Genomic DNA, 144,179 nt, shown 5'->3' with positions numbered 1-144,179 from the left:
TTTTTGTCGCTTAGTCAAATGCAAAACCCAAAGCAATCTTGCATGATGTTGATCACCTTAACCTTCAAAAGGTCAAACAAGGTCACTGACCTTGAATGAACATGTGACCTCTTGCTTAAAAACAGTCATCTAGGTTTTGGGCGCACTTTGGAGACCAGCCTGGAACTTGACTTTTTGACCTTTTTTGATCCGAAGGTCATGACCTAGGAACTTAAACTTGGACCTAAGTGAGTTCACGTGCAGGTTAACACACGCTGTCAATTTGGTGTCCCTAGCTTTCTTAGTCTTTGAGATCTCAGCGGGGGTCAAATTGACCCCCCCACCACCCAAGCGAAGGGTATCTAGCCGATCGCCCGGGTGCGTGTTAAACGACTGCATGAAATAAATCACTGGTGCCCTTCGTTTTGCAGTGGTCCACTAGATTTTTCCTAAACTGGTAGAGTTTAGAAGCTTTATCAGAATCCTGTCTTGGCTGTACAGAAATATTATGGACGTGAATTTAGAGCGAAATAAATCATCGGTTTGTATTCGCATAGCCGAGCCGTGTTTGTTTAGAAATTGTCAACATTCAGCAGAATTGATGAGTGAAACAAATAATTTAACGTAGCTTTGAGCATGCACGCTCGCAAATCTCAGCAAAAACCCTCAACGCCAGGCGTTGCAGTCTCCATGGTCGCGCAGCTTTGATTTGGCGGGCTGACACTAAGTCGTGATGATGCATTTGACAAAAGTACATTTGAACGTTTCAGGACATCAAATCGTACAATTAGAAGGTAGCCGGGTGTATATTTCACCTGCACAATTTTTAGATTGATTAAATGGACAGATTGGCCCTAACAGCACCATGAAGTTGTGCTGGAATCTGGAGATTTAACAGGAAAGGTAGAACCAGAAACTGGAGGAAGAAAGGTAGAATCCCTATTTTTGTGTTGCTGTAGCTGTTAAGCTGTCCAGGGGACAACCTCAAAGGTGTAAAAAAGGTACGCCCCGCCTAACCTTTGTCGGTACGGATTCATTTTCTAAGACACTTAGAAGCACTATTTCACGACGGTCGCTTTCGCGTGCACGACGCCCGCCGCCTGGTGTTGCTTACAGGGACCAACTCCGTTCGGCTTTACGGAAGTTGCAATCCCGGCTATCGCAGTCTGCTTCCGAAATTGCGGGCGCGCAGGCTCACATGTTTTGATACTTTGTTTCACTGGCAGATTTCGCAAAAGGATAAACGCTCCCAATCAAACATGGGATGGCTTAGTTTGTTTTTTTTTACCTCGTTTCGACCCTGTTCGTGCGAAAGAGTTCGTTAGTATTCTGGAGGACCATCGACGTGAGACGTTGAAAGGAAAGAGTCTCTATTAGCCAGCGAGTTGCAAGGCAAAGGTGAGAAAGGGGATGGAAGGGCGGTGTCGCACACTCCGAAGTCGTCGTCGTCGTCGTAAACGCTGTCGCGGCTCGCGTCGAGCCGCACCGGTGGAGTCTGAACGTGGACTGCTCGGCAGGGACCGTGCGTCCCCGCCCGTGTGTCCCCATAAACACCAAGTGGGTTTATGGGCTCCAGATGGCGGGGACCAACCGGCAGAGGGGCCGCTCACACCATCGCGGAGACGCCGCCGCCGCGCCGCCAGCGACGGCCCGTTTGCTCGCTAACAGACCCTCTCTTTCCAACACTGCTGAACCCATTATTTCTTTCCGGAAATGGGCCTCCTTTAAGTGGAATACTAGGGGAAATATTGTTGTTGCCGGTCAAGGGCTGAAGGGCCAATCCGTCCCACCGCAGGGTGGCTTCCGGTAGCATCCTGGCAACATGGGGCGGGGATCCCCTGGCCAATCCGGAGGCCCTTGGATTGATGCATCATATCACATTGGTCCCGTCCCTGACGCAGGAGGCCTTCTGACCGGCGCAGAACGCATTTGACCCCGGATTTACACAGGAACCCTCATTGACGCAACAACATTCCTGATCGCCGCAGGTGGTCCAATAACTGGCACGTAGACCCCAGTCCGGCTTAACGGGCCCATGCTGGAGTTGGATTCGGGGGCCAACTGTTTGGTACTGGGGGCCCTGAATGGCACAGAAATATTCCACCGCTTCGTTGTGAACACTGATCTTTAGCTGTCATGGTTTCTTTCATTGTCGTAGGGCCCCGACCAACGCAGGAGGCCTCTGTCATTCAGGGTCCCGTCCCTGTTCCTCAGTTACCACCCCGCATCAGCCCATAAACCTGTCACCAGTCAGAAGATCAACAACATTTTTGATTGAACTACGTAAGTTGTTCAGTGCATTGGCGATGAACATTATTCACATAGATAAGACAGTAGTACTAGCCTTATTCCTCGGGGAAAAACCAGGATAATGGAGGTATGGTTGGGTTGATATTTCGGTAACACGTCTTTATCGAAACAATAGGAGTCCATTCAAAATTGTGGCAATTTTGAATTCACTTCTGCTATCGCTTCGATAAAAACATGTTGCTGAAATATCAGCCCAGCTATATCTCCATTCTCCTGGTTCCTCTCCGATGAATAAGGCTAATACTATTTATAGGCTAATATTATCTTATGCTATCACTATCCTTATCAGGGCAAACCAACCCAGCATCTACCCTGGCAACGCCCCTTCCACGGCTAAAGGTTGTGCGTTCCAATTTCTTAATGCTCGTCCCAGGGTGCTGCGAGCCCGTTTGGGCCGCCGCTTCTCATCTCCCCCCTATGCTATTCTTGTTGTGTGTTGTGCTCTCTTACACAGACTGTTTCGAAGCTCTTCCGGCAAGAGTTCTTTGGAATAAATCATTGATAAATAGGTTACCCCATCTGTCCGTCGGCTGCAGTTTGGAACCGCATTTCAGCAATAATTTTGTAGCTTTGGTGCAAGTAACACCATTTGCCAGCTGAAAATACTTCACTGACTGTGCTACGTCGAAAAAATCCGGTCTATCAAAACACTTATGCTTAAACCAGCCCGCGAAGAAGAGTGTTTTCACACCGCCGTAGCGTTGGTACTATATGATTTAGTCCCATGATGAAGTCACAGCGTCGCCAATCCAGAATGCAGTAATGCGGGGGCCTGAGTCGCCAGTCCAGATAATATAAATATGGCAGCAACAGCGCACACTTCACGACTAGCCGTAGGGTTTCCATGTTGAAATGCTCTTCTTCATGCCCACAGCTCTCTAAATCCTGAACATATATACGTATAAGAAGTGCATAGAAATAAACATTGAACGATTCCCTTTCGATTTCCGGAATCAAAAGTGTGCGCCGTGGCACTCATTTTTGAACTATCAGTCAGTGCGCAGACCCATGCATGCGGCGCGATGTCCAGGCGTGGGGTCGAATCCCGCTGCCGCCAATTATTTTCAGTATATGTATGTATATATGCATCTTGTGCAAGCCTGAAGATGCAGCCGCTGTGCTGGGAAAGTGCTGCGAGTCATTACAACAAATGCACATTAGTTTTTTATATCTATACAATATACTTGACAGGTGTTATAAAACCGTCGAGGTACACGCAACAGCCTATGGGTGGGGTGCATAGCATCATTGCGCCTGACTCACGAAACCTATGGCGACGGTAGCGGTCCAAAGCTGCCCGTGCAAAACGCGGGCAGAGGTAGGGCCAGGCACTGTATCAGGTGCATAAGTTGTGGTGCTGGCGGCCACTGCTGTGCAGGGCCGGCAATGCCGCCTCAGGACGAGTGCAGCAACGATGACACAATAATATTGCCAGCAACTCTGATTGGGAAACAGTTGTGTTTAAATCCAGAATGGTAAGTATTATAACAACAAAAGCCATGGCGGCAAGCTGTGCTGCACGGTGGCCCTGAGGTGACGGAACTTATAAAGCTTCTTGGATAGACTTTGAAGAGTTTAAACACCTGCCAGACCTATGGCCTACGTGGCCATGCCCCCCTAAAACCATTTCCAGGAAGGGCTTTGTTGGCATAAGGAGAATACAAACACTTTATCACTGGCTACACTGAATAGCTGAACCCTAAAAGCTTGCTTTCTCTTGACAAAACCTGCAAAATAAATATTTGGAACTTTGATATGACACAAATTTTTATTTTCCTCACAAAGCCCTGTGATTTATAACTTCCATCCATTGATCCCAGGATTGCAAAAGTACACCAAAGCAGCTGGAGTGGAATGGGCAACTTAGACACATTTAGAAGATGCATCAGCATCTGAAACAAATGCAGCATTGTCTCAAGCTGATAAAAGCGCTCAATGGACCTTAAACTGCCCCAAACCACGCCCCAGCTATGCACATTCTTGTACAAATGCAACATGTTGTAGTGATATAATATTTCTGTACCATCTTGCACTCAACATTTACCCATATTGTTACAAGGAAATTGTGTTGATGTAAATTATGCAATGATGTATGAGAGATACAATGCTGAGAATTGGGCTACATCTAACATTCAAGATATTGCGATATTTGACATAAAACATCAGTTTCTATAAATGTCACAAATCTGAAATCCTCCCTTGCATAAGCAGCCATTCCATAATATCAAAATGAATTTGATAGCCCTGTATGCTACATGATCTCACTATTTCAGCATGATATTCAGCATAAATCATAAAGATGATTTATCATGCTGACTAGCTGTAAATTTCCAGTACAACACAAACCATTGCAGCCATAAACTACATTATCTGCAACATTTGTTGCTTACATTGGATATATTTACCAAAGATAGGTTACTGTTCAATGCCAGGTTTATGCTGCATGCAGTCGCATGGAGAAATTGCATTTTATGATAGTGACCTCCTCCAACAATGTTGAAATGCACTAGCAAAGGTTGGTTTGCCTTTCTCATGTTGCTGCTAAAACATCACAAAAAAACTAAGGTAAAAGTGGCTGTCACACCATGATCACCCGTTTTGGGCATCATTTGATGACATTGGGTGGACTTTTGAATCAGAGACACAAAACTACAACATGAAAATAGCACTTCATCAAAGCAAGGTGTCCGAACACAATGAGACACACACATTAGGTGGAGGCGAGGTGGGGTCGCCCTTAACACAGCCCACCAATAAGCTACACATATTGATTCTTCCGATCTGGAAAACATAACTTACAATTTCACATAAGCTGAATTATGCCAGAAAACTCAGCCAATTTTTGACACCAAATAACCTATTTCAAACAGTGCTGGCTGATCACTCCTTTGGTTAAATTTCATGACAGGCATGTGCACAACATTGCATTATACCATTTCTTGCATCATACCATCATTTTGCATCATCACTGCATCATACCAACATTTCAACATCTCCATTACTTTAAAGTGCCTTTCATTTCTCTACAAATACATCACATGCAATCACACAGTTGAGCTGAACTGACATAATTGCTGGTTGGCCCATTCCATGGGTGGTAACACCTGTGTGCATAAAGGCTATTATTGTATATGTTGAATATTCAAATGCCAACCAGACGGCCATCTTAGTATTTATATATTAAAAAATAACAAAACCCTTAGCTCCAACGTAAATGTACTCGAGCACACCTTGACCAATCACTTCGCATGCAGCACTCCCCCAAGCATTAAACAGCCGGTAGCCCAGGCCACTATATTCATAAGTGGCTCGTTGTGCAGCAACTGGATCATTAAATGACCAGTTTTTATGCAGAATGTTTAAATGAGTCATTATATGCAGAATGAGACACAATGTGACTTGGCAAAGAACAACATACATCTGATTAGTCTAGAGGTATCTGAAATTACTTGAACACAATTTGATCCTTCAGATACCATCCTCAGCGCCGCACCGCACTTCAAACGTTTTACGACTGAGAAACGTGATTGCACTTAATCGCTACAAACAAGTCAAAGATACCGCTAGCACAGCACTGACAGATTTTGGTACAACATACTTAATCTGGTGTAAATCCTGATTCTGGTATACTTATAGTATGTGTCGATACCTACTAGTCAAAACTTTGGAGCACCCAGTGTTCTATTTCTCTGGGCTTGGGTCATGCAAGCAGTCGTTGCTATGGCAACAATGTTGTTGCTTTGTACCTGAGATCTTTAGATGCCGATGTTAAATCCAGGAATATCGCTGAATGGGTGGCGCAGAGGGTGTGGTCATTTATGGATCAACTCGGTAATAAATTTGTGAATTGCGTGACAACTAATTCGTAGACCAATTGCGACATTTTAATTCATTGACTCAAAATGCCTACCCGCTGATGGAATTTTGACTCCCCAAGAAACACAACGTTGAAATGGACGAATAAACTTGGGAAGTTCGAGAGCCTTATTTGCCGAATGACATAGATGAGTTGGATAGGCAAAAGTGTGCACCAGTGAGAATCAGCACTAGATGCATATATAGAATAGCAGTGATTACATTTGAGTAAAGAACGATAACCTCCATCTCTGCACTCGCCCCTCCCCCCCCCCCCCTCGGTCATCGGGCTTATTTTCCAGAAAGGTTCCTGAATTACTCACTGAGCTTGCTCCCCCACACACGCACTTTTGAAACGTTCCTACGCCTATGATACGGATGTTCTTCAATCAGAGGGATGTCTTGAATCTGCGACGTCTCGTCGCAGTGGGCGCAGCTAACAAACCCATATTGCGAAGGGCCTCCCTGATGACGAGGCGAAGCTGAACATTCTCTCTAGATTGAAGGTTTGAGAGCCGCGGTATTTGGCGCCTGGCGTTAGCCGAATTCAAGGTGACGGCAGCGTTGTAATCCACAAGTGCTGTCAGCTTTTCACCACCGATCTCCGAGGAGATTCGGGTAGCTCGTTCTGCCGTTGTACCATGTTGTTTAAATAAATTACGATGCTCAGCTCTGCCCTGTCCGCCGCGACCACCCGGGCACGCACAATTGAAGTGCGGACCCCCGCAATTTCAACAATTTTTCTCGTCACGGGGAGCGGATGTCCGTTGCGTGGCGTGCGCCGGTGGCTGGAGCACAGGCCACTGGGGCGACCGAGACTGGCGGGCCACCGCGTACGCTGCCGTGAGGTAGGTTGGTGGGCCCGCTGGGTCAGTGGCCATCTCACCAACCCTTCCAATCGGCATTCAGTACGCCTTTACCAGCTCCGCTGTCTCGGCCATGTAGGCGGACATGGCCGCCTTTAACTGTCGCATGTCCTCGCCATATTGTTGGCGATACCAGTCCCAGGAGGGGGCTTTGTGCTCACCATGTCGATGCGCTTCCGTCGCAGGCGAGCTCTTGGAATCTCATCAAATTTCTCCTTGTTGGCCAACTCCAGTACCGCTGCATCTAGATGTTTAATCTCATTGAGATATACCCCCTCCATGAAATTGGGCTGTAATCTGCGCAGACAATTCTCGTAAATGAGGGTGTATGCCCATTCGACGAGTCTTTGGGTTTTGTGACTGAGATAATTCCGGCCTGGTTGTGCACGTGAGGATGCGCGTGCGATGCGCATAGGTGTTGACAGACTCCGCATCTCCCTGCTGGCAACCCGTCAGCTGCGTTAAAGTTGCCGGCGGGTTCAAATGTTTTTATATTGATATCTTAGTGTCGTTTAAAATTCCGACCAATAACCGTCCAGATTGGGAGCACTTGTATCGATTTGATGTGAGGCCAACAAGATTCGATAAAATTCCTTGGCCTGACCCTGCAAACGCATGGTCATTATTCGCATCACGCCTTCCCAGTCTAAATATCCAAGCATGGCGGCATTTTCAACCGCCCCCAAGAAATCCACCACGGACACAGCGCCTTCCTTATCTGGCTCAAACGTAGGTATCGCTCGCAGCGCCCCAAATTCTTGGGTGCCGCGCTCCAGGCATACTGCGTGGCGGCCGTGTCGTATAAAGGCTGCTCCATGCACGGGTCAGTCTGATCATGACCATTCCTGATTTAATTACCTCAAAGCAGTTCCTTCCATGCCACAGTGCCAACAATATCAAAATAGTTTTGAAGGTCAACTCGCTTCGCTTCCGTTATGGTCCCCTTTTATCTTTGCTGACTGATTGCCGAAATTGGGTTTTCCCTTTTCAGATTTTGCCACGCTCTAACCAAACAGTAAACAGTTCCTTCTCTCCTCTCCTCGGGTACCCATCCACGATGCGGCAAGCTACGTGACGAACGTCAGGCGATTGGTAAAGGTTTTGCCGATCGACCCCATAGGCTCAGAGCATGGGGTTGTCTGCAAACTAACCTCTAGTGATTTGGGGCCTTTTGTCGACCTTTGGCCTGGCCCAAGATCACAACATTCGGGATAGGATAAGCCATCGACCAAAGTGCCATCGAATAGGAGCGATTTGGTGTTAGCAGTCGTATAGGCTCGGAGCATTTGGTAATCTGCAGCCAATTTTGATGGTTATAGGTGCTTTTGGAAATCTTTAACGACTTAACCCGACACAATGTCACCATGTTCTGAACAAGGTAGACTGTGGACCAAGGGGCATCGAATGGTAAAGTTTTGGTGTCAAGCGGTCTCATCTCAATTACAGCTCTGTGTATTCGCTTTCTGTCTGCTCAAAATGTTAGAGAAAATTGTAAGCGAAAGCCCGCTGCGAATTTGTCTGCAGGCCCCACTTCCATACCGGAACGGGTTTCTGCCAGAGTGTCCCTGCGTCACCAACCTGGCGAGCTTTTTTGAACGCTGTTGGACATCTATCTTAAACGATAAACGAACAAATGCGATTAGCACCGATTGCTCTTAAGCACTCATCAGCGTCTTCTTCTGCTTCTTCTGCTTTACCATATTTTTGCATCCCTTGCCGCGCGTGTGGCTGGTTGAAGTGGCACTTGAGCAATCGTTCGCAACGCGTAGTGGTGAACGGCAAGCAGTCTGACTGGATTCCAGTGCGATCTGGTGTTCCAGAAGACAGCATACTGGGACCGTTGCTGTTCGTCTGCTTTGTGGCAGATGTCCCTGACTATATCACCGGCGAGTGTCTGATGTGCGCTGATAATGTGTTATTCGTCACCGAATAATCAGCGTAGCAGATTACCTCGCACTTCAGACCGATCCGGGTCGCCTCTGTGAATAGTTCAAAAACTATGGGCTGAAACTGAGCCAAGCTGAGTGCAAAACCAGCACATTTATCCTCAATTTGTTTCCTGTCCATTTTTCATACGCTCTATGCGGTCACCCTTGGATAGCTGCCAGCAGATTCGCGATCTTGGCAATTCTTGGGAACGAAAGTCACCTTTACCAATATCGTAGATGCGACTGCCTAAAAAGCAAACAGGACGCTGGGCATTCTCATGCGAAGCGTGCAAATGCCGTCGTGTCCTTTTCAAGCGCGGTTCAATCAGGGGGCCCTGTTGCGTGCCTTCAACGCTCATCCAGGACCATGGATGGAGTTCGGTGGCGTTATTTGGAGTGGTGCTGCCGTCTCCCACCTCGCCTGGCTCGAACGACTCTAGTGCCAGTTTCTCATGTGGCTGGATTAGAGTACACAGTCCCGGCGTGCTCCACTGGATTACTAGCACATTTTCCCTTATCTTAAAACAGGGTCTATCAAGGCACGCTTTGTTCAGTCTCGTATGTCATCTTAATGCAACGATCACCAGAGGCTTGTCTGCGCTTACACCACTGCTCGGCCTGGCCACATTCACCCGGCGTTCTCGGCAAACCGGGCTTTTCAACCAGACATTTGCGAGGGTTAAACATAGTTCAAAATTATGCCGCTTCGATGTGTTCAGGTTTGCCGGCACTCGTGGAGCGTTCTTTTGATGAGAATTGTGATTGAGCCTGTGAGGTGAATGTGCACCACTGTGGTACGTGTATGTGCGTGTGAGGTAGGGCTTTTGACTTATATGTGTGCAAATACAATATGTTTGTTGCTTTTTAAAGCTGAATGGCTTTCGCCATTGAGCCTTTCGCGTGTGGATTACTCCCTCCCTAAATAATAAATGAGCAATCCATTACCACATTCCTCGTTCTCATGCAGCAAAAGGCGTCATGCTTGTCTAACTAACGGCACATTTCAGTTGCGTGCCATGCTTTATCTATTTTGCCCCGGCTGCAAGCGCAGAAAGGGTGTATTCATTTTAAATGCGTCACCACCCTACTGATGCACTTTAATCATAGGTACATCTCGTAGAACAATGGAGGCTTAATGTGGATGTCGGCGATAACTTCAACGACGCTCAAAATTATTAATGTCGATTTAAGATGAGCCCCAAAGTAATTGCCCTTTTCTAGATAAGATGTCATCAGAAAAGGCGAAACACAGCCCATCACAGAGGTCGTTTCGCAGGCCGGAAACATATGCTGTGCGGCAGCATTTATGGGGCTTTACACGCATGTCTTTACCTCAAACTCCAACGAGTGCCGATTTTCCAACCACACCGCTGAAGCATTAATTTTCTGATTATGCACACGTCGTGCGACAGTACCACACCAAAATACTGAGCAAACCAGGCCGGCGTGAATTATCCTAGTGGGTGTGTCTTTTTTGCTCCTTAAATATTTCTATGTCTATTCCCTATTTACATCTCGCGCTTCAAAATGGCCATTTGCTGAAGAAATTGACCTTTTCTTTTAGAAATTTAATGTTAACTTTTTGGATGGATGTCTTTCCGGAATCAGACCTCGCGCTAAGCAGAGCTTGTTGTTTAAGCCTCGAACTCTGCCATCCGATCGTCCAATGCCAGATCAACGGCAGAACTTGGTAGCAAACGTGAAATGTACCTCAATGCTTGGCACGGTCCCTCCTCGTCGCTGACGCCACTTGACCTTCATTTTCATTGAAACAAAAAAAATCGAGTTTTATCATGAGTGGCATTCCAATACGTGCATTGTTAATGAAAACATGCAGCTTTCAAGATACCTTTCTAAGCTTTCAATATACCAAGATAAAGCTCAGATACCACTGACACGCAATGTCCCTTGTCAAATTATCAAAACCAAGCTGTTATGAAGGTGTAAGTGGTCATCGATTTCAGAAGTATTTCAGTGGCATTGGCCATGTTTTTCTAGACCTTGTTAACTCTAGCTCGTAACTTGACACGTTCCTCAAAAGTGGAGCACGCATTTATTGCAGCGCTTCCAAAGACAGGCAGTCTAAGCCATCCATTCAAATTTTGACCAATTTCCGTAGTACATGATATGCCAAAGATAACTGCGAACATCATGTTTGGCCAGCTTAGCTCCTATTTCACCCCAAACCCCAACTGTCAGTAATCAACACGGCTTCAGACGGTTCTTGCTTACCAGGGCAGTCATATCCGTCTTGTCAAGCCGCATGCTGTCCTCAATCGACAACAGCCAAATCTGTCTACTTGTGGTGATAGGCTTATCAAAATGTTACGGTGTTAGTGCTCATGGCTTTCTTTGACCGAGCTTATAAATTACAATACCGACACGCAAATAATCGGTCATTTAGTTCCAACATGGGAAATTAGAAAACGGCATTATGATTGAAACCTCTCATGTTGACTCAACAACCTTCAATATACCAGGAGGCGCTTATAAAATGACGTTGCAATGCTGAGTATCGATTCTATTGCCAACACTCAATATTTCGAGCTGTGCTTATCCTCGAGAGCAAGGCGACTCATTGCTTCGGAACTCCAATACCGGGCAACAAACAGCAACTCCAAATGTAAATATTATCAACAGTTAGACAGTGCGGATATCAATATATGAGAATCTCGGCACATTCGGAATGTTTACTTAAGGCTGCGCGCACAGATTCATCATGCTACCTGGACTAAGTAACAGTTTTACGTCATACGCGTTCCTAAGCTTCCCGCAATGTTCGTGGTGGCTGATGCGCGGTTAGTGTTGTTTTTATCTAGTTATCTGTGTCGTTATTTGAAACAGCTTGCACAAATGAACAGTTAAACCACCTGCAATGTTTCAGCCTGGCCGCCTGTGTTGTGTTATTTTTGGCAGCATTTAACGCTGAACTGCATGAGGTTTGATAGTGGCCTAGATCATGCGTCTTTGTAGCTTCTTTTGGCGCAGATTGAGAGGGTGTTTCTTGACTCATGTGTCTTACTGTTCAAGTGCAACATTTCGCTGAGCTTTCTGAGCTATTGTCATTCCTGAGAATGAGCACGCCTTGAAATATGGCACACGGTCAATATCATCGCTATTTAGCATCACATCGCCGCTTAACCACTAACTCCCGGTATATCGATATTTGTTTTAACACGTGTCCGGTTGGCCGGTTGGATACCCTCTGCTCGGGTGCGGGTCAATTTGACTCCCTGAGATTTCATGAACTATGAGAACTAGAGACACTAAATTCACAGTGTGTATTGACCTGTGCGTTAACTCACTTAGGTCAAAGATTGAAGTTCCCAGGCCATGGCCTTCGTGCCAGATAAGGTCCGCATTATACATCTGAAATTTGTACCTCATCTGAAATTGACTTCGCTGAATCCATGGTGTGGCTTTGGTCTGTCGTAGAGTAGTGACCCTACAAGCTACATCTCAATTTTGGATACCAAACGATCCGCCACTTAATTGTCTACAGCTCTGCAAAATTTCACGAGGCTTCGCCGCGCCGTTCGGAAATCATTCTGGAAAAACCTTTGGGGGTCAACTTGACCCCACTCGAGCGCGTGTTAACTCAATAAGAGCTCTCAACTGATAATGCCGAAAAACCAGGAGCTGAACGCCTTTCCTTCTTGTATCAACCAGAAGGCGTACCTGATTGGTGTTGTTCGAGCTTCATGAAAGTCAATACATCAAGTAATCTAGCGCTGGTGTTTTTAATTGCAAGGCCGTTAAGTAGACTTCAACCTCAGCAAGGCAAATTTCCCACTTCTGTGGTCTCTGAGTGTAAGACTGTAAAGAATATTGTTCTCTTCATAGATGACCGCCTTTCTTTTGATCACCACATCAAAAAGCTGGCGACTAAAACCAAGGCACACTCATGGTGATGTCGCACTCCAAACATGGTCTGCCATTTGTCATCATCACGTATATTGTTAACGTATTAATTGTCAGCTTTAAGGGAATGTTTCACATTCGAAGACATTGCAGCAAGTATCAGATAGGATGAAACAGTCTCAATTATAGCTATTGGTATGCCATGACTAATTCGACATGGCTATTTCGGTTTAAAAGCTCAACTAAATGTGAAACACTCTAATACGTTATTGCATTTCAATACACAGTACCCGTGAAAAGCCAAACTGATTAGCACACGAAGGCTGTTAGATTTCTCAGAGCGTGGTCGGTGGACGTGGGCAAAGCCACACGTTTAATGACATCTCGGGGTATGTAATGACACCGGATGGCTTGCAGCGGACCGCATGGTGTCATACCATCAGATGTGTCTCATAAGAACTGCATGTGACACTGGGCAGCCTCCTGACATGGTTGCGATAGTTGTCAGAGCCACAAACAGCTAAAACGCCAGGCAAATCAGTCTGCTCCGTTGCCCGTGAGGAAGATCTAGCTTGGGCAAAATGCGCCGCACGCGTTCAAAACAATTTAAATAAGCTGTCATCAGAGTTGACACGTCTAGGTATGCTGCAATATAAGATGCACTTAAAGCAGGTGATGTTGCGTCTTGGATGTACGTAACCGTTTCGCCACAGCTAAGCAGGCATCATGCCTTTTGCAAGCCATGGTCTTTGTTTTGGTCCTGTTTTTGATCAGCACGTTTTTTTAGCGTGAGTCTGTACCTTTTTTGCTTTGCTGAGCTCCCTTTTCTACGATTAGCATACTTTCTTTTATTTCTTTTGACGAGGATGTGTGAAAGGCCTATATGAATTTGGATGCCCCTGATTCGTGAAAATGCAATGCACTACAACACATTCGTGATTGCAACATAACGTTCTCCAAGTCGGACCATGATGAGCTGATTCCTACAATTAAACTTGCATATATGCCTGCACACATGTTTGCGGCCGGCGAGGGTGCGTGACCCGGGTCGGCCACGGCTATCCCACCAGACTGACCAACCGGCAGGGTGGTCGGCTGACCCAGCGGAAGCAGCCGCGCCGGAGGCCAGCTACATCGAACGTGCAGTCTACATGGACAATCATTATGCGGACGACACGACCCGAGCGCAGACATCCCTAGGCGACATTATCACTCAAAGATACGGTCTGTCATCTTGGAATGCGGTCAGGGTAATTTTGTCCAAAAACATCCCATTCATTTTTCATTATAAACAAGGTTTTAATTGCTGCCTCGCTCATCATTGCGCGTTGCTGTTGTTGTAGAGCTGATGCGCGCTCCGCATACCTGACGTATGAAATATTTACCGGGAAGAACAAGCAACGAGTCATACCTTTCCTCGCTACTACAGCGCTTGCATCATCAAAGGGGCTTATCACGCTGCTTGCAAAGCCAGACGTCACGGAGCATTCTCAGAATACCTGTAAATGTTCCTCAAGCAGCTTTACAAACGGCGCGCACTTATGATTTCGCTGTTAGATAAGGCAGAGATAACGGTATGTGTTAGGATTTCATGTGCAATTTTCTAGTGAATCATTCTACACAATAAAAAAAATGTTCCAAGGAACCAAGCCCTAAACAGCTCTAAAAACCAAGAGCAGCAGCAGCTGCGTATGTAAGATGCATCGTTCCAGGCACGGGACATTTTAAAGGGTTATTGGCATTAAGGGTATGATGGAATGGCGCTGGAATCATAGCCCAAGCTATTCGAGGGATGTCGAGTTATCAATATCTAGTGTGCCAACCAGGGATGTTATGGATGGTAACATAGTTTTCCCCTTCCTGATTGCTAAACATGAATGCTGGGGATTTATGCCGCACAGGTTATAACACAGACGCAGAGGTCGAAGGCTATACCTTGTTTTGTTTGTAAGAGAAACATGACGCTTTGGATGAGAAATGAAGCGATGACGTCATGTGCCCTGAGGCCCACTGTGTATAAAACATGCCGTGGGTCCGGTGATGAGGCCGTAGGTCTGCAGGCGGTGGCATCCACCTACTTCGAAAAACGTGAAGATTGCCATCGCCTAGGTTTTAAGCTTTCATGTAATGGGACTGTTTCACATTTATATAAGGGTTTGAACTGAAATAGACATATTGAAGACCTTCTAGTGATGTGAAAAATAATCCTGTCCTGTTTAAGACCTACGCTTGTCTAGTTTCTGGGCTACACGCCCGCGAAAATTGTGCAAGTTAAATCGGGGAGAGTATTTCAAAGTCACTTTGGCATTCATGGCGTCATAATGAGGTCATTCATAGCCTGTCATTCCATGAGCCATCCGGCGATGAAGGCTAATAAAAATATAATTGTCAGGACGTTCATGTTTGACTTTCCTGAGCGCAATTTCCAGATATAGCTGCCATCAATTGGCTCTCAATCAATGTTTTACAAGGTGCGATGACGTAAGTAAACTATGACGCATTGAGAAGCGTATTTGATAAACATAGACTGTGCAGGGGGATGTTTAAGCGGAATATTTGAGAATGGAAATGCCATATTAGGGGAATGTTTAAGTTCCATCTGTAGGCCTGGCCAATGTGCTCCTGTTATCTTCGTTTCTTACCATGGTTGTGGATAATAACTGTTAATGCCATAACAAAATTAAATTTAAAATGTGGTACGATGCGAATGCCAGACCAAAATTTTCACACGCCGTTCGCGAGTCACGCAAAAATCCTTACTTCAATAAAGTAGCACTGTTTTGTGGGATATTGTTGTGGTATACATCCAGTGGCAAAACAAATGAAACAGGTTGCGTAATTTGGCCGAAATGCTTGGCCCCCAAGCCCTGTGACTGAGTCCGTTCATGTAGCCAGATGCTTACCGCCCCATACACGCAAAACCTATGTTTTTTCGAATACAGCAGTCCACCTACCAACACAAGAACACCCCTTACCTAGTAACAACAGTCGTGTTTTTGCTAGTATCGCAATACAAAAATCGGAACTAATGAGCGGATAAATGATGCGATACATATTATAAGCCCGAGGCGATAAGACGCACGAAGCTTTGAGAGGATGAACTAAAAAGATCCGCGGTACGGGAATTGTCTAAGTTCTTCGCGACTAGCACGGTCCCGTCACCACAACCAAAAATACACACCTTCGCCCATGGCCGCCATGGAAGAGTTTCGCCCTGAAGCGACGCTTAGAAGGATGCCCCCACATTCGTTTGTTTTCAATTTTTTAATGGCAATTTTTTATATTTCTCTGGATACATGGACACGCAAATATGCATCGAAATAGCTCTGCTGACGAAGAAGCAAAACGAAGTCTCATGTTTCTGAAATGTTTTCATCTTCATTGTCTCGTTTCTGATCTTCTTGCAGTCATTAGTTTGCATTTTCGTCTATTCTCCAACCCGAATGGGGTCAACGCGCTCATCACCACCTTCACCCAATCAAACCCATACGCCAGCACTTGCCGACAATTAATCGAGATAATCGCCTCAAGGAAGGGCTGCTTGCCAGACTGCGTATCAGTCACACCAAAATCACCCACTGCCACCTTTTCAAACGCACTCCTCCGCTGTGTCATCGCTGCGACATCCCATTCGCAGCAGACCACTTCCTCCTCGTTTGTCCGGTATATCAACGATCAAGACAACCGCTCATCAATTACACCAACGCTAATCGAGTTCCATTCAACCTCCTCTTGCCTGGTCTTATGCCGGAAGTGAATGCGAAATTGATTTAGGGTCCGTCTAGGGAAAAAAGAACCTTGCATTGGCCCACCAAAAAGGAGAAAAAACTTGTATGACGTCACTTACGCCACATTTGGTGACGTCAGTGCAAAGGGAGCCCTTGACTAAGCCGGCTGGCCGTTTTACGTTCCATTACTTTGAATGGTGGTTATGCAGGGTTGCAAATATTTTTAACTGATAACGGGGGCCGCGCCGAGGGCCAGACGATTTAAGCAGCCATGACGATCATGGGCCTTTGTCAACGAACGAAGCCCGTTTCATGCTGACGATACGTAATTCAATGTCTAGTTTCTATATCATAAAAAATTGTTTTCCATCTTAGCACCACAGCAGTCATGTAGGAGAGCATGGAGGGGGCGGGGTAGCAGCGGCACTGGGGCTGTGCGCATCTTCGCATGCCTAGCTCACCTTGAAATAGTCCGCTCAAAATAGTCTGTACAAATTTGCAAGCGCGTAGCCTAAGACCCGGCGGGTTTCTCAAAGAGGCAGGGCTGTGAACTACACCGAATGCTCTTCAAAATATTTACTTCAGTTCCAAACCCCATGAGATGTAGAGCACCTCTTTTCAGGGGCTTCAGTTTGGGCCTCGCGTCTACAAGTCTGTCCCTAATGAGCGTCGAATCTTTTACAAATAAACTCGGTGTTTTTCTGTACCACTGTGCGCTGGTCTTAATATCTTCTCGTTCTGACGGTGCCAAATTTTCCATTTAAGGAATCAGGGCACTTTGTGATGCTAACACCTGCGGTCACACAACGTTTTGTAAAACCCACACCAGTGCATGAAACACACACCTGACGCAGTCTTTAAAAAGGTCCCCAATCAAGTCATTTATTCGTCGATTCTGTGTATTGATAGGTTAACCCACCTCAAGAAGGTCTCTTAACCAAAAGCGCATTTACGCTAAAATACACGAGCATGATAAGTTCGTTAATTACGTATTACCTACCAGCTTCTGAAAACACCTAGCACACGCACCACTATCCGTACACCCTGCACACCCACTGACTCTTTTTCCAGCCTCAAGCATACCCCACACTACTCGTTTTGTTATCATTTTGACCGAGATGGCCCTGGTGCAGTGGCCGATCCAGGGGGACTGTGCCTCCTCCTCCTCCCCCCCCCTCACTGGACCGAAGGAATATCGAAATCTCGCGGTAAAGGGGCACAGAGGTTTACATTTCGGTCCAGATCGCCTTCATTTTCCAGACGCACCGAAGTCCAAGGGCGCCACAAACTCCACGAAATCCTGAAGTTCAGCGTAAAAAACAGAAAATGAGATTGAGAAGTAACTTGGACCATTCCGGCGAATATATTTCACGGATTGGTACATAAGAATCTGAAAATAAAGTGGCAAGAACCCAGGGAATTCTTTGGGAGGGGAGGGGCATCAAATTGAAGCGTGCCCCTCCTCGCCACAAAATCCTGGATCCTCCCTGCCCTGGTGACCGAAGGTCAGTTTCAAGACGCTCGCGACTGCGACGTCAGCGCACCTGGTGGCACTGTCCGAAACGCATACCTGCCCCTGTCTATCTGTCGAAACAGCAGGATACGACAGGCACACCGCCCATCCGGTCAGTCGGTGTCAGGAGTCGTCTCGGCGAGGCGGGGGTGGTGCGCAGCCGGTGTCAGGAATCGCCGAGGTGAGGCGAGGATGGTACCGCTGTGTGGCAGCCCCGCGAACCGGCGGCTGCAATTGGCCGCAGCCATTCTGCTCGTGCTACTCTCCACCCTGCTCCTAATGCACGCGCCGCTCAGGCCGGTGGAGCTGGTGTCAAACCTGTCCTCTGAGTCGACCGCGGAGTCTGAGTTGCTCGACGTGTGCGCGCGCCTGCGACGCCACGCGGTGGGCCTGGTGCCGGAAGTGTGGGACGTGATGCGCTGGGTTTGCCGAAAGATCGGCGCCGACGTGCCCCCCGAGTTGGGTGGCGCCGGCTGCAACAAGTCGCTCGTGTACACGCCGATCGGTCGGCTCGGCAATCTAATGGGGCTGTACGCCATCGTGTACAGCTACGGCAGGATGTTCGGCGCTACCGGGTACGTGGAAGACGGCATGCGGGGCACGCTGAAGAGGTACTTCCCCAACATCTCGCTACCGCCGATGTCGAAAGTGCCGGACGCCGCCTGGGAGCTCATCACCTACCAGCAGGCTGAGGAGAAGCTCGCCTGTCCACCCGAGGATGACGGTGCCAAGCCGCGCTTCTTTCGCATTAGCAACTACCCAGACCGCAACGGCATCGACGTGTTTCACCCGTACCACGAGGAAATTGTAAAGGAGTTCACGTTTACGACCGCCATGCAGAAACAGGCACAGGAGTTCCTGCGGTATGCCAAGGGAAACCGCAGCTCCGTGACATACATCGGCTTTCACGTCCGGCGGACCGACTACGAGAGGTACATTCGGAAGCAGTATCAGGAATCACTGCCGGACGAGGTCTACTTCAACAAGACTCTTTCCTACTACCGCGCCCGCTTTGCCGACGCGCTCTTCATCGTCTGCTCCGACGACCTGACGCACGTTGCCAAGGTGCTGAAGGGGCATGGTGACGACATCGTCATCGCAGGCAACCGCAACATCGGCGACCCGGGTCGTGACATGGCGCTGCTGTCCGCCTGCAACCACTCGATCGTGACGGTGGGCACGTACGGCTTCTGGGGCGCTTACTTGGCTGGCGGCACGGTGCTGGTGCCGGAGGCGCAGACGCACCTGTCGCGCGGCGACCGGCACACGCCGCTGTTGGAAATCCAGCTGGCCGGCGCCACCAACTGGATTGCAGTAAGATGATGTCGGACGGCGGCTGACCGGCCGTTGTGAGCCCTCTGAGCGGTCCTGCCCGATGGCTCCCGGCGCCCGGCCGTGGCTGCAGCTCCGGCCATGACCTCGGGCTTGGCAGACCGCTCCGTTACCGGCAGCTCGGCTGGGCAGCTGTGCGACAACCTGGCCGCGCCGCCGCCCGCCGCGTTGAGGTCGTTGCTCTGGCGTCCGTTGGCATGACTCCACCGAATCAACATTCCGAGGGTTCAGGATATGGACCCGGCATGGCGCGAACGAGGCGTTCCTGAGAGCGGGTTGGCGCCGGACAGGGGCGCTAGGGCCTCTGATCGGCAGTTTCCGCTCCGATTGGCTGCACCTTTCAGGTGGGCTTAAGTCCCTACGACGTCGTGTCGTTGAGATCTGAATCAGGGTTCGGCCCGTAGCACAAAACGTGATTCGTGTTTAAACATCCGCTTCTTTTCGCCTCGCTCTTGCTTTATCCTACACCGGAATGGTGGCGGTCGCTTGTCCGGGGCGGGGTGCACGCAGGAGCCACGAGTGGGCCGAGAGGCCCCCCTTGGGCACTTGGTGCATACGTTGCACAGGGGCCTCTGCCGGGTTAAGTCGCGGCGAGTTGGTCCCCGGGCGCGTGTAGTACTCCCCTCTGTTATCCGCTCTCCTTCATCCTGTGGCCTTGAAATAATAATTATTGTTACTGTTGTTAATTATCATTACATCACATTACTGGCTCTAATCCAACTAATCAAATAACCAAAAATCGTGTTTAAATTTTGTACAGCCTACACAATATTGATCGAGAGCCAGTTTGGGTCCGTTTTATTTGGAAACCGTGCTCACGAACGAAATATATGAACCAGTCGATGATTATGATTGAAATGTTCTTGGCCTTAAACGCCGCATGGTTAATGGGATGGCAACAACTGAATGACGTTTCGGTGGCATCACGCATGCCTGAGTGGCCTTGAAATAGTCGCAAGAAATAGTCTGCACATCTTCGCGGGTGTGCAGCTCAGAAACTAGAGTTTTAGGTGATATGAATAAAGGGGCTGTGAACTGCACCGAATGGTCTTCACGATGACTTTTTCAGTTCAAAACTCCATGCAAACGTGGAGCACTTGCTTTAACGGTCACTCGTGTATTACAGCAACAGCAAATAGGACATTGATATGTCCATGCAAGCTACATACGCGACACCTGTACCCTTTTCAGACAAGCTTGCTGCTATTTCATATGAAATCATTTGGGTTTAGTCACACAAACATTGGAGGCAGCGCCTCACAGTGTTAACTTGAGTCAAGTATGCTTAACTGCTCAAGATACGTGTCAGTACCTGTTTTCTCGGCTTTTACTTGGTAAGCACGATAGAAGACACGCATTGGCTGACTGCGTTCATTTCAGCGAATGTATGGTCTCTTAGATCTACATTAGCCTCATGTACTATATAGACACTGACATGTTATTTCTTACTTTTAAGCACTAAGATGTTATAAAGGTGATTCAAAGCGAGCCCGCAATATCTCTGAACACATGACTATTACACAACAGGGCTATTTGTGGGTGGTAACCCACATACGCATTTATTACATTTATCCGTAAATTTAATACCTTCAAAAATAAGCTCTGTTTGCCTTTAGACAGCATCTTTAATGTACATCCATTGCCGATGGTTCACTTTTCTACGCATTCGCCCTGTTTTTCAATGCAGTGCTCCTGACAGCAACAGGCTTTCATAACTTCACCCAAGCTCTATAAAGGGTTTTTTGCCATACTGGAATATTGTCGATCTCCGTGCGGACCGCAATGGGAAGCGGTGCGGCGCCTGCGAAGTGATGCCTTAAGAGAACAACCAGAGGTGACTTGGGGTGAGGTTTGAGGAGTCCGAATGGTACTCCGGCAGAGCTCTATGGCGTTGTCAGTCGGAGTATCGGTCACAGCAACGGCGCCATGATGCGGAGCATTGTCGTGGTGACGAATGCACCAGACGTGTACCTCCCCTTAACGGAACTCGGTGATTGCCGAAAGTCAATGTTTACTCAGGATGGTTTTGTGCAGTTGGCCTGCGCCAGAATCACCGTTAGTGGCATGACATACATAACCTTTTCGAAGAATGTTTGCACGGGACTTTTTAGGATATGGCGGGACTGTGTGTTTCCACTACATCGACCACCTCCTGGCGTCTGGGCTGAGCAGCGGAAACCAGCTTTCATTTCTGATGGCAACTGGCTCTAGAAGCCGATCAGCCTCTTCTTGATGCTGTTGCAAATCCATAAGTGCCAGCCTGAGCCTACCTCCCTTTTGCTCACGTGACAGTTCTTTGGCATCTACCTTGAGGCAAAATTGAACATCTTCAGGTGATCATGAATGATACGGTAGAGTATTCCGCTGGACATACCTGAATTCCGAGCTATATTTTTGATCGTCACACGAGGATCTCACGTTATCAGAGCCTCCACCTGGGTCACGTATGCGGGGTCAGCCTGCACTGTGGGTGGACATCATGTGCCCGCAGTCAGAGGCGGCATGAGCGTCATGAGCCTGAGGCCAGGGGCGGCAACAACCCCAATCGGGCCGCTCACACAAGGAAACAGGACAATTTACAGCCTTTCCCAGTGCCTGGAATTAAAAAGTAGATTTGCTCAAAAAAAAGGCAAGACAGATGTGTCTTGCAGACATCCACGACGCCCTGGCGAGGCAAAAAACATCCGTATTACACAGAATCATGCGCACAGGCAGCAAAAGTAAAAGCAACGACATCTGACACACAGACCGAAGCAATCTCTACATACCTCCTTTGAAAACTATTGCCGCACTCAACAATGTTTTGGTTACATGAAACACCCAAGCTCAGTAAACTCATTCCCTGAAGCCGACTCTGGCCAGGCGTTCGGATGCACAGCCGTATGTGCTCTGCCGTCCCCAGGCTGGCCGGCGTCCAAGCCCTCCGGCCACATATGGTTCGCGTGCGGCCAAGTTGTCCGGCATCCCTGCCGCCCAGCTACGAACGGTCGGCAGCTACGGAGTCTCTCCGGCCGCAACACAAACGGTCCCTCCCCCTCTCCCCCGCAAAATGTCTGCTGCAGCACACCCGAGTGAAGACCACCTATGCCGTCCGTCCGTGTGGGTGCCAATGGGCCAACAGCGCTCCGCATCTTTCGGCCGATGATTTGACATTACCAATGGGTATTTTTTCATCCCTTTTCGCTGATGATGGTGCGATTTGGCGCTCGGATGCCGGATATGACCACATGCTGCTACGACTCCAAGCTGCTCTGAACAAGGTGCAGCAGTGGTTAGAATGCTGCGAGTTCCGTCTATGCGCTCCCAAGTCTGCAGTTGTGATCTATGCGTGGTATTCCCAATTTTCGTGGTCAGCTGAATGGAAATTGCCCTTCTGTGTGACAAAACCAAAATCATCAAGCATTTCCTTCAGTGCATATCTTACCTCGTATTCATCAAAGCCACTTTCTGCCAACGGAACGCTGATCAGTCACCATCACATCTTGCACCACAGTTTATTGTACCACTATTAGTTTTGTTCTGACGCGCTCTTCTGTGCCACCGGGTTGAATAAAGCCACCACGGCTAAGCCCACGAAAAATTGTGTTCCTTTCTAATGATTCAAAAAGCACTGTGACAACCGCCTTTGTTCAACAAACGTATAAACAACTAATAGCTAACTTCCAAAACTGTCATTTTATTCACATCGATGACTTCAAGGCTAACGACCACACTGGGTGTAATTTGTAATGGATGGGTGTAATTACATCAGTAGCTTACAACGAACATTACGATAACATTTGTTGGTTACCGGATGGCTGCTCAATTTATTCGGCTGAAGATTTGCTTTTTTGTGTTTCAACACATTCAACAATGCAATTATCCAACGAGAAATAGTGAATTCCAAGGCAGCTGTACGGTCACTTATTAACCCAGATTTAACCCACTGGCTTCTTGTCAGCATCGTCCAGAATATATCATATATTGCACACACTGGACACAGACATGGACGCCTGACCCTTAACACGCGCCCGGGTGGCCGGCTAGATACCCTTCGCTCGTGTGGGGGGGTCAACTTGACCCCCTAGCATCTCGGATACTAAGAAAACTAGAGACACCAAATTTATCGGGTGTGTTGGCCTGTACGTGTACTCACATGAGTCTAAGTTTCAGGTTCCTAGGTCATGACCCTTGGGTAAAAAAGGTCAAACACGGTCAAGTTACAGGTTGATCTCGCAAGGTGCCCCCAAAATCTAGATAACCGTTTCTAAGCAAAAGGTCACATGCTCATTTAAGGTCAGTGACCTTTTTTGGCCTTTTGAAAGTCAAGGCGATCAAAAGCACACAAGATTGCTCCGAGTTTGGCATTTGAATAAGCGACGAGGATTACGCTAGGCAGTATGTTTCTGTTGACCTGGGTTATTTTAGGTCTATAACCTATTCTGACCTCTAAGAAGTCCATGGATGATGTATAATGAGGTTCCTGATATCAATAAATTGGAAATGAGCACCAGAAACTATGCCATGCAGCAAGCCCTAGAGTAGTAAAACAGGTTGGTTTTGACCTTCGTGTGACCTTCATACCTGTTCTTAGGTCAGTGTAATTTGCTCATTCAAATGATGTGTTGCCCAATGAAGCATCTCAGATATGTATGGGTTCGTCTAACACTCAGTTGTTGGATCAGATTGAAGGACTCCCTAGAAATTGTCTTCGCTGAAACTATGGCCTGACTTTGACCTACCATGCGTCAGCGACCTTGCAAGGTACATCTAGATTTGTAATGACAACAAATCCGCTATTAAATTGTCTACAGGTATGCAAAATTTAGCGCAGCTACGCCACGCCGTTCAAAAACCATTCTGGAAAACCTTCGGGGGGGTCAACTTGACCCCCACCTCATTCGAGCGAACGGCATCTAGGCGGCCACCCGGGCGCGTGTTAAGACCCAAGACGTCCCGGCATTGATGTGTTAGTTACGATTCCTGATAGCTATGCCATAAGTGACACCTAATTCCCCGCATATACTTGATAACGCTAATTGTATTTCTATCCCCTTTCTGCATACTTGGCATACCTGCTAAAGCTTGCCATTAAGATTGTGACGCATTCGCATGTCAGTATTCTTGAAACATCGCAATATTGCTACAATTCCATATTTCATATTCGAGTAGCATGTATAGCGTAAATACTCAAGCTTGCAAAGAAGCTAAAGTACACGGGTTGAGCCCCGGTCCAGATCTCGACGGCACGACGTCGCAGCAACACAAGCTTGATTACTTATATCCAGACATGTGCCTGGTTCCTAATGTTGGTTCCTAGTTCCTACTGGTTCTTTCGACAAAACAAGATGCTAGATCCTGGTTCTCACTGGTTCTTTCGACAAAACAAGACGCTGGATCCTGGTTCCCACTAGCTGTTTTGACAAAACAAGATGCTGGATCTTGGTTCTTACTGGTTCTTTTGATAAAATAAGACCCTGGGTCCTGGTTCCCACCGGATCTTTCGACAAGGCAAAGCCCTGGATTTTGGTTCCCATTGGTTCTTTTGACAAAACAAGACCCTGTATCTTGGTTCTCACTAGTTCTTTCAACAAAACAAGATCTTGGTTCTCACTGGTTTATTCGACAAAACAAAGCCCTATATCCTGGTTCCCAATGGACCTTTTGACAAAGTATTATGCTGCATTCTGGTTCCCATTGGCTCTTATACAAAACAAAACCTTGAATCATGGCTCCCACTGTTTCTTTCAACAACACAAGACCTGCATCTTGGTTCCTATTAGTTATTTTGTAAGCACTGGCTTCAACTCCTGGTTTCCTTTGTTTTATGTCAATACCAGCCCTAGGTTCCCATAAGTTCTTTGGCAAGCAACAGAAATACCAATATGCCGTGAATACTAAACACCATGTCTTACAGTTCATTGTATTTATTTTACCAACACTCGACTCCTGAGGTCAGAATATGGAGTACTCTGACAGTCTTGGGACGTTGGAAAAGCTGACCAAAAAAGGTCACCCTGCACAACCCAAATGCTTTACTCTAAAAAAGCAGATTAGTACATTACAGACAAGTCGAAATAAATGGCATGACCTGACTCTGCAACAACAATACAGCTTTTCCAGAAGCCTGAACACAAGGCTCAGGCAGATATAGATTCATTATATGCATGATAAAGCAGCATCGATGAGGGACTTACTTTGGTCTGCAGGTGGGCTGGTCGTGTTTATGAAATGATTGCTGAGCTTTGATAGTCACCTGAGATATTGGGATGATTTTCTGGTGTTATATATATATATATATATATATATATATATGGTCACTTTTAGCAACCAAGCAGCTTGCTTGCTTCTTGGTAATCCATGTTATAAGTACCTATGGCTGAGCCAGAGCTGACTCACATTTGCTTTAGCTCCTTTGTCTGCTAATGCCAGGCCTTGGTTGCAATAACTTTTGACACAACCACAGACCCCGGTAACATCCAGCTCGGTTCCTGGTTCTCGCGGGTTTTTTCAGGAAAAACAGTCAGAACTCCTTTGTTTGCCAAATCTCCACACCATTAGTGCTATAAGTTCATTTTCCAGAAACGCTCCAGCAGAAAATGGTGGTAACTGGTAGATGGACAGAGGGAACATTCTAAGCTATTAACACAATGCATATATTTCGTTAAAATCGGGCGCAGGCTCATCTCACCTCCTCTATTCCGCAGATTTCACACCTCACACCGACCGCGTCAGTTCGTCACCGTTCCAAATTACTATAGAAACCACGCCAGCTGAGCTTGATCTTCGGAAAAACACATTCTTATCACCTAATCAATATTTGTTCCATATCACTACTGGATGGTTCTACACACACACACACACACACACACATGTATATATATATATATATATATATATATATATATATATATATATATATATATATATATCTCTCTCTCTCTCTCTCTCTCTCTCTCTCTCTCTCTCTCTCTCTCTCTCTCCCTATATCTATATATATATATATATATATATATATATATATATATATATATATATATATATGCATATATTTACAGATATGTATATATGGCTGCTTAGTTTTTCTACCTCCTAGTCACACTCGAAATGTCTAGATGAATGAACAGAATAAAATGGAATATACTAGAATGTCTGGAATAGAATATCTAGAAGAACCGTGCAAAATGCTATATTATTCTTGGAAAAAAATCATCTGAAATATCCCTTCCCTCTTTTGAGCTGCGTCTCAAGCCTTGCGCCATATCATGTGCCCAAAGTGCATTTGTTATCATCAGAACCTGTATTTCAACACATACAAACCTTGCTTGTGCCCGATATTGTCGTGGATGATTTAAATGGATTATTGCACTTCGCAAAGTGTGTTTTTGGTATGAGCAATAAGAGATCAATAAAATAGAACCACTGTCCCGCATTCTCACACTGAGTAACCTCACGAGCCTTACACCAGCCTCACCAGCCTCACCAGCTTTAGTTCCTTGACGTCATATTCCCTTCGGGTTTCAGATAAACGAAACATGTGACACTAGCTTTCCTATCTGCGGCCTTGATGAGAGACGCGCGGTGGCGCCACGTTGGTGTGCGAGGTGTTGCGGGTGGTTGTTGCGTGACTTGATTGGTCATCATTTTGTGCTGTTACTATGCAAACTGATATATGTATGTGTATGTCTATATATATATATATATATATATATATATATATATATATATATGTATATATAGTTTTCATTATTTCTGTGATATACGAACGAGAGGGCCCTTCCCTTCAGGATAACATCCGGCAGCTAACAACCCAGTTGCAGACCTAGCAGGTCCGCATCATACCTGTATCGCGACAAATTATTAATTTTGTTCCTCTGAATTTGTAGTGTTATTAACATTGAAGAACAGCAAATCTGTTTTATGGTATATGAGGAACAGCTTGAGCGAATTACCAGGAATGTTCATAGACTTAATTTTATTAATTTACATTAAGAACACCACACCTTGCTGAACCTGAAAAATTGGGGAGGGTGAGTAGCAACTGCTGGGAAGAACTCTTGGCAAGATTCTGGTTCTTGCTAGTTCCTGAACATAACTTTACAATGGATCTTGGTTCTTGCTGAAATTGAATCTCCATCTTAAGCCTGAGCTGGATCTTGGTTCTTGCTGGATCACTATGCATATTCCAGGCTTGGTCTTGGTTCTCGCTGGATCTCTCAGCATAATGCCAGGCTGGATTTTGGTTCTTGTTGGGTCCCTATGTCCAATCCAAGCTTGATCTTGGTTCTTGCCGGTCTTTCATTTTGGTATCAGGCTCGATCCTGGCTGTTGCTGGATCTTTCGCTTTCATGTCAAGCTGGATCTTGGTTCTTGTTGGATCTTTTGGCTTATTGTCAAGCTGGATCCTGGTTCTTCCCGGATCTTTCAACTTGTTGTCAAGCTGGATCCTAGTTCTTACGGGATCTTTCGACTTGTTGTCAAGCTGAATCCTGTTCTTGCTGGATCTTTCGACTTACTGCCAAACTAGTTCCTGGGTTCTTCCTGGTTCCGGAACCAGGAACCAGGAACCGGTTCCCGGGAAGAAATCTTGGGAACCGGGCACAAGTCTGCTTATATCTATAGCTGATTCGGACGGAGGAGAAAGCGGACAATCGTATCAGCACAGATATGAGTTGCTGTGCACAGACGGCCACCTGACCTGCTCGCAACTCATTGGCGCGTTAGTTTTGAACCGTTTTAAGGATCGGCGGATCTCAGAAACCAAAGCGAATGAAGACATGAAGCCAACCGCATATGCAAATGTACCAGCTTTAACTCTCTACCGGGTCTAAAAAATTGCCGACGATGGGGGCGTGCAGTATCTGAGATCCCTACCAGTAACTGACCGGAAGGCGGCCAATGTCGCCTTTTCAAAACCAAGTGTGGATTCAAGACACGGTGGGCGGACGGCTTCGGAAAAACCCTCGATATGGAACACTGCCCATCGCGACCCGATATACCCAAAATATCTATGCTCTCGCAGCATCTTAGTCCTAATGCCAGAACCGCAAATCAGTGCAAATTCGTCGACATCTTTTTGTTGGCTCAGACGATTTTCAAGCTTCGTTATTTGCAAACTAGCGCGCGTATTCTAAAACACTGCTCTTCCGTGCGTTATATTTTCGTGAGAGGGGGCTTTCCGCCGAGTAAATCAGTTCCGTCGGTGTGAGTTACCAAAGATGTCCGGCACTACTAGCTTCACTCTTGACACAAGCACGTGGTGAGAAGTGATAGCAATGCAAGCAGGCGGTCGTCCGCTATGCCCACGTATGATAATATGGTGTGGCGTACACATGACTTGGCCAGCTGCGTACTTGGCATTAATGAGAACCAGTGTTTAAACCTATGTAATCATAAAGAAATTAGTGAGCTAGACAACACGACGAGAGACTGTTATCATATCTCCCGTCTCACGCCGCAGAAAACGACTTGCTAGTGGCACTTCCGAGAACTCCCTCCAATGTCACGTTCCAAGTGGCAAATTCGATATGATGAATAACTGCAGTATGGGTTGGGGATTATTCTTGCACACTCCGAGGCCTTTTTTATGTCATTTAATGATGTGAGGTAACGAAATATATAAACGCCGGATATCACACATAACCAGACGTGTTAGAATGTTGACATGTTAGAGGTGATACGTCACGGGCAGTGTTAGGACGTTGACATTGGAGCAAGCCCAAGCTCTTGCTGGCGCTGATTTTTTCAAGTTATCCGCCAGATGAAAAACAAGAGATGTCTAGCGCGCAGTACAGCCCTGCCAAATGTGTTGAGTCAAGTTAAGATCCGTCACATAAACGTGCCGCCAGTCTGCCAGGAAACCCGGCATTGCAAAATATGCTTCTGAGTCAGCTTTCTGGTGAGACCTTTGGAATGGGAAGCTCAAAGGCCACCGGCAGAGGCAGTCACCCGGTCAGCGGGAATGTTCTGCCAGCCCCCAAGCGTGACGGCGTTATCGGCCCGCGATACGGCATCCGGGATGATAAGGCCTCGCGCTGGTCAAACGTGGCGGTGCGATAACAGGACCGCCAACTGAGCGAACGCGCAAACATACGTCGCGGCAACGAACAAACAGACGCTGCGCAAGTGTACAGTGTGGCCCACTTACCCTGTGCTTGTATGTTACCCGTGCCTTTTTCATATATTTGTTACGTAGCCGTTGGTATGACTATTTCACATGTCAGTGGCTCCGTCAGCAGTCACCACTCGGCATGGCTAAGGGCTCTGTCAGCAGCCAGCATGGCAAAGGGCTCTGTCAGCGTTCAGCATGGCTAAGGGCTCTGTCAGCAGTCAGCATGGCTAAGGTCTCTGTCAGCAGTCAGCATGGCTAAGGGCTCTGTCAGCAGTCAGTATGGCTTAGCAGCTCAGTCAACAGTCCTATAGCTCGGGTGTGTTCGGTGCACATACACGAAACGCTCGTGTTTTTTATATTTAGGTTATTGCAAAATTTAGGTTATAGTTTTACAGGTTATCTAGGTTACAGGTTATTTGAAAAAATAGGTTACATGCAGTACAGTACTTTACAGTACTTTAAACACGGGCAGTCTACCATATTCATTTCCACCAAATGTTGAGGAGGTATCCTCTCAGCATCAAACAAGACCTGCGCTGGTAAACACGGGCGGAAAACATCCGGGGAGGGCGGTGTGCCCACGCTGCCTACGTGGGCATCTTCCTATCGAGACACGTTGAAATTGATGCCTGTTTCGAAGACAGCTGGCGTATTCGCTGTCACATGTCGCATTCGAATCCATAACTTTGTCGAAACGTAAAACTGATAGCCTAGACTAGCGCATACATTGGACTCCCCGAAGCATTGCGTCCACCGTCCTGAGTTCCGCTGCAAGACTGTGCGCCGGGCAAGCCACTTCGAGATATTCGCTGTGACTTCTATCCGCCTCTAAATAGATACATGCGGTGTCGGCCTGGTGGAGTAGGCTTCGGCAGCCGCCACCTGAGGCGGCGACCACCCAACGAGCAGCTTTCGGCGCCGAGGGGGGCCGCCGCTACCTGCACACTTTCCACCTGGTACATTTACACAACAGTGAAGTGCCATGGTGCTGGTTCTGTAGCCTTAGACTGTCACGTCTCGTACAGCCGCTACGCGGAGCAGTCCTGATCCTGACGCATGCCCTCGGCAGCAGAAAGGTCACAAGAGTGGAGTGATTGATGGCCGGCCCATTCGTTTAACGGTGTGGTAGTAAAGCTTGACTAGAATCGAAATGAGCTGAAGAGGCTGCTGCACGGTCGGCTCTGTTAGCATATGAGGCGATGGGATGGTGGGCAGAGATTACCATTTGCCCAGATGTACGAAATTTAAGAGAAGGAATCGGTTACAATATGAAATCTTCTTAAAAGGTGCTAGTCAAATATTGTTATCGGCAGCACTATTCAATTACTAAAGGGTAAGACATAATCTGTGATAACACACATTTCTGAGATCAGCGCCCGCATACAATGGCGCTTGTTTCGTGATCCCTGACACCACCAACTAATCATAAAATGTAGGGGTAACGGGAGCATTTTACGGCGAAATCTTAACAGCTCGCAACACTTGGCACATGCAAGTGCCACGTGCACGTGCCATTAAGCCATTTACGAGTTGACTACAGCTGTAGATGTCTAGAACATCCCGTAGGTGGCTTGAGGCCGAAAGTTTGCTTTATTACTGGCTCGTTGTTTTATGTTTCACATATAATTACGTAAGTTGTTCAGTGCATCAACGAGGAACATTAGCCACCTAGATAAGACAGTAATATTAGCCTTATCCATCGGAACAACCAGGAGAATGGAGATATAGCTACGCTGATATTTCGCCAACATGCCTTTCTGGAAATAATAGCAGAAGAAACAATCAAGATACGATTTTCGAAGCTATACTCTTCTGCTATTGTTTCGAGAAAGGCATGTTGCCAAAATATCCACTTAACTATATCTCCATTCTCCTGGTTTTTCGGAGGAATGAGGCTAATACTACTGTCTTATCTATTTAATCATTTAACCACTGACATGTCGTTGAGCTTTGTGTCCTTACTACGCTCGGCTTAGCCATGTGTTGCTTGGAACGCCTAATGGTCTTCCCATGTTGCGTAACATGTCTAAAAATGATGCATCGGTGAGGCAGATGTCGCTATGACCATGCTGATTGAAAGCGCACACGAACTTACGGCATTACAAGTAAAATTATTAATTAAGACGATAATCAGGTGGGCAACGCTAGCTTTGTGCAGGTGACATGAAACGCCGGCATGATATAAAAGCCTGATTTTTGCCTGGAACGCTATACGCCAAATGCCGTCTTGATGTGTCTTCTTTGAGCTTCAGAAACGTATATTGAGGGGGCTGTAAGCAGACCGTCGAAAGGATCAGGGCTTCATAAAAGACACAGTGGAGCTTTTGGTATCAGGCTACCTGGAGTTTCTCCCAAAATATCACAATTCACCTTGCATCGCATGAAAATATGGTACACCTTAATGCATCCAGCAGTTTCGTTCAGTGCGGTTTGATGGCTGGTAAATTTGGTAACTTGGCACACATGTTTATGGTAGCACAAAAGTAAGCTAAACACAATCTGAAAAACGGGGTGGGCCATTTAAAATTGTGGCCACTCTCCTTCATATTGAAAGGTGCGGGGATATTGCCCCTTGGCTCCCCAGTTCGCATACATTTTTTCGTGCATGCGTTTCCAGGCAACCCAGGTAAACAACGGGAGCAATAGTGCCGACAGATTCTGGTTGGTTCGTCATGTTTCACATTTTCGGCACACGAGCGATGCATTAAAAAGAGGTTTCTATAACCTTGGCTCGACTTCGGCATCGCAGCATTACTGTCGGGCAAAGGGGATATCCCCATTTTGTGTGGGTTTTTCTTTTGTTTTGCTAGCGGAAAAGCGTGCCCACCATCTAGGTTAGCGGAGAAGCGTGGCCACCATCCCCGTCCTCCGGCCGGAGAGGCGGAGAGCCTGTCCACTTCATGGACGGCAGCGTGTGCTCGCTGGTCGTCCTCCGAAGACCGGAAGGAGCAGCCACCCGTACCAGCGGGACCTGAGACAGCGTCGTGCCGCAGCGCCGCACAGTCTGCAGGACTGCGTCGAGCAAAATCGAGCGCTGGGTGGCAGAACATGTCATGTCAAGTTCATGTCATGGAACGGCAAGTTAGGTAGCTTAACAGACAACTGACTATATAAATGTTTTTATGCAGATTGCTTTCTCTCATTTTAGTGCTACGATCATTTCATGTTCATGAAACATGGTGCATTTGATGGTTTTATGATGATGATGTGCTTGCCTGAGGACGGGAAACTGTAGCCGTGCTTGGTGCAGCCTCCTTTTTGGCTGCATAAATCACTTGTAAAGCTTGTGAATGTTGTTTTATTGTGTTTGTAAGAAGTCCTTTGGACGGAATGTGTTATGTCTGGTTAAACGGAAAGGATCTAAAGTGTCGTCGTCTCGTGCCTGCTAAGGTGTTTTCTGTCGATCTGAACACACTTGCATGGCATGTTGAAGCTGATGATCTCGTTCATATCACCGTCCACGATTTGTAGGTCTTCGGGTGTTTAGCCGTGATTATTGTACGCGGACCCCTGTACCATTGCCATAAGAAGCCAATAACGTCCGGTACAGTGCCGCATCTCAGTGAAAGGCCAGGTCACTTAAAGAGACAGCCGACGGAGTTGCAAGAGATGATAGGAGGTGTCAGTTGACGTAGCGTGAGACTTGTCTGCTGCAATTTGGACACCGTGCGGTGAGTATTCCCGTGAGATCATCCGGGATTCCGGTTTTACGTCGTTCTTTATACAAGTTATGACATTTAATAGACTAGCAATATAGGCTCTGTATAATTAACATGGTTTAAGTCCCGTTGCTTTCAAAATGGATATCCAGGAACGTGTGCAATGACTAATAAATTTAGTGGTCATAGACTCCCACCAGAGCTCTAGTTTCGCCGAATTTGATGAGGAAAGCAGTGAACACAGGATTGACCAACCTGGGGTGCGGTAAACATTTTGCAGTTTGAATGTACTAAATGAATGCCATTGAGTCTAGATATGGGTATAAATACCCATTCTCCCCATTGTCACATTACATACCTATTATCTCCTTATGTGGGTATCTTAGGTACATTTATAAGAGCACATTTAGGTTCCTATGCCTTTATGTTTGCCTTGGCTATCTGAGGGGATGTGCATTGAAACGTCCAGAGTTCATAAAGTCCAGTGGTAAAAAGGTCCAGAATCGCAGCATCCAGCGTCCATAACATCCAGAAACCGTCAAAAACCCTTAGATAGAGGGGGGAATCATAAAGTCCAGGCTCGCAGCGTCCAGTGTTCACAACGTTCAGTATTAATAAAGTCCAGCGTGCGTGAGATCCACGGGTTGGGATGCTGTCCCGCTTCCTCTCAACCCTCCACCTAACGGATACTGAATGGAACTCCACCTGGTTCGGATATTGCCCGGGGGCTACCAGAACCGATTTCTCCCGCCTCAGCCGACGAGTGACGTCATGCGGTACAGTGTTGCCAAGTTAAACCACTGTGCATGGATATGGACAACGTTTTGTTTGAACGCACAAACTTTGCCGCGTCAGCGCGCCCTTGGCAGCAGGCGCAATAAAAATTCAAAACTTTGATCCCTGCCTCGTGGCATCGGAAATAGCTGGCTACTCGGCAATAGCTGCACGGTAATAGTGGAAAACACTTGTCGGGGTCACTGCTGTTTGGTACTGTTGGCTATGCAAAACATTCTCCGTGGTATTTGGTTCCGTTATTTACTTTGTGTTGAAGATGTTTCTCATTTTTTGAAGGAATTGATGACTGATGTGTAAGGCTAACTGATTTGATATCCGCTCCAGGTAGGCCCGAATATAGATATTCGGGCCCTGGCGAGCTAGCCCACATTGTTAGTGATTTAATTTGGCTGATTCCCATCCCTCCCCCAGCTGCAAATTCTGTCACACGCTTCTCCAAACGGGACATATTCTGAATTCTGCAGTCCTTTACTCTCAAAGAGAAGGGGTGGGGGCTGTCTCATCAGCTGAATCCGGATACTACTCCGTGGTGAGACACGTTCAATGGCCCAGCCTACAAACAATTCGTTTCTTCAAATAGGTACATTTTAAACGGGCGTGTTTTATCAAAATAAGTTGGTTGCCTGAGCGATGGAAATGCAAGCGAAGAGTACCGTGATAATATACGAACAAACTGGTTTCTCTCCGAATTTGTCTCACTTTTTCACAAATCTGCAGGCCGCAACCCAAGTTCCCGCGGGGGATGAAACCCCGGCGACTGAATAGGCAACCGCACGCCTAGTGGCAGGTAAAAAGAAAGTAAAACAACACGTTGACTGCAAATGTATTGAACTGCCCGCCAGACGTCACGCAAAACACTACGCACGTGCCGCGCTTAAAGGCGCTGTTGATTCACCATCTGGACAGCGGAGCAGAGTATATGTCACTGAGCTGGTTTGCGATACATAAGCTGAATGAATTGGGAACATCGCGAGGTTGTATCAGCCATCCTCTTCATCAATTTTTTTTCCTTTTACGCTTCAGAACCTCCTAAGCATAGAATTTGGGGTCCAGCAAGACCAGTCTGGAGTTTATCGAGACGGGTGCAGTTCCGCGCCGTAGAGGGGCGATGGTGGCATGGTGGTTAGTGGTTAGGGTGCTCATCTCTGGACTTTTCTACCCTGGGATGGAGTCCCGGCCAGACCACTACCGCATCTCACGTACCTAATGCCTCACAAATACTTCATAGAGGCGTTCCGCCTCGAAATGGCCAAAGCACCCGGTGAGACGTAAAGCCCCAATCGGTATTACAGCCCGTCCCGACAAACAAACCGCCGCCCGCCAAATTTGCAGACAATTCTCTCGCTCAATCACTGTATATGTGTGGAAATAATAATGTGCAATCGGTTGAGCGCGGGGCTCAGACACACAGAACACCCCAGAGGCTGTCCAGCTCGACGGTCCGGCCGGCAGCCACGCCCACGGCGGGCCGGCGAACGGGGCAGCCCGGCAAACAAATCAAGAACGCATTCACGCGCGCGTCGTCTCTTTTATTGTTAATATAAGGTTATGTGAAAAGATTTCATAATTTTGCGTATAAAAACTTCTGAAGGCAACTCAGTACTGGGATCTGATTCAAAAAACAAATCGTACTAAACCACGTTTTCTAGTTCCAGGACGCGCACCAAATTCGTCGAAGCCAACACACGTGAGTATCTATATGTATGTGTTTTGCAAAAGGAATATTTATATGTTAATAAGCTATGCAATTACATGTCATGCTACCGTTAAATTAATGGGCAATGATTGCGCATATGTTCGCACCACAGTATCTATATGAGGTAAAATGTGAACATAAGATTATGTGAGGAGCGCAGCTGCCAAGCATTTCGCTGTCGCTATGCTATGATCTTTCTGGATGTTAAAATACAGATCTGTAATTTTAACAATTACTATATGATTTATATAAATCTTATCTAATTTTGTCCGTCCCAGTGGCTCAGCTGGTCAGAGCGCCTGTCTTCCGATCCACCCACCCGTGGCGGCGTGGGTTCGAATCGTTTTAGGACGCTCGCTATTTGCCCTCGACGGGTATGGCCTGCGGCCGGTGGCAGCGGTCGCGCTGAAGGTCAGTTGACGTCAGAGGGCAGGACGGACCGTGCCAGGCATTGCGGCACGTTAACTTTTCGCCACCAAATTCTGACGTTGACATGGAATTGCGCGATCGGGTGATAGGGGTCAGGGCTCACACAACAAGCACTGCTTATAGCGAGCTCTGATCCCTGAAATCCGACCATTCAAAGGGTTCGGATGAAATATTTTTAAAAATGTTGGATGAGTTAGATAAAACAATGATGCACAGATAATCAAATCCACTTCGCCCTTAACTATCTCCACTAGACTACTTAGGAGTTGAGACATGGGCTTCGTCTGTTTGACTGGCAGAATTGACAAAACTTGCCAGAAATCGGCCCATTTTACAGGAAAACTCCGCTATCTTGAACTGAAATAGAACGTGCTGTATTTAGGCCCCAGTCGTTCACCACTCACTACCCCCATAAGGGCTGGCCAGCCCTGCATCCACCCTGACAACGCTTCCCTAAGGCTACAGGATGTGCATTCCAACTTATCAGTGTGCGTCCCAGGGTGCTGCGAGCCCGTCTGGCTTGCCGTACCTGATTTCCATACGATGTTTTTGTTGTTGCATGTTGTACTCTTTTACACAGACTGTTTCTGAGCACTTCCGGCTTGAGTTGTTTGAGATAAATCACTGGTGAATGGGTAACCCCATCTGTCTATTGGTGGCAGGCTGGAAGCGCATTCCATCAATAAGTCTGTGGCTCTGGTGCAAACCAACGCCATTCTCTAGCTGAAAATGTTTCATTGAATGTGCTAGGTCGAAAAAACCGGCTTGTGGAAATAATCGTGTTTAAATCAGCCTGTAAAGAACAACGTTTTCACGCCGCCATAGCGTTGGTGCCATATGACTTAGTCCCATGATAACGTCACAGCATCGCTACCCAGAATGCCGTAACGCGGGGCTTGTTTACAAACGTACTACGATCTCAACTTTGTCCAACATCGTCATTCGAGAAAATGTCCAATGAAGAATGGAACGTTGAGAGGTATAAGTACTACCAGGCCATGCAATATGTCAATCTATATCGTCTTTGTACCATGAGCTGTGGTGGCATCTTCAACGACCAGCGAGAAGAAGCGACAGCTGTCATCAGATTGATCCAGAAAGCATCCGAAAAGCTCATTAATGCTAAGACCGCCGTGATGTTTAACAAAACATGCATGAAGAACAATCTGCTTCGCGTATATTTTTGATATATATATATATATATATGTATATATATATATATATATATATATATATCCATATGGATAAGTGCATTTTGCTAATCAATGGGCATGCAGTTAAGTCGTACATCAGATTTCGCGCCAAGTAGTGGTCTAGAATCGACCAAGACAAAGGACCATTTTAGGTGTTGATAGGGTTTGTTATCGAAAATTAGCTTCAGTGCGTGTCCCCGTTCACTAACGACAGCCTCATGGCAGGGCAATGCGAATACACCTCCAAAAACAGTTATGTCGCAAAAACACTGCCACGCCGGATGCTCACATGCATCATATATGTTTTCGTGATTGATGGCGACAAGTAATTTAGATACCTCTTTCAGTGAAAATGATAGCATATTGTGCACTTTTTTGTTTCTTGTGAATATTGTCTAGCCTCCGGAATATCTGGCCGAATTATGACCGGAGTAACATAACGGGAGAGCTTTGGCACCTACAGATCGCAGTGCAAAAGTGTGGTTTCATGCAATGTCACGCTTAGGGCATATGTGCTTGATAGTAATATCCCTTCTGCATGTGCGTTGTGCGTACCTATGCCCGCTGTATGTCTTAACCATCGCCCTGATGGACTGATAGGGGGAGAGGGTGTTGATGCGACGCTCCCCCGGCGTTTCCAAGCTTATAAAGACAGAGATTGCCGAGAACATCAGGATATTGTTCTGAACACGATCTCACGATTGGTACCAGTTTTTATGTTGTTGACAGGTCAAATGCCGAATTTTACAGAAAACCGCACTTTGTAGCTTTACTTTATGGTAACGAGAACGAGCCTTGCGGTGACACGAACCTTAAATTGGCGTGTGTCTTGTTCAATTCTGAGTGCTTTCTGAAGAGCAATTCTCTTGCCGCCGGCCACTCTGAAGCAGCCATAGATCGCCGTCGAGTGCTCATCACAAACTGCCGCCGTTCTGAGACCAGAAAATCTAGGAACACGTCTTGATATCAAAACACGTGCCATAATCACCGGCTGTCATGGCGAGGGTCAAACGGCATGTTATTGCTGCGTCGGTCATCGGCAACGATTTTTTGTGAAACGATATTAATTTGGCTAATAACTGAAGCCATAGCGGGAAGAACAGGAAAAAACAATGCTTACTTCCTTCCATATTTGCTTGCTAATAGCTTGACCTCACGATGACCCCGTCCCAAAAGGCCAAGTCTCTCCCGACAAGTTGTGCTCTGTCCATCGGCTGGTGCCGAAAGGTTCCGATGCTCGCGAAACTTTCCCCGTCCGAACAACTAGAACATCTTCATTGACGTGCCAGACTGTTCGCACACGCTTGGCGACAGGCAAGTTGGCGCGGAAAGAAAATGTCGCGAACGATGACATGATCGACCAACGCAATCGATCGCTGTTATCGTATAAGAACTGCAGCAAACGCGTAAGACTGAAGGAAACGTGACAAAGATACGGGCATGTAATTTGAATATGATCATAATTGTTTTCAATATGTTCAGCTCCTATCATCGTTTCGCTAAGTCTGTGATAATAGATGCAAGAGCACAACGCGCTTACGGCAAGCCCAGTGTGTGGGATATGCTACAAATGCTCTTGAAACGGGAGACGTAATAGTGTAGGCTTTAGGCGAAAAGCAGCCGATCGCATATAGCAACACCGAGACAACTGTCAGAGCAACATGTTATTATCGGTATTTAGCGGATACGTGGCCGGTAGGCAGCAGGGTGGTGGCAGGTTTTGTCATTTAATTTGATTTTTACGCCATTTCAGGCGGAGGCAGGTTTTCTCCGATGCATGCCTCGGTTAAGATAACAGCATACCGTGCATTTGTGTTTCTTCTCCCATTTTTTTTAGTTTTCGTAGTATCTTGCCTAGTCGTGAACAGAGTTATATAACGGGAGATGTGTGTCACCAGAATAAGAGTGTGAATGTGTGAATTCATATCATGTAATGCTTATAAATATGTGGTTGATGGTGACACCCGTCTGCATGTGTTATGTCGTACGCATGTGTCAGTACCTGCTCTCGCCGTCTTACACACTATCTTATTGTTGCATTGGATATCGGCAATGATGTTTCGTGAAAAGATTATCCTTATTTTGTCGACAATTGCAGCCATGTGAGGCAAGAGTGTTTGCTTACTTCCATATCTACTTGCTCGTTCTTTCATCTCACACCGAGCCCGCCTTCGAAAACCAACTCCCACGCGACAAGTCGCGATCCGTCTAGGACCCGGTGCTAGACGACTAAGGCGCTTGAGAAGCTCAGAGCGGGAAACGTCTCCGTCCGACCAATTATGAATGCCAATAGAACACTTTCATCCACGCGCCGAACTCCACGCACTTGACAACAGGCAAGTTGGTGCGAATGAAAATGGCGCGAACGGTCAGCTGATTGGCCAATGCAACCGATGGCCGTAACCGCGTAGGTCACAAGTCAGTGAACCAGATTTCACATAAGGCCGAGAGGAAAACAACCACGATGCAGGTGTATGTATATATATATACATACATTGGATATGATGACTATAGTTTTTAATATGAAAAGTTCGTTCCATTATTTTGCTACGCCCTTGGTAATGGAGGTAGGAACACCGCGTGCTCGGGGCACGGGCAGCAGAGAGCACTTTAAGCGGTGCTTATTGCAAATGCTGTTGAAACGGGATGAGCGATGCAGTATGCAATAGGCGTATAGCAGCGCGGGCCGTACGTAGCAACACAGCGTGCGTGCCTGTTCGCGTGTGTACCTGAACCACTAGTGGGTACCTGTTGGCTTGAAGGAAACATGCGCTTAGAGCCTGCATGGGGTGAGTTTAGAGGCAGCATGGCCCAGTACACATGTCTCGTGCGAAGAAGGCGCCAACTACATAGAATATACAAGCAACACTTTTCGGAACATAGAATTGGGGTTTGCCGTCATAAACACAACACTGTTTGCATTCAGCTCCACACCAAAGTGACATAAATGGGGCTTCCGCGAGGAGCCGAATAACAAATTAGGAAGAACTAACGGGCTGTGCTTTGAGGCGATGAGGCGATGAGGCGTGCCCTGTCAGCCAACCTTGACCAGTGGGGGATCCAGAGTGGAAGGGGGTGGGGGTGGGATGGGGCTATGCCCCTGTCCCTTGTGGTGAGGGGGCAACAAAATATCATGGTGAAGGGGCAGCAAAATCTTCATTTCGTATCCACATAACCTTCATTTTCAAAAGGCCTCAAAATTCCACGGGCGCCACAAATGACCACAAATATTTAAATTCGATAGACATTGAAATCCGGCTACACCATAACCGGCCCAAAACCTTCATTCTCTAAGGCACCAAATTTAAAGGATACAGCAGTGTTGTGCCTCCTACCTTGACGAAATCCTGGATTGGCCCGTCGGGTTAGGGGGCACCAAAATGGTCGGTCTGGAGCACCATAGCTTTCATTTCGCGGCACCATTACGTTTATTTTAAGGAGCCCCTCTATCTAACTGGGTAAATCAAATTTCCAAAAACTTTGGTTTTAAACGGGGCTCCAAATCCATGGACATCACAATATCTATGCCTTTCACCCTTGCAGAATTTCCAATCTGCCTGTTCCACGACGGAGCATCCCCCTCCCAAAAAAACAGTTACCGAGCGTCTTAGCTTTTATTTTCCAAAAGCGCACATTTCCCAAGGCACCACAAGGCAGGGGCGGGTCCAGAGGAGTAGGGGCCATGGGGTCATTCCTCTCCCCCCTGGGGCCAAGGAGGTTTGGATGCCCTGAAGAGGCACCAAGTCTCATCGCAAAGGGGCAACAATACCTTTATTTCAGAACCACATAACCTATATTTTTATGACACACTGGACCGCAAGGGCACCACAACGTTTGTGCCGTGGCCTCGACGAAACCCTGCCTCGGCCCATGCGGTGAGGGAGCACCAAAGCCTTCATTTCGAGGCAACATAACCTTTATTTTCAAGAAGCACCCAATGCCAGAGGGTACCGAAAAGGCCCCAGCCATTTATTCTGAGAGAGCCATTAATTCCAGGGGCATAACTATGCTGAACTGTCCGCCCTGATAAAATCCTGGATCGGACCCTTGGGCAAGGAGGCACAAAAACTGTCCTTGCAGGGCGACGTCATCTTGATTGCCAAGGGGTACTTAATCAAAGCGGGTCCATTTACAACCACAATACCACAACTCTAAAGGGGCACCAAAGTCCAGTGACATTACCATCGGTATGCCTTTCACTTTGGACATATTCTGAATCGGACCGTTCAGGGAAGGGGCACCCGGTTCAGGGAAACAGCCACCAACGGCCTCCGTTGTCACTGGGGCTTTACGACAAGTGATCACAATGCCTGTGCCTCTCCATTAACGAAATCCTGCATCGGCCCACTCGGCCAAGCGACACCTTTCTTTCGGACCAGCACTGCATTTGTTTCCTTGAGATAGCAAATGCAAGTGGGCGAATGAAAGAACAATTAAAGGTGCTCCAAAACTTCCCTTTCAAGGGGCACCGAAATACAGGGGCACTGCAATTGCCCTACCTTACACTGCTGAAATCCTGGTTTGGCTCCTACGGTGAAAAGGCAGCAAGAACCTTGATTGCGGGGCGCCATAACATTTATTTTTATAAGCCCCCATTCTAAATTGGAACACCACAATCACTCCAAACATTCATTTTAAAATGATGCAAGATTCCAGGGTCACTTAAAATGGCCCCTAAAGCCTCATCTTCCTGGGGAACCGAATTAAGCACGACTCCCCCGCCCCCCCCCCCTCCCTCTTAGGCTCCGAAGGTCCCATGGGTTCCGAAGGTCCTTTTTTGTTTTCTTGGGGCCGAAGATCAAGAGCCTGATTAAAGGATCCGAAGGGCAGGCCAGAGGTCGTATGAAAGGATCACATCCCGAAGACCGGACCCTAAAATGTGAGAGTAGCTCCAGCTGATAACTGATGGGAGACCCGTTTGACTGTCTCTATTTGAAGCAATTTACTGATAACAGCCATATCGAACAGCCCGTTCCATGCTTTTCTGAGCCCTACGGGTTATTTTCCGAGCAGAGACAAGGCCAATATCTCTAAATGCCAATTAGATGACATCCTGTATTCGTCGGGACATCTGAAACAATAAAGGACCCACATTGCTAGTCAGTGACCACAGTTCCTAGCAGGAGACCAGGCGTCGGTAATGAGCCTCGGGTCGGCCAGGAGCGCATTAGCTGAACAGGGACGATGGTGGGCCCCCGTATGTCAAAGGGCCTATTATGCTGGTCTGGACCCTCCTGGCAATGAAAAGATTTGTGAGAAATAACAAAAGGGGGTTCTCATGTACAATGAGACAGTGGAGAGGCCTGTGCCAGCCAGGGACACCAGAACCGGACGAGGGATCCTCTGCACTATTTCAACCAGGGACCGATAAGGCGAATTAGTGTCTCGATACCAATCATTTGGACATCTTGTAACAGTAAAGAGCCTGTCTGCATCAGCGATGGCCCCTACGCCGATCCGTTGCTGGATGTCTCAGTTAGAGGGCCGGCCGCATCGGGGAGGGACCGGTTGTGATGTATCCGTCTAAAGGGTCTCCGTACGGTCCTGGGGCTATCACTAGGCTAAAAGCCGCTGGGAACCCCAGATGGGCCGTAATGCCCTTCAGTTGCTGACCAGAACGTTTTACCAATGCAATTTAGTTGACTGACCAGTTGATTCTCTGAACGGGTTCAGCGTTGCAGCATTACGAGCAAGAGAGATTACGCCATTGCGCTTTCCCAGAGCACCTTCCCGTAATCCGTCCCGATTACCAATCTAAAAGTTGCACAAGTGAAATATCCGGCAAGGGACACCCTTTACCCGCATACCCATTGGCTTCATAAAGCGTTGGGAAGTACCGATTTCTATACGTGGTCATTTCCACCCCTCTGTTGAGCGCTGCCAGGTGTTGCTGCAAGGTTCTGTATGCTACATTGATGTGACAATATTTTTGCTCCGACGTCTCACAGAGCACCTGACGGAGGGGGCACCAAGGAACAACGTACAGCCCGACCATAATACTCTTTTCGCGCGCCGAGCTCTTACGCAAAACACTGCAATTCTATCATCTACACACAAGACAATGAAACTCAACATTCTGGATGCATTTCTCATTCATGACCACAGACGACTACTAAGCAAAAAATGAATCAAATTACTGAATTATCTCTTTGGAGCAGCATCACAGATAAATCACTTGAATAGGGATCAAGACACTGATGAATGGCGCGGGTATTACATATATATATATATATATATATATATATATATATATATATATATATATATATATGTGTGTGTGTTACATATATGCAAAATTGGGTGATTGGCATGCAGTGTTGTGATTTGCTGTGTTGATCGTGTTATTCAGTGTGTGGTGCTAATGTAGGCGTACATTTTCATTTCTCGTTGTTTGCGCGCCACCCGTCCGGGACCAGAGGGGTTCCACGCACAGAGCGTGCGAACGCGAACCAGCCGGCCATGGTCAAGGACTTCCCTCTCCCCTCCATCCCACTCCCCCCCCCCCCCCCCGGACGAACAGGTCCATCAGGTCGAGGGATGAATGCGGCTCGGCTCGACGATCCGGCCTATCAACTCACGTCGCCAGAACAACACCACGTGCGTCTTCCAGAACAACCATGACGGCGGCCCCACCTGCCAAAATTGTCCATCGCGCCAAGACAAATGGAGGCGGGAGCGGGCGATCGGCGAGGCAAATACGCACAGGAATGCTCAAAACAACATGTTGTGAGGCTGTTTGCGATTTCACCCCAACAACCCCCGCCGCGTCGGCGCCGCCGTCGCCCCAGATGCCGTCGGGAGAGCCGCGCCACGTGGGAACTGGGCCAGAGGGGGACGCGCAGGGCCCGCCCGAGGCGAGAGCGGACTGACCTTGCGTCGTCGCCAACGACGCCACGCCCGAGATCTGGCCTGGGGGCACGTCGAGGGCCGGACTCTGGTAGCGGCGCATGCCGGCCTGGCGACGCATTGGACGGAGGGGGCGAGGCGGCAAACCCATTGGGTCACTCAAGGCGACGGAGGTGGGTCGACCCAGTTGAAAGGCATCGAAATTTGATAAATTATCATGCGAGGGCCTCCGGAGGACAGTACGGACCAGGCAGTACGGACAGTGCGGAGAGTACGGACAGTGCGACCGCGGCACCTTGAGGTCGATCCTCGAGGCCTCAGCCCGTAGCACCCGGCTGCGACGTTCGACGCGGCGGACAACGGTCACCGACGACAGCGCACACGATGTGAGTGCCCAGGCTGTTGACCCCCTCCCCCCCCCCCGTCCTTCCAACTCACCGGGCCATGGACGGCTGGCGCTCCGAGCGTGCCCTTTCACCCCCCTCCCCGCCGGGCAGCGTAAGCCGCGGTTACCGGATCCCTTCCGCAGAGCCGGGGAAAGGGGAAGGGGCTCGGGGTGTGAGTGTGGTATGTGCCACGCGGCTCGACGCTGAGCTCGCCTGGGCGATGGACTGGTGTGTCGCAGTCTGTGAGTGATGTTTTGCCTCGTTGTCTTTGCGTGTGAATACAGGTATCGGTTTGCATAGCGATGGTTTAGTGAGGGAGCGAGGCTGGACGAGGTCGGCTCGGGCGGCGAGAGGACACTCGGCCCGGCGTTGGGCGATGCTGTGTCCGGAGTCCGGAACGCATACTTGGGCGCAGCGGCCAGTTCGTTGACATGCCCCGTAGGCGTCCGGAGCTTACCAATGGCGGAAGCCATGCAGAGACGCATCGGCTTGTCTGGGCCCTCGTCTGGCCGTCGTCGCGGGCAGACGCGATGTACGGGCCGCGCCGACATGCAATGGTGGCAGGATGTGGGTCAGGTGGACCGTTCGCCGTACATTTCTCGTTTTGCTTACCCGTTTTTATTTCAATAGTTAGAAGCCGGTTTGGTGTCAATAGTTAGAGGCAATAAGTCGGAACCTCACGGGTTCGATCCAGCGCGCACGCTCGGCCTCTCTCACGTAATAGGTTAGCGCGGTCTAGCTCCGCGCATGCTGCGCGGATTCCCTCAGCGAGCGCGTGTATTGCCCGGCTTCTATCTCCCTCTCCCTTTCATTTGGCCTGGATCGCTCTCTGGCCAATTGATGCACGGCATTACTGTTTCGTTAGCGAAGGCCCATCTCGTCCGAGATGGATCCGACACGGACGCCGGAGGTTCGGTATAGGGGAGAACGGCGTCGAATTATCCGAACCGGACATGACCCCGGTATGTAGGCTAGAGGTCGAAGAGAGACCGACTGCTCCGGGATGTTGAGGCATAGCGGTGATGTGCGCCGAGCCCGCGACATCTCGAAGGATCTCCCGCAGTTCTGCGAGACCGGGGAAGGTTACTCGCGGGGCGTCGCCCGGGCCGGCGCTCGGGAGGAGACACGGACGCCATCTGTCAGTCGCTATGGGCAATTACGGTAGAGGGCAGCACCCGACGGTGCGCGATGGCGGCGCGGGCACCCGCGACCGGCCGGCAGATGACAGTCTCTCGCGGTGCGGACGGACGGAGCAGTCCACCGCTCGCGGCCCGCCGGGAAGCGAGTAGCCCGGCGTGGCTGTGACAAGGACGAGGAGCCAGACGACCGTAGTCCTGCTTTTACGCAGATAGACGTTTGTGGGTAGCGCGGCACAAGTCACAGTTTCGCTCTTTTTTTTAGACGGCCGACTCGTTTTGTTGTTTCCCACTTGACGCCAGGCGTGACGGCATAAAGAGGCATTGGTCATGATGTGACCTTGAATCCGTGGGGGGGGGGGGGGGGCCGCCCGGGATGCTCAATTGTGCATGGCGGTAGCGGAGTCTGTCCGTGGTGTCTCCGCCATGGGAGAGGGCACGAGTCAGTCCGCTCTCTTCCGACGTGGTGCACGCCGGGCCTTATGAGCTATTGGTGACGGGATGTTCGGGACGGATAGAGATCCCGTCATCGACGCTCATAGGGAAGGCGACGAGGAGTCAGGTCGCCGGACAGGCCGGTCAGGCCGAGTCTTCAGAGCGCGCCGACCGAGGAGACCGTAAGGCGTAAACGCAGGTCGCACCGGGCGCTCGTCGTCTGCCGAGAGGCTCCACCGCCCCATGAGCGCGCTGTCTGCCTCCAGGCCTGTGGGGGACGCGCCGTAGGGCGGTGCCTTGCAAAGCCTGCTCCGGCGGGCGGGAGGCGAGGGCGCAGAAGCGCCGGAAGCGACGCCTCCGTGCTGGACGAGGCGCTGCCTAAGGCGCATGCGCGGCAGCGGAAAGCTGCGAGCGGTGGGCGCGGCCGTGTGAATGATGGGCCGCCCATCGTGGACAGAACGTGGGAAGCGTCGTCCAAATAGAGAGCCGTTACCCTGGAGGTCAGGCGAGGGAGCGAGTCGCCGTTCAGCTTTGACACTCGTGGTCGACCCAGCAGCTGCGTCGGTGTCAAGCTGGCAAATCATCGTGATGTGCTTTGAACGGGGCTTAAACGTACATTTATGGCAAGACCGAAATGTGATAAGTGAATTAAAACTTAACGGGGGCCAATGCAGACGAGCCAATTATAATGTCAAGGTGCGGGAAATAGAGAGGGGGGGGGGGGGGGTCCCACCCGTGTGCGTGCCAAGGACGAACGAGATGATGTGGGCGCCAGCGTATGCGAATGCTTGGAATGAGTGTGATGGGCGCCGAGTGCGTGGAGTCTGCGTGGATTAGTTCAGGCCGGGGGGGGGGGGTCCCAGGGTCATTACCCAGTGGGCTCTTGTCAATATAATTCGCCAGTGCGGGGGACCCTTGCCGGTTGGGCGTATTAGTATGCACGCGATCCCGTTTTTGCCCCATTTAAATATTATCGCTAGCTAAAGGGTGGAGGTGGATACCGTGGTTAAAGGCGCACAGCCATGGGCGGGGAGACAGCCGTTCATGGTGCCTGACCGGACCGCCATCCCGCCAATGCCACCCGCTTCATCCTGGCTCTGTGGCTCATGAGTGTGTGTTGGTGTCGGGTGTGCCGGAGCCACAGCGTGTCGAGCCATGCGCTAACATCATCGGGCTCGTATGCTGACCAATGGGCTCCTCATGATAAATTTGCTCTCGTGGGAGGGCGTGACAGCGGCAGCCGGCGGCGTACAACATCCAGCCGCGGCCAGGGCAGCCGCGCACGACGCCCACCGCAGGAAACCCCACCCACCCAACCGCAACCCACACCCCCCCCCCCCCCACACACACTAATGATGAATGAAGAATTGCTTGTTGTTGCCATGTCAAAACGGCAATGAATGCTGTCCAGTGAAAAGCTTATTGTTGGTTTGCATGCTGGTGTTTTATACCCTGATTTCAACTGTTTAAGGTGCCGAAATGAAATGAAGAATCGGATGTATACAAGAGTCAGCTAGCAGTCATATACCGCGCAAGTTCTGCGAGCTTCGCGTGTCTGAGGGCATAAATATATATATATATATATATATATATATATATATATATATATATATATATATACATATACATATATATATATATATATACACACACACATATATATATATATATATATATATATATATATATATATATATATATATGCATGTATGCATGTATGTAAACATCATTATTAAATGTTCTGTGCGATTCGGGTAAAAACACCGGCCAGAACTAACACGACACCATATGGGAGTGATCGGAAGCAGTAAACTTCGCGGTAACTAAATCTCCACACATGCGCACTGCGAAAAGGCTGGAAAACTGGAGAAGGCCTCTTACTTTGTTAGCCCCCTGGAGTTCAGTATTCTACCCACTAAAAATCTTCGTATTCCGGCCATTGAGTTTTAATGTTCTTACGTAGGCATTTTGTATACGGGAGCCTGGCTTACTGCGTACAGCCCTAGAAGATTGGGCGTGCTTCGAACGCAAATACATGGAGTTTGTTCATGTTCGTCGGAACATGGTGGATCCTGTCATTTTAAGGCAAGTATTTCGAAAAATATTACGCGTTTGAAGATGTTGAAACAAGCATCAGATGTGATGAAATAAGCTTAGTTATAGCTATTGGTATACTTCTAAGTGGAAAGTATGCTCTAGGCAATACTTTTTTTGTTTAGTAAATACGCTCCTCGATACGTAATTGTTTGTTTGTCATCGAACCTGCCCAACACTGACTGAAAGCTAATTAGCAGCCATTATGTCTGTAGATCGTGCTCGTGAGCGCCAGATACTAACGATTCGACCATTATATTTTTATCGGCCTTGATCGCCGCAAGACCAGTGGAATGATGGGATTTGAATGAAGTTATTTTGGCGTCATAAATACCTGGGTGACCTTGAAACAGTCTCCCGAAATAGTCTTCGTTAGCGTGTAATTCAGAAACTAGAAGGGTTTGATTCTTAAGAAAGACGGCTTAGGATTTAACCGCACGAACTGCAAGATGGCTGATTCAGTTCAAAACCACATACAAATGCGGGCAGTTCTTTAAAGGGAGTGTTCCACAAGAGCCAAGAGGCCTTGTCAAAAGTATACCAATCGCCATAAGTGAGCTCATTGCATCATATCTGATGCTTGCTTTAATATCTTGAAATGAGGAACATTTTCTTCAATCCTGAAAACGCCACCAAACCACCAGAGCCGAGGTTTTGCACGAGCGGACGTACACTGCCACACGAATTGCCTGACGCTCTTGCCAGTGCAACATTCCATTCCTTGTGCCGTCAAAATCGGCCAATTTCGTTTCGCTGTTACCTCTAATCACTAAAATATAAGTCCGATTTTTGTCCGCCGCTTTGATGATTTTTGCCAATCTGCGGATTTCGCATTCCCAATCTTAAGCCAATGGGGGGGGGGGGGGGGAAGCACGGTTGCACGTACCACGCGCCACACGGCATGCTGAGCGGTACCGCATTCTACCGGGATGCGTTTACTTCCTCTATAAGGACCCTGATCTTTTAAAAATGCGAAAAGGTGCAAATATTGGCCATCGTGGCTCTACCTAGCGTCAGCTCTACGAACGCCGCCTCACCATTTCAAGTTAGCAGTTACTATCAGAAAGGGATCAATGACGGTGAACCAGGCAATGAGGTGTAGTCTCGGTACTTGACGGGGGCTCAAAGTTTATTAACGCGCGCCCGGGTGGCCGGCTGGATACCCTTCGCTGGAGTTGGGGGTCAATTTGACCCCCTGAGATCTCAGGTACAAAGAGACTTAGAAACGGCAAATTCGCAGTGTGTTGGCCTGTACGTGAACTCCCTTGGGTCAAAGTTTAAGGTTCTCAGGTCATGAATTTCGGTTCGAATAAGGTCAAACTCCAGGTTGGTCTCCAAAGTGCCCCCAGAACCTAAATAACTGTTCTTAGCAAAAAGTCACTGATGTTCATTTAAGGTCATTTACCTCGCTTGATCTTTTGAAGGTCATGGTGGCCAAAACCATACAAGACTGCTTTGAGGTTTGCATTTTAACAAGTGACAAAAATTACGTCAGGCAGTAGGTTCCTAAAAACAAAAGGTGGAACTGGGTCATTTTAGGTCAATGACCAGTTCTGACCTTTCCATGGAAGATTTCCGTGGGAGATGTGTAATGCGATTTGTCTTATCAATTAATACGACAAGAACACCGGAAACTATTCCATGCAGCAAGTCCCAGGGCGGTAAAACAGGCTGGTTTTGACTCTGGTCTAACATTCGTACCTGACCTCATGTCGCCGGAATTTATGTTATCCATTGTTGTGTCGTCTGATTAACTACGTCAGAGATGTATGGCTTCATCCAACACTCCGTTTTGGCATCAGGTAGGACGATCTTGAATTAAATTTGCTTAAAATTTGACTTCGCTGAATCCATGGCCTGACTTTATCTGCCGTAAGGCAGCAACCTTACAAGGCGGATCTAAATTTGTAGCAGAAGAACTACTCGCTGTTCAATTGCCTGCAGTTGTGTGTGTAGAAAATTGCATGTGACACGCTAGCGCGCAGGACGCGGCTGGCTCGGCGGTAGGATCGTGGCCGCGGTGGACCGTTCGGGTCGGTTGACAGTGGCCGCAGTGGACCGTGTAGGCCGGTTGAGTGGCCGCAGTGGACCGTCCAGGCCGGTCGACAGTGGCCGCAGTGAAACATTCTGGCGATCAGCAGACACTGACACGGTCGATGACCCGTGCAAGAAACCCGCCGACGGTTGGGCGACAGCGCTTGACGCGCCGGGCAAAAACCAACTGAAAAACTATACCGGATGAAACGTGACTCGAACTGCAACATGAGAGCCCTCAATAGCGGGCTGTTTGATCCGGGCATACAACGCCTCTCGAAGTGGGTTGCATGTAAACGGGTTATGTGTCACTACACCGTCCTGTCTGTGCGCAAAATAAAGCCATCCAAACCGTTGGAGCTGGCGTCGGGTGCAGCTAATGAAAATTGAATCAGATGAAATACTATAGATGCAGGAACAAATGGACGGATAACTGGGTATAATACCCAATGCGTGGTCACACGGCCCGAGCAATTAACTAATTTGAAAACAAGCGAATATATATAAAATAAATCAACGAACCATACATTATTAATCAAGTTCGCCTACCAGTTCAAAACGTCCAAAAAAAACATTTTTGCGCCGCCACCCCTCCTCCCTTCCCTCCTCATTCACCTTCACCTGGCTGGAGGTTCCTATGCTGCTGGAGTGGTGGGTCTGTATTCCCCTGCGCTTGCGGCGTTCGTCTCACCTTTACCTGCCTACCATTGCTTTAGTCAGCCGCTTACAATCGAGACAAAGCAGATCTGTATGCTGAGACCGGCGCAAGGGAGACACATCATCCAGGCCGTTGAGGCGACAAATCACGCTGAGCAGAAACCGGCTGCAATCCACAGCAGACAGTGACCGTGCGTGGGCCACGGGGCTGCGGACACACGTCAGCAGCTCCGGACTCGGATGCAGGACTCCCGGTGCATGTACAGCGATGAGCTCAGCTGGAAACCCGTCGGAGCGAGTTAACACGCCGACCGTCGGTCTGCGGTGGCGGTCATCACATGAACTCACAGTTACCCGCGCTCCCGCCAGGCGTGCTGCCAGCCGCTAGCTCTGTGACTCGCTCACAATGTTTCACATTTCAGGGTATTCAAGCAAGCATCAGATATGATGGAGTAAGCTCACTTATAATCATAGATAAACTTTTTCAGGGGATTATTGACAGCGCATTTATCGAGATCTAGAAAACACAATGCTCTGTTTAGTAAATACCCAGCCATCATTCCCAAATGGGACACCATACGGACTAAACGTGGGGCAACTGGGTTAATGTGGGCATAGACCACAGGTGGACTTTTAACTGGACTCCAGCTGAGTCCCACATTGGATGCCTACATCATTTCATATTTTCGGGTGCACTAGAAATGCTGGTGCCTTGTACTGTTCCGTCTGAGTTTATCACATCAAGAAGAAATAACTCGTGACGAGAGAGTACTTGCCGTCGTGGGATCCATATGGGCCATATGTGGGAAAACTGGGCTCATGTCAACATGGGCTGCGGGTGAGCTGGTATCGTCTTAATTTGGGGCCCAGATGGGCTGCCCATATGTTACGTGCGCAATAAAGTTGCCACACACAACAGTGATGTGCATACCATTTTAGTTTCATTGTCTCGGCTTTATCATATCGTGTACAGTTATTCCAAAAACATGAGACTGCTGCCTGGACTGGGGTCCATATGGGCTGAGCCTGGTACCCAGATGGGTAGCCCATACGCTACTATACTTGGCGTAAGTACATTAGGCTTGATGCTTTGTGCTCCCGCGTTGGATTTTTCGTATCACGTACAGATGAGCACATAACAGAGGAGAGCAGCACGGGTTGGGGCTCATATGGCATGTATGTGGGCAAGTTGGGCTCATACATCATGACCGCAGATGGGCTGGTCTTTGGCCTCCATATCGGACACAGATGGGCTGCCATATGCCGACATATTTTACACTACTGCGTTAATTTTTGTGCTTTGCTCTCGATGGTTGGATATTTTCTGATCGTGTATAAACTAGTTTCAAATAAGGGTGAACGGCATAGACTCAGGTCCAAACGGGTCACAGATGGGCAGGCTGGCCATATGCCAGCATGACATGCTGGCATATGGCCGGTTCCGGGCTGCTGCCTGGGCTCCTTCTAGGACCTAGATTGGATGCCCATATGCTATCATCTTGACTAGATGCGTAATAATTTTCATGTTGTGTGCTTCCTGCAGCCAGTTTCTCAAAAGGGAAATTTGTAGGTTTTTGGTGTAAATCAGACATTTTGACGTATAATCATATACTCAGTTTCTCAAAGCAAAAATATACAACTTACAACTACAATACAAAACACCAAAAAATACACGGAAAATGTACAATCCACGACACAAATATACGCAAGCAATCTTGCGTGAGGTTCTCAAAGCCAAGAACAAATGTATGACAGAGCTTAATTTTGATAAGTCCTCGATGAAGTTGACAATACAATTGATGTGATCGTTTGTGTCGTAGATTATACTACTAAACTTCGGAATTTTACTTATTGAAATACAAATTGCCGAAAAAGCAAGCCTTAACAACATGCAACAGCTGCAGAAGGCATAGCAGAGCATAGAACTTGAGTGTGAGCAGGTAATAGTGACTGTTCCAGCCTTTCAGGCAAGAAGCCTTGGGTGGCACACCAAGACCGGAGGATAGGGCAAAACCGCCTGGGCAAGGAGCTTCTTTTGCAAGGATATCAAAATAGATCCCAGTTGAGAAAATTGAGTGGCCGCCACACTACTTGTTATGAATACCATGCACTCTATGTGTATGCAAGTTGTATTTCAGGCACTTTCAAAGTGAGATATGGGCAGCATCATTGCCTGCAGTGCCTACTCTGGTTGAAAACATTATCAGGTGCAATAAATGCTAACAAAATAGCTTAGGCATGACACCAGAATTATTGTCTAAATTGACATCATTTGGATAACACAGGTGCATACATTTTGTGCATCACTAGGTCATAACACAGCAGCTGGCCCATATGAAGTCATATATCAGAAACCTACTTCCAATGATCACCCATATGAAAGGACCCTGTTCCCAATGAGAAGTACAGCGGGCTGCTTATGATTGGGTCAATGAATGGCCCTTTTTCAGTGCTCATTGACAGCTCGTGTTTACTCCACATGTTCCCTTAAGCTCTGAAGGCTAAGGTCTGACAGTCCCACCTTCAGTGCCTATGACATCCTTAGTAAGCACAGGCATTGTGTACTTACTATTCACATGATCTCGTCCACAATCGCAATGCAAAATAAAGCCTCCATGAGTGGAGCATTTTGGGATGAAACTGAGGACTGAAGGAGCTGATGAATTGAAGATAGCTTCCGCTCACCGAATTCATCAATTACGGGCAACATTGCCACCAAAATCAACCCTCAGTCCTGCACGCGTCTCCACATGGCATACATTTTTTTCCTGCATGCGTTTCCAGGCAACCCATGCAAACAACGTGAGCAATAGTGCTGACAGATTCCGGTTGGTTCGTGAAGTTTCACTACATTTCCGGCGCACAAGCGACGTATGGAAAACGCGTTTCTACAGCCTTGGTTCGACTTCATTCGATCATCTACAGCGATTCAGGGGGAACGTGCGCTGGAGGCTGTCGGTGGGATTATCAGTCAGTGGATTCTTTTGATTGTGTTTGTGATTGTGTTTCTCAAGTGTCTACTTTATTTCATTGCTCATTGACAGACTAATAAAATTGTCCAAATCTAGATCTGGGTTAGGTGTGGGAATTGGCGCTGACCGACTGAATGAAGATATGCTAGTGCATGGTCGGCCTGGAAAGCGATCCCGAGCTCAAGATGTGATGGAGAACTTCTGGAATGACTTCATGGACGGCAATGCCGGTTCGTACCTCAGAATAACCTTGAAATGTGGCAAGCCTATGAGATCGAAGGGATGGCCATGGATTCAGGCACGACTTAGGAATATTATTGGTACGCAGACCGAAGTAGAGAAGGCAAGCCTCCTCCGGGATGGAAGCCTCCTGATTAAAACAAAACAACAGAACCAAACTGAAAAGCTTCTGAAGGCATCATCGCTGGTGAGAGAGGAGTGTGAGGTCTGCCGCGACCCTAAACCAAACGTTAGCAAAGGCACTATACATGGCTATGACTTAGTGGACCTCACTGAGGATAAGATCGTTCACTGGTTTAAGGAGTTTGGTGTGGTGGGAGCAAAGAGGTTTACGAAGAAGGTGGGAGGGAGGGTTGAGAATACCCCTACCATACTTCTCACATTTGATGTGCCAACTTGCCACCAAAACTTGGACTGGACTACACAACTTATCATGTCAAAAAGCATGAGCTCAAGCCATTAATTTGCTAGAGATGTGGTAAATATGGGCACCTCGAAGGAAGGTGCACAAATGACCGAACGTGTCTGAAGTATGGTGAGCGTGTGCATGAGGGCAAATGTGAGGCAAAGTGCATGAGTTGTGGTGCGGCAGGGCACACTTGTCTGTCACATGAGTATCCTGTGTGGATCAAAGAAAAGGACATGTGTACCCTAAAAGTTGAGCATGAAATCCCCTATGCTGAGGCTAGAAAACGATATAGTGCTAGTCACCAACCCCCGCTCGAATGACATACTCCACTGTGACATGTGCCCCGACAGAAAACAAAAAAGGATAGAAATTGAAAGAGAAGGTGGAAACATTGGAGAAAAAGATAAATGCGATGACAGCTATTCTTGCAAAAATGGCAAAACAACTTCAGTCAGACAGGCGAACAACCATTTCACATGATGAGCAGAGTCAGCAAACTGAGGCAAACAGGGAGACACATGATCAGTCCATGAGTGAGTAGGTGGTGCATATAAATGCGGTGATAACATGTGGTGAAAGTGAGCGGGTGACAAAGAAGAAAGAAGACCAAGAGGCAGACGAGGAGGATACATGGAAGAATGTCAAAGGTAAGAACAAGACCAAGAGAAAGGAATGTAAGAGGCATGAGGTGGATATCAATGGCACAAATGATGAATATTTAGCTTCCCAAAGCATTGGAAGGATTGGTAGATCCCTGGAGAAAATTCGGGCAACATCTGCTGCCAGAAGGTCATGGGAGGAGGGGATGTAATTTTCCATAGATATTTGTAATGACCACTGATATCTTGTTGCCTTGAGATGATGCTTATATTTGTCATGTTGGTGTCCATGATGAGATGATGAGCATTGTTGCCGTGTTTTTGATGCTTTTTGTTTGTTTGTTTATTTGTTTGTTTTTTGGGAGCTTGCTTTGGATTTGGGGCAGAAAGAGTTGTGATGTGCTTGTGTTAATTAGCATGGCCCTAAGCATTTTGCAGTGGGAGTTGCAGAGGAGTTTTTTTCGAAATGGTCAGAGGTTAAACTAGTGCTCCTAAAAACTATTTTGGCGTTATCTGCCTTCAAGAAGCCCATTTTCTTCCTATGGACAGATATGATTATCGGATCACTGATTATACGCTATACAGTGGATATGGAAACATAAATGGAAGGCAAGGAGGGGTTTGTTTATATGTTACCTAACAATTATCCACATTTCTAAATAAATGTGAATACGCTACTACAAGCTGTGATCACAAATTTTTGTTCAGTGAAGGTTGGTAGAACGCAATTATGTGTGTGTTCACTATGTACCCCCCGGTGGAACAGTAACATTACCTAATTTAGATAATTCAATTTCTCAGTTACCCCAGCCGTTTATCCTATGCACAGATGCCAACAGTCGACACTACCTGTGCGCATAACCGATACGATCAAAGATGCAAACTGTGGGAACATGTGATACGGCAACGTGCATTGCATATTTTGAGCGATGGATGTCCAACAAGAATGGATGATAATACTGGCCTTTGGTCACACATAGATATAACACTCATCCACAAGTATATGTCAGTACATGACATGGTGTACTGGCAATGATCTGCACTTCAGTGATCACTGTCCAGTGTATATTACATTTGAAATGGATCAAACAACGGAACTTAACCCGCACACATTTCATTGGTGGAATGTGAACAAAGCAAAGTGGACAGAATTTACAGGCAAATGTGATATGCGATTTGATGAAACGGCTGGCATCGGCAACCTTGTGACTATAACTGAGACTATAGTCAGAGTGGCAACGGAAAACATTCCTCAGAAAAACGGGAAAACAAAATATAGTTGCCTTTCGTGGAACCAAGGGTGCAAACACCCTATTCTAAATTGTAAAAGGGCACTTAACCGACTTAGACGGAGTCGACAGACTGTCCACCTAATGGAATACAAACAAGCTAAAGCAAAGGCCGGGCAGGTTATTCGTAACGCCAAAAAGAACTCGTGGGAAAAACTTTTGCATGTATTCCACTACACCACTCCTGTACAACAGCTGTGGGGTATCATACGCAGATTTACGAAAAAAGAGAGGTCACAAAGGCTGCTACCTGTTTTGAACATTGATGGTGCTATTATTGATGACCCTGAGGAGGCAGCAAATGTGTTGGGAAGACATTACTCCAATACTTGTGCTTCCCAGAACAACCAACCAATATTTAGGAATTGTTTAAATGAACTGATACAAAAAATGTCAAACTTTTCTTCTGACAACAATGAGGTATATGACGCTGTTTTCACCATGAATGAGCTTCAAGAGTCCACCGCATTGTGTGGAAGCGCCTCGATAGGCCCAGGTAAAATCCATTATGCTTTCTTCAAGCATATGAGTGACAATCAGTTACAGTAAGTTTTGAAAATGTTTAATTATGTATGGTGTTCGGAAAGCTTTCCGGTTCAGTGGCAACACTCCATTATTATTCCAATTATCAAACCTGGCAAACCGGGCGATAAACCTGAATCATATAGACCGATTCAGTTGACGTCGCGTTTCTGCAAATCAATTCAAATGATGGTGGCCACAAGACTTTCATCCTACAAAGAAAATAACAACCTGATATCAGGGTATCAATGTGCTTTAAGGACGGGAAGATGCACCTCTGATCATCTAATTCGACTGGAGTCTGAGGTCAGAAGAGGTTTTCTACCATAAATATACGTTAGCGGTCCTTCCTTGATTTAAAGAGCGCATATGAGCTGACATCAAAGCTGGCACTCCTGAGGAAAATGTACCAACTTGGTTTCCCAGGACACTTAATGCATTACCTAACGTCTTATCTAGATGGTAGAACCTTCCAGATGAAATGTAGTGTAATCTCCAACATATGTGAACAAGAAAATGGACTTGTGCAGCGTGGGGTTATATCCCCTATTCTGTTCAACATCATGATAAACGACATTTTCAATGATGCCCCCAGAAATATGTCCAACGCTCTGTGTGCTGACGCCTGTACAATATGGGTGCAAGGAAGACGGATTATGCCATTAATCGAGAGAATGCAGACAGCACTGGATCGTGTTTGTGCCTGGGCAGACAAATGGGGATTTGTTTTTTCGCCTCGGAAGTGCAGCGCCGTTATTTTTAGACGATTTATGAAGGAGTGAGAATTAAGGAATATACCGGAACTCAAGATTTATGATCAGCCTGTGACTTACTCTGAACAAGTAAAATTTCTCGGGGTCATGTTAGACTCCAGACTCAACTTGAACAAGCATATTGAGTACACCAAGGCAAAGGCTTTAAAACGAATATCAATTCTAAAATGTCTGGCGGGCCGAGGATGTGGCGCTGATAGAACCACCCTCCCAAGAATCTACAAAGCAATGATCAGGCCCATTTTTGGGTCCGCATGCGCTATCCTAGATGGGTCAAATAGCACAGCGATCGAGTCATTAGAATGTGTTCAAAATGCGTAATTACGTATAGCAACGGGGGCGCTGAGAACTTCGCCTATCCTTCCATTACAGGTCGAAACAGATATTCTTCCCCTTGGATTGCGATGACATGAATTGACAGCAAGATACTGCATGAAGGCACGAGGCGAGGACAATTATCCGTGTCAGAGGCTAACCGCTGAAACGGCTTCTTTACACCAAGTGGAAAGAGAATATATGAAAAGAATCTCTGGTTTTCCACTGTACGAAAGAGTGACAAGCATATGTAACGAGATAAAATTCGACTTCCCTCATCACTTAGAGACAAAGAAAGCTTCCATACCACCTTGGAAGCTACGGAAATGTGAATCCAAAAAACTGACGAATAAAAATAAGAGTGCTCTGAATGTACGTCAAATACAAAATGACTTTTATGAACTAAGAATGGATACCCCTGATTTTAATTATATTTTTACGGACGGTTCAAAAACTACCGAGGGAGTGGGCGGTGCCTACGTTCACGGAGAAAGCTATGCTCGATTTAAACTGCCAGGAAAGTGTTCAGTGTTTGTGACTGAGGCCGTGGCTATATCTCAGGCAATGACTTTGTCGGTGGTCACTGCACTAAAAAATTCTACTTCTAACTATCCGGTGATGATAAATATTTTTGAAACCTCGCACCGTTTACTAGAAGAAGTATTCGAGATTGAAATAATATGGATTCCAGGTCGCCGTGGTATAGTAGGAAATAAAATAGCAGATGCGCAGGCAAAGGCGGCGGTGCTGTTAAACGAAATACTTGAAACCCAAACAGGCCTACAGAGAGTACTTGCCGACTTTGCACTCATCTATAAGAACTTCTTTCAACAAAACCCGGCATGGGCACGGACCTCATACAACACTGAAAACGGTAAAGGAGAATATAGGACAATGGGACTCCTCAACGAGGATCAGCCGGCGCGAAGAAATCATCCTATGCCGACTACGACTAGGACATACAACATATGCCCATTCATGCATCGAAAACCAAGACCTACCTGTGAGAACTGCGTATGCCCTCAAACAGTACAACATATGCTAGTGGAATGCCCATGACTTGCGCGTCAGCGACGACGTATTGTGGAAATCTGTCACAAACATGGAGAGCCAATATGTATGAAATCGCTAATTGGCAATGTTTATCCAGTTCTTATTGACGAACTGTTTAAATTCTTACGCCTTTGCAAGCTTTTGAAAGAACTATAGTGCCAGTGCATAATTCTGCGAGAGCATGTCTGACAAACCTGAGGCTTGTAAACGTGTGGTCTATCATGCGTATGCATGCGTTTTTGTTTTTTGTTTTTCTTTTGATCCACCAAGTAATATGGCTACTGTGTGTACCGTTTGCCCTGATTTGAAGTTCAATGCGAGGTCACAAATGTACTCAAGTCTTGTGAGGCATCGTGATTGGTCACGTATGGCGGACGGCGGTGTGAAAGTAGTGATTGGTTCATGTCCCTGTGTACGTGTGTGTGTGTGTCTGTGTTTGTGTGTGTATGTTTGTGTGTATGTGCTCATGTTTTGTGTGTGAGCTCGCTTCTATCTTTATTATTTTGTTATAACTTTATATTGCTTTGTAGTTTAGCATTAACAGGGAAGACCCCGCAACGAGGCAAAAAACGATGAAAGACCTGCGAGCAACTCGTCGGGCTGAGCGAACCGTAAGCATAGACGCGAACTGATTGATAAGGTAGCAATATATAGGCATTTTAATGCGACGCATGGAGAACAGATTCTGCGTCGAGTGCTGGCAAAGAAATGGGCGTGCTACCGCGATTCATGTCACGTCGTGTGTCACTGAAGTTGCGAGATCTTGTGCTATTGTTTGAGTGTGGAACGAGCGAGGTGATCGAGGAGATCAGGCCTGTTGGTATAAATGGGTAGTTTACTTGTATGTAGATACAGTGACTCCTAATTTTGCAGCTCGACATATTATTAACTACTAAGTACTAATGCATCCCCCGCACCAGAATCCACCCCGTGGCTAAATCTGTCATGTTCCTCTACCATGCTTAGTCTCCACAATATACCAAAGGAAAGCTGCAAGGAAAATCTGAATACAAAAGGGACGCAACGAAGACAACTGAAACGGACGCTTGAGCCCAGGAGGCTATGTGCCCTGATCCAAGACAGGACATTGGTTCGACTTCGGCATCACAGCATTACTGTGGGGCACAGGGGTGCGGGCGTCTTATGTGGGTCTTTCTTTGGTTTTAGTTGTGCTGCTGTTGACTTATCATCCCTGCGTGGGGCAGGCCTTGCAGTGTGATATGCTCACAGGTAAGTTTTGGGTGTAATCGGCTGGATTAGGTCTGGTTTTAAACAGTTACTGTGTGTGATAGTGGCACCTATGTGCTAAATTATGAGCTCTTGGATTTAGGGGGTATGTGCTTAAATTGTTTCCATGATCTCACTGCTGTGCTCTACATGATCTACCCTTACCCCAGACATTTCAAATGTCCTGTGTGTCTTGTGCAATACGGGTTTATAATGATGTTATCATTTGTTACATTTAAATAATTTTCTCTCACAATTGACTAGCAGAATGCATGTGCAGTAAGATAGAACATAACAGGACTGTTCTCCAGCATCTACATTTTTCAAGAAGCATAGTGCATTTAATTTCTGCTGATCATTTTAAATGAGCACAGGCAGTGATGACATCCATATTTCATAATTTTGACATGTGTGCTTGAATAATCAAATATCACTGACCGCTATGAAATAGTGTTCTGGCGTTGGTTTACAAAAACTCAAGTTTAACAAGCTCATAGCTCCAGCATGCTTTTAACATGCTTTCAAAGAAATAGTTGTGGTTTCTTATGCCGATTTACAATTTAGATGTAACCATTAACTTGTAGACAGTAAAATATATTGGGGGGGTGCCGGTAGTGCAGTGGTTAAGGCGTCTGCGTTAACCACTGCGCGTCGGGAAAACAGGGGTACGGGGTTCGATTCCCCGCGGTGCCCGCCCTTCCTGCTAGGGTGAGAGGTAGGCGACGCCGCATAGCCTCAGCAGCTGGATGCGTCGTAAAGCCCCAATGACATGACACAGACAGTAAAGTAGGAAATTTTCGAAATCTATGCAGACCCTGACAATATATACCATAAATAAACAATCATTCCATCTCCCACGTTACAATGCCTGATGCCTGTTACAAAAGGTTATGGCTACAGGAGATACAGATGGCTAAGCCGAAAGATCTTGATGACCACAACCGAGCATGGGGTTAGAAATACCTGTCCCAAGAGCATCAGTATAGTAGTACATCTGGCTCCTACATCATAGCACCGGATACCCATTGCATGGAAAGGGTTGCCTAAAATATGATGGCTAGGATGAAAGGTTCTGAAGCTCTGTGCTGAGTGTAAGGTTTCAAGGTGATCTCCCACAGGACATCAGTACTCTGGTCATTGTTCCACCGTCTGTGTGCCTCACATAAGCTGCACTACATTTTGCAAAGGATACTTGCAGCGGGTGTTTATGGTAGGTCAAAGCATGTTGATAAACTGTGGCAGACTTAAACATTTTCAGGGCATTGAAACTAAAAGAATGAAATAGCTTATAAAGAGGACCACGCCGAAATAGTTGGTCAGACATCAAGTCAGCCATGGTAAAGTCAGTCGTCTCCGTAGATAGCACTTAATTTTGAGAGGACACACATTACCTTCTTCCAATGAAATCAGACGATTTTCAAAGGATAATTTGACTGTTCTTTCTTGGCAGGATGATGTGATACACCATCTGGATGGTTTGCCATTCTGAGGGCAGAGGCCAGCCCGGCCGTAGAACCGATGCCAGGACCGTCCAGGGAGGCCGCCGAGACGCCAGCCCTCACGGAGAACTCACGGGCCCGAGCCGATGACGACAGCGATGACGATGACTTTGTGGATCCCCCGTTACGTCAGGTCGTCTGACCTGTCGGCGCCCGCGGTGGTTCGTAGCGTCCACTCCCCCCCCACCCGCCTGTGGCTAACCCAACGGCCAGTGCGCACAACACCATGTCGGATCTCCAAGGCAATATGCAGAAGTCCATTCTTCAATATCTGGACGATCACCCTAAGCATAACCCGACATGGGACAAGGCGCTGTCGGCATTCATGACTGACTGGTGCGCCGCCACGTCCTCCGTCGCCTCCCCCCCCCCCCCCCCCCCTCCCTGTCAGAGCCAGCTCTACGCGGAGCGTCAACTGGGCCAGCGGAAACGCGTGGCCGCCATTCCTGTCCCCGGCCGGAGAGGCGGAAAGCTTGTCCAAGAATGTGTGGACAGGCGCGTTCTTGAATAGAATATAATAAACAAGCAATCTAAGCACCTGTATAATTAACATGGTTTAGGTTCCATCGCTTTCAGAACAGACACCCAGGAGCGTGTGCAATTACTAATAGTGTTTAGTGGTCATAGATTCCCATCAGAACTCTAGTTTTGTCAAATTTGTTGAGGAAAGCATTGAGCACAGGACTAACCAGCCTGGGGTACGGTAAACATGAGACTTGAATGCACTAAATGAATGCAGTGGAGTCTAGATCTGGGTCTAAATGTCCATTCCCTCAACTGTTACATTACATGCCCATTCTCTCCTTATGTGGGTACCTTAGGTACATTTATAAGAGCACATTTAGGTTTCTATGCCTTTATGTTTTCCTTTGGTATCTGAGGACTGAGTGGCAAAACCGAGTCAAAAATTGAAAATGAGGTCAAAGATATAGCATCGTCCAAAATCCTTCAAGGAGGGCTGCATTCCCCGGGATTTTCATCAGCATGACGTGCTATTTTGTAGAGATCCACGTCTTTACGGCAAAATAAGATAGATGGAGGTGGGAGAAAGTGAACGGGACGGGGCGCAAGCTTGTTAGCTCAGCCTGCGATTTGTCCGCGGCCCGAGAAATCGAGGCCCTCAACGAAGTGCGATTTTAAGGCCATGGACCACCTGGCGATCTTATGACATTGGACGGCTCTGTTGACGTCCAAATTACTTACAAAAAAGAATACATAGAATTAATAGAAAGAAGCAAACGCAAAACATTTGTGGAAGTTTCGCTGCATTTTCATCATTTTCATTCAACATATGCTCGACAATGTAGGTTTTAGTGGCCTCAGCTTTCCTGCTCCAAAACCCTGTTTCTCATTGTTCTTGAAAGCTAGTTGTTGAGCTACAGAAAATATAAACGTATATACAAAATGATATTATAAATATATTTCTCATCACCTCTGATATTGGGTAAGACAAAACATTTTTGCCAGAACACCAATAGCTGGGCCATTTCGATTATCACTATTTTTAACACTGCTGACAACGGTTGCTAGGATACGCATGTACGAAAAAATATACGCCTCTACAAGGCCACACACATCTGCAACACCCGTTGTTCTGTTTATTACCAAGCACGGAGACTTGCAAAACACAGCGCGTCGATGGCAAAAAAACGCGCAGCGGTCGACGCAACTAAATAATGTTGCTGGGAGGTGCGTGCACGCCACCATGGGCGAGTTGACGGGCAATGGTATCACACAAATTAGTTGCGGACGGGGAGCTGTCTCCACTCTCTCTGGTGTTCTTGAACACTGCCAACTGTACTATTCCTTTGTTCGTGGTCGTCATTGGGGATTTAGGATGCATTCAGCTGTTTGGGCTATATGACGTCAGCTGCCTCTCACCCTGGCGGAAACGCGGGCATCGCGGGCAATTGCACCTCGTATCCAGACGCATTAACCACTGCACTATCGGCACCTGTCCCTTTGCTTTCATAGCCTGATAAGCGTTGCTTTTCATACAAACCGACATAATTGTCATAATTGACATAAATGTCGAGCTAAACAAGTGAAAACTTTTGCATTATTTTGTCTTAATCGATGGCAGTTCGGGTTAAGTTAACACATAATCAAAACATGAGACGTATGTGTATGGCTACTAAAATTATCTTAAGTTTGGTGGTCGTTGTCTTGGCAACGAGACGCAAAAATCAACACGTCCTCGAGCCTGGTTTGTGAATGTTAGGATTTGGTCGTCGACTTTTTATAACAAAAGATTCATTTATTTTCCTGTCTGGGTGGTTCTGTGCTCTGTAGATGACTTTGAGATCTAAAAGAGGCATAGGGTTCATACTTCCCTCGATTTTAGCCTGAGTGTATTTTGCCAAAAAAATGGTCCTTACCTCTTTACAATACAAATACATTGAATCTTAACATACAGGGCTCATCATGGCCTAATTATGCGAACGTGTGCCTCTATGTGTGATGTGTGCAAGCTTAAAATCGCTTGTATGTGTAAGTGATGCCTGACACGTGTTGTGCGATGCGTGTTCAATTGAGGTCGTTTGCATGTAATTGATGCGCAACGTGTGATGCCCGCTTACTTCAACTGGCTTGCATACTTGAATGAGGTGTGGTGCGCGATGCCTATTTGTTTGAATTCGTTTGCATGTACACGTATGTTCGCACATTCTAATTCTTAGATAGACACCGTATCTTGGTAATGGCTGGCAATCGCGTTTTGTTTAACCCCTTAATGTTGGTGTCCTCTAAATACTGTGGCCCGCTGTTTCAATAAATAACCTGAAAATGGGGTAGGATCACCGGCAGGCAATTTTGATTTCACTTTTGCTTTTGTTTTGATAAAGGCATGTCGCCGAAATACTACCAAAACTATATCTCTATTCTCCTGTTTTTTTTCGGGGAATAAGGCTAATACTGCTGTCTAAACCAGGAAAAAGAGAAACACATGCATTGATATTTTAGATGCGTGTCTTTATCAAAACGGATATGAGTGGTTAAGAACGATATGTGATAAATAAATGAATACTACTGAGCAGCCAGCCACTCATAGGACCGTTGCCTGCGCAATACGGCAGACGCTTAACAATCACCCGAAGAGCTGACTTATGTACATTCACACTGTCTGTCCTAGCCAACCGAAGTGGCAGGGCAAATTCTGCGCACAATAAGCACGCAGAAGAACTACAGCTCTGTCCCTGCTTATAGAATTACAGCCCTAAGCTGTCCCCACATCACCACAGTCATTCATCGGTATTGATAGGACTACATCTCAAGCAAACGCACCGGGCGTCACAATCCCGTGTTCGGTGTACAACGCCATGAAATGACGAGCCCTTGTCGAGAGTAACGATTGTAATCAGTAATCGCCGTCTAACCATCGTGACATCGGATATCGCTTCTAGTCTAGAGGCCGTCTCCGGTGCGCTGAACTCGAAGAAACAGCCATCACAAGCCGATAGCAAACGCCAACCGCCACATCTGCCTTACCACGGCCTAGTGCCTGCTACTGTAACCGGAGAGCAGCAGGCGCCATTCGGGCATCTACCGCTCCCGCAGCCTCTCCAGGCGGTAGCGGAGAGGGCTCTCACCGTTGTAGACAATGGGGACGGAGTCCTCGAAGTAGACCACCGTGGGGAAGGCGTGGATGCCCAAGCCTTTTGCGAACGCCGTGTCGGTGGTCTTCACAAAGTGGATGCCGGCGTTATCGGCTTCGTTGTCAATGCTCTCCAGTTCAGCCAGGATAGCGTCGCGGTTCTTGCACTTTTCCTCGTCTGACAGACAGCGCAAATTGGCACGCACGTAACGCGTGCAACTCTCTGGGCATGTGTGGGAGACAGGAGTGAATACGTGTAAACATCTGACGCGGGGTTCAAGTAAGGTTGAGAAAGAAGTTTTCCCTTTTCCACACAATGCATTTCATTTGAATGGCATATTACCTGCAATTGCTGTTCGCGGGGGCGGATCCAGAGGGGGGGGGGAGGGGCACGTGGCCATGGCTCACCATTGGGCCCCGAAGGGGCCCATTGGCGTCGAAGGGGCCCACAGCCGGCTGAACAGGTGCATATTTTTTCTTAACACAAAACGCAACAAAATTGGGCGTCTTTGGACTTGTAGGCAACCAAGAACCGCCGCAAGCAAAAGTAAAGGGCCCACGAGTGGACAAAAACAAAATTTCAATGATTGAAAGGCTTTTATTTGGGAATTTTAAGCCTCATTGCGCTGTCCAGGGGCCCTATGCCGTTTCCGGGGACCTATATGCCACTTGCAGGGTAATTCTGATCGTTAAGCAACCTTCCACTTTGCCTCGATTTTTAGCATTTGCTCGGGGGGAGGGGGAGGGGCCTGGGCTGTTGCTGGGCGCTTCCTGTTAGGGTGCCAGGGCGCTATTGTCAAACAGGGTCCCTCCACAGATTCTTTCCATTCGCCGGAAAGGCTCTGTGGGCTATAGCTGGGAGCCAATATGTTAACCTGCCGGGCTATTTTCGCTTGTTCAGGCGTCCTTTATGTCGGTCTTGGTTAACCTACCGACACACTGGTGAAATGGTCATGGGCCCTCTAAATAGGTCTAGGGCGCTTCTAATTAGGCCCTCTGTGACTTGCTTAGGACCTTTGCTCTCGTCGGACGCCCATCTATTAACCTCCTTGGCCACATCGGTCTTTCGGGGCACACCAAATTGGGTCTTGGGTGCTTTCGTTTTTAATTGAGGGCCCTACGCACTGGTCAGGGCCCCATCCGTTAACCTCCTCGGGCACACTTGATTGTTCGGGGCTCCCACACTGTGTCTTGGGGGCTTCCTATTTCAATGGAGGACCCGACGCACCTGTCGGGGCCCTCCCTCTGTTGGCCTCTCGGTTACACTAGATTGTTTGGGGTCCCGTACATTAGCTCTTGGTGTATGAATTAAGGGCCCTGCGCTCCTGTCGGGGGCCATCCGACAATCTAATCAGGTGCACCCCATCCTTCGGGGCGTTATCCGCACTGGGTTTTGAATGCCTCTTAGTTGAATGAAGGGCCCTACGCCCTTGCCGAGCCCTTTCTGCTAAGCTGCTCGTGCACATTCAAGTGTTCGGGGTCATTTACATCGGATTTTGGATGTTTCTTACTTGAACGGAGGGCCCTACGCTGTTGAGGAGGGTCCTACCTGTTAACCTACTTTGGCGCACTCACTCATTTGGGGGCCCTCTATATCGCGTAGTGGGTATTTCATATTTGAACGAAGGCCCTACGCTCTACGCTCTACGGGGAAAAGCACTGGGCCACGCCCTATGGACCATGCCGAGGGGACCCATAGACTTCGAAGTGGCCGATAACCCGCTGAACGGACACATATTTTTAATAAAAGAACACAACAATATTGAACGCGTCAGGGCCTACAGACGACATGGACCGGTTGCAAACGCAAGTAAAGAGTTTATAAGCGAGCAAATTTAAATCTTTGATGAATGAAAGGGCGGTGATTGAGGGAAATTGTGGGGTTTATTATGGTTCCCAGAACGAGAACTAACACTGTTGCCCGGGCCATATATGTCCCCATGTCTGGTCAATCTGATCACCAAGGGACCTTCCCTTGAATTCTCACCCTTTTCCATTTTTTTTCGTAGGTGATCTCAGCGCTTCTATTGGGACACTGTCTGCTTTCATGCCTGGGTATTCTTGATCGACCGGGAGGACTCCACCGATTCTTCCTATTCTCCCAAAAGGCTCTATACGCTTTTTCCGGGGCCCCATATGCCAACGTACACTAAGCTGCTCAGGAGCCTTTCATATTAGTCTCGGATTCTTTCCATTGTTGGGAGGGCCTTGTGCTGTTGCTAGGTCCCATATAAGGTAAGACACCGAAACACTCGATGCTCAGGGCCCCTCTACCTTAATCGAGGACTCTTTTCCATTGATCTCATTTGCGGAGGACTTTTCACTTCTATCGGGCTCTTTCTGTTTACCTGCCCGGGCGCTTTTGATCGCACAGGGGATCACAAATAAAAAATTGTTATGTTAGTTACCAGCCGCCCGCTGATTACATCGCCCAGCCGGCTAGCCGTAAACAAGCTAGGAATCGAGTCAGCGCTTGGTTTAATGCTATTTAGCAATATATATATATATATATATATATATATATATATATATATATATATATATAATTTGCTGTATATATATATATATATATATACATATATATATATATGCTGTTTTCTAGTTATCTTAAACCTTTAATGGCCGAAATGCGATGATAGTTTATGGAGGGGGCCCGAAACTCTAGGGGGCCCCACAGCATTGCGTGTCTCCCCTTGACGAATTCCTGGATCCGCCCCTGGCTGTCCGCAGTTCGTGTCTGTTATGATGACATCATAGATGTACAACAATTCACAAATACGTTGTTCGGCTTACAGAAGAATACAACGAGGTAGTCGAGGTCGTCGACGAGCTTCTGCAGCGCATCCCCCTTAACTTCCTCGATGACCTCCTCCGTCTCAGCGTCCTTTACGTGCCTTCGACGTCGCGTGTGTCACTTCCCTTAGCGATTGAGTGTATAACACTTATCAGACCTCTGCATCACGTTTTAGCATATTTTGAATGCTAGGATATTTTGCACTCGTTTATCACTAATGAAAAATGTTATGTTAATTATCAGCCGCCTGCTGATTACATCGCCCAGCCGGCTAGCCGAAAATAAGCTAGGAGTCGAGTCAGCGCTTGGTTTATTGCTATTTAGCAGCAGATTTGAGGTTATTTTGCCTGTTTCTCTGGAACACTTAGCCTCAAAATCACCGGATTTCACGTGACGTGGAGAAAATGAATGAGCTCCATGCATGTGCATTAGGGTGTGGCATCAATAACAAAACCAAGTAAGAGAAAGAGATTCTTAGGCGCTGGAGCCCAAAAGGACACAGCATAGCAAAATTTCTTCCCAAAAACTCCTATTTGAGGTTCAGACATTGGTCACTTGATGGCCATATGTTGGAAACCTAATGTGTTACGAAGTATAAACTTGTATGAGCACGTTTGTTCATACTGCTTTTTGACTTCCACTTCTCTAAAACCTCCACTTCTTATGCTGTAAACAAAACCATTCATAGCATATGACTCAGAATATATTGCCTGGTGTACAACTTCAAACACCAATGTCTGCAGTCTGCACCACGGGCATGGAGAGGTGTAAGGACAACCGTACACACACCTTGCTCCTGACCGAGCATGCGTATTCGGTGCGCTGGCTGAAACAGCAGCTGCTGCGAAACCGGAAACCCGTAACGCGTGTTGGCGGAGGTCGCACAATAGCCAAAGTACCTTCACAACCGGGCTGCCCTATTGCCGAAGCCCCAGCCTCAGCCGCAGATGTTCTCGGCTGTGCGGCGCTGGCCCCACTCTGCTCTGCGGCGCGTGCCCGGGCACTGCTGCACTAGCCCCTGCCAGGCTGGTTGACCTGCGGCGGTGCCGTCTCTATTCTGCGGGCTGCACGTCTTAAACGTTTCTGCCGTCGTGCTGCTGAATCAGAAGGCAGAGACACAGTACGTGCAGCTTGTAGGAGCGCCGAGTGCTGGTCCAGCGGTGCGCCCCTTGGTCACTCCACTCGAAAGACTGTCCTGCATCTGCGCAGCGGGCGGACGCAATGATGCGGCGGCGGCGGCTGCCATACTGGGGCCTGCTACTACGACCACCTGCGGCAGACACATTTAAGGGGGCTGTGATGGAAGCACAAGAGTCACGAAATTGCATAAAAGTGAAACAATGCACGTTGTATTCATGCATGCATTTGCAATTTGCAATTTGCCCAATTTCGGCATTGAGATAAGTATGAATTTGAGGGATTGTAGAGTAGCTTAAAGCTGAAACGGGAGTATAGCACCTCTGAGGATGTGGTCAGTTAATAATTACCTGCCTACCTTCAGAGCAGATTTTTCTTAGAGTTGGCGGTGGGGAGAATATGTTGGTGCATGAGCTTGGCCGCGATGAGGCCATGCCGCGCCTCTTCTCCAATCACCGCCGAACATGCCTCGGTGACGGTGCGCACGGCCCTCTCCACCGCATGGGTATGAACCGGATAAGGCGGGATGGGCAATGGAGCGTGCACTATGCTTCGCAGCACGCCGTCGCTGAGGTCTCGTAGGAGTGGGGGTTGCGCGACTGGTTCGCGCCAGGAGATCAGCTCCGTGTAGCTCACAGCCTCGAAGTTGATCGTCTGCGAAAATTCTGGGGCCCTCGGTTGGCTGCTCGCGCGCGGCGCTGATGATTTGAACCGCCTGTTCGCGAACCACACGGTCCCCGTCCGCCACCACGGCCAGCAGCAGCTGTTCCGGATGGGCCCAGTACCCGTTGCGCTGGATGGCTGACTGCACCGTGGTCCGTGTGCGCTGCGGCAGCTCACGGAGCAGCGCGATGCTTCGGAACAGATTGCGTGAGCCCACGTCACAGCTGCCGTTCTGTCGAATGGAGGGCCACACACGCACATAGTGGCCAACCACGCACTAGACGAGGTCCCTGAGAGCCCTGCTGGGAGTCTCGGTGAAGATATAAGCTCGGAGCCGGCGAGCGGCCAGTGTCAACCATCTGAAAACAAAACAACAAGAACAGGTAAAACAATTCGTCCCGAACTGAGCACTAGGTCACACGAAAATTATTTTATTTTAACGCAACGGCAACACTTATCAGCAAGTATACTCGTAAGCATGAACCAACGAGTAAATGATACGACATACTGTGGCACAACGCATGGTAATGAGTAGGTGCTCAACGATGAGTACATGAAATGCCGAATGCTGCGTGAGAAAGTTTCAACATTCATTGCTATGAATTCAAAGACAAGACAGTACTGATAGCGTTGGTTTTGTTTGGCGACAATACTTATAACGTAGTTTGGTTCACGTAAGTATATATATATATATATATATATATATATATATATATATATATATATATATGTATGTATATATCCGTATATCTATTTCTCCATTTTCCTGGATATTCTGCATTGAATAAGGCTATTATTATTGTCTCATCAATATGCATCATATTTCGCGCAAATGCAGTTAAAAACGTCCAGAATTAGAACACGCCGTGCTTTCATATTTGCCTAGCATGGTTCAGTGGTCCGATTCGTCGCCGAGCTGTCGCGGTCCGAACGGAGCCGTTTAGTACACCTGAGGCCAGCAGGTACAGCAGCTGCTGGACCAAGTCGACCGGCAGGTTTGGCACATGCCCTGGCACAGGCTTAAATGCCGCAACGCCCCTTTTCCAGACCTCTCCGGCGCAGATCTTGCCGGTGGGTCCGGGAAAAATATTTCGGTCTCGTAGTCGTGCCGTCCAGGCTCAGCAGCAGGTGGCGTAAATTCAGCTCATTGCCGCGCAGCTGGCAGATGAACCAGTGCAGGCGGGTGACTCAGCGACCTGCCCAAACAGCCGGCACATTCCACCTATCACCCCTGTGTTGACGGCCGTGCCGTCGCAGCCGAGGACCTTGACGTAACCGTCGAACTGCTGGCTCACGGAGTGTAGCTCATTGAGTAAGTGCAGGGCGTGGCCGGTCTCGGGCGTGAAGTGAGTCACGTACCGGCTGCCTGGCTCAGCGATGACAACCACGTGTTCTTCGACGGCATTCGCGTCGCTATGTGTCACACAGGTCCTGTCTTTGCGGCCATCGAAACAGAGGCTAGTCAAACATGATCGTAGATTGATTTCGCATTTCGATGCGCAGCCTCTTTTTTTCGCTCTGTCTCTTGCGCGCCACACCTTCTAAGGATCTACATCTGAAGCAGCCAGTCCGCCTCTGCTGTCCTGTTGGAAGGCGTTGATGATGGCAGCAGCCGCCCGGTTCGAGATACTGTAGCGGTCAACCGCAGGAGCGGTGTTGGTGAGATCGCTAAAGTTACGATCTGCAGTGATAGCAGCCTCATCCGAAGGAAAGAAATCGGCGTCGTCGCCACTTTCTACCATGCGCGAGGCCAGATTCCGCACTCTCGGCTGACTCTCCAGCGCTGAGACCACTCGGTCCCGGAGCAGGCTCGAATTCAGCACAAGCAGCCAGCGCTGGCTCAGCAGGCAGCATGGGCTTAGTAGCCAGCGGGGGAGGCGATTCAGGTTTAGCAGCAGACACCGCCCCACTGGCGGTTGAGCTAGGACGCTACTGGAGATCCTCCAGATCTCGCGAGCCTTCCTAGCTACAGTCGTAGCCCGGTCATACGTTCACAAGGGAAGTCTCTAGTGCATGCGTTAGTCTTATAAGAAAGCAACCTTTTCTTCCGGCACTCTGTAGGCAGCTGGGCATTTGCAGCTGCGCTGGGACTCGCACTTACATTTTACGATGTCGAGAAGCTCACTGAACTTCGCGGTAGCGACGCTGTTATGTCCTTCCCTTTCCTTTTTCGGTGCTTTGCTGATAGCTTTGTATGATTCATAGCAATCCCTCTTGATAACTTTTGTGACGTACTTTATATCACGAACGGGGATCCCTTCGTTCGTCCACAGCTCACTGGCTTCCGCCGCCACGGCCGCCACTCCCACGGTATCAGTGGGATTCGTGTTTGATTCGCTTAGCCATCTGACGTAAGCTAAGGCTTCCCCCTTAGCCGTCAGTCGTCGGCAGTCGGCAGTTGTTATAAATATTAGCCGTTTTTTTGGTTCACGGCGGTGCTCGATAATGGTAAATCTAAGCCGTTCCACTTCTGCTACGCTACGAGACTACATCATCCTGTCACACACAGCTCTGGGAGGGACCTGACGCAGCTTACGCAGAACTGTTCTATAGCGAAATTCTGCTCTCTGGAATTGTTTCTCATGCACACCTCTTACGTATTTCGTAGGCTGGAAGTTTCGTTATCTCGTAGGCTGGAAGAGATCATTCATATTTGTATTTGGGGGCGGGGGTGTGGGTGAGTGGGCGATACGACTCTGTCAGTCGGCAAATCACGCAATGGTACGGACTGTTTAGGGGAGCAGGAAGAAGTCCGCCCTTAAAAACCCAGCAAGTTTCCTGTGGAGCAAGTAATCGCTTACCTTACCTGCTTTCAACACATGATTTGTAACCAAAGTTAGCCATTTTCTGTTTCAATCAATCGAGTTCTGTCCTAAGACAAATTGGAATAGTACAAGACATGCAATTGATTTATTTTGTTCCATATTTTTGATTATATGTTTCAAATTTCTTGAAGTGGTCTCTCATGGCTGCATTAACCAGACGTTGTCCACAACTGCTGACTTGCTGGCTGGCAAATGACTGTACTGTATAAATATATATATATATATATATATATATATATATATATATATATATATATATATATATATGTATATATATATATATATATATATATATATGTACTACGTCTTTAACACAGGAAACTCCAAGCAACATAGCAATTATAATATGAGGCAAATGTCAGAACGCAGCAAATAGTAAGCCAATTCCACTAAAAATGTGAAGCCAACACCTCACCTTTTGTCATTAAATATGAATAACCAAACCTGAACAGTTTTCGCCAGACAGCCTTCGCTGCAGCTCAAAAGGCCAACACTTTCTCGGGAATATTTGGTACGAATTCTTCCCAAGAGGGGACCGGTGCTTAGTACCGATAAGTACTAAAAGTGGCGGCGTTTAGTACGTATACGTACTAAACAGAGCAGCCCGGTAACCCAAGGCTGGCCAGAGGAAATAGGGCTGTGTAGAGGTGGACGTCGTGAATTTCTTTTCTCCCGGCGTCAGTACAAAGCGTCCACCATTTTGGGATCTCAATTCCCATTTGAATGCAAGTTGCTCCTAATGCGCGGCAAGTTCGGTCGTTGGTAGTCGGTGGCAAGGCTGTCAGTGGGGAGCACGGTGGAAGTGATTGGGAAGCGCGCCTGCCAGAAACTCTCGCGCATAATTTACAGAAAATTGTCATCTACCCGCTAAGTGTGATAATAATATATCCTGGAACACCAGGGCATTGGAAAAGATATTGTCATCTGGGTAGTGCAAGGAGTGGGATACTCGTCTTGAGATGTGGGTAGCATCAGACTTGGGTTTGACTCGAATGTCTTGAACCAGCTCCAGACTGGCTAAAAAATTGTGGAATCCGACTCAGCTCGTGACTCAGCCGTTCCATTTTTCATTTGACTAAGTTCAGACTATATTTCCCTTGGAGCACTTTACGCATGACCCATGGAGGTTGCAAAATAAGATATCAAGCTCTTGCTCTGATGTATTTATTACATATATGTTTTATATATATATATATATATATATAAACATACATATATCTATCCTCTGGTTTCTGGCTGAAAAGTGGGGAACTTCAGGATGAATAATATCGGCTTTTCTGTTCAGAAATTTTGGTAATTCTGTGCTGATGCTGCAAAAAGTTTTTTAACTTATGCAGCACGGTGTTAATTTGATACTGAATTAAGACGTGAATTTGTCTAGGGCGCACCATGCTTCCTTCCGCTGCCAATTTGCGTTCAGCCATATGACTTACTGGTACAACTTTGTTCGAAGTGATGAGCTCATGGCTCAGCTCATGAAATGCTTGACAAATGTGATTCAAGTCATGACCCAAACTAGTATTTGCCTAATGAGCAGATGCAGCCCTTAACTCATCCTAAGATAATTGGCTCAAGAGCAGATTCCCAATCCAGGTTGAGTTGAGCACAGTTCTGGCTAGCATGGTTATATGTGTCAAATCTTGCATTTTAGTAAATGGTTACCCGGTTATGGTGATCACGTCAGGCAAACTGCCATTATTCTGGCATGTTGACTGTGTTGTTGAAAAATATTTGTCCTAACAAGTTTGACATTCCAACTAGATTTCAACTGAGTCGTATCTTGACATCCTGGATGTGAACATATTTTTTTTAGGAGAGAGAGAGAGAGAGAGAGAGAGAGAGAGAGAGAGAGAGAGAGAGAGAGAGAGAGAGAGAGAGAGAGAGAGAGAGAGAGAGAGAGAGAGAGAGAGAGAGAGAGAGAGCGAGAGCGAGAGCGAGATAGAGCGAGAGCGAGAGCGAGAGCGAGAGCGAGAGCGAGAGCGAGAGCGAGAGCGAGAGCGAGAGCGAGAGCGAGAGAGAGAGAGAGAGAGAGAGAGAGAGAGAGAGAGAGAGAGAGAGAGAATCACTTTCTGGCTCAGATTTTGCAAATGCATGCTGTATTTCTGGATATTGCCACTTCAATTTTAGCCACTAACACAACATTGGTAGGAATTATCAGCCGAATTAGTGGAGTCACAATCATGACTCCTAGATGTGAACTTAACTCTGAAATAACTCTTAAAAACATTCGTGTCCTAGACCTTGATGTGTGCGGACGTGCCTCGCTGTGACGAATGCGACGGATCTCACCTGGTTCGAACGAAACTCAGTGATTTAGGCAGGGTTTGTACTAGAGGTAACATATATCTTCAGGTAATTTCTTTGCTCTCTTTGCATGTAATTAAGTAGGTGTACTTCGCCACTTTTTCATGTGAAATAGTTAAATCTAACGTAACTTAACCAAACAGTTCATTCGGGGGTTCAGAGAGGAGATGGAACAGATCAAGGATCTCGTAGCTGAGGCAGTGGGAAAATAAATGGAGCTATTTAAACGTGAGATAGCTTCCTTGAGAGATGAAACTCAGAAACTGAAACGGGAAAACTCTGAGCTTCGTGAAACGGTTAAACATCTGGAGGCTGCTGTCGATGAGACGAGGCAATACTGGCGGAAGTCTTCTCTCATTCTGAGTGGAGATGGTATCCCTGAGCCAATGGCAGATGAGACCACTGAGGGGACCAGAAGTGTTGCCCGCAAGGTCATCAAAGAAAACTCAAGGTAGACGTGAAGGGTGGAGTGGTGCCGTGCCACCATCTGAAAAAAACAAAAAAAGGGTGCTGGTGAAATTTCAGGACATGGATGGTCGGAACAATGTTTACCAGGCTAAATTCCGGCAGACTGACGATCCAGGCACCATCATTCATGAAAACCTCACTGATAAGCGAAATTGACAAGTCAAGGTTCCTGCCGATATGAAGCATGAAAATGACCAGGTCATGAACTTCCACACCAAAAACAGCATCATTCTGGCAAGGAGCTCATGTGACAAAAGATATGCATGCATACGGCCATGGTTCACACGCGAGCAGATCATTAAAGCCATGACAGACTCACCTATACTATCCCCTTCGGCAAACAGAAGCGTAGCAGGCCAGAATAGGTTCATATACCCTCAGACCCTGAACCACATTCTTGCTGGTCATGTGCTAAACAGAGCTGCTAATCTTGAGGAGTTTGTAACAGTTGAAGGCAGGCAGGCCCGACCTGAGACCAGACTCTCAAGTTCTAAAAAGTAGTGAGTCCATTGGTTAATGATGTCACCTGGCTAGGCTACCACTGGCACATTCCTCAGTTAACTACCCATACATTTATGATCTTCTTGAGAACTTGCATGTGACAATGGGTGTGGTGTACATACAGCTTACTGTATTATAATGCCTTATTTCTAGTATTTCTAGTAGAGGAATTTGCCAGTGGTGCCTGGCTTGGTGGCTTATGCCCCTCATAATAATGTGCTTGTTTATTCTAGGTACTTATCAAGCTCACTGCCCATGTTCTCATGTTGTGTCTGCATGCTAAAGCTGTGACTAGCAGAAAAGTCCTATCAACACAACCTGTTTTTGGCATTTATCATTCAACATATGCTTTCTCATTTTGAAGTCTTGAGCATCATATTGAAAAACATCTTAAAATGATTAAAATCTCTGATTTGATAATGATTAAAATCTCCCTTTTCTGAACTCCCTCTATGACCTGTATTCTAGATCATCCACTTTTCCTTACCTTCTTTTCCATCAACACCTTACTATATGGGTTCAACCCCAAATAATAAGGTGTTTAATCCATTTGCTTCAAACATGGATGGTAGTGATCCTTCACTATCATGTGATGATCATGAAAAACTAAGAGAAGCATGCACATTCTACTTACCTGATCAGGTAAAAACTGTTATTCCACACAACATCAGTGCACTAAACCTTATACATGTTAACATTCCCTCAATCCTGAAGAAGCAGGATGATTTAAGTAGTCTGCTTGCCCAGACTGATATAACATGGCATGTAATTTCTATATCTGAGACATGGCTGTCTGCGGCTTTGGAATTCATTATGACTTACCTGGGTACCAAGGTTTCTACTGCAGCAGATCAAAAGGGGTAGGTGGTGGATCAGCAGTACACATTGCTGATCATCTTCATCCTACACAACTTAACAATCCAGTTTTCTCTACAGCTAAAGTGGTTTGTGCTGAACTACCCTGTGATAGTGCCCAGCACTGACAAACACCACTTCAACTCAGAGCTAGAACAATGCCTAATTTGGCTTTAAAAAATGAACAAAGTGACATTTATTGCTGGTCATTTCAACTTTGATCTGTTCTCACTTGATATAAATCCTAATGTGCAAGCACTTTTCACTAACATGTGTTCAAATGGCTTCTTTCCTAAAATATCCAGGACAACTCGATCTTGCTATCCATCATGTACTCTTCTAGATAACATATTTTGCAATGTCTTATCAAAAGTGATGCATACAGGCATTCTCCTTCATGATTTGTCTGATCAGTTCCCTATTTTTGCTTCCATGAGTTATGCCTCACACCCACACTCCCTTGATGGTAGAGCACCTATTACCACATTTGATTATAGATCGCTGGAAGAATTTAAACAATTCCTTGTTGATCACCTTGTTTATATTGAAAATGAGCCAGAACCTGGTGCTGTTGCAAATCAAATTGTGTATGCTTACATTGCCAGGATCACCAGGTTTTCTCACACAAGGCACATTTCTCGAAAAACCAGCTCACGCAAACCATGGGTGTCACCTGCACTTCTTCTATCAATTACACATAAAAGTAAGCTGTTTGAACAGAAATTGAAGAATCCCAGTCTTGAAAATAATGCAACATACACTTCTTACTGTATCATTCTAACTATATCTCTTAGGGTAGCCAAAAAGAAATACTACAATGATTAATTCAGTAAACATTCTGGCAACTCCAAGGAAACATGGAAAACATTACGCACTCATCAATTCAAAACAAAAAGATGTAGATCCAACCAGGATTACTGGAACTGATGATAAAATTATCAGACGCTCCGGATATCGCAGAATCATTTAACCACTTCTTTAGTGAGATTGGATAATAGTTAAAAGACAAGATTCCTAAATCATCGTTCTACCCCCTCCAGCTCATCACAGATGTAGAAAATGAAACGGATCTGCCCCCCCACTAATGAACAGGAATTAATTCTTGTTATGGATGGTCTGAACAACGTCGGAGCTGGAGTCGACAATATTAATTTAAAAATATTCAAGTTATCTTATAAGGTTATACTCCAGGCAATTGTCCATCTTTTCAACAGCTGTTTGTCCTTGGGGATATTTCCGAGCATTTTCAAAAAAACGTGATTAAACCCATCTATAAAAGTGGGGACTCGCAACTTGTAAATAACTACAGACCTATCAGTAATTTGCCATTCATGTCCAAAATTCTCGAAAAACTTATATATAATAGACTCGTCCTTCATCTAAACCATAACCACCTAATTCACCAAAATCAGTTCGGATTTCAGAAGAACAAAAGTACCTACATGCCAATTGTTCTTCTGCAGGAAACTATCACTAAGGCTTTTGAAAACGGGGAATGTGTGTTAGGTTTGTATTTATATTTGAAAAAAACCTTTGACGCTGTAAACATAAACTTTCTTCTACGTAAACTTACTAAATATGGTATTCGACGAAAATCTCATGAAATCATGTCTTCATAATTGTGTGGCAGAACTCAATGTGTAAAAATCAGGAATTATCTATCAACACTCAAAAACGTAGTAATGGGGGTACCTCAAGGATCCATTCTCGGCCCAATTCTCTTTTAATGTACATAAATGACATACCCAAATTAAGCAGTAACACGATTTGTCTGTCTTGCGCAGATGATACTGTGATTGTTTTCAAAAATAAACGTATTGTTGAACTTCAAAACAATGTCAATACGCTTTTGCTTCTAATGACTTCCCGGTTTGCTGCTAATTTTCTTTCCCTGAACGTATCAAAAAAATTCACACGGCATTACACTACCCTTTCTTCGCGTTTCGAACTAAATGTGCAAATTAATAATTCGCCTATTGAAGAGAAAAAAAAAAAATACCTTGGTGTAATTATTGACAAATCTCTTAAATTTACAAGCCACACTAATTTTGTTGCAAGCATAGCAAGTAGAAATATTGGAATAATAAGTAGGGTCAGGTACTTTATTGATAAAACAACATCACTTCTACTGTATAACACCTTGATTCTTCCTTATTTAAATTACTGCTGCTTGATTTGGGGTATGAATTATGCTTCCCAACTAGATCGGTTAGTAATTTTGCAAAAAAGGGCTGTGCGTCTTATAGAAGATGTGTATCCTCCACAACGCTCAGAGCCAATCTTTAAACGACACACAATTTTGAAACTATCGGATATTGGTAAATCCCAAGTGTTAATTGTGATGCACAAATTTTTAACTTCACAGCTCCCTGCATCATTCGATTTAGTTTACAAGCTCTACGAATCGAATGACATGGATATGAGGCGAGCAAAACATTTAGACCAACCTTTCTCTAATCGTAATTAGATTATTTACGGCATCTTGCCTCGGCCCTAAGCTGTGGAACAACACTATGGTTTCATATTTTCCAAGAACAACTGATATTCCTGCATCAAAAACCATCGTTAAGAACATCATCCGCAAAAACATGAGTACATATTAACGCAACCAACATATTTGAAGACATTGCAATCCTTTGTGCTGTTCATATCCAAGGCACTTCATATTTGACCTCCTTCATGTTTCATAATCAATTTCTGATATAAGTCATGCACATATACCCAAATCCACGGCGCTGGCTCCGGGAGTTCTCCCAGCAACAAGCTCTGCTTGGCTGGGTGGACTCCCTGGACATCCAGCCCAAAACCCGGCACAAAAATGACCAGGTAATTACCCCCTCCGACTAGCGTGACTGTATGGCCCTTATTAACACGGTGAATTGAGTGGTTGTAGCTTATTGGGCGGTTATATAGCTAGGTTTAGGTTTACTATGATTTTTGTAAACAGATTTGCTTTTTGAAAGTGTTCCCATGTGACTTAATGGTGCTGAAGCTATGAAAGTTTTCAGATATCACTGGATGGGTCAATGCAACAACAGCCTTCCCCGCTTTGATCTGGCATGTCATATCGCCTCAGTACCGATATTGTAGGGCTGCGCATCCAGTAAACCAGAGGTACGGGGTTGGATTCTCCACGGTGCCCACTCTTCCTGCCAGGATGGGAGGCAGGCGACGCCACGTAGCCTCAGCATCTGAGTGCGGTGTAAAAGCCAAGTGACGAAAACGACATCACAGGTCACACGTGGCGATGTTCACCATTTTTACTCCTCTGGTAAAGCTTTCCGAACCCATGTGACGCCATGCTCTGTTTTGTCTTAGCAATTTTAGTTGTGTGCATAAGAGGAGGCAGCCAGGAGTTCTAATTAGATGCATATGACCTGATTGATCTGTCCAATATTACGTTCACCCATATTCAATCACACCCATTTAATGCAGCTTGACTAGAGCTTTCCGATGCCGTGTCCGCCGTGGCCATAACCTGCTAGTTTCCAATATCTTTCGGGCAGGCCCCGAGGCTCCATCATTGGGCGAAGGTGAAAAACTCGCATAAGACCGGGCCTTTCATTGCCGGGTCTGTCCTTTCTTGTCCTGTCCTGTCCTGTTTTGTCTTGAACAGAACATATAAGTGTGCGGTGGCCAGGACGGGCGGATTTTGTGTTTATCTGTTTTCTGTTTTTCATTCTGGCCGTCCTTGTCCTCTGTCCTCCGCTTTCTGCCCTCTGTAGTCAGTCCTTGGATTTTTGCCCCCCGCCCAAGTCCTCTGTCTTCTGTCCTACCGTGCCATCTGTCATGCACTACCGCATGTTCTGCTGTTTCGTTTGTCCCATCCTGTCCCGTCGCTTTCCGGTATCTAGCTTTTGCGCCGGGAGAACATCCTTGCTATGTCTCTGACGTCAGAGCATGCATCACGGTGCCTTTTACCTACAATCGATTTTTCAGCGTTGGTACTAGCATGATTAGTGAAAGGAACGCTCCAATAATTTACGTTTTATGCGAAGAAAGTTTACCAACAAAAAATGTCACATACTCAAACGCATACTAGGAAAAAGTGCACTCATACCAGATAATTCGTTCGGAATTGATGTCCGAAACACGGAGCCCCTAACGTTACGGCGCCAACAGTACGATTTGTCCATGATATCTAAGAACCAAATCGTCTAATTAAAAAATTCAAACTGTGATTATCCCGTGCAACTGCACCCAGGTATTGATGTGCCATATATAACATGCTTGACGATGTTACAGGCAGTCTATATCACCTTAGAAATCGTTGAAATCTTCAGTGACCTCAGGTCAACTGAAACCAGTATTTTGAAACCAATATCAGAGCAAGTATACCAGCAATATTGACCGTAGACCTGCGTAACTAGGTGAAACGAACGAACGTCCGTCCGTGTCCGTTAGGATTATACAACACAACTAGAGTTTGGAAGAGTCATGTCAGTTCAGGCTAAGGTCATGTCAGTTCAGGCTAAGGTCATGTCAGTTCAGGCTAAGGTCATGTCAGTTCAGGCTAAGGTCATGTCAGTTCAGGCTAGGTCATGTCAGTTCAGGCTAGGTCATGTCAGTTCAGGCTAAGGTCATGTCAGTTCGGGCTGAGGTCATAGCAGTTCAGGCTGAGATCATGTCAGGTCAGGTCAGTTCATCTAATGCAGTTGTTTTGCTTCTCCGGTAAGTGTCATGGATTTGGATGAGTATGTTTGAGGTATTTATTACTTCTACTTTCCGCCCTATTTATCTCAAACGGGTGTACCAAGGCGCTTTACTTCAACACGAATTTCGCCTCATATGACGTTTGATGGTAACGCAAGGTAGGGAGCTTTGTGTGGTGTGAGCGACCCCGGCTGTAGGATAAGACAGAGGATGGTCGAGAATCTTGTTTTTGTCACGACGGACAAGCTGCGACATTTTGTTTCACCCCAATATCGTCAGGGTCGCAAAGTGAGAAGGAAATGTGGGTTATCAAAACCTCTTCCATCGTGTGTCATGGACGGGCTGAGCCATCCGTTTAGAAATTATTTGGAGGTGTGAAATGATTTGTGGTGTAGACAGTGGAAGGAATTTCCCAGGTTCAACTAAAAGTGAACTCAAGTTTACTATGGCTTTGTCTGTCGAGCGTGCCGTCCTGTTAGGGCTCTCTGCTTCCACTCTTAGAATTTCACATGCATTTGAGTGTTATTTAGGTGCACGGGCTCTTCCGTTCAAGGGCTCCGTCGTCGCCGGCTCTGTCGTTGTGCCTACAGATCCGGCGCGGTGTCGGCAGTAACAGCGTCATGTCACCAGCTCTGACGTAGTTTCACCGTATTCAGCGCGTCATCGTCACCTTCGTGGTATCACGATTAAGAGCTACGTAAGCCCTGTCATATGACTTCTCGACAAATGTTAGAATTCTTACGGTCTGCAAATTCCAAAGTCTAGTCCGGGCAGCCCACACGCACAGCGGTGTCGCCTCCCTCGAAAAACTAACTGATCTTGAACTGGGGCACACCACTAGGTATCCAGCATTGATGCTCTGTAGCCAGGTCATTGTGACGGCACTGGCTCCGATGCCGTGCACCAAAAACCGTCACAGAGCATCAGGTGTGCTATGTAACCGCCTATTTGTCTCAGGTGCGATGCTGGGAGATTTAGCATGGCATAGCGATCTCCTTCGCCAGGTCAAGTTTGTTGGCATGTTTTCTGTTGAGAAAAATGTGGTGGACCGTGTGCAATCAGCTCAGAGATGCAACTTGTGTGTGGGCGTTTAAGTGTACTTTGTTGCCGGCACGGGCTATGCGACACTGTACGTGAACGATTGAGTCACTAATAAATGATGTGACGCATGGTGCATTGTGCTTCGATGTGTATCTACGTTGTTTCTGAAAGGAGGTGACATCGAGAACTACACAATGGAAGCAGATATGAAATTTTAGGGAAATTTTGGAGAGTAAAACGAAGTTTAGGGATCTGTGGAACTTTAAAGAGGAAGGAATGTTTTTTAGGAAGAGTCTGGAGAACAAGACAAGCGTTGGAGAATAACGTGGTATAGAGGAGAGCCTGGGTAGGTTGAAGAGGGAGGACACAGCGCAATAAAGGCTCCTGATGAAAATCCTCAAAGGTTTACCGGAATTCACCTAATTTCCCCCATCTTACAATCAGATACCGCTGGCGTTCGCGCTCCTAGAGGACATCAATGGATTTTACAAACTTAAGAGACCCTCGGATATGCGGGACGGAGGAAGACTTTGGTAGAACACTATGATGGCAGATATACTGATTCATAGCACACTCCACTGCACTACACTAGTAAATGGTAACAAACCAGGGGGAGGGGTGCTACCTTTTCCGGTCAGTGGCTAAAGAACCTTTTCATCCCAGCGCAAGGTATTCACCAGCAACCATCTCGCGACATGGGAATCGGCGCCTCTTGATTCATTCCGAGGATTCATTCAGGTAATGTATTGTACACCGGTCCCCTCCCCGACGCATGCTGTCTTCGCTTTGGAGAAGCTGTAGCCGGATCGATGCAGTGGCTCTCACTGATGCAAAAAGATCACTTACGGGCGCAGAGGGTCAAGTAATTTGCACAGCGGACCCAGTCCCACTCAATGGGCCACTGGTCGAAGCGGAGTAGAGAGCTCCAGGTTGTTACTGAGGCCTCCTGTGAGAATCGGAGCCGTTGAACCGTCTCGTTGAGTCATAATGCACCCTTTCACTGCTATCAATCTTCTGTCGTTCTCAGATGGCCCGAACCAACGGAGAGCGCCTGTGGTGGGCTGTGATGGGTACCAAATGGGCCGCTGGCCGGCTCGAGCAGCACAAAATTTTGTTGTGTTTGCACTGTGATCAGAGGGCATCCCTGTCCGACAAGAGGACCCCGACAAATGCGACTTGTGAGGTCTTCTGAATGACATTCGTGGGCCCGGACCTTGTACATGCTTGGAAAATGGGCCCTAGTCCGACAAAGGGCCGATAAGTGGTGATCTCGACCGAAGTGAAGGTCTTTTCTCGGATGGGCCCCTTTCACTGCCAGAGACCCTTTGATTGACATCAGAGGGCTCCGGTCATTCGGACTGGAGATCTCCGGTCAGCCGTTCAGCCCTTCGAGCCCTGTAATCGGGCCGTTGATTGTCAATCCCGAGTGAACCTTTGGATCCCGAGGGACCGAAGGGGCCACATGCCCCTTGTGCCTGCTTCCACCCGGAGCGCCAATTATAAGCTTCCAGGCGTTTGATACGTATGTGAAACACGAAGGGAACGTTTTCCAGAAGCGCTACACGAAAGTCAGCTTTTGGCTGTAGCTGGATCCAAAATTAAACTATTTCAAAACTTTAAAATTTTCAGACTTCTTTTGACGTCTCGCATTATCTATGTTTAACCACGAGGACATCCGTAGGCGAACATTTTTCCCGTACTAACTTAAATCAAGGTTCATCACACGTTCCAACAGTAACCTACATACGCATGAACGGAGATAAGACATCAAATCGTCTTGCTGATTTCCGTCCCCTAAACCTTGTGTTCATAATGGATCGAACTGGTACCTTGGTAAATCTCATGACCATAGCTTAAGCGGAAGCAACATGAAGGGGCATTTGGAATTGAGAATGAATCTACCGCATCGACTCAATCTACCGAGCGAAAATAAATTCACCGCCGACAGACACAATCACTACCTTTGCGTTAGTTCCCAAAATCAGACACCGACAATACCCACAAAACGCAACATTCACGTACAATATGGTTATTGCCAGCGGTTATTCTAAAACGAAATACCTTACGATACCGGTCGCTCATGCACGTTTAGTGTGGGATGATGTGCCGTTTCTTCGAGAGAAAAAAAAACTCCGAAAAATAGGTCGGAAATTGGCCTTCTGGTCAAGTAACAAATATTATCTCAATGTTGGTTAGAGATCGGATTACGCGATCAGAATGATATTTCAGGAAATTTACTCACCATATCACGGACGTGACATTGTGTGACAAGACGTAAAGCACGAAAATACACTCACATTCTTTCGTTGTGACGGATTTCGAATACTGACATTAGTCAGAGCTCTTGGAGGTACCTTTTATGTATTTTATACCTTGTTTGAATATGAAAAAGCGAGTTAACTGACACTTCCAGTCATATTTCCTACAAAAGATAGCGCTTTGTATTGCTCTTTCAAAGAAACCATTTGCGTCATTCAACCTTGTAAGGCAGCCGAGTTGTGAGCTTAATAATACCTCATCATTTGATATCAAAATGCTACCATGCAGTTTTAAAAATGTGTTGATTTCCACTTGCCGCAATTTTTTGCCACAAATTTTGACGGGTTGCACGAAGCCGGTTGTGGAAATTCATTGGCACGTCGACGCTTCAAGCTAAGTTGGGTCGAATTAGCAGGGCACTACAAACGTGCCAATTTTAGACATTCATGCGCAAAAATAAACGTAGCAAAAATTGGACAAAAGTGCTACACTACGAGAGGAATTTCCTTTTTTTCGTTTTCTTTTGTATACCCTTGGAAGCCTTACATGTTTTTTAAACCAACCAATTGAGTACAGAAGCACCTATTCCAAATATTCCGTCTGAAGTTTTTAACATCTAAATAAGTCTATGGGACTCCGATATCTGATATTTTTGTCGCGTATCTCAGGAAAATTAAATCTGACAGGATCATCTCCTTACCTTCAGTTCGACGCTACCATATTATCCGATTTAACTACCTGTTGTGTTTCTTACCTGACGTAGATATTGTTCGCACCTATTGGGCACGATGAACTGCAAGTGGTCATTTTGTTTCAAAATCGAGTTAACCAACAAGCAACATTGTGAGGAACTATACCAAAAAAGCCAAGCAACTTTAAAATTTCCTCTGCTTGCAGCTCGTCGACACGCACTAACCGCATATTTGGACGCGCTGCTCAGCACTGTTTGCTAATTGCCATTTCTTTCTCAACGTACTGATCCATAGGCTGACAAAGCTGGACGTTGATAAAAGTTTTTTTCAGACAGTAAAGTTAGAGTTGTATAAAAGTTTATCAAAAATGGTACAGTTATGGCTTCAACTGAAAACAACGCCATCACACTTGTATGTACATTAAGATAGGTTATAGGCCGTTGTCGTCGTTACTATTGTTTTATGACTCACTTAGCTGTTTAAGCTATATGGCGTCACATGTCTCTTACCCTGGCAGGAAGGGCGGGCAACGCAGGGAATCGGAACCCGTACCTCTGGTGTTTCCCCAGAAGGACAGGAGTTCACCAGATGCGTGTACCAATGCAATTTCGGGACCCAAAGATAGCTCATAGGGAATAAACAACTTGCACCGAACTTTACAGCCATGGTCAAAATTTTGCATTAGCTCCAAAATTCAGCGAGCCATCACAGAAAATTAAGCTTCCAAAAGCAGCCAGTATTAAGTCTATAGGACTAGGACTGATCAAGTGATTTTTATCAGTGCGCCTCGACAATATAGCAGTTGTTGGCTCTGGCGTAAAACACAGCCCATCACACAAATCTGCTAACGTGATTTACATATCTCCGTAACTTTTTCTTAAGAAATTGAAAAGTGTTATTACACGTTTTACCTTTGCTTCATGTGGTCTCTATGAAAGAACGCCATTACTTAACTTCTAATCTCCGGGATTTGTATTCACAACTAATAGGCAATCAAAGAAAAAACAACAGATACGGAACCAAATTGAAGCGCTACAAGCTGAGATGTAATGGATCTATGCTGAAATGTAGTAGTACGAATATGAACGCATAAAGTCTTTATATTTTCAAGCATTTGATGCTCAACTGCATTATGGACACATAAAACGGGCGTATCTTCTCGCACGAGTGCTAAGCATCACATTTAATATTTAAGGTAGCATAATTAATCAATCTTTAAAGCACCAATGACCGCGTTTCCTCAACATTTGTTGCAAATCGGTCTCCAATTCAGAAAAGAATCGAATGTTAGAACTTAGTGCTGCGATTCGACAAGAGCTGGCCGAGCAAAAAACAAAACTTAAAAAAATTTCTTATGCATGAGGGCAGTCATGCTGCTCATAGCGTTAGGCCAACGCACAGCGACCGACGCGACCGTTCCGGGCGCGGCAGCCTGTGCAGCTCCCCGCCTGGCTCAGCGAGGGGTTGAGGGGGGGGGGGGCAGTCGTAAATAAGAGGGTTATCAGCCACCCCATCTGATCCGGCGATGGGAGTCAGGTGCTTTGAAATGCCGCCGGACTACATTCTAGCAGGGCTGAGCCTCAAACCTTACCATGGGTTACCACCAATAATTACAATCGGCCACAATGGTTCCTTAACAGAATATCGCTCCGCTTCAACAGTGGCCTCCTGCGCTAGTTAACGTGAAAGCGAATTATTGCTAGTAACACTATTAGCGCGCGTTATTCTACCCTTCTGCAATAGAAGGTAGCTGGTACTGCGGTTCCTTCCATGCATTCCTGACATGGGAGATTTTACGCGACGAACCCTTCTTCGGACAGCCGGTTTGTTCAGGGTCTTGAACTGGCATGCGTGTAATATGTTCCGCTAGCAATACGGCCCCGGGTACTGGAGCGACTTTGCTGCAAATATGCCCTCGGCAAGTGGGCCTAATACGTAAGGATCGTTGCCGACGTCATCCGCGGACCATGCGCGTGTTCACGTTGTTCTCGAGTCTTGTATGGATTTTCATCAAATCAAAAGAGTGGCCCGTATTCCTTGCCCTGATTCACCGTTTTTCTAGCACGATCTGATGGGCGGGGTATGCGATCTCCCTCGCGTTTGCCATCAGAATTGGCAAAAAACACCATTGGTTTGGTCTCAATGGCATCTCACAATTGGTACTAGTTTTTAAGCTGTCGGTGTAACAATTGAGCCCATTATGGCAGATCCAAGGTTGTACTTTCCAGAGAATTACATTTTTCAGCTGTGCAGCATTATACATATAATGAGCTTCCTTGCGGCGCCACAAAACTCTAACAGACGTGTTTCTTGTTCCATGTTGAGCACAATGGTGTATTTTTGATGTCTTGAGCACACAGTTATGGCATATCGCTACGTCAATGTGACAATATCGGTCCGCGCGCGCGCGTTCCACGGCATTGTTGGTTGCTGCCGCACGCGTCGGCCGTATATCACCTTGCAGTTTTGCCCCCAAACAGCCACTGCTCCGAAACCAGAAAGTTAGGAGTACGATTGTTGTGTTAAAACATGCAAATGGATGCCTCACAGGTTATTGAAAACTTGGACACGATCGCACAACATGTCGGAGAGGCAGCCTCAACGGCCTTATGGGGGTTGTATCGTCCCCCCTCCTACCAGGGCGAGGGTTAAGGCACGTGGGAGAAAATATCTGATTTGTAAGAGGCTCAAGATGGTCAGCATCACGCCCTATTGGTCTACAGGAGGCCCGGGATGATCCACCCTTGGTCCCATTAAACACAAGGAACCCCCGAAAACCCAAGGGAAGGCACCTATTAGAAGCCCGGAGCACCCAATATGCCGGGCGAGAATTTCATTATGTATACTTAAAAGCTTCGGAAGCTCAACTTTTTTCTGTTCAACAAATGTTAAACTAAGTTCGCATCTGCCCGAAACACACCCGTCCACGCATTGTTCCCATTTGTGAGCTGATGCGTGACCACCCTCTGTGAACAAGCAGCGTTTCAGTGCAACATCAGACACTCTCTTTTCGTCAAACCTGTAAATTCCCAACAGCTCCCCAGCTGGTGTGCTACACCGCAAGTCAGCCTACTCCTCGCTCCTGACCTGAACCGGTCGCAAGGTTACTGTTGTCGCCGATACGCCGCTCAGCCGGTTTGCTATGATTAATTTAGTGCCACCGGTACGCCGTCTTGCGTCCCGTCCCCACTCGATCTGACAGCCACCCCACAGACGACGGCGCTAGCGTCCAGGACCACTCTCTTGCTCATTCATCCAGGTCGGCCAAGGTGTGTTCTCTGCATCAGATGGTGTTTAGGTCTTCCCGGGCCGTCCACAACTTACGTTACGCATTTACGGCCGTTTCCAGCCCTCCCTCCCCACTGTCACGCACTGCGATCCTTGGCAACCTCTTCCGCTCTCCCCTGCTAACTCTGTCTTAAACGTAACGTCTCAAAGGGATAACGTCTGTCTGACCCCTAACTGAGCTTGACGTGCGAGACAAAGACAGATGTGTCGCTTGCCATGAAAGGCACGCCGACAGTATCCAGTCTCTTGGTTTTGAAACATCTCGTTTTTGTCATCCACTCCACCGATCTAACTACTCCTTCCTTTATAAGTGGCTCGTCTGAGGCGTTCGTGCCAAGCGCACTTGATCAAACCGCGTCTCCCGACGGACCCTATTGTCTCTCAATGCGACAACCACTTCCACGATGCCCCCCACCGACCACCCACCGACCGACCTTGCCGCGTCCTAGGAGCAACGCGCATTCAAATGGTAAATGGGATCGCAAAACGGTGAAGCTTTTCCAATCTCATCGAAGAAAAAGAAATTCACGACGTTCGCCTCTAAACAGCCTCATTTCCTCTGTTCGGCCCTGGGTTACCGGGCTGCTCTTTTTAGCACCTATGTGTACTAAACGCCACCACTTTTAGTACGCCTCGGTACTAAACACGGGTCCCCTCTTAGCAAACATCCATACTAAATATTCTCGGGGATGCGTTGGCTTCATTGGCAGTTGGCTGTAAACACCATGTAATAGCTGGTCGCGGTGGTTACCACCATTGAAGAAAGGTTGCTTGTAATTCTTCAGTTTGCTAGCTTCCTCAGTGAATGCGGCTTTTTTTTACTTGGGTACCTGTATTGCCGACGGTGGGGAGAGAGCTACGCTGGCTGCAGGGTTCCTGTACTGCCATGATGGAGAAATGCTGTTAGGTATCAGCCGACGTAGTGACGTCACTGAAAATGGGTTTGCGTCGATCTGGGTTCTTTTGGGCCGACTGAAGGCTACAAGGCATTTGCTAGCGATATGATGTCACTGGTATTCGACTGGATATGTGACGTCACTGGTTGTGAGGCTTTAGGGCTCTTTTGGGTGCAATGAATGCCGTAAAGCATCACCTGACGATATGTCGTCGCTGGTATTCAATGAAACATCAGGCGCAACGGGCCTTATTCCATCTTTACCTTTCGTACCTGTCTGCTGCAAGCATTTGCGTGCCGAATAAAAGCTTGACTGAATCACCTGAATGTGTGACGTCACCAATCACCACTTGATACGAGTGCACTTAGGCCCCACGGCCGCGGTGTATCATGTTCCGTGTAATATCACCGGGTATCGTGACGTCAGTGATATTCGACTAAATATTGGTCGCAACAGGTCAAGGCTCATTTTTAGCTTCGTACCTGTCTACTGCAAGCACTGGCGTGATGAATAGAAGCTACCAAATCACGTGAGTGTGTGACGTCACTGGTCATGCATTTTTATGGATCTTTGGGGGCCAACTGAGGGCCGTAAAGCATAGCCTAATGATGTGACGTCACTGGCATTCGACTGTGCGTGATGTCACTTGTGATCAGATTTTACGGCCTCTTTTGGGCCGACGAAAGGTCATACTACATTAACTGAAGATGTGCCGTCACTGGTGTCCGAATACAATTCAGGCGGCCATGGCCATGCTCCATCTTTACCTTTGGTACCTGTCCATTGCAAGTATTTGAACGCTGAAGGAAGGGTCTGCCGAATTACCTGAGTGTGTAACGTCACTAACCATTAATTTGTATAGACTGTTTTGAACCCACTGTAAGCCATACCACATCAGCTGACCATATGACGTCACCGGTTTTCGTCTAGGTGTCATGCGCAACAGGCCATGCTCTATCTTTGCCTTTCGTACCTGTTTACTGCAAGCATTCGCGTGCTATATCAAGGTGATGCTGAACCATCTGAGTGCGTGACGTCACTGGTCATGAGTTTATACAGGTTCACTTGGGCAGCCCAATGCAACAAAGCATCATATCCTGTAAAGCATCGCGGGATGATATGACGTCACTGGTATTCGACTCAACATCAGGCTCAACAGGCCATGTTCCATCTTTACCTTTCGTACCTGTCTACTGCAAGCATTCGCGTGTTATATCACGTCATTGGTTAAGAGTTCTTACGGGCTCTTTTCAACCCCCTATATGGTATAATGCTTCAGTTGACGATATGATGTCACTGGTGTTCGACTTAGCATCAGGCACAACATGTCATGTTCCATCTTTGCCTTTCGCACCTGTTAAAGTATTGGCGAGCCTAATGATGGCTCTGCCGAATCACCTGAGTGCGTCATCATGAGTTTTTACAGGCTATTGTTGGCCGGGAAAGCCATTAGGCATCATCTAACGATATGTCGTCACTGGTAATCCACTAAGTGTGTGACGCCATTGGTCATGAGTTTTCCCGCGCCTTTTTGGGCCGACTTAAGGCCATTAGGCATCAGGTAACGATATGACGTCACTGGTATTCAATTAAGCATCAGATACAATGTCATGTTTCATCTTTACCTTCCGCACCTATCTACTGCAAGTATTCGCGCGCCACATAAAGGCTCTGCCCAATCACCTGAGCGTGTGGTGTGACTGGTTATGAGTTTACGCGGGTTTACCCGGGCTGACTGAAGGACATCAAGCATCATCTGGCGATGTGACGTCACTGGTATTCAACTTAACACCAGGCGCGACAGGCCATGTTCGTCTTTACCTTTCGTACCTGTCTATTGTAAGCATTGACATGCTTAAGGAAAGCTCTGTGAAATCTCCTGAGTGTGTAATGTCACTGGTCATGAGTTCTTTACGGGCTGCTTTTTTGTACCTATAGGGTACAAGACATCAGTTGACGATATGACATCACTGGTATTTGACTTAATCTCAGGCGCAACAGGTCATGTTCCATCTTTGCCTTTCGCACCTCTATACTGCAAGTATTCGCGCGCTACATAAAGGCTCTGCCGAATCACCTGAGCATGTGGTGTAACTGGTCATGAGTTTACGCGGGCTTACTCGGGCTGACTGAAGGACATCAAGCATCACCTGACCATATGACGTCACTGATATTCGGGCTGTGGCCCAGACTTATGGCCGCTAGGCGGCGCCCTTGATTATTATTTAGCCATCAGGGCATTCCGGACCGTAGCTGCTCAGGGGCGCATCCTGTGATGTCGGGCGGAATAGCTTTGCATATACGTCGGTTTGTGGGCTGGGATCACCTTTGTTTTGTGTTTACGTTTGTTCAAAATTTTAGTCGTTGAAACAGCCCGTTGCGTTTGAAGTTGTTACTTAATGGTGCGCACAATAAAATTAGTGTGCTTAACTATGGTGCATCTCCCACCTCTGCTGCGGAACTCCGTAGCCGTAGGTGGCCAAGTGACCTCCTACCAACTGATGATCAGTGGCGTCACATACTCAGATGATTCAGCGGAGCCTTCACATAGCACGCGAATATTTGTAGCAGCCAGGTACGAAAGGCAAATATGGAGCATGACCTGTTGCGCCTGATGTTTAGTCGAGCACCAGTAACGTCATGTCGTCAGCTGATGAATTATAACCTAAAATGGGTTCAAAGGAGCCCGTAAAAAACTCGTGACCAGTGACGTCACACACTCAGGAGATTCGACGGAGCCTTCATTCAGCACGTCAATACCTTTAATAAACAAGTACAAAAGGTAAAGAAAGTACGTGGCATGTTGGACCTGATGTTACGTCGAATAACAGTGACGACATATCATCCTGTGATGCTTCACGGGAGGTGTTGCTTTGTAGCCTTGGGCGGCCCAAGTGAATCCGTATGAACTCATGACCAGCGACGTCACCCACTCAGATGATTCGTCTGGAGTTTAGTCGATTACCAGTGACGTCATATCGTCAGCTGATGCTTGATGTCCGTCAGTCAGCCCGAGTAAACCTGCACAAACTCATGGCCAGTTACACCACACGCTCAGGCGAATCGACAGAGCCTTTTTGTAGCGCACGAATACTTGCAGTAGGCAGGTGCGAAAGGTAAAGATGAAACATGGCTTATTGCAACTGATGTTAATTCGAATACAAGTGACGCCATAACGTTATCTGATGCCTAATGACCTGAACTCGGCCAAAAAAGGCCCGTAAAAGCTCATGACCAGTGACGTCACACACTCAGTGGATTACCAGTGACGTCATTTCGTTAGCTGATGCCTTATGGCTTTCGCTCAGCCAAAAATAGTTGGTAAAAATTCATGACCAGTGACGTCGCACACTCAGGTGACTCGGCAGAGCCATCATTTAACGCACCAATACTTTACAGGCACGAAAGGCAAAGATGGAACATGACCTGTTACGCCTCATGTTAAGTCGAAACACCATTGACATCATGTCGTCAACTGATGCATTTTTCCCTATAGAGGGTTCCAAGGAGCCAGAAAAAACTCATGACCAGTAACGTTACACACCCAGGAGACTCGACAGAGCCTTCATTCAGCACGTCAATACTTGTAATAGACGGGTACGAAAGGTAAAGATAGAACATGGCCTGTCGCGCCTGATGTTAAGTCGGACACCAGTGACGTCATATCATCAGCTGATGCATTATACCGTTTGGGGGTACAAAAGGTCCCGTAAAAAGCTCTTGACCAGTGACGTTACTTACTCAGGAGACTCGACAGAGCCTTCATTCAGCACGCCCATACTTCCAAGAGACAGGTACGAAAGGTAAAGATGGAACATGGCCTGTCGCGCCTGAAGTTTAGTCGAATACCAGTGACGTCATATCGTCAGCTGATGCTTGATGTCCTTCAGTCAGCCAGAGTAAACCCGCGTTAACTCATAACTAGTTACACCACACGCTCAGGTAATTCGGCAGAGCCCCTGTGTCGCGCGAATACTTGCAGTAGATAGGTGCGAAAGGTACAGACGAAACATGGCTTAGATGGAGCATGGCCTGTTTGCGCATGATGTCTAGTCGAAACCCAGTGACATCATATCGTCAGCTGATGCCTTGTGGCCTATAGTAGGCTCAAAAGAGTGTGCAAATTAATGGTCAGTGACGTACACACTTAGGTAATTTGGCAGAGCCTTCCACGGCAATGCTTGCAATGGACAGGTACCAAAGATAAAGGTGGAACATGGTCTGTCGCGCCCGAAGTTCATTCGAATACCAGTGACGTCACATCTTCAGTCATTGCCGTATGACCTTTCGTCGCCCCAAAAGAGGCCGTAAAACCTCATGACCAGCGACACGCACAGTCGAGTGCCAGCGACGTCACATCGTTAGCTGATGCTTTATGGTCTTCAGTTGGCCGCACAAAAAATCCGCCAATACTTGCAGCAGACATGTACGAAAGGTATAAATGGAGCATGGCCTGTTGCCTGATGTTCAGCCAAATACCAGTGACGTCATATCGCCAGCTGATGCCTAACGGCATTTCGTCGGTCCTATAGGGCCCGTGGAAACCCACGGCCATTGACGTCTTACAGTCGTATAGCAGTGACGTCGTTAGCTGACACCTTGTGGTCTTCAGTTGGCCGAAAAGCACCGTTGGAACTCATGGCCAGTGATGTCACACACTCAGGTGGTTCGGCAGCTTTCATCCAGCACGCCAATGCTTGCAGTAGGCAAGTACAAAGGTAAAAATGAAGCACGGCCTGTTGCGCCCAGTTTTTATTCGAATACCAGTGACGTCACGCTATCCGGTGATACTTCGCGGACCACGACACACCGTGGTCGTGAGGCCTAAGTGCACTCGTATGAAGTGATGATTAGGGACGTCACACATTGGGGTAATTCGGTCAAACCTTTATGCGGCACGCAAATGCTTGCGGCAGACAGGTACGAAAAGTAAAGATGGAACGAGGCCGGCCGCGCCTGATGTTCAATCGAATACCAGTGACGACACATGGCCAGCTGATGCATTACGGCATTCAGTGGACCCAAAAGAGCCTTATACACTCACGACCAGTGACGTCACATACCCAGCCGAATACCAGTGACACCATATCACAAGCAAAAGCCTTATGGCCTTCAGTCGGCCCGAGAGAACCCCGATCCCGATCGATGCAAAACCATTTCCAGTGACGTCACAATGTTAGCTGATGCCTCACAGCTTTTGCCCCGCACGACAATACTCGAAACCCTGCAGCTAGCGTAGCTCTTCCCTCCGTCGGCCATACAGGTACCCAAGTAAAAAATTACCGTGAATGCTCCCTTGCTGAATCTATGGTCACGCCTGCTGTACATTTTGAAGCTACGGAGCAGATGGAGAATTATTTATAGATAGCGAATTGCCTACATTTCTCCTTAGGTATTCTGGTGAAAATCACGTGCTGAATTGTGCATGGCGTCATCGTGATTAACGCCTTGCTGAGGAAAAATTAAGCCTCATAAGTCAGCCTGACCAAGCTACTTTTTTTCTTTGGAATAATCATATAGGAAAGGGTATAATTATAAATGGCTCTGCACTTGGAGCTTCAGCAGAGATTTAGGGTAAATGTACTGAATGGTAAGGATTGGCAGCTGTCTGTGAGAGATTCTAAGCTACAAGTAGTCAGCAAGCGAGAATTTGGACTCCGTGACATTTGATGACTTGACCTGACCTGTGGTCACCAAGTTTGGAATTGTTGCAGGGGATTGGGTATGGGGCATCCAATGAAGAAGGGGTGCCAACAATTGATTTGCTAGGTTCTGAGCTATAAGTTCTTGCAAGCAAAAATTTTGGACTTTGTGAAATTTGGTACTTTTAACCTGACAGAATCACCAAACTGAGAACTGCAAAACAGAATCAGGTATGGGGCACCTAGTGGTGAATGTTTCACAATAATCAGGCACATATACTGATATTTGAGTTGTCTGCATTTGCATGTACAATTTTGTGTTCATGTTTTTGAGGTGTTTGACCTCAGGTCAGGTCTCAATATTGTCCCCCCTCATCACTCACATTATTGCACTGAATCAATTTGTGAGGGTTTCTAGGCACTGGGATGAGCTGTTTTGGAAAGCCATCATGCATGGCTGTGCCTGTGATAGTGAGTGTCATTGAAAGATGACAGGTGAGATAAACTGCTGGTTAGCAGGCTTGGACCTGGGCACAGAGTGCATTGAAACAAAAAATTGTGTATGGTATGATGAAAAGATTTAGCTGTAATGAGCAAGCAGCATTCATTTTTCAATTCTGGGGATTTGGCAAGTATGCTGTCAAACTTTCAGGTTGGGCTCATTTCCATCTTGGGCTGCAAACAGAGGACAATTTTTTGTATTAACTGTCATGCCCTCCACCTTCCAAGTCTTGGAGAACACAGGAGGCCCTGCACATCCCAGCCCAGTACTTAATATAGGCAGTTAGCCCACTCCACCCATTTACCCAGACACTGAGTCGATGCATGACTGACCGGCATAAAGGTGTGAGCCAGGCCGGCTGGTGTAAAGATATGAGTCGTCACTTTACTGACTCTGGAGGATAACACAATTTTTTAATGGATTTTAGTGCACTTTAACTAATATTGCCAAATTTGATAATTTATGTTTCAGTTGGTTGATGTTTTGTGTCCTAATAAATCCTTTCACTTAATTTGTGAGGTCAAAGTTATGGACTGATGTCATTGGTCTCCTAGTGGTTTTGCTGTATCTGAATAATTTTTTGGCTATTAAAGCAACATTTCTTTTTACTAAAAAGGATATTTTTGTAAAGCTTGAATTGCCAGCCTTAATTTCACACCCCTAAATGACAAATTTAACGTCAGTCAAATTCCCAGCTGCCTTACATTTTTGTATTCAGAATACCAGTAAGTGGGCAGATATCCAACCACTAGGTGGTTCTGGACAAGTGTAAATAAGTCCTTGTATACTCTTTCTTAAGTGATATCATCCCTATGCAGCTTCCTTTGTAATTTTATGAGATCTGTTCAAGATGTGAGTGGGAGCAGAATACTTATGCTCTTGACAAATCTGTCATGAGGAGGCAAATCATTAAACCAATTGGAGAGTTTTGCTATGTTCAACCTCGGAGCTGAGCTGGAAGGGGGGCGCAAGCCACTGAATGATTGAATAACCACAATTCAGATGCTGAATTGTGAGTGATTCTCCCATTTGCATCACCATAGTGCAGTGGTGGTGTTTGAGTAGGGGATGTCTGTGGTAGGTGCTTGGGTGTGTGGTTTTTCTATCAGTTTCCTGCACCCTTGGCAATTAATGCAGTTTGTCATCGATGGTAAGTTAAGTCATGTTCAAGTTAGAGTTGGTGTGCACCAGACATGGGAAGTAGAAGCTTTGCCAGTTCACAGACGGGTGTGATTCTGCTACCTGTTCTTCATTTTGCGTCATTGTATGAAGGCGATTCCATTTAACATTTACACACATTTCACATATCCAGACATGATTTGTTTTGTACCTAGGTGGCATCTCAGGCTGCTTGCTATTGGGCATCTAAGTGTGGTGGGTGCAAGATTTGTACTCTTGTAGATATCAATATCCTGCTCGTGATGGAAGCAGCAATTCCCCAGCTGTCGCATCCTCAGTTTTCATGTTGTCATGAAACAGAGAGGTAAAATGTGTTTTTCCAAAAACCGTATTTGTTGCATCATGGTGGAGTACCAGATATTCCATGTAATCCACTCACATTACTGGAGTACCAAATCTCCTGGTATACATTATGCCAGGAAATGTGTATTTTTTGTGACACTGGTTATGCAACTGCCAAATCAGTTGCCTTCAAAATTTAAATTATTGTAGAAATATATGTATTTTAGATGTAAATGCATATGAAAACATAAGACTTCAAAGCATGTAAGAGCAGAAGCCTGGCTGCACCACAAGGTACAGTGTCATCTATATCAAAATAATAGCCCTGCTCATAGGACAATCATCAACAATCACCACACCCTCAGCTTTGGATGTGTTATCACACATCCAAAGCTGAGGGTGTGGTGGAGGGTAAATTGGAATTTGATTTGTGAAACTGAAATCTGGGGGACAGTTGGATTTAAAGTATGACATTGGAAGCATACCATGCATTCTACAGACAAAAGCTGTGATGTATGTTCTATTTTGTGAACTTTTGACATTTGAAGTGTACAATGCATGCTACAGACAAAAGCTGGACCTAAGTTCTATTTTGTGAACTTTGAGGCACCCTTTAGCTTTCATGGTTGTTACACCAATTACACCAGTGCAGTATTGCCAGTGTGCTAGCAACACTGTCCTTTATCATGCCATGCACATATCCTTGCTCCTAAAATAAATTAGCTTTCCCACACATGATGCAGGCAATTTCTAATTCTCCCTATGCCATTAAGGCTTCCAGCCTGCATTGCATTATAAGGTTTTCCATCTGTCATTATTGTACAAGTGATGAACATTGAGCTGCACAGTAAAGGCAATCAGAACATTTGAGGCAGTTTTGTAAAATGCACATGATTTACCCACTATCATTTGATGTGTGCTTGTATGAATTGGGGCTAAAGGGACATTTTGCGCAAGAAGCTTTTCTCATCTGTTGGTGATTCTTTGGGTTATAATTGTCCCACCAGGATGCATAAAAATGAGATGAGAAAAATGATGGAAGACAACTTGACCTGGCTCCCCACTCTGCCCTGCCCATGCAGTTATTTAGGGGGTTCTACCATTGCATAGCAAACTTGCAATTTGGGATGGCTTTCAGAAATATTGAAAGATCCTAGAAACTACTTTGTTTAATCTCCTGTGGTGTCAGCTTCAGGAGCTGATCACTGTTTTTTAAATGTCTGCTCTCTGAAATATTGTCTTGACACCATCACCACCATTGGATTTTATTTTTCAGGATGTCGAGCCCACTGTCCAATGTGCCTCCACCGTCGGCACTGCCGTCGTTTGTTACCCAGGCAACAGCGCTGCCAATGGCTGCACCTGCTGCCGCTCCATTGAGCTCGGCGTCCGCCGCCGGCGCGGCGCCGCTGGCCCCGCCGCCCACCAGCTCGGGCGCCAGGCCACTGTCGGCTGCCGCTGCCGGACACTCCTCTCGGCCCAGATATGTGGCGCCACCAGGTACGTACTGCGGGCATGTCTGCACGCATGTGTACGACCAGGTGGCGGGGGCTTTGGTTGTATAGCCTGTCTCTTGTCTACCTGTGTAGGAATGAGACATAGATGTGCTCTGCTGTTGTTAAAGTACCAGTTTTTTTTCCTAGCAATACGTTGTGACATCAGGTAGCCAAACATCACCTCCATTCCCATCACCAGACCCTGGTGATGGGAAAACTGTGTCACCTCTAATATCACGAGATGATACGTTTGTTGTTTAGCTATGAGCGGAACGGCGCCGGATAGCTTCCGTCGCGTCATGGCCACGCCGATGGTGAAAACGATATCTGTTCTTTCCTCACGCCCATTCCAATCGGAGCCTGCAGGCCTTTGGAGCGTATGATTGTGTACCTAATTGTCAGTACTGTGTCGTGGCGATGGGTAGGACTGGTGGTGAGCAGGGCTGGCCCCGTTGCAGAGTTGGCGACGACCGGCGCTGCCTGTCCCGCACCGCTGTACCAACCGGGCGTCATCACCGGCCCGCCGCCGGCCGACGGCGCACCGCCGGGCGACAGGTGAGCAGCTGCCAGCCCTGCCACTGCACTGAGGCTCAGCTGCAGGTGCGGCCGCCAGCGTCACTGCCGCACCATATAACATCGGCTCGTCTCCTTCAGTGGTGTCATGGCCACACTATCGGCCCTGGTGACGCCCTGTTGTCTCCGTTAGTAATGTACTGACCACACTATCGGCCCTGGTAACGCCCTTATGTCTCCGTTAGTGATGTGCTGTTCTCGCTGTCTGTCAATGGTGTGCTGGTCATGCCATAGGCCTTGGTGCCATCCTGTCTCCGTCATTGGTGTGCTGGCCACGCTGTCTCTATCGGTGGTGTGCTGGCCACACCGTCGGCCCTGGTGACCTTCGTCGGCCTTCCTGTCTCCGTCGGCCTTCCTGTCTCCGACAGTGGTATGCTGGTCTCGCTGTGTCAGTGGTGTGCTGGCCACTCCGTCTGACCTGATGACGCCCACCAGCTTCTTCCAGTGGTGCGCTGGCCACTCCATCTGCCCTGATGACGCCCACCAGCTTCTTCCAGTGGTGTGCTGGCCACGCCGTCTGCCCTGATGACGCCCACCAGCTTCTTCCAGTGGTGTGCTGGCCACGCCGTCGGCCCTGGTGACGCCCTCCTGTTTGTGCCAGAAGTGTGCTGGCCGCGACGTCGGTCCTGGTGACGCCCTCCTGTTCCTGTCAGTGGTGTGCTGCCCACGCCGTCGGCCCTGGTGACGCCCTCCTTTTCGTGCCAGTAGTGTGCTGCCCATGCCGTCGGCCCTGGTAAGGCCCTCCTGCTCCTGTCAGTGGTGTGCTGGCCACGCCGTCGGCCCTGGTTACGCCCTCCTGCTCCTGTCAGTGGTGTGCTGGCCACGCCGTCGGCCCTGGTGACACCCTCCTGGTCCTGTCAGTGGTGTGCTGGCCACGCCGTCGGCCCTGGTGACGCCCTCCTGGTCCTGTCAGTGGTGTGCTGGCCACGCCGTCGGCCCTGGTGACGCCCTCCTGCTCCTGTCAGTGGTGTGCTGGCCACGCCGTCGGCCCTGGTGACGCCCTCCTGCTCCTGTCAGTGGTGTGCTGGCCACGCCGTCGGCCCTGGTGACGCCCTCCTCTCCTGTCAGTGGTGTGCTGGCCACGCCGGCGGACTGCGGGGTCACCGTCGACTACGCGAAGACGCCGATGGCTGGGCCGGCGGCAGTGGTGGCCGGCGGAAGCGATCCGGGTGACGGTTGGCTGGGCTGGCTCAAGGACACTGTCCAGAAGAGTGAGGTGCTAACGAAGGTGGCCGAGCGGGCGCGCACCTCCATGGATACCGTGATCACCACGCTGGACCCTCAGATGCGGGACCTGATCCGTGAGTACCCCGCCATCAGCGCAGGCGTCATGACGGCTCACCGGACCGGCTACAGTTCATGTGCCCGTCCCTGATTGTCTGGAGGTGACCGCTCAGACTGACAGTGGCATGCTGAGGGGCCGTGATCGTCTCTGCAGTCCAGAGATGTCTGGCTACACCTAGGTCTAGATACAGCCGTTACCAAACAGTAGATAGGTTTATTCAAATAGTCCCTGCAAAATACGTAAAGCAAATGCCACCTTTTCACTAGTCAAGGTAATATATGGCGCCATCGCTTCCTCTGAAAGTGGAGAACAGCGAACATACAGTGCCAAGCCGAGCGGAATCCCAGAAGCCATGGAGGTGTTTATTTTAAGCAGTCAGGTAACACAATTTGATGGTAATCCAGTCAATACATCTGGGTAAAAAAGATGAATCGCTGACAGCATGTGTCCTAAGTTAGTTTCCCATGCATGATCCGAACGCGCATTCTTATTGTACACGCCACATTACTGACCTATTCCAGGCCCAATCGACGTCACTGACAGGAGGTACCTGGTCTGGCAACATTCATTAGAGTTGAGTTCCTGTAAGGGGTATGCGCAGAACTCGAGTGTAGCATTGCTTTTAAACACCGACGATGAAAACAGTCACCCGGTTCATATGCACGGCGCTTAACAAAGCAATCAAATTTGCTCGCTGATTGGTAGCCTGTCTAGTTGGGGTAGGCGTCGCCCGTGTTGCTTTCTAAAAGACAGGGAGACTCCTGGAAATTCCTGTTGTACAAGGGGAGCACATCTTCCGATTTCGTCTAAGAAGCTAGTTAATAACATCGTGGCATTTCTGAAGTTCAATGCAACTCAGCCATCTACGTCACGGTGATATATGACTTCAAAAAGGTCGTCATCTCATGGCCCTACCGGGCAATGCCACTGTAATTTATCGGAGATGAATGTCTCCATTACCTTGCACGTTTTTCTGGAAGGAAAGGAAAGCACATAAGATCTATTCCATTGCGTGTATGCAGCCCATATATGCTTTGCATCATGAGCTTTGGTACCATTTTACATACACATCGTGAAGAAGCTAAAGCTGCGCTCGGATTTATCAAGCAACATAAAAAAGCTGACTCCGCTGTGATTTTTCACAAAATACGCACACACACGCAAGCACGCACGTACGCACACACGCACGCACGCACGCACGCACGAGCCCAGGAAATATGTCAAAGTATGATCACGAGGACGATAAAAATATTCCACAGGGGGTTTTGAGGCTGGCCAGTGCAATGGTGTCATGTATATTTGTCTCCAACGCTGTTTACACTCTGCGTGTAAGCACCAGGTTGCCGTGTCCGGCGCCCCGCTGGGTGGGTAACAAAGTGGTAGACAGGTGGGCGTAACCCGAAGAGGGGGCGAATTTAATGAGTACCATTGTAGAACAAAAGCGGCTCCACGTGCCACCGGAGGTTAAAATCACCCACATGGAGGGAAGCGATCATGGAGTAACACTCGACGCCGGCAGTGGTCAGGGGAGTGGGTGTCATCAAGGGGAGGGAACGGAGGCAAGCGGTCGACAGATGGTTGTGACATTCCGGAGCGGTTTGCTAGCGGAGGGGGAATGGCCAACAAGGTGGAAGGGATCGTGCGGATTCCCAATCGTTGTCGCTCAAATACGCGGGGTCGTTTTCGATTCCAAATTCGTTGCATTAGCGACGCAGTACTTGTGCTTGAATGTTACCGAGCTATCATATCAACTAAAATACATTGTCTTTGTTCAAATGAACATCGGCTGCACTGTAACAGGCTAAAAAAGGTAGGCGCATAGCCCTAATACCATTTGAATTTCCATTTAATTCAAGTGTGCTTGAATTCATCGTCTTCGTTTTCGATGAGCAAACAAACGGTGCATTCGTTGCGCTTGCACAAGTGACGCAATCGCAGAACCGGAACCGGCATATCCCTTAAATCAGGAATCTCCCACACCACAGAGAAATATAAAGGAATTGACTATTGTCTGGAGATTTTGGCAATTAGGGCAGGTAAATATGAGACAGGGACTGTACGTTGTAGGTCATGCGCTCCAAATCGGGAATGGGATTTTCTCCATAGGAGAGTATACTAGAGTCTCTGGAGGCATTGAGATGTATTCAGGGATCTCTGAGTCAGGAAAGGTAGTCATCCAGGCAACGCCAACAGGTCGGCACTGTGTACAAGTGATGTTGCACAAGTGCTGTGGCTACATGTACAGCCATGCACCATATGCAGCAAAACGAAGTTGTATTGCGTAATAGCTAAACCCAGGGGTAGTTAACAGCTCACATTAAGTTTTCACACACGAACGATATATCTGGAGTGATTAATTCTGTGGCTGTCTGTGCTGCCCGAATGCAACCGCTGTGGAACATTCCTTTGATCAATCAGCCCTTGTTATGATCCGGTTCATCATGTCCCCTTTACATAAACATTGTCAGAGACCTTATTTCGTATTAATTTCATATGGTCCAAAACTGGGATAACCGGCAACAAAACGCCATCATTTCTCACCAGGCCTATGGAAACAGTCGATAAAATGTGCTGTTGAAGTTTGTTTTGTTGCATACGATTGTGCCATTTCACGGCTTCTAATGTGGTTTTATATATCACCTAAGGTTGATGACGAATAATCACATGATGACGAAAACATGCTTGATAACACCTACTTATTATCTTGGCAGACCTGACATTTTTGCTCCTGTTCGCCCCCCCCCCCTCCCCCCCCCCCATTTTCGTACAGTTCAGATCTAGTACCAAAGCAGGTCCTTGAGTGATTTCTGTTGGGAAAAGTGGGAAAAGTAGGCAAGAAAACGCATGATGTAATGGCTTAAGTTAAGTTTACGTTAAACACAACCAACACCTAAGCATTTGAACGAGTCACCGCTTAGAAGAACCGCTTACACTGCTCGGAGACTCGTAACCTGTCGCGCTGATTTTCCTGGGCATTGCAATACCTGATCACAGAGTTGTGACAAAATGAGGTGTTTTGTTATCGACAACCACTATGGTTTCGTGCCGCACGTGGGACAGATCATAAGTATACACGGGCATCGTAATTGGTCTGACACACTAGAAACATACCGTACGTAAATCTGTTCTTGTAAACATTGTCTGGGCGTGTCGGTCGTCGCTTCTACGATCGATGCTGCATATCGCTGTAAGAGGCCTGTAACGTCACGCAGCTTTACAAAGACAAAAATTGCTAACATTAAGATGTTCGAGAGTTAGCAGTGACAGGCGAAAACACGGCGGCAACAGTAACGTCTTGAAGTACGTTATTTGGCTTGACGCCCACAGTCTTGTCAAGTATCGTAAAATACATGATTCACGCAGCCGTGACCACAGGCCGACCAGAACAGATCGCTGGCACTGTCGGCGACGCAGCACAATGCCAGTGCTAGACCCGAGACGTCATCTGACACGTTTTACCGAGAATGTTTACGGATAAGGGCTGGCACCACCTTTGCTACCGTGAAGTGCAGGAGTGCGATCGGCCTGCATTTATTGTAAGCCTGCGTAACTTAACATACCAGTGGAAGAGAGACCTAGTGCGTTTGAAATTTGCGGCCGTTGATTCGTGCTATGTGTGAGCGTATTGTTGATTACGTGAGCTGTTCAGTGCATTAGCGAGGAACATTAGTCACACAGATAAATAAGACAGTTGTATTAGCCTTATTCCTCGGAAAACCAGAAGAATGGAGATAAAGTTAGGTTGAAATTTTGGCAACATGCCTTTCTCGAAACAGCAACAAAAGTGAATTCAAAAGTGCCTGCCGATGATCCTGCCCATTTTTTTTTAGTTTTGTTTTACTCAATTTTTTAGTTTTGTTTTTGGAAGAGCAAGCCATAGTTTTTACAGGACACCAACATCCAGGGGATTTAACAAAGAGCGATTGCCAGCCATTACCAAGACACAGTGCCTGTCTAGGAGTTAGAATGCCCGAACATACGTGTACATGCAAACGAGTTCAAGCAAATGGGCATCACGCATCACGCTTCATTCGAACATGCAAGCAAGTTGAAGTAAACAGGCACCACACACCGCACACCAACTATACATGCAAACGATTTCAATTGAACAGGCATCGCACACCACGTGTCAGGCATCACTTACACATGTAAACGATTTCAAGCTAGCACACATCACACATAAAGGCACATATCACGTTCGCATAATTGGCCATGATGAGCCTTGTGCGTTAATATTTGTTCGCCGACTTTTTATAAGAATAAGTGCACTTATTTTCCTATCTGTGTGGTCCCGTGCTGTGTAGGTGACTTTGAGCTAAAAGAGGCATAGGATCCATACTCGATTGCCTCGATTTCCCTCGATGCCCTCCATTTCAGCCTGAGCGTGTTTTGCCAAAAATGGTCACCGAAAGGGGTATTCCCTGTTTTGTTTTTAGCGTCTCGCAGGTGTCCATTATATCTCAAACGAATGGGGCGCATGGGCTTCCTGACATAGACCACGTCCCTCCCATGTTTTTCACACATTTTACACTTGATTTCGTAAATCACGTTGTTTGTGTGCAAGCCCCTTGAAACCCAGAACTGCATAAATGACATCTGTTGCCACCCGAACATTTAGGCTTCAAGATGGAAGATTTCACCAGAGACTTTTTAAGCTTGTTGTCGTTCGTCCCAGCTATGCGCACGCGCAGTTTTGATTTGTTAACGATGTGTTCGATTTCCCAAGGCAAATGCTCATCTATGTAAGGTAGCGATAAGAATCCGTCTTCCGATAGGACGTGTTCCCGCCTCCCACCACCCATCCCCCACGCACTCGATACTTTTTTTACTTCTTCCAACATTCTGCCTAAAAGTTGCGGAAAATATCCGTTACCCAACAACAAAGCTCATATTTTGCTTATGCTCTTTCTTTCCTTTTACTACTTGATGAGTTGTTTAGAGCCCTATGGAACATGTTACGAATTATGTTGTGCTTAGTGGAAGTTGGATGCGTAGATGTGCAGTGCAAAATGATCCCAGAGTTGGTGGGCCTGGTAAAGAGCTTCGTTTCTAACGTTGTGCGGTTGTTCCTCCTCTCCACCGTCACTAGCGTATCCAAATATGGGACCCCTTTTCCGCCCCTGTATGTTCCATCGTAAAAGCTAGATTTGGATGGTGGTTGTTCACAAACTGTAAAAACTCTTCAAGGCCACGCTGTCCGTGCGTCCATGCCCCAGCATAATCATTGATGTATCTGGCTAGGAAAGTTTGTTTTAATGGGCTGGCGGCCAGGGCCTTCGTTTTAAATTGGTCTACAAATATTATGGCCAGAGGAGGAGCACATGGACTCCCCATTGCTATTCCCAATTTTTGTCGGTATAAGTCATCTCCCAACGAGAAAACATTATCCTGGAGACCCTCTTATAAAAGACCGCAGATATCCTCTTTTGATAGACCGAAGGCCATAATTTCATGGAAACGTTTGTGTACCTTAGCTTTCACGGCAGCGATAGCCTCATTGACTGGTCTGTTGCCGTATAAATTGACAAATCTACACTGAAGAAAATGCTGCCTTCTGGTAACCCTTCTGCCTGCGCATGATTAGAAGCATTTTTTTTTAGAAATATCTGGTGTCTGACAGATGAGTGGGAACAAACCTCAAGAGTTGGTGGAGTATTTTGTCCAGAAGACACGAGGTTTTTATGTAGGACCACCGAACGCAGATATGACGGATCTAAGGGGCACTGCCGGTGTATGATCTTTAGGCAGCCCATAGAATACAGGCGTTTGCTGTGTCCAGGTGTCAAATCTTTGATGTTTTTTCCGGAACGTTTCCACTAACTGTGACCTTAAGTGTTCATTGAAGCCGCACCGAAGCCAGTGACGCATATTTTCTCCAGGAATAGGAAGGTATTACCTCGTTCTGCTAACTTTGCTAAGGTTTTATTGAACGAGGCAATCACAGAAACTTTTCGAAAAAGGGCCTTTTTGGAATGACAACGCTCACGCTTATTTGAATCAGTCCCATCTTTCCTGGATTACAGAAGGTACGCTTACATATATGCGACCTATGAACGTGTTTTTGAAATCACTATTCGCGAAAATAGACGAAGACTGGCTGACAAATTTGCACAACTTCAAGCTAAACTTCAAGCTTATCATTGCTGTGAAGAACAAGTTGACAGACAAACAAATCAAAGGAGGGTGAATAATTTGTCCGTAGAAGTTAATACCGCAGGACTTAATCTTTTAGCCAAAGGCCCGAACTTTGCGCTAACGCGGTCAGCATCTAAGAACGTTTTACTTCAAGTAGAAAAAGGATTTGAACGTTTTGCATACGGCAAACGGTGCAAGGACTACATCTCAAAATTGCTTAATTGTAGCAACACAACTAGGTCTGCAACTGCACCGGGCCAAAATCGACCAGCTGCAATAGGCGACGCAACAGTACCATCAGAATCGGCGAACGCACGTTGTGGCCTCGGTGGGGCAGACGCAGAAGATCGCAACGAAGATCAGCATCAACGAGGTCGCATCCCAAATCTGTCGTTTAGATTTCCAGACATCGGTGAGAACTTTCCGCAACCCTCCAGTAATGAAGTAGAAATCAGCCTATAGATATTGAAGGATGATATACTGCGCACGTTCAAAAACCATAAAGTGCGAAAACTTAATGCCACTGCAGATCAGTGGAGCTTTATCAGGGACCTTAGCAAAGATGATGATATAGTTAAACAGAGCGATAAGTGTAAGGATGTTATAATCTTAGACAGGCTAACTTATGTTAACGAGGCTAAGGCTATACTTAACGACAGCGTCGGCTACGAGAAACTGAAAAGAAACACAGTCCCTCAGGTAGAGACTGGGCGCAAAATGACCCTAGAAGGCGACACGCCATAAAACCCCAATCATCATCATCAGGTAGAGGCTAAAACAAAAATAACACTGAAGAACACAGTTAGCGAAAAACTTTCGGAAAAAACGTTAAAGATTTGACACCTAGACACAGCAGAACGCCTGTATTCTATGGGCTGCCTAAATATCATAAACCTGCAGTGCCCCTTAGACCTTTCATGTCTGCGTGCGGTGGTCCTACATATAAACCTCGTGTCCTTTAGAGAAATACTCAACCAACTCTTGAGGTTTGTTCCCACTCTCCTGTGGAACACCAAAGACTTTTTAAAAAAGGCTTCTGATCATTCGCAGGCAGAAGGGTTACCAGAACGCAGCATTTTCTTCAGCATAGATTTGTCAATCTATATGGCAACATACCAGTCAATGAGGCTATTGCTGCCGTGAAAGCTGAGGTAGACAAACGTTTCCATGAAATTAATACTTTCGGTCTATCAAAAGAGGATATCTGCGGTCTTTTAGAACAGGGTCTCCAGGATAATGTTTTCTCGTTGGGAGATGACTTTTACCGACAAAAATTGGGAATAGCAATGGGGAGCTCATGTGCTCCTCCTCTGGCCATAATATTTGTAGACCAATTTGAAACGAAGGCCCTGGCCGCCAGCCCATTAAAACAAGCTTTCTTAACCAGATACATCGATGAATATGCTGCGGTATGGACACACGGACAGCGTGGCCTTGAAGCTTGTTTTGCAGTTCATGAACGACCAGCATCCAGATCTAGCTTTTACGATGGCGCATACAGGGGGCGGAAAGGGGGTCCCATATTTGGATACGCTAGTGACGGTGGAAAGGAGGAACAACTGCACAACGTTAGAAACGAAGCTCTTTATCAAGCCAACCATTTCTGCTATCATTTTGCACTGCAAATCTACGCATCCAACTTCCACTAAGCACAACATAATTGGTAACATTTTCCATAGGGCTCTAAACAACTCATCAAGTAGCAAAATGGAAAGGAGCATAAGCAAAACATGGGCGTTGTTGTTTGGTAACGGACATTCTCCGCATATGTTAGGTGGGATGTTGGAAGAAGTAGAAAAGTTTAGAGTGCGTGGGGGGTGGGTGATAGGAGGCGGAAACACGTCCTATCGGAAGACGGATTCTTGACGCTACCGTACAAAGATGAACATTTGCTGTGAGAAATCAAACACATCGTTAAAAAATCAAAGCTGTGCGTGCGCATAGCTGGGAAGAACGACAATAAGCTTAAAAAGTCTCTGGGGAAATCTTTCATCCTGAAGCCTGAATGTCCGGGTGGCAGCAGATGTCATTTATGCAGTTCTGGGTTTCAAGGGGTTTGCACGCAAAAAACGTGGTTCACGAAATCAAGTGTAAAATGTGTGAGAAACACGGGAGGGACATAGTTTATGTCTGTGAGTCCATGTGCCCCATTCGTTTGAGATATAATTAACTCCTACGAGACGTTAAAAACAAAACAGGGAATACCCCTTTCGGTGACCATTTTTTGGCCAAACACGCTCAGGCTGAAATCGAGGGAAGTTTAGACCCTATGCCCCTTTTTGAACCCAAAGTCATCTACAGAGCACAGGACCACTCAGACAGCAAAATAAGTGAATCTATACCAATAAAAATACATGTGTTTGATGTTTATATATATATATATATATATATATATATATATATATATATATATATATAGATTGTGTGTGTATGCGTGCTGCGTGCGTGCGTGCGTGCGTGCGTGCGTGCGTGCGTGCGTGCGTGCGTGCGTGCGTGCGTGCGTGCGTGTTGTGTGTGTGTGTGCGTGCGTGCGTGCGTGCGTGCGTGTGGTTGTGCGTGCGTGCGTGTCGGCGTGCGTGCGTGCGTGCGTGCGTGTGTGTGTGTGTTGTGTGTGTGGTTGTGTGTGTGTGTGTGTGTGCATGGCGCCATTTACGTGCCTGATGGCCACGGGCTATCAGTAACCTGATTAGACGGCCGATTTGAACTATCTCAGCGGCACACCAGAGTCACCGATGACGAAACTGTACTGCAGACGAGCGCTGCGCTGAGAACGCAGACTGAGCGCAGACCCTCGCTTAGAGTGCGTGAAAAGGGCATTTTCGTATCGAGTCATGGCGGCGTGGAATCGCCTCCCTGCTACCACGTGCCAGTGCAAAAACTTAAATAAGTTCAAGAGCAAAGCATTGTCTTTCGTCAGAGAACTTACCTGAATTGACCAACTGGCCATGACGTGCAGGTGCTAATTGTATCATTAGTCGCTCATATTTTATAGCATCGTATGTGTGTCGTTGGCGTTGCGGCCCATTTGCATGTGTTGCATGTTCTGTGTTTATCTATGTGATATGTACTGACACGGCGTTAGAATAGCCACTCGCATGGATTTCGCCAAGGTTCGCAATAATGATAATAATGATACTAAAATATATATTTTTGCATATGTGCGTGCGTGCGTGCGTGCGTGTGTGCGTGCGTGTGTATACATTGGCGCGGAAAATAAGTACCATTAGCCTAGGAGTAAGTTTATAGTTTTAGCCCAACAAATGCAGTGCAGCAAACAATATCTTGCGACCTGTTGCCAACAGCTCCCTCAAGTCTCAGCTCCAGGCTAGCATATTCTACTTGGCACGTACGACCCAGACCTCTTAGTTGCAAAGCACGCAATGTGGACTAGACTGAGGCAGTATTAACAGCTTTATTCCTCGTAGAAATGGCACAAGAATGGAGAGTTAGATGCGATATTTCGGCCATATGCCTTTATCGAAACGAATTCGTTTCGATAAAGGCATATAGCCAAAATATAACACCTGTGTCTCCATTGTCTTACTGATTCTACAAGGAATAAGATTATTGATAATGTATCATCTATTTGCACAAGGCTCCTCGCAAATGCACTTAACGGCTGACGTAATTGTGAACTACACTGCACCAAACGTGACAGTTGGCAGTCTGCACCTGACTAGTGCCACCCAATTGCATTTACACGTAGGTTATCACATTTCCACTAGCCAGTACTGGCCACGCCGTCGGTGACGGCATGTCAATAATTCAACATCAGATTGCAGCTCTTGCAATAGTGATCATCTATCAGTAACTTCAAACATGTTATGAGCTTACATACTTACCTGAGCTAAATGAGTACTACGAATTACGATTGCATTTGTCACCAGCAAGTCCAACAAAAATCCACTTCACTCGACCCACGTCTTTCAGTCAGCAATGAACTGAACTGAACCGAACTCCGAACAAATGGACAACTGAACTAGGTTAGCGTAGGCACTGACTGTCGTTTCTGCCAGGATACCTTTAACTCAGGTCACTCTATGACGGGGCAGGAGTTAACGCGGGCTTCCGCGCTGCGTAGAGATCAAAGCGTTGTGCGCCTCATTAAACGCATTCCAAGACTGCTTAATTTGGAGGCCAATTTCTCAGACGTTGCGTGCCGCGTGGAAAAAGCTTGATGATATCCATGGGAGGTCACGCGCAACACGCAATCGGTATATGAGATGAAGCGACTTTACTGTTTATCTCATCTAGTCTCATCCAAAGCATGCCCACAGCAGTTTAAGTAGTAGTGAATGATGGGTTAGCAAGTGAGGTGCAAGGTGACAATGAAAATGTGCAACCAACCCTGGTGTTTGGTTTTTTTTGGTAGCAGGCAATTCGTCACTGATTATGGTGTAGGATAAAGGAATGTGGAATGCCTGTACCATGCAATATTTGATGTTTTCTGGCTGAGATTTGGCAAAATTTAGTTCAGAATCAACGATGTTGTATTTGCTGCCTAGAAATTACAATACAAACTTTAACGGGTACTGCGAAGAGTTTTGCAGGTAATGTTGCATGTTGTTTATTTTAATGCCTCGAAATGACATACTAATTTTTGCCGGGGGTACCATTTACCATGCCGTGTTTCTGTGCCGTGTTTCCTCATATGAACATTTTTATTTGAGCCATATGACTGACTGACACAACGCTGTTGGAACTGATTGGCTCACTATTCAGGCCATGAAGTTTACAAAGAATATCACTGAATTTTTATGAGCATGAGCCGAGGACTCAAAGCGTGATTTAACCGTGATCTCACGTGTCAGAAAGAGGACCTCATGTACCGATAGGGACCGCGGAGACAGAACGTTCCTCTATTTCGACCAGAGATCACCAACAGCAAAAGTCGGCTCCGTGTTGGTCTAAGCTATTGGCGGGGGTGAGTGGGGCTTTCCCACGCAGGGACAAGGCCGGGCCGCGATGTACATCGGTTCGGGCTCCTGTATCGTTCAGTGGCCCACAGTGCCCGACAGGGTATTCTTTGCCAACAAGAGGTCTCGATTCGGTCTGGAGAAAACATGCTCAACTGGGACGGGCACGGGGCGCCGAATGACTGAGGCTCTCCATACTTAGGTAAGGGTCTCCCGTAGAGCCTTCCATTAAAGCAAAATACCCAAGACCCAATGTAGATCGCCTCCGAACGATTGGATACTCCCGAGCGGCTTACCAAAAGGGGACCCGACAAGAGCGCAGAAGAGGCCGTAATTCCAATAAGACGCACTCGAAGCCCTGTGCGGAGTGTACCCGAGCAGACTATTAATTCAAATGCAAGGACCCAATGTACAGGCACCCTTGAACAATCCTGTGTGGCCTGGGAGGCGAAGAGAGCGGACCCCGACAAATGCGGAGGGCCCTCCATTCAAATATAAAGTACCAGAACCTAGCTGGAGTACTCCGGACGACCGAATGTGCCCAAGCAGGTAAACAAATGGGCCTCCGACAAGAGAGTAGGATCTTAAGCAAGTGACAGAGAATTGTAATGGTCTAGACTAGTGTAGAAGGCCCATGAGCATATCGCGGGTGTGTCGGTAGGCTAACCGAGACAAACATAAACCCGGCAGGATAATATATGGGGCCTCGGTTGTAGCGCACAGAGCCTATCGAGCGAATGGGAAGAATACGTGGAAGGTCCCTGATTGACAAGAGTGCTCTGGCACGCTAGGAGGAACCAGCAACAGCGCAGGGCCCTCCGAGCAACTGCAAAGATATGAAGTGCAACATGGAAGGCTCCTTAACGATCGCATTGACCCCGCAGGTGGGCATATAGGTCCCCGGAAACAGCATAGGTTCTCTAGGCAGCGTAATGAGCCCTGAAATCTCCAATTTACCACACTCAATCGGTGAAAAATTATTTTTGTCGCCCCGCGGGTCTTTCGGGCCCGCTCGCGACTAGTCTGGGTCGCCTGGAAACCTAAAGACGTCCATTTTTGTTGAATTTTGTGTTAAAAAACCTGCATCTGTTCGGTCGGCTTTGGGCCCCTTCGGAGACTTATGAGATCCTTCGGGGGCCGAAGGGGGAGGGGCATGACCCCACGTGGCCCTACATCTGGATCATCCCCTGGCCTGCGCTCCAACTCTTCACACGCGCGCGGTGGGCCCCTGGCCATAGGTACCTTTGGAGCCTATGAGCCCCTTCGGGGCTCAAGATAGAGGCCATGACCCCGTGCCCCTCCCCCTCTGGATCCGTCCATGGTCTGTGCTCGCACTCTGCACCCATACGCGTTAGAATGCATGTCACTCAATAACTCAAACAGGACGACGAAAACATGCAACTAACACCAGCTCAACAATATCAATTATAAAGTTTGACCGACTGACTACCGTGGTGTACTTTATTTCGAGCCACATTATAAATTATGGCCCACAGAAATTTCCAAAGTATTTGACCATATACCCTCACACGTAATTCTGCCCAAATTAATACTACTAGCAGTGTAAAACACGCTGGCTGCATTTACAAATCAGCATTGTTCATTTATTTGACAACTCTTTTCCTGCCACATTAAGAAACATGACCGCCAGTGCCCCTCGCAAGTTGATGTCTGTTGAACACCGACCGTTGTATTTGTTCGGAAACTCGTATCCCAATGATGGAATTTGGTATGCGAATTACGATGGCGAATATCGTTTTGCACCTACTGAAAGCTATGGCAGCCAGAGTGGCTCGAAGTTCAGAATAGTTACACCGAGCCCCGACAGTTTTTCTCACATTCCTATCAACATTAGTGTTAGGTATGCTGATTACTATGGTTCATCTCGTTTGAGCCACATCCGAAACCGCGACATCCAGATATTTCCAAAATATAACACTTTGAGCCTGGACTCCCACGGCTGTTCTCAAGCTCAGTGCTATGCTGGTATTTGACATGCTGATTACGATGGAGCATCTTGTTACCAGCCACATTTAAAACCATGTCAGAGGTGTGCGAAGTTCTAGACCACCATGGTGGCACAAGGCCCCTACAATTTTTCTTGAATTCATGTAAATAGTGGTGACTGACACGCTGATTACTATGGTTCATCTCGTTTGGAGTCGCAATCAAAATGTGACCTCCAGATATCTTAAAACTATACCTTCATTTCACCGGGCATCTACAGTGCTGCTCAAATTGATACCAGTAGAAGTGCTAAACATACTGATTACGATAATGCATCCATTTTACCAGCACATTAAGAAGCATGGTCCGCGATGTTTTGCGAAATTTGAAGTCAATGAACACAGACCGCTACGCTTTTTTCTGGAAGTCGTATGTGTGGTACAGGTGTGCACGGTGATAAAAATGATGGGTCTCGTTTTCCGTCTCATTAAAAACTATGATCTTGGGAGGTTAGCGATGTCAAAGCCATTGCAACCGCACCCATACGATTTTTTTCTCAAACGGATGTCAATGGTGATGTAGAGTTTGATAACATGTTAATTACCGTGTCGTATCTCGCTTTTGCCACATCCAAAACTGTGAGCACCAGAGTTCTCTAAACTTTAAGGCCAACCTGGACTCTTAAGATTCTTTTGAAGTTCAGGTGAATTGTAGAGTTTGACACGCTGATTGCAGTGTTGCATGTTGGGCAGTGTCATGCCAACATTTATGACCTCAACGTGTCATAAACGAACATTTTATTAAACCTTTTAAATTGATATATTTCTGGCAACCAAACTCATGCTAACCAGTGGCTAACGAACGCTTGTGCGGACCATGATTCCCACCATACCATTTTGCAACTTCAGGTTAATGACAGAGGGTGGCGAAGGTCTAACATGCGGCAATTCAATGCATGATTCGTCCTGTCCTCTGACGTCACCTGACATTTTAGCGCGATCGCTGGTACCGGTCGCGCGAACACCCGCGGAAGGATGTGCGAACATTTTATCCGTGACTCGTCACTGTGTATTTTAAACACAGGGACTCGTACTCATTTTACACTGCCGTCTGGTCAGACTTCCGCGCTTGACCTGAGTCTTTCTAGTCCCGAGCTGGTGGAGAGCCTCGAGTGGTCTGTGGCAGATGATCCAATGGGCAGCGATCACTTCCCAGTGTGGCTTCGATTCCAAATAAGAGGAACGTTGGGTGTAAGACCACGACGTTGGAATTTAAAAAAGGCTGACTGGAGAGAGTTTGAGGCTCGACTGGAGACATTATGTCAGACCGGAGGTGTGAGGGTGGCACCCTCTATTGAGGATTTTACTCACAGACTTCTAGATTGCGCTAGCGATTACATCCCGCGCACTTCTGGATTTCCTCGTCGCACTCCTGTGCCGTGGTGGACGGAGAAGTGTCGTGACGCAATTCGCGCACGCAAACGTGCTTTCCGAGCTTTTGACGCCAGAAGTAGCTTGGAGAATTTAGTAGCCTTTAAGAAAGCCAGGGCTTTCGCCCGTCGCACGATAAAAGAAGCGAAACGTGAATCCTGGCGTATGTACGTAAGCACGCTCAACCGATTCACACCAACTTCGCAGGTGTGGGCTCGGATCAAACGTATCTCCGGGCAGTTTTCATCCGTGCCACTTCCTGTGTTACATGTTAACGGCCAGGTGGTGACTCATCCGTTGGATGTGGCTAACGGGATCGCCCGAGCACTCTCCCACCGTAGCGAAGGTGCAAACATGAGCCCACAGTTTTTACGGCAAAGAGCACAATCCGAAAAAACCGTAGTGAACTTTTCTACAAGGCAACCACAGGCGTACAATGAGCCCTTCACTTTGGTGGAGTTGGAGTCGGCAATCGGAAGACTTCGTAGTGTATCGGAAGGTCCTGATGACATCCACAATGAGATGCTCCGACATCTGCCTCCGTGTGCACGTCGTGCACTATTGGCGGCCTTCAATAGGGTGTGGTCAAGAGGTGAGTTCCCTCCGGCCTGGCGGGAAGCTGTTGTGGTGCCTATCCTAAAACAGGGGAAGAGTGGGCTGGACCCTCTTCATTACCGACCCATTTCACTGACGTCATCACTGTCCAAGCTCATGGAAAAGATGGTAAACGTGCGACTCACTTGGTTTTTAGAGAACAACGATATTTTTAGTAACTCGCAGTGCGGATTTAGGAAAAACCGTAGTACGGTGGACCATCTCTTAACACTGGACACCACGGTTCGCAAGTCTTTTCAAGAAAAAGCGCATATGGGGACAGTATTCTTCGACATTGAAGCCGCCTATGACACCACATGGCGCCATGGTATTGTTCAAAAGCTCTTTAAATATGGTATACGTGGCCATATGGGTGCTTTTCTCCAAAGGTTTTTAGCCAAACGATACTTCCGTGTTCGGGTCGGCAACGTCCTCTCCGACAGGTACGAACAAATAAACGGCGTGCCCCAGGGCGGCGTGTTAAGTGTTGCACTGTTCGCAGTTATGATAAATGATATTTGTGATGTGCTCCCACAGTCGGTCGGACGTGCCCTTTTTGTTGACGATTTTACTATTTGGACCAGTGCAGCGAGAGCACCAGTGATGGAGCGGCGTCTCCAGCTGGCTGTGGACCGCGTTGAAAGATGGGGGTGACATGAACGGGTTTCGTTTTTCAGGCGACAAGACCGTTGCGATGCATTTTTGTCGTCGCCAGCGATGTGATGATCTGAGCATCCGTCTATATGGTCGCTCTATTCCAAATAAGGCCGTGGCCAGGTATCTTGGGATACACTTTGACCGCCGCCTTACATATAACGCACATCTTAAAATGTTACGCGATCGATGCTTTAAATCTCTCAACATACTAAAGTGTGTGTCTCGTTCATCGTATGGGGCAGACAGAAGCACGCTTATGCTTTTATATCGTTCCCTCGTCCGCTCCAAACTGGATTATGCATGCTTTGTTTATGATGGCGCGTCTGAATCCAGCAAGCGTGTTCTTGATACCGTCCACCATACTGCCATTCGCATTGCTACTGGGGCGTTTCGCACATCACCTTCCGTCAGCCTTTTAACGGAGGCACACGAACCACCACTTTCGACGAGGAGGAAAATGCTTGGCATGCGTTATGCCTTGAAGCTGCGGCAGTTCCCACTTCACCCGACATATTCTGCAATATTTTCGCGGTTTGCAGTAAGTTCTCTTCGTCATGGGCCGCAGCAGCACGCTTTAACTTTTGGTTCCCGAATGAGAGCGTTATTACTTGAGAGCGGAATTCCTGTTCGGGGTGTGAGGCAAGTAAGCCGCCTGGCTTCTCCTCCCTGGCAAATGACCACACCCTTCATTGACACCTCGCTTACGGAAATTAGGAAGAAAGACGTCACACCACACCTATTGAGATCCAGGGCAGTTGAGCTTTTGGCGTGTTATGAAGGATATACCCTGACATACACAGACGGATCCAAAACCTCGGATGGCGTGGGTTGTGCTTTCGTTAGCGGGTCCGTCACTCGATCGTTCTCGTTACCGGCCCACTCGTCAGTTTTTACGGCGGAATTAGTTGCAATCACCAAGGCGATATGTTTCATCGAAGTGGGTGAAGAATCTTCACACGCCATTTTTACAGATTCACTGAGCAGTCTCTCTGCACTGAAGTCTTTTTATCCATCATGTCCCCTTTTACAGGACATTTTATCACGCCTGACACAATTGAATCGGGTTGGAAAGAGAGTTGCACTATGCTGGATCCCTAGTCACGTCGGTATCGTGGGCAACGAACTGGCTGATGCCGCTGCTAAGCGAGCAGCGGTAGCACCATATACCCGGTTTTTGCCTATCCCTGCCAGAGATTTTTACCCGGCAGTCAAGACCTTCCTGAGAAGCAGATTGCAGCGCTGTTGGGACCAGGTGGGGGGCAATAAGCTCAGGGCAATAAAGACAGAGTTGGGCTTGTGGTCGTCATGCTCTCGCAGTGTGCGGTGGGAAGAGGTGGTTTTATGCAGGCTGCGCATTGGGCATACCTATGCCACCCATGGCCATCTGTTACATGGAGCCGACAGACCCCTATGCCAGCGGTGTGGAGCCGTCCTGACTGTCCATCATGTCATTATATCATGTCCATGCCTCTTCGAAGAACGACGACGTCACTTTGGTTCACAGGCTTCGACCCTGACGATAAACGATGTGCTTGGTGACAGTTCCTCCTTTCTTGGTCCCAAACAGCTCTTTTCGTTTTTAAAAGATATTGATTTTCAAGTCATTTTCACACCGTACTAATTAACAGCATAGTTATGGGCGCAAAATGACCACTGCAGTCGACGCGCCCGAAAACTCCAATGAACAACAACAAATGGTACCGGTCGCAGACCATGTGACAAACAACAGCGGGCGCCTTAAGCGATTCGAATCCACCACGTCACGAGTGCGTGCAACGGAATGCAGACGCGCCAACCAGCTGAGCCATCGGGCGACAAATTCTTACCAGTGACAGTGTTAGGCCTTCTAATTACGAAAGTGCATGCTGTTAAGGGGAGTATGCTGCCCTTTTGTGCTCTTAATTTATTGGCAGATCAGACGCGTGCGATTTGATCGATAGCAGCATTTTTCCCGATTTTTGTCTGAATAGCTCAGAATTTCGCTTTCAAGTAGCCGGTCCTGCGGTAGAAATCTTATTTGACATCCTGCGCACCATTATCAAATAAGCACACTTCATTGGCCCTACTTTTCGAACTAGTCTTACTAATTTGTCAAAGTGTAGTAACTGCTACAAAGGCTTGAAACACTTATGGCGCTTACCGCAGTGGCTCTTCGAGGCGCAATTTGGCTTTAGGTATGGGAGTATCACAGGGTCCGTAGTGTCACAATGGCTCAAATTTCCATCAGTGCACTTCTCGGTAAGACGTCCTTGCCACCTGCTGGGCCAATCACAAACGTGCTTTCATTCGCAACAGTAGAGGTGACATGGCGGTTGTCATGACGACGGTGATATCGAAAATTGCAAGGAAAAAACAGCTCTGCTACGAAGCGTTAACAGCATGATTTGGACTTCGTAGAGCCTGTCTTAAATCGTGAAATGAATATTTTAGACCAAGAAAGTGCGCATCTCAGGTTCGGGAAAGGCCCATCTAAACACTAGCGCCCCGGAAGAGCCTATTTCAGATTCCACAAGGTTCATCTTATAACAGGGGAAAGGTCAAAACATTGGTAAGAAGGGGTGGAGGCGGCACACAGCTGGATACAGGCTCCCGCTGAAAAGCCACCCAGATGAATCACCAGATTTGCCCATTCTATTTCGATGGGCCCAGCTTTTTTCATTTCTATCACCATGCTGATGAATGGTTCGTTGAGGGACCCAGTGGATTGAACACTTAGGAGACCCCTAACCTTTCATGGACAGGGAGCCCCGTAAGAAGAACACTAGAGAACTCCATTGTCTTTTTCGGCCAGGGGTTGAAAGGGATTTCCCTCCATACCCACCAACCGGGGTACTTGCCGGCTACTATTCTGGAGACACGGTGGCCGAGGCCCCCTGATCGATCACGACGGCCGCAGAGGGATGCATGTTGTATTGGTCCCCCTCCCTGACGCGGAAGGCCTTCAGACCGGAACAGTTGATCCCGGATCGACGCAAGGGGCCTCACTGACGCCAAACGACCGCTTACCGACACATGAGTCATTGGCAAATGATTCCAGTTCAGCTCATTCGGCCCCTGACCGAAATGCGGTGGAGGTCCATAGCTACGTTCATTCTTAGGCCTATGTCCGACATAGTGCTCTTTCACTGTCTTATCATGAGTCATTGCCATTTATCCTATCTCCTTTTATTATCAGCGGGCCGATCAATTTCAGAGACTCTGACATTCGGGGTTATAATTCTGCCCCTACTCAGAAAACGGAACCATTGCCGACTCTGGGCCCTTGCCGACGTGGGGTCCCTCGTCAGGCGTACTGTGCCCCCTCCCCCCCCCGACCAACTCAGCGGTGCCCCATTGCCTAGGGGATCCCGACCAATGCGAAGGGTCCCCTGACTGACAATCGTAGACCCCAAAATAGTTCCGAACTTGGAATGGGCTCTAGGCCGCCACGGGGAAGACTGTTCGAAATTAGCGGGCGTGAATCGACTGGTGGGCACTCATTGTCCTTAGGGGCCACCAATCGGCGCAAGGGGCCCACTAATGAACATTTACGGGGCCAGGACCCTTTGATACAGCCTCTGGCTAACTATTCGGGCTCCCTAGTCGGACCCTTGATCGTCGTTCCCGAAGAGTTGTAAGGGCCCGTCTGGACCAAAAGGGAGACGTGCCCTCCAGTGCCCCCCCCCCCCCCCCCCTCCGGGCCCGCACCGCCTTCAGTTTGTGGTGGGCCGGCCTCAGGTCTGAAAATAGCCCATTTCTTGAAAAGAAACGCCCATGTAGGTTTAGGCCTGGAAATGACCCATCGCCAATCAGGAAAGGCCCATCGCAGACTCAGAAAGAGTCCGTTTTCGGCGAGGAAGGGCTCATGGTAGGTTCAGGAAGCCTCTCAGGTCTGGAAAGGGCCATAGTAGACTCAGAAGGGCCCTTGTTTATTAGGAGATCATCCATTGTAGGCTGATAAAGTAAACATCCCATGTGCCGAAAAGGCACCTCTCTTTTTTTTTAGGCCCGGGATGAGCCCACGTCTGGTTGAACTCAGAAATGGCACAAGTCAGGTCTGTGAAGAGTCATTTTTTTCATGCCCTGACAAGCCACAGGTCAAGTCCAGAAAAATCAATTTTTGCTCTTAGACCTGAGAACATTCCCCAGGCATGCAAAGACCTGGGAGGGGATGATCCTATCTTAGGCCCATAATGGGAACGGGGATAGAATAGGCCCAGAACGAGCTGTCCATTCTGGGCTATCTTCATCCCCATTATCGGGAGAGGACCCATGTTGGTACACCCACCTGCAGAACACATTGGTAGCATAGCCAGTTTTTTTTTCTTCTCACCAATACTTTAATTATTTGGTGGTAGAATATGGAAGCCCTAGAACCGGCTAATGTTTCTGCTTCTGAAACGGTAGCGCAGGCAAGGGTGGTCGGGATGCTGGGGTATGTGCCCCCGCTTCGTTTCCGAGGGGCCCTTCAGACCCCTCGAGACCTACCATTAAGGGACCCGACTTGAGAGCCCGAAGGGCTCGAAAGGCCAGGCGGAGGTCCGGGCACATCAATGCCAGCCAGAGGGCCCCGCACGGACCAGCGGCCCCTGAGTCGGCAACAGGCTATATGTCGGATCAAACACCATCAGAAACGCACAGTCGGCTTCGAGGCGGCATGGGCCCGAGGGCCCATTTCTCAAGCAGGTAAAAAAGCCGGAGCCAGTGATTTATATTGGTCGCGGCCCCACAGTGCCTAACGGGGACTCTGTGCTGGCAAGGGACTCCAAATCGGTGTGAGGCAATGTTGGAGGAGGTCCGAAGAGCCTGGAGCACCTACCGGGTCCGACGATCGAGGGCTCGGTTGGAGAATCTAAGAGTACGAAGGTCTGGTTGGTGTGTTATTCAGGGGTGCCGGCTTGCGGGAACTGACCCTCGAATGACAGTCAAAGGGCCCTTTGCACCGATCAGGAATATCCTTAGTCGATATAAGTCTATATGTTGGTCAGGCACCTCCAGTGCCGCACAGTCCGCTCCGTATCGGTAAAGGAGCGGACTGTGGGAAGTAGGCCTGGCGGCCCACTTCCCAATCAGCTACAAAGCTTGGGACCAGTGATTTACACTGGCAGGTGCACCTGTATCTATCAGTAGGCAACAGCGCCTAACAGACGGCCCTGTGCTCGCAATGGGTCCGGAGCGACCAGGGGCAGTGTTCGATGAGGCCCGAAGAGGAACCCGGGTGGCCCAACAGAACAGACTATCAAAGGCCCGGCTGAAGGGCATAAGGGCCCGCAAGATTGGCTTTAGGTCACATAAAGAATCGCGGTCCGTAGGGTGATGATCTGAAATATCGATCAGAGGTCCCCTTGTACCGTTAAGGAGCCCCTGAGACAATGCGGGTGTCTAGCTCTGCCAGAGACCACGAACACCGCACAGATGGCTCTGTCAGCCTGATCCCTGGGGGCCCATTTGTCAAGCAGCAGCAAGATTGGGAGCCACGATTTGCATTGGTCTGGGTCTTTGAAACAGTGGTTGGGCCCTTTTGTCGATCAGGGGCCCACAGTGCATAACCGGGGGACATGTCTCAGCTAGTAGCCCCTACTCGGCCACTGACTTTGTTTGATGTGGTCCGAAGAGGGACCGGAGGACCTCGCAGGACCAAAGGTCAGCGGCACGATTTGACTCGGACCCGGCCCCCACAAGTAGTGTCATGACCTGAAACGTCAGTCAGAGGGCTTCTATCAGGTCCCTCTTCGCCAGGATTCTGTATCCGAGTTATATTGGGCCCCGACACTGAGCCAAACAGTCGGCTCCATGTCTGTCTGACCCCTTGAGACCCATCATTTTACAAGCAGGAACGGGGCCGGGGCCCGCAATTTCAATGTTCGAGGTCCCTGACACAATGAGGAGCTCCTGTATCGGTCAGGGGCCACAGTGCCGTGTGGGGTCGTGTGGCGGGAAGTGGCCCGAGTCGATCAGGATCGGTGTCTGAGCGGCCTGAAAAGGGCTTGAAGGATCTCTTGAGACTTAAGATCTTGAGGTCTTGAGATCAGCAGGATATTAATATCCCATTTCCCAAGCAGGGACACGGCCGAGTCCGCGATTTAAATTGGTCGGGACCCCTGCAACAATGCGGGACTCCCGTATCGTTAAGGGGTCCACAGTGCTGTACAGGGTGTTTTGTGTCAACGCGGGGCCTCGTGTCGGGTCGGAGAAAGATGTACTGATTGGGTCGCGGCCCTCCGATCATGAAGGGAAGCATGATAACTGATCATCAGTGCTCACATTGTGCCAATGGAAGATTCCTTTGCCAGCCAGGGTCCCCGTACTGAACGGTGGGCCAACCAACCCAACTCCAGCATGGGCCCGTTGTGCTGAACAGGTGTCTATGAGCCAGTTATTGATCACCTGCGGTGATCAGGAATGTTATTGCGTCATTGACGGCTCCTGCGTCGATCCGGGTCAACTGCGGTCTGCGCGGGTCAGAAGCCTTCCGCATCAGGGGGGGGGGGGGGGGGGGGCGACGCTGATATGATGTCCTTCTAAGGGCCGCCGGGTTGGTTAGGGAATCCCGCCTCGTGTCGCCGGGATGGCTGCCGGAGGACACCCGACGGTGGGACGGAATGGCTCTCCAGTCCGTGACCGGGGACAGTAATGTACCCCTAGTGTTCTACTCAAACGGAACCCATTTCCGCAAATGTCAAATTAGTGTTGCAAAGAGTGGGCCAAATTAGTTGAAAAACGAATGAGGCCATTCCATGTTTGTCTGGGAACATTTATTCTTGTACGGAATCCACAAGTGAATCAAATGATCAAAATGTTGGAGCCTGCGCACCCACTATCTTGGAAGCAAGAATAGCGATGGCCTTGGTCGCAGTTTCCGTAAAACCGAATGGCGCTGGCCGGTGCGAGCGACACGAGGCGGCGGTTGCCGTGCGCGCGAGAGCGCGGCCGTGGGATAACACTTCCTAGTGAATTAGAAAATGTATTCTAGCCGTTTGAAGGTTATGCTGGGCGTATCTTTTGTATGCCTCCGAGGTTTTCCTCCGGACAGATAACAGCTACAGGAACACGAACAGTAGTTTCTTCCTCCAGTTCTACCATCAGATTACAGCACCACGAAGTGGTGCTGCAAAGAGCAATCCGTTCAATTCATTAACCTGAAAATCGAACAGACGAAATTTAAGCCTGGCTGCTTTCTAAATGCACGGCTGAAAGTCCTAAAGCGGCTTAAGTTAAACCTGTCAAACGTGTCATCATTTCCGTTCGCCCGTTGGCTACAACTTAATATGAACCGAGGGCCGACGCTGCACGGCCAATGGAGACCAACGCCTGGCGTCGAGTTTTCTCGCCCAGATTGGCGAGCGCGCGTGCTCAAAGCTACGTTACATAATTTGTATCACTTGCTTATTTTCGCTGAATATCGAGCATTAGCTGAAAGATATGGCTTGGCCATGTTAATACAAATCGTTGACTGATTTTGATCCAAATTCGCGGGGTCCTTAATATCTCTGCACAGCCCAGATAAGATTCTGACAAAGCTTTTAAGATCTATCGGTTGTAAGCGTCCCTTGAGGCAGCAGCTGAGTGTACCATAAAGCCCTGACGACACGTCCGTGATCTGAGGGAGAAAGGAAAGCGATGGCTTGTGTTGCAGTTTTTGCAAAACCTAACGGCGATGGCCACTGCAAGTAATGCCAGGGGGCGCTGTTTGCGTAAAACAACCATGTAAAATAATGTTTCTGATTTTGTTTTCTAACTTAACTCGTACAGTTGAAAGATTACACTGGGCGAATCTTTTCTTACAGCTTTGAGTTTGTCCTGTGGACAGATGAACTGTTACAGCAGCACAAAAAATAGAGATTTTCCATTTACTGCTCCAATTGCACTGTTAGATTCCAGCACCACTCCACGGTGCTGTGGAGACCAATACGTTCTTGCCATATATATACTTAAAAACCGCACAGGTGAAATATGCGTCCGAAGTATCAGCGTTCAAAGATACTTCCTTGACATATGTCATCATTTCCGTCCACCTGTTGGCCACAGCATAGTGTTAGGCACTTAACCGACGCTGCGTGGCCCATGGAGACTGCAACGTCTGGCGTCGAGGTTTACGCTGCTGAGGTATGCGAGCGTACGAGCTCAAAACTACGCTACATAATTTGTATTACTAATGGATTCGGACTGACCTTTGAACGTGCCCAGCATAAACATGGCTTGGCCATGTTCATACAAAGTACCGGCCCACTTTTTATATTCAACCTACATTCGCGTAGTCCTTTATACCTCTGTACAACCAAGATGCAAAATCTGACGTTTCTGAGTTTTATCGCTCTAAAAAGAGTCCACTGGACCATTGCAAAATGGAGGGCACTGGCGGTTTATTTAATGCAGCCATTTAACGCGTGGTTTTTTTCAATTTGATTACTATAAACTACAGGGATAATTGATATCGCGGTAGCGTCTGACCCTTAAGTGCCAGTAAAAAAGGTGAAATGTGTAAAATGTGTTGAAGATAAAACACAAGTGCAAGTGCGTGTTTTGTTCAACATGGTGAGGCGAGCTGTCCGAACTAGCAGGCAGTTCGTTTCTCAAGTGCAAACGCTAAAGGTATCGTGAGGTCTTGCGCCTCGGAGCCGTCCGACTCGCCAGTCAGGGTCGGGCCACCCTTGCCTACCACATGAGGGAGGCCGCCTTTTGTGCGCAGCGTGCCGCGCGGCGTGCCGCGACGCAGCCGGGGCCGCGTCCCCCTGTCTGCATACCACCGACGTCGACCCCATAGGATCGCAGCTATTTCTGGCGGGCGAGGGCAGCTTTGCTAGTAGTTTCTTTCATGCCAGTTTGGGGGCGCCTGATAACGCACTTGATTTTTGGACGTTGACAAATATAATGGCATGATAATGCTGCAATCATCATAAATTCGGGTGTGATACTGAAATTCCAGCTCTTGGAAAGGCACGCACGCACGCACGCACGCGTACACACACACACACACGCACACACACCACACACACCCACACCCACACCCCCCCACCCACACCCACACCCACACCCACCCACACCCACACCCACCCACCCACCCACACCCACACCCACACCACCCAACCCACACCCACACCCACACCACACCCACCCACCCACCCACCCACCCCAAACACCACACAACACACCCACACACACACACACACACACACACACACACACACACACACCACACACACCCACACCCACACACACACACACACCACACACACACACACCCAACACACACACACACACACACACACACACACACACACACCCACACACACACGCACACGCACACGCCACGCACACGCACACGCACATTTGGAGCAGCGGTACCGAACCAACTTAGCCAGTTGTGATTGTCGCTTGGTCATTCAGTTCCATTCATTTGATTTATTTGACGAAAATATCCTAGCGCAGGCGAAAAGAGGCTCTGTTAACGGTATGAAAAATATTCGAAGCCCAATTACAAATTATACGCAGTGGGGCAAAACTCAGGCAAATCCACGTCAAGAGCACAGCAACTTCGCTGTTTCCTGCTGTTTCCTGCTGTTTCCGAACTGGCAATGTGTCTTCCTAAACTTTGTAGTTTGTGAACAAGAATTCCAACTAGCCACAGAGAAACCTGTCGATTGCAGTATACTGCCTACCTGCGCCAAGGTGGGGCAGCGTCTGACACTGAGCTCGCGTGGTCTTTCAAATTTCGTTTTCAGATTCGGGTGGTGACCTGGACATCGTGGTGGCCTCTGACAAGGAAGTCAAGGTGTCGGCTGTCCGGGAGGCCTTCCAAACCGTGTTCGGGAGGGCCACTGTCGTGTGAGTACCTATTCTAATTGCAGAGATGCATGGGTCATGGTGTTCAGCGCCAAGCATATCTGGGGGTGGGGGTGAAGGGGGGCGGGGAGAGTGCAAGTTCCCGTGTGCGTGTATGCGCGCCCTGGGAATACACTGGCATCGGTTGGTGTAGGACTGCTGCGCCCGGTAAATGCACTGGCATCGGTCGGTGCTGGTCAAGTAGCTCCCCTTGCAGCTCCGGTGGCCAGCAACAAACATAAGCCGCTCGTTCTTGGACTAGTAACTGCCGAAAGATGGATTGTCGAAACCCTTTGGCGCCGGTGCGGTCAGCATGACATAGGGGTGGCATGTGGGGGCGATGCCATGCGCACTGGGGCTTGGTGCGATTTCACCGCAGCACCGTTCTATTGTTTGATCGGGTTTGCGCTGCCCCCGCCGGCCCCCGTCCACAGCTGGACCAGATCCCCATGGCTAGAGATGCTGTGTGCGGGCTAGTCGCGGCGCGTGCGAGTACGCGTGCATGCCAGAGGTTCTCCACACGAAGGCCCATTTGGATCAATACGGGTCCATCAGCGACAGCGTGGCGGCGGATGGGGGGGGGGGGGGAGCGCGTTTTTCCTTGTGAGGCGCCCGGCTGCACGTGATGCCTTGATGGGCCAATTGGATGGAGAGAGCTCTTCCTGATTACACGCGGTAGTGTGAGAGGGGTTACTCGCCCATTGAAGGAACGCGGTAACCCTGGCGATGCCACCTTCCCGCGAGCGTTGCCGGCCTCCGTAGCCAGCCCCGCGAGGTGGGTGGTAATGCGTGGTTCGAAAAGCTAAAATAATCTTACCTAGAGACATAACTTAATCCACGCGTTCTCCCAGAGCACAACTTCAGAGATGCTTGCGCCGCGAGTAGATAGTGAAACTTGTCATGTTTTTTTTTAGGCAACAGACATCCAGTGTGAGAGAATACCCGAGCAAAGAGTGACGTTGGCAAGGCGAATCAAATAGATCGGACCCTTAAAAATTGTTTGAAAAATTGTTCCTTTTTGTACAGTGCCAACACACTGATTTTAGGTTTGATCTGATTCGGTTAAACATATGCAGAAAACGGAGACTTTTTAGAAGGTTTTAGGTTTTTATCTGACCTAGTCCAACTTGAGGTCCAAGGAGCTCTGATGCTGAATATCAATGCTATTCATTCTGCCACGGCTTTGGAAGATGAAGTGCTGTTATCTTCAATTTTAGTTTTCACCAATTGTTTTGTGCAGTGGGTCCAGTGCCGCGATAGAAAGCAACCCACGGTATCTTTGAGCGTGCACATGAGAAGGGCGAGAGAAGAGAAGTGAGAGAGAAGTGTCCCAGTACTGCTCCAGTCCATGTCAGCGCCACTTAAGTTCCTTCAGCGTTGCTCCATTTTGTCTTAGACCGCTCCCGTCCCCTCTCAGTGTCCGTTGAGCTATTTAAAGCGTGCCGCTCTCAGCTCCCGTCCCCACAGTGCCGATCTCAGGCCGCTCCCGTCCCTCTCAGCACCCGCTGAGTTCCTCGCAGCGTGCCGCTCCAGCCCCCCACAGTGCCGGTCTCAGGCCGCTCCCGTCCCTCTCAGCACCCGCTGAGTTCCTCGCAGCGCGCCGTTCCAGCCCCCCACAGTGCCGGTCTCAGGCCGCTCCCGTCCCTCTCAGCACCCGCTGAGTTCCTCGCAGCGTGCCGCTCCAGCCCCCCACAGTGCCGGTCTCAGGCCGCTCCCGTCCCTCTCAGCACCCGCTGAGTTCCTCGCAGCGCGCCGTTCCAGCCCCCCACAGTGCCGGTCTCAGGACCGCTCCCGTCCCTCTCAGCACCCGCTGAGTTCCTCGCAGCGCGTCGTTCCAGCCCCCGCCAGTGTCGGACTTCGGCCGCTCCCGTCCCTCACAGTACCCGCTGAGTTCCTCGCAGCGCGCCGCTCCAGCCCCCGTTAGTGCCGGTCTCAGGCCGCTCCCGACCCCTCTCATTACCCGTTGAGTTCCTCGCAGCGGGCCGTTCCGGCCCCCGTCAGTGCCGGCCCGGTGTTTTGTTCGCCCAGCTCTGATCGACGTTGCTTGCAGCGGTGTGCCAACGCCAGGTGCCGCGCTGGTGCCCCAGCCAGTGGGGTGGCAGGGCGCGCGGGCGGCGGCCGAGACGCGTGTGCAGTCGCTGCGTGGCTCCGGCCTGGTACCACCCCAGCAGGCTGTCGTCTCCCTGGAGGGCTTCATCGTGCAACTGCAGCCTGAAAGGTGAGTCGGCCGCTTGCCGCTGCTGGCCGGTGGCGCATCTGTCCGCACTCGTCAGCCACATAGCCCTGCTTACTACCGGCACGAGGCAGACGTCACTGTCGGCTGGGTGTTCAGAACAGTGACATGGGCATATCTCATTGGGCTGGGTTTGGATGGGCTTAGGCTGCCATTACCCAGTGAGATAACGATCAATGCTCAATATAGATCAGTGTCGTTGCTCGAAGCATCGAGTCATGCTCGCGATTCAACGGAAAGGTAAGGGCGAATGAGACAACTTTCACAAATGTTCCTGCAATTGTGATAGATGTGGCTTTTAAAATCTGGCTGAGTCAGCGGAGTAAAGCTCTATCATCTGGTCACGTTAACGGGAGCTCCGTGTTTCTAACGTATTTATTTGTGTATTTGTAATCCGCAAGCTTGTTGTACAGTGCGAATGTCAAGATAACAACATCTTTCTTTTCCTGGTCAATGGTTCTGGCCTGCTCATTGTGATATGATCTGGTGATCTGTTACAATAGGTTCAATAAAACCTGGACTACAAGTAGGTATGTCATTTTGGGTCGACTAAGTGAAAAACATGCTCAGGCGCCTTCTTTTTTCAAACCGTGACGAATTTACTAGGAAGATATCTGGAATATTAAAAATATCTATTAGGAATATATAAGATATCTATTAGGAATATCTAAGATATCTATGTATGAAAATATGCCGACCTGCATTCGAATAATCCGTCGAAAAACAACGAATGCTTAACGCAAAACATAACTCGATCAAACCTATTCCGGCCATTATACGGCAACGACCGTTACCAGTGCAGCGAGCATGGCCGAACATCAAAATACGCCGGATCCAGCAATCAACCGAGCCCATAACGGTGGGTGCAATGCATGCAGCACTATCGGGCCACGCACCACGCTGCCTTGCACGCCGGATCGGCTGGCCCTGCGCCGCTCACCTCAACGACAGTCAGACCTCATCAATCGACCAGTCCCAACCACAGCTGACTATTGGCCATGTCAATGGACGCTCACTGACAAGGAAGCTGGATAAGATCAAAGGAAGTTGGACGAGATCAGTTTGCTGCTGAGCGAACAACAATTGGGCATCTTGTGCATATCAGGCATGGCTTACCAAACATTCTTAACAGCTTTTTGACCATTCCCGGATACTGTATAGTGAGAAATAGCCGCAATGTTCGTTGCGGTGGCGGAGTCGCCGTCCCACGTCGGGTAGAAACACGAAGCGGAATGGAACGGCGTCATGGATCGTCACTGAACGGTAAAACTGTTCGCGTGAAGCGCCCCAGCTGCCCCTGGCTGTATGATAACCCGCAGCTCCGGGCTCTGATGGCCGGACGGGGCACAGTAGGGACACCTGGCTGTATGATAGCCCGCAGCTCCGGGCTCTGATGGCCGGGCGGGGCACAGTAGGGACACCTGGCTGTATGATAGCCCGCAGCTCCGGGCTCTGATGGCCGGACGGGGCACAGTAGGGACACCTGGCTATATGATAGCCCGCAGCTCCGGGCTCTGATGGCCGGGCGGGGCACAGTAGGGACACCTGGCTATATGATAGCCCGCAGCTCCGGGCTCTGATGGCCGGGCGGGGCACAGTAGGGACACCTGGCTGTATGATAGCCCGCAGCTCCGGGCTCTGATGGCCGGGCGGGGCACAGTAGGGACACCTGGCTGTATGATAGCCCGCAGCTCCGGGCTCTGATGGCCGGACGGGGCACAGTAGGGACACCAGACTGTGTTATAGCCCGCAGCTTCGGGCTCTGATGGCCGGGCGGGACACAATAGGGGACACCAGACTGTGTTATAGCCCGCAGCTTCGGGCTCCGACGGCCGAGTAGGGCACAGCTTAGGGCACCAGGCTGTATGATAACCCGCAGCTCCGGGCTCCGACGGCCGAGCAGGGCACAGCAGAGGACGCCAGGCTCGCCCTGCGCACGCCAGAGGCTCACACGGAACTTCACACGGCTTCGAAACAGCATCAAGTGTGCCATTATAGCTGGTGAACACGTGATGATTTCTGGCGGCCGGCACAACTTTTGGCCTGCTTTCAAACGATCTGTCATGACGTTATCAACCAAACTAGACGTCATGACGTACCAATTGAGAAGATCCGTTGGAAGTAAACCGTGGTCTGGCTGACGAATTCAATCATCATTTCGTGACGGTTGGGTCCTGGATTGCCGCCACTTCTGGAGGAAGCACGGGACTGTCACCAAGACCGCCAACTGGCTGCATGACCTTCAGTTTTAAGCCCGCTACTCTCCCTGAACCATGTTCGTCGATCCGGCGGATGGGTATCTTGAGAGCAGTGGGTGTGGACGGTGTACCGATACTAGCAGTTCTCCGATACTTCCCTGTGATCGGTCCGTCCCCTCTGCGGATCATCAACTGCTCACTCACTCTGGTGAGTGTGGTACCCAACATTCTTGAGAAGTCACTTGCAGCCAACTGATCACTCATCTTCGGAGCAAATTAGGCCACTTATTGGATTCGGCGTTCCGAATTCGTACGCATTTTATAGCTTAATTTTTTGAATTATCGTGTTTCATGATATTACGTTTCATAGCGTGGTTCGTAGAATGATATTTTACGGCATATTTCGCAGCATCGCCTAGTATATAATTGGAACGTTTCGCGATTGAGTGAGTGGGGTAACGACCCAAAGCTAATGAACGTTGTAACGAGCCGAAACCTGAAAAGCCACCCCATGGCTTTTCATGATCTGTGATCGTGATATGTCCAGCACTTAATATGTGCTGGAAGCTTACGTGTCGTTGGATCCGTCGTCTCTTGTCATGCGCTGCCATCGCCAGCCCATAAGCCCGGTCGTGGCGTTCTGTTTTGCGGCCCTGACGCTGTGCCGTCCCCGGCCGCCGCAGGTGGTACGAAATGACACTGCTGCTGCTGGACGACCCGGTTGCCAGCGCTCTGAGCGTGTTCACGCAGCCGACCGAGCTGCCGGACCAGTGGGTGCAGCGGATGGAGACGGCTACGCCGGCCGGCCATCCGCAGCGCTGGGCCGGCTTACAGCTCGCCATCGGGCAGGTGGCCGCCGAACAGCTCCAGGTGACGGCCATGCGGGTCTGCAGAGACGCAAAGGGAGCTGACCTGCTCCACGGAAGGGGCGCGGCCGGCAGCGACGCATGGTGGACAGCAGAGCTGACCTGCCCATGGATATTATTCTAGTTCTTTTCCAGGCAGCGGCACTATCGGTAGGATAAGGAAGGATCGCTGCGTTGTGGATATATAGATAATCTCGTGGAGTGGGAACTTCTGCGTGTCGTGCTCTGCGCGTTGTGTCCTGTTTTAATTAAGCCTTATATGCTGATCGTGGAAAACCCTGGCGCGCCGCCATCTTTCACTCACTAACGGGATATCTACCCGCCAGGTGGCGCCCTCGGCATGGCACGAGACAGTTGTGGGGCTGACACGGCGTGAGCTGCTCCTGTCGGCGGCCAGGGCACTGGCGCACCAGTACCGGGACGCGGCGTGGATCATGAGCTGCTCCTGCGGCGGTCAGGGCACTGGCGCACCAGTACCGAACGCGGCGCGGATCGTGAGCTGCTCCTGCGGCGGTCAGGGCACTGGTGAACCGGGAGCTGCCGCTCCGTGAACCCGTGAGTCCGGTCTCGTGGATCACCATTCCGTCGGGATCGCGGCCTGAACGTGTGCGCACTGGTCGTTACGGAGGCCTGAGAGGTATGGAGTGCGCTGGTGTCCTCTGGGTTTGAATCGGCATTAAAGACATGGTGGCACAATGCGAAAAATATATCTTATAGAGAAAGGATTTCTAGAAGTAAAGCAGACGGAATATGCCTTCTTGAGCTTGACGTAGCACGTGGGGTTATTTTTGTCTGCTTTCGCGTTGAGCTTGTCATGCCCAAGTGTTGGTTGAAAATATCACAACAGTACTGCTGACGAGCAGCATCTGTCAGTGCCAGCTTCACTGGATCCCAGATAACTGAGTGAATTGAGCACTAGGTGCAGCGTTTCGTTCAAGATGTTACAGCTGTTATCCGGCCATGATCGTGACACCTCACAACGTGCTGTGGAAGAGGGGTGTTGTTTAGAAACATCCCTAAGGATGTTATCTTGAGAATATGCTAGGTATGCCAGAATTGCTGAGTTAACGTAGAATTGGGTCCTTTTTGTTTGTAGTTTTTTCTTTAGGGCCGTTCAATTCATTGCTTCAACATTTACGATGGTAATCATTTTTTAATAAAAAATTCCTCCGCAAGGAGTAGTTTATTACGCTACATCTTTTCTTTCCCTCATGTACACTTTTTTACTGTAAGAATGCGGAGTAAACCTAAACCTTTTTTTCGTTTGTGTGCGTGCTGCTGAAATGTGAACAAGATCACGGCCTTTTTAAACCTTTGCAGACGAATATCTTCCATCACGGAACGCGTGTGTTTAGTGGATTGTTTTGGCTGAGTAATTGTGTACACTAGCCTAGACCGCCTGGTATTGAAATCACCGTGAGGCGTGATAGGCCGGCTGCTACTGAATATGGCTAAGGTCGTACAGTTCGTTTTATGCCGATGGTATGGAAAATTAAGTGCCGTGGCTTTTGAGCTGTTCCGTGTTTTGTGAGGTGTTTGAATGTTTATTTTGAATAAACAGGCGTGATGATGCTGGTGTCCTCATACGCCGGTTGAGTCCAGTCTCCCGCCCAATGATACCAACACCGATGACTTGCGACGCATTTGCACAAAACTTGTATGCATGTTCATGTGTACACTACTTTTCAAATCATGACTGGATCTGACCGGAAGTGGAGTCGCCTGCTCAAGCAACGAAGGGCCGTTTTTGGTTCCCAGCCATCAAGGATTTTGACGGTTTTTGGTATTCAGACTTTTCTCTAGCTCGGCACACGATTTTGAACACTTACAGGGTAACTGGAGCTACAGTTTCCAAGGGACAGACCTTTGCGTTTGAAAGATATATGGTTATGCGACCGTCTTTAGGAATGCGATCATCGCGAACTAAAGATTTAAGGAGACAATAAACCGTAAGCACGACTGCATTTCGCATACCAATATACCAAAGCATGTGAAGTTTGCATATATAAATCATTTGCCAGAATTTGTCATAATATATGTTTTGCATGTATGAATCACTCGCCAGAATTTTTTTTTCTGAAATCGACTCGTCAAGACAAGACTAGATTCCTAACCAAGCGTAATTTTTGGATTTTTTCATACCTTTTTACCTTCGAGATCGTGACAAGCGCACTGACTCACCCAGCGAGCACTGAATCGGTCCGGCCGCACGCAGCGGTCGGCCGCCGCTCTCTTTGACGCCCCCTCCCTCTCCCTGGAGCCGGGTGTCAGGGGTGGTCTGAAGCGGCGCGCAGGGGAAGGCAGGGCCAGTCGCTATTTCGGAGCAACTTCGCAAGGATGAGATCAATCGTGCTGGGGTTCTCTTCAAATTCATCTTATAACGGGTACGACCATTAAAGCTGAGTGCTCGTGAGAAAGTTTCTCGAGCGAGACTTAGCGTGAAACCAAGTGTCGCTCGAAGAGCCACCGGGCTGACGTGGCGTTAAGTACTCTCAGGGAGCCAAGGAGTAACAGAGAAGTGATCCAAAGGAAGCGCTGATTTACTGACCACAGAGGTCATCATCAGGGAAAATTCACTCGGGAGCGGGTAGCTGCGGTGACCAGTGAGCAGCTTCAGTGCCGCGGCCTAACTTGGTCGGCTGTGGTGCACGCTGTGCGTGACCTATGTCTGGAGCTAGCCTGCTGGTGACGCAGCACCAGGACACGGGCTGACTGGTATGGTGTGGTACCGCAGAGCCCACTTCCGTCGCGTAGGTCAGACGTCAGGTCCCGAGCACGTTATTAATATAATAAAATGATAATGATTAGCTCTATACATCTCATCCACTGCCGGGGCTATTTCGAGACGGACGCTTTTTTACGGGAGGGGGTGCCGGTAGTGTAGTGGTTAACGCGTCTGCGTTAACCACTGCGCGTCTGGGAAACCAGAGGTACGGGGTTCGATTCCCCGCGGTGTCCGCCCTTGCTGCCAGGGTGAGAGGCAGGCGACGCCATATAGCCTCAGCAGCCGAGTGCGTCGTAAAGCTCCAATGACACACACACACACACACACTTTTATTAGGGTGTCATGTGAGATGCGGTGGCGGCGTGGCAGGGGGCCGAACCCAACGTGACCGGCCGGGTCAGGTCGCGGTGCCAGGCTGATCTGGTGAGGCGCCACACCGGTCCCCGCAGGAGAGCTGCGTCAGGTGCCGGCCGGGTCAGGTCAAGGCGCCGGGCCGGTCTGGTGAGGCGCCACACCGGTCCCCGCAGGAGAGCTGCGTCAGGTGCCGGCCGGGTCAGGTCAAGGCGCCGGGCCGGTCTGGTGAGGCGCCACACCGGTCCCCGCAGGAGAGCTGCGTCAGGTGCCGGCCGGGTCAGGTCAAGGCGCCGGGCCGGTCTGGTGAGGCGCTACACCGGTCCCCGCAGGAGTGCGACATCAGGTGCCGGCCGGGCCAGGTCAAGGCGCCGGGCCGGTCTGGTGAGGCGCCACACCGGTCCCCGCAGGAGTGCGACATCAGGTGCCGGCTGGGTCAGACTGGTGGTCAAGGTCACTGCTGGCACTTAACAGTGGAACAATGGAACTGGTAACGAGATGTATATATATATATATATATATATATATATATATATATATATATATATATATATATATATGGAAAGGTCATAGATCACAATCTGAGGTGATTGCGCACCAGCACACCGAGGTAATATTCGTGACTCTTGTCACTATGTGTTGCTCACAGCAATGTTCCTGGCTGAAAGCAAGGAAAAATGCTCCATGGAACATCATAATGGCAGCTTTGCGAGAGCTTACTCAAAATACCTACCCATCTCACGTGTATCGCTGTGGTAGTTAAGAGTTTACAAAGTACAAATTACAATTGTTCCATAAAGCCAGCACGCGTTAAATAATCGAAATTGTTAAACTCGACGCCGCGTGTAATTTGTCGCCGCCAATCAGAAGTCTTTCCAAGGACGTATAAGAAGTACGTCCGACCGGCTTTTTAGGATCCCATAGGCCAACGTTGACGTGGCGGGACGAGTCTTGAGAGCGAGCGCAGTGACGGGACGAGTCTTGAGAGCGAGCGCAGTGACGGGACGAGTCTTGAGAGCGAGCGCAGTGACGGGACGAGTCTTGAGAGCGAGCGCAGTGACGGGACGAGTCTTAAAAGCGAGCGCAGTGACGGGACGAGTCTTGAGAGCGAGCGCAGTGACGGGACGAGTCTTGAGAGCGAGCGCAGTGACGGGACGAGTCTTGAGAGCGAGCGCAGTGACGGGACGAGTCTTGAGAGCGAGCGCAGTGACGGGACGAGTCTTGAGAGCGAGCGCAGTGACGGGACGAGTCTTGAGAGCGAGCGCAGTGACGGGACGAGTCTTGAGAGCGAGCGCAGTGCGCAGTCCTGCGCAGTGCAAATGACAGTCTGGATATTTGCATTTTCGTTGGTTACAGTTGCATTTCATGCCAAATTTGCTGGGAATAGCCTCTCTTTCTTCCTTTCATATGTATAAATATGTTACGTTACCAAGCGATTCGTCCCGTGTGAATTCGGGAAACCTGACCTAAACTACACCGCCCACAGAGTGGGACGCTGGTGTCAAGGTATGAAGTCAGGCACATGCAGGCAGGCTTACCATCCTCGCCATCGCCGCTCTTGCTGTCGCCGGTTTCTGTGTCGCCCATGTGCTCGTGCTCAGGGTCTCACTCAGAATCGTGGTGAAGCAGGGGCGGTACAGGGCCTTGTGAAAGGCCCCCAGAGAAAGAGCTTCGAGGTTTTAAGCGGGCCCCGGTGTTTTTTCCTTTACTTCCTTTTTTATCCAGTTATGTCACCGGACATGTTCATAGATCGGGCCATGGATTCGACACTGAGGGAACCATGTCCTTTTTTCGTACAGGCGGCGCCGTGACTAAAACACTGCGGGCCGCATAGAACTTGCGGTGCAGCATTCTAGTGGCATGGGGCCAGGCCTCCTGATCCATTCAGAGGCCCTCTGAGGAATACATGATGCATTGGTACCCTCCATAGCGCGGGCCGTCCTCTGACGGGAGCAGTTGGCCCGGCTCGGAATAGAGGCTTTTAGCGACGCGCGAGAATTTCTTACAGGCACAAAGAATATACTAAATGACACAGGCATCACTCGGACAAAATCACACACTTAACAAAATCAGGCCCCTGGGCGAAACGGGGCGTGGGGTCTTGTTCGCTGCTGGGCCCACTGTCCGACACATTACCATTCCACTGTCTAAATGCGATCCCTTTTATTGTCACATTTCCTGCCTTATCACATTCCCTTTTCTGTTCCGAGTCCCAAAGAATGCGAGAGGCCCGCTGACATTCCAGGTCCCGTGACTGTCCCTTTCTAGCAAGCGGCCCGTGCCCACCTCGGATCCCTTTGCTTGCACAGCTTTGCCTGTCAGGCACTGCGGCGCCTTGAAATGACAGTGACGCTTTCTTCCGCTAGCTTTCGTGTACACTTGCCATTAATTCATACCAATAGCAGTGGTGCAGCCAGGATTTTCTTAAGGGGGGGGGCAGACTTCAGTGAAAACGTATCACGCTTACATTAAATTTTCGTTCAAGGGCCAGCTATGGCAAAAATGAAGACCTGTGGGTCGAACATGGCGCCCCTTGGCTGTGCTCCCGCGTACCAATTAAATTTGTGGCGACAGGATGGTTTCAAGTCCAAATGATGCAAAACTTGGGAAAATATAAATATCACTTATTCGGACATAACTTGCGGTTGATGACCTATTCTACTCAAATAAATAACTATCCCATGAAACCGAATTGAGAACAAAACTGCCGCACGCCGAAATGAAGTGGCCTAAGAGCCATCGGAAAGCGTCTTTAGGAGGAAGTTAGGTTGGCAGGTCATCGAAAGGCCGCAGTTTCGCTAAATAATTTGTAGGGGAGGAGGCAAGGTATAGCTCACTCTACCATAGCTATGTCTCTCACTGGCTGTAGCCGACTTCCAAGTGATGATTTTGGACGTGGTCTGCCCACGGGTGTCTATTTGTATTCTTTTGTGAGGTCCCTGTCCCGCCCCTCCCCCCAATGTTTAGTGGACCCCCATGTTGGCTTACCCCCCCCCCCCCTTTCTCCAATGTTTTGGCTGCAATACTACGAAAAACGTGGGTTAAAGATGATCATGACACAAACACCATCTTTTTTAACTCCGCGTAGTGGTGTCCCGTACCACCCTCACAACAAAAACTCATGGTTGCTCTCACCACAAGATGCCAATCGCAACAGCTGAGTGGATAAACGATGCAGTGGGTCTCACGTACCTAGTGCCATAAGACACGCAGTGGTTTGTGAAGTTTAAAAGGAATGTTCCGCATTAAAAGATATTGAGATGAACATCAGACATGATGGGAAAACTTACTTGTAACTATTAAAAAGCTTTCAATGTTCAAAGACGACCCTAAGTAGCAAAATTTCAAAGTTTCTAAAAATGTGCCCTATTACGTCATCGTTTGACGGCGTCATAGAATCGTTTTGTGACGACAGCAATACCTGGCAACATCTGACGGCAGTTGACCCTCGGGTTACCGGGCTGCACTGTTTAGAGTCTACGCGTACTTAACTCCCCAGTTTTGATACAAATCGGTACCAGGCACAGTTCCCTTCTCAGCAAGGATTTGTACTAAATATTCTCGAGGATGTGTTGAAACAGCCTCATTTCCTCTGTTTAGGCTCGGGTTACGGGGCTGCGTTGTTTAATATCTATGCGCACTAAGCTACGGGAGTGACATCCAAAAACAAAGGACTTATTAAAGATCAAAGTTCAAGGTTGCTCAAGGTCATTGCTTTGTGAACCTTCCTAGACTCGACAGTGTTCGACCCAATATGGCTTGTTGATAAAACAAAGCATGCCAATTGATAAAATCGCATTTTCCAAATGTGACATTTAAAACCACGTCCGTAAAGAACCATAGTAGTTCAAGGTGACTCGAAATCGGATTATTTCAATTGCTTTGAAATTTGCCACAAACATTGACATCGCATCGCTCCACCTAGCCTCCAAGTATTAGATTGTGACATTCAAGCGTTCGTCTTCCAGAGACATTCAAACCTTGGAAATGACGGCACGTGTTAACATATATACATTTCATGTTAGTGAAGTGGCAGTGAGACTTATTCGATCACCTTAAAATTTGGCACAAATAAATACCATGTGCATATACTGTTTTTCAAGAATTGGCAACTTATGACATTTCCATTCACGCATTCCAGAGGCTCTCAAATATCGAGATATATGACATCTCTAGAACGACACAAACAGCGTCGTAATATGCCACCAAGACCGAGGAATGCTGAACAACGCATCTACTATGATGTAATTAGATATTGCCTCGCATTACGGTGTGCCATATGAGGCTATGGCATGGAAAATGTGACGTACAAATAAAAAACTCACATTCGATGTCAGTTTTTACACATTTGCGGACCTCTCTCATTGCTTTGAAATTAATCACAAATAATCACCTTGCATAGTTCCACCTAGCCACCAAATATTATGCTATGACATTCAAACGTTCGCCTTCCAGAGGCATTCGAATCTTGGAAATGGCAGCCCCGCACGTGTTAGCATATATGCATTTAACGTCAGTAAAATGGCAGATAGACCCCTTTGACCACCTTGAAATTTTGCACAAATGTGGACCATGTGCATATATAGTTTGTCACCAAGTAACAATCAGTGACATATTCATTCACGCACTTCACAGGCTCTCAAACATTGGGATATATGACATATCTCTAAAACGACACAAACAGCGTCGTAATATGCCACCAAGACTAAGGAATGCTAAACAATGCATCTCCTATGATGTAATTAGCCGTTGTCTCACATATGATGTGCCATATGACTGTGTGGCATACAAAATGTGGCGTGGAAATTAAAAATGTCACATTCGATGTCGGTTTTCAAACATTCGTGGACTCCTATGATTGCTTTAAAAATCGCCACAGATAATCACCTTACAAGGTTCCACCTAGCCACCAAATATTATAGTATGGCATTAAAACGTTAGCCTTCCAGAGACATTCAAACCTTTAAAATGATAGCTTCCAACGTGTTTACATGTGCAGATTGTGTGGCAGTTAAATGGACGGGAGACTGCTTTGATCACCTTGAAATTTGACACAAATTTGTGCAATGTACGTTTAAAGTTTTTCATTAAGTGGCTATTTGTGGACATTTGAATTTGTGCATTCCAGACGCTCTAAAATAATGGGATATATGGCATATCACTAAAACCACACAAACAGCGTCGTAAAACGTCACGAAGACCAAGGAATGCTGAGCAATGTATCTCATGATGTAATTAGCCGTTCTCTTTCATATGGTATGCCGTATGACGATATGGCATGCAAAATGTGACGTGCAAACCAGAAATATCCCATTCGATGTCGGTTTTCACACATTCGCGGACCTCTCTCATTGCTTTGAAATTCGCCACAAATAATCATCGGACATGGTTCCACCTTGCCACCAAATATCATAGTGTTACCTTCAAACCTTCGCCTTCCAGAGGCACTCAAACCTCGAAAATGACAGCCTAGCACGTTATAACATATACACATTGTATGCCAACTAAATGCACGAGAGACTCCTTTGATGACCTTGAAATTAGGCAAAAAATGTGTGCCATGTACGGACACAGTTTTTCACAAGGTGGCAATTTATGACATTTGAATTTACGCGTTCCAGAGGCTCTAAAACAATACAAGATATGAAATCTCTCTAAAACGACACACACAGCGTCGTAATATGCCACCAAGACCAAGGAACGCTAAAAAATACATCTCACATGATGTAATCAGCCGTTGCCTCTCATATGATGTGTCATATGACTGTGTGGCATTCAAAATGTGACGTACAAATCAAAAATGCCACATTCGATGTCGGTTTTTATACATCCGCGGACTGCTCTGATCGCTTTGAAACTTCCCACAAATAATCACCTTGCATGGTTTCACCTCGCCACCAAATCTTATAGTATGACATTCCAACGTTCGCATTCCGGAGGCGTTCAAACCTTGAAAATGACGGCCTCGCACGTGTTAACATATACGCACTGTGTGTCAACTAAGTGAATGAGATACTCCTTCGACTGCCTTGAAAGTTGGCGCAAATGTGTACAGTGCATATATACAGTTCTCCACCAAGTGGCAATTGTGGCATTACAATTTACACATTCCAGAAGCTTTCAAACAATGAGATAAATGGCATATCCCTTAAACGACACAAACAAAAACAAAAACAAACAAAAGAGATATGTCATGTATTGTATTGTTTGAGAAGCTCTGGAATGTGTAAATTCAAATGTCACAATTTGTCACTTGACGAAAAACCGTATGTATACATTGTACACATTTGTGCCCAATTTCAAGGTGATCAAAGGAGTTTCTCGTGCATTTAGGTGACATGCAATGTGTATATGTTATCACGTACGATGCTGTCATTTTCAAGGTTTGAATGCCTCTGCAAGGCGAACATTTGAATGTCATACTATAAGATTTGGTGGCTAGGTGGAACTACGTACAATAATTATTTGCGGCGAATTTGAAAGTAATCAGAGGAGTCCCCGAACGTGTGAAAACCGACATCGAATGTGATATTTTTTATTTGTACGTCACATTTGCCATGGCGTGTCGTCATACGGCACATCATATGAGAGGCAGCGGCTAATTACATCATAGGAGATGCCTTGTGCAGCATTCCTTGGTCTTCGTGGCATATTACGACGCTGTTTGTGTCATTTTAGACGCATGTCATATATCCCATTGTTTCCGAGCCTCTGGAATGCGTGAATGGCAATGCCACTAATTGCCACTTGGTGAAAAACTGTATATGCACATGTTCCACACTTGTGCCAAGTTTTAAGGTGATCAAAGCAGTCTCTCTGCCATTTTACTGACATGAAATGTGGAAATGTGAACACGTGCGAGGCTGTCATTTCCACGATTTGAGTGCCTCTTGAAGACGAACGTTTGAATATCACAATGTAATATTTGGAGGCTAGGCTGAGCGGTGCGATGTGAATGTTTTTGCCAAATTTCAAAGCGATCAAAAGAGTCCGATTTTGAGTGACCTTAAGCTTTTATGGTTTGTTACGGGCGTGGTTTTAAATGACACATTTGTAAAATGCGATTTTATTAATTGAATTGCTTTGTTCAACCAACAAACCAAATTGGGTCGAAATCTGTCGGGTCCAGAAAGGCTCACTAAGCAACGACCTTGAACGACCGTGATCTTTGATAGTTAGGACTCTTGTTTTTGGATGTCACATTTAGTGACATTTAGTGTCAATGCATATTTAGCTCTATCTGTGACCTAAATTTCATTGCATTTGGTGAGTAGATTGAACGTGACAAGCGAATGTGAATGTGTGATATAGATTTAACATGACGAACGCGCCGATTTTCAACACATTCTCGAGAATATTGAGTATGGATTCTTACTAAGAGGGGAACCGTGCTTAGTACCGATTCGTACTAAAAGTGGCGGAGTTCAGTACGTATAGGCACTAAACAGAGCACCCGGTACCCCACAAATGACCAGAAGAAATGAGGCTGCGTAGAGGTGGCCGTTGTGAATTTCGTTTCTTTCGATGAGAGTAGAAAACCTTCACCATTTTGGGATCTCAATTCCCATTAAAATGCGAGTTGCTGCTAGTGCGTGGCAGGGCCGGTCGGTTGGTGGTCAGTGGGGAGATGGTGGAAGTGATTGGGAAGCGTGAATGGAGAAACTTTCGCGCGTGATTTACAAAAGAGTGTCATCTACCGGCTGAGTATCATAATGATATATTCTGGACTACAGGACATTGGAAAAGATGTTGACATCCGGGTAGTGCAAGGAATGGGACACTAGTCTTGGGATGTGGCTACCATCCGACTTGGGTTTGATTGCAATGTCTTGAGCCAGTTCCGGACCGGCTCACAAATTCAGAAATCTGACTCAGCTCGTGACTCAGATGTTCCATTTTTCATTTGATAAGTTTAGACTAACTTGGATCACTTGACACATGACTCATGCAGTTCGACTTCAGCCATATGACTCACTGATAGAACTTTGTGTGAAATAATTGGCTCATGACTCAGCTCATGAAATGTTTCACAACTGTGATTCAAGTGATGACCCAAACCAACATTTTTCCTAATGAGCAGGTGCAGCCTATAGCTGAACCCAAAATGGTTGACTCATGGGCAGATTCACAATCCAGCTTGAGTTGAGCACAGTTCTGGGTAGCATGTTTATATATGTGTTAAATCTTGAATTTTAGTACATGGTGGCCTGGTTATGGTGACCACGTCAGGCAAACTGGCATTATTTTGGCGTGTTGACTGTGTTGTTGAACAAGTTTTGGTATATCATGTTTCACATTTGAATTAGATTTCAGTTGAGTCACATCTTGACATCCTAGATGTTAACTGGTCTTTTTTAGAATGTCGATGTTAGGGATATATATATATATATAGGGATATATATCCCTATATATATATATATAGTATATATATATATATATATATATATATATATATATATATATATATATATATATGTGTGTGTGTGTGTGTGTGTGTGTGTGTGTGTGCTTGTGCTTGTACGTGTGCGTGTGCGTGTGCGTGTGCGTGTGCGTGTGCGTGTGCGTGTGTGCGTGTGCGTGTGCGTGTGCGTGTGCGTGTGTGCGTGTGTGTGTGTGTGTGTGTGTGTGTGTGTGTGTGTGTGTGTGTGTGTGTGTGTGTGTGTGTGTGTGTGTGTGTGTGTGTGTGTGTGTGTGTGTGTGTGTGTGTGTGCATAATATGTACGTCCCCAGTTTCTGGCTGAGATTTTGCAAATGCATGCTCTATTTCTGGATATTGCCACCTCAATTTCAGCCACTCACACAGCATTGGTAGGAATTATCAGCTCATGATAAAGCTCACAACATTTGTCAAGAATGTGATTAGCCCATGACTCGAGACATCATTTTTCCTAGTGAACTGACTCAGATTACAACAAATCCTTCAGTCTTTAACTCCTGAGTGCATGCATGGGTCAGCTTAAGTCAAACACAAGTTTGGCTAGCATGCACATATGTCCTGACGTCTTAACTTGACTGAAGTTGAGTCACAAGTATTTATTTATTTATTTATTTATTTCACGTCATAAGCTCACTCCAATCTGAATGTGGCTATTTCACGCCCCGTGTCATGGAAATAGAACACTGTAGGTCAGGGAGGCTCGCGCAAACACGTACACACGCAGGCACACATACGCAGAACGCGCTCTCTCACATTCGCTTAAGTCATTCGAAGTAGACGCCGCTATCCGTTATGGATCTGCCGCTGCAGGATATAACTACGCAACTCGCGTTTGAATTGTGGAAGGCTCAGCTTGCGAATATTCTGCGGTAGTGCGTTGTAGTCGGTCACGGTGGAGTAAACAAAACGCCGCCTTCCCGATTCGGATCTGATCAACGGCACATGCAACATATCATCCTGCCTCGTTGTGCGATGGTGAACATGGCGTCTATGGATAAGGTGATTAGATAGCGACTCCGGCTGGAATCTTCCAGGATACGTTTCAGAAGTGTCAGTGTATGACATAAGAACATGTCGTCAGTAGACATCCACTCGAGATCGCGTAAAACATCGCTCGCATGGTCATGTTTTTGCCTCCCAGAGATGACTCGTGCTGCGAAGTTCAGCAGCTTCTGCAGTCGTGATGTTTGAGGTAGCATTACATGTTCCGTACACACAGATGCAGTAACGGATGAGTGAGGT

At 47.7% G+C, this 144,179-nt stretch overlaps 2 protein-coding genes and 1 long non-coding RNA gene across 15 annotated transcripts; 2 read left to right on the top strand and 1 right to left on the bottom strand.

Annotated features, from left to right (window-relative positions):
• Nucleotides 1-18,128: 18,128 nt before the first annotated feature.
• LOC119101623 (galactoside alpha-(1,2)-fucosyltransferase 2) lies at nt 18,129-20,224 on the top strand. Its single transcript, XM_037225024.1, has one exon. The coding sequence runs from the start codon at nt 18,233-18,235 to the stop codon at nt 19,361-19,363; it is 1,131 nt and encodes a 376-aa protein (XP_037080919.1). The 5' UTR covers nt 18,129-18,232; the 3' UTR covers nt 19,364-20,224.
• Nucleotides 20,225-44,190: 23,966 nt separating this feature from the next.
• On the top strand, nt 44,191-132,994 carry LOC119101620 (protein PRRC1). 12 transcript variants are annotated; one of them, XM_037225017.1, is made up of 9 exons: nt 89,541-89,558; nt 95,403-95,561; nt 98,570-98,793; nt 99,248-99,344; nt 100,431-100,663; nt 126,028-126,130; nt 128,178-128,345; nt 131,242-131,428; nt 131,751-132,994. In XM_037225017.1, the coding sequence occupies exons 3-9, from the start codon at nt 98,571-98,573 to the stop codon at nt 131,973-131,975; spliced, it is 1,236 nt and encodes a 411-aa protein (XP_037080912.1). In that variant the 5' UTR covers nt 89,541-89,558; nt 95,403-95,561; nt 98,570; the 3' UTR covers nt 131,976-132,994. The 12 variants fall into 12 exon arrangements, with proteins under 12 accessions (XP_037080906.1, XP_037080907.1, XP_037080915.1 ...); XM_037225018.1 differs by having other exon boundaries at nt 89,549-89,565; XM_037225015.1 differs by lacking the exon at nt 89,541-89,558 and adding an exon at nt 94,979-95,080.
• LOC119101622 (uncharacterized) lies at nt 68,823-78,290 on the bottom strand. Of its 2 annotated transcripts, XR_005094590.1 has the most exons (4): nt 75,823-78,290; nt 75,021-75,522; nt 69,602-70,265; nt 68,823-69,376 (listed from the first exon to the last, which is right to left on the bottom strand). It is a non-coding gene; the product is annotated as an uncharacterized LOC119101622 (long non-coding RNA). The 2 variants fall into 2 exon arrangements; XR_005094589.1 differs by having other exon boundaries at nt 75,021-78,290.
• Nucleotides 132,995-144,179: the final 11,185 nt, after the last annotated feature.

Source organism: Pollicipes pollicipes, unplaced genomic scaffold, assembly GCF_011947565.3.
Source record: "Pollicipes pollicipes isolate AB1234 unplaced genomic scaffold, Ppol_2.1 Scaffold_4881;HRSCAF=5763_pilon_pilon_pilon, whole genome shotgun sequence".
Taxonomy (NCBI): Eukaryota; Metazoa; Arthropoda; class Thecostraca; order Pollicipedomorpha; family Pollicipedidae; genus Pollicipes; species Pollicipes pollicipes.
The sequence above is the reverse complement of the archived record's forward strand: the minus strand, read 5'-3'. Positions and strand labels throughout refer to the sequence as shown.

Excerpts from the sequence above, each read along its gene's own strand:
- LOC119101623 (XM_037225024.1), top strand. The coding sequence starts at position 18,233 with ATGGTACCGCTGTGTGGCAGCCCCGCGAACCGGCGGCTGCAATTGGCC.
- LOC119101620 (XM_037225011.1), top strand. Across the intron at positions 100,664-126,027 it reads TCAGATGCGGGACCTGATCC|ATTCGGGTGGTGACCTGGAC; the intron begins GTGAGTACCCCG and ends TTTCGTTTTCAG. Across the intron at positions 126,131-128,177 it reads TTCGGGAGGGCCACTGTCGT|CGGTGTGCCAACGCCAGGTG; the intron begins GTGAGTACCTAT and ends CGTTGCTTGCAG.